Genomic DNA, 143456 nt, shown 5'->3' on the forward strand with positions numbered 1-143456 from the left:
TTTTGATTTGTATTTCGCTTCTCATGTGTCTGGTAGTCATCCGTATGTCTTCTTTGGAAAAAATGTCTATTCATGTTTTCTGCCCATTTCTTAACTGGATTATTTATTTTGGGTGTGTTGAGTTTGAGAAGTTCTTTATAGATTTTGGATACTAACCCTTTATCAGATATGTCATTTGCAAATATCTTCTCCCATTCTGTAGGTTGCCTTTTAGTTTTTTTTTTTGATTGTTTCCTTTGCTGTGCAGAAGCTTTTATCTTGAAGAGGAGTCCCAATAGTTCATTTTTGCTCTTGTTTCCTTTGCCTCCTGTCTAGTAAGAAGTTGCTACAGCCAAGATCAAAGAGGTTGCTACCTGTGTTCTCCTCTAGGATTTTGATGGCTTCCTCTCTCACATTTAGATCTTTCATCCATTTTGAATTTATTTTTGTGTATGGTGTAAGAAAGTGATCCAGTTTCATTCTTCTGCATGTTGCTGTCCAGTTTTCTCAACACCATTTGTTGAAGAGACTGTCTTTTTCCCAGGATATTCTTTCCTGCTTTGTTGAAGATTATTTGACCATATAGCTGTGGGCCCATTTCTGGGTTTTCTATTCTGTTCCATTATCTATGTGTCTGTTTTTGTGCCAGTACCATACTGTCTTGATGACTACAGCTTTGTAATATACCTTGAAGTCCAGAATTGTGATGTCTCCAGCTTTGCTTTTTCAAGATTGCTTTGGCTATTTGGGATCTTTTGTGGTTCCATACAAATTTTAGGATTGTTTGTTCTAGCTCTGTGAAAAAAGTGCTGGTGGTATTTTGATAGGGATTGCATTACATATGTAGATTCTGTGAGGCTAGCATTACCTTGATTCCAAACCAGACAAAGATACCACTAAAAGAGGGAATTACAGGCCAATATCCCTGATGAACATGGGTACAAAAATTCTCAACAAGATTCTAGCAAATCAAATCCAACAGTACTTTAAAAGAATTATTCATCGCAATCAAGTGTGATTTATTCCTGGGCTACAAGGGTAGTTCAATATGTGCAAATCAATCAACATGATACTGTACATTAATAAAAGGATAAGAACCATATGATCCTCTCAACAGATGTGAGAAAAAGCATTTGACAAAGTACAGCATCCATTCTTTATAAAAACCCTCAACAAAGTAAGGATAGAGGGAACATACCTCAACATCATAAAGGCCATGTATGAAAGACCCACAGCTAATATCATCCTCATTGGAGAAAAACTGAGAGCTTTTCCTCCATGGTCAGGAATAAGACAGGGATGCCCACTGTCATGACTATTATTTAACATAGTACTGGAAGTCCTAGCTTCAGCAATCAGACAACAAAAAGAAATAAAAGGCATCCAAATTGGCAAGGCAGAAATCAAACTTCCACTCTTTGCAGACAACATGATACTCTGTGTAGAAAACCCAAAAGACTCCACCAAAAAATTGCTAGAACTGATACATGAATTCAGTAAAGTTGCAGGATACAAAATCAACATACAGAAAACAGTTGCATTTCTATATACCAATAATGAAGCAGCAGAAAGAGAAATCAAGAAATCGATCCCATTTATAATTGCACCAAAAACCATAAGATACCTGGGAATAAACCTAACAAAATAGGTGAAAGATGTGTACTCTGAAAACTATAGAACACTGATGAAAGGAATTGAAGATTACACAAAGAAATGGAAAAACATTCCATGCTCATGGATTGGAAGAACAAATGTTGTTAAAATGTCTATACTACCTAAAGGGCTTCTTGAGAGTGATAGATATCTGAGATGAAGGAGCCTCAGTTGCTTGGGGGACTTGAAAACTGGGAGAGTCTTACCTGTCTGATTTTAGCTTGGAAAGAAATAGATATTGGAAAGGAACATATGCTTGAGACTAGCTCTGTGATATTTTGGCACCATACTCTCCACGTTTTAACCACAAACCCACAGTTAACAGAGCCCTGAAGTGACTGTTTTTCAAAATAGGAAGATTGCCGAAATGCACACAGATATTTCTCTAATCCATTTTCTCCTCCCCATTTCTATAAGCGACACCATACTGCAGACCCTTGCTATCTCATGCCCAGATGATTGTAATAGTTCTTTTCTCTCAGCCTTGCCTCTGCCCCTTCCCTTCTCTATACTCCCTGTGCATCCTTCTCCCCGGCAGTAGTTAGAGGAATCTACCTAAAATTCAGATTTGAGCCTTTTCACAGCCCAGCTTAAATGTTCCAAAGGCTGCCACAGCTTCCAGCCTCATTTTTTCCCACCACTTTCTGCTCCACTGTTTACCTCCCAGATGCACAAATCTGCTTGTAGTTCCCATGCACCCAGCACACTTTCATGCCACACCCTACCTTTATTCACACTGTCCTCTATGTTTAATGCTTTTCTTGCCTTTTTTCCCCTTTATTTTTGGACCCTTATCAGTTATGAAATGTAACACAAATACATACAAGTAAATAAACATACATGTACAATTGAATGAACAAAGGCAATAGATCACTATCTAGGAAACAGATACTGCAATCATCTTCGCTCCCCTCCCCAAAGTCCCCCACTGCCACGCTGGAGTCAAACTCTCTCCTTCCTATGGGTACCCACTATCTTGATTGTCATGATAATAATTTTTCACTTTTCTATATACTTTATCACGTATTTACACATCCCTACACAATATAGTGTGATTTTGCCTGTTTTTGAATATTACATGGATGGAATCACAAGGACTTTATTCTCTTGAACTTTATATGAATGGAATCACAATTTATCTTTAGTGTTTTATGTCCTGCTTCTTTTTCACAACACTAAATTTGTAAATGTCATCAATGTTTTTGGGGTACCTGTGCTTCATTCATCTTCATTGTTATACTGTGTTCCATTATATGAACATACTGCAATGCATAAATATCTGTATTTACAGTTGCATTCTACCGTTGATGGACAGTTCATTTGTTTTCAAAATTAGGCTATTACTAGCAATACTACTATGAATATTCTAGTACATGTCTCATGGTACACATAAGAAGCTTTTCTAAAGTAGAATTTTTCTAAAGTTTATACATATGGATGGACTTGCTGATCATAGGGTATGCTTATCTTCAGCTCTACTAGAAAATATCAAATTGCTTTCAAAAGTTGTTGTAATAATTTATACTACGCCAACATGCCAAAAGTTCTCATAACTCCATATTCTCTCCCAACACTTGGTATGTCAGACTTCTAATTACTACCTTCTCTCTGATACAATCCCAAGTGCCTGGAACAGTGCCTGGCTCATAGTAAGCATGCATTAAATATTTGTTGAATAAATTCATATTTCTTAATTTCCAAACATGAGAATTTTCTGATTGTCATTTTGTTATTGATTAATAGCCTAAATTCATTGTAGTTGAAGAATACCTTCTGTTCAATATCAACTTTTCAAAATTTGTTGAAATTTGCCTAATAGACAAGTTTTTATTTATAATCATTACATATATATATATATATATGATGAAAGAATATGTGTTTTGCATTTGTTGGATGCAAGGTTTAGATATATCCATTAGTACAAATTTTTAAACAAATTTATAAGCTGTTTATAAAAATTTTCTATATCAGTGATTTTTCTGCTTATATTACAAATTACTAACAAGGGGTTATTATAATCTTCTACTATATTTGTGAATTTGTCCTTCTGGTGAATTTTTCTTTATATATTCTGATGTTATAAGTGTAATCTAAATTTTTTAATTGTCATAACTTCTAGTGAATTGAATCATCTTTATTATTAGGTGGTTTTCTTCTTCACTACTTATGCTTTGTCTTAAATTTTGACGGACATTAATATAGCTGCACCTGCTTTCTTTTGAATAGGGTGCATGATGTATCCCTTTCCATTCATCTACTTTCAGCCTGTTTCCTTAGGTTTTAATATATTTCTGGTAGATAGCATATAAGTAGATTTTTGTTTTGTTTTGCTTTTTTATCCATTTTGGCAACCTTTGTCTTTTGTCTGGAGCATTTAGTCTAATTACAGTTAATAACAATAAAATTAATATTTGGATTTAAACTATATATAGGGCCAGATAATAAATCTTCTAGGATTTGCAAACCATAAAAGCCTTTTAGGCTGTTGCAATTACTCAACTCTGCCAATGGAGCACAAAGCAGCCCTAGCAAATACGTAAATGAGTGTGTGGGCTGTATTCCAACTAAACTTTATTTGCAGAAACAAGCGGTGGGCCAGATTTGTCCAGTGGGCCATAGTTTACCAATCCTTGCTCTATGTGTAATATGTCTTTTTTACCCAGCTACTTTTAGAAATGTTTTCTTTACCCTTGGTTTTTAGCAGTTTGATTAGGATGTGCCTTGGCATATTTTCTTTAAGTTTATTCTGCCTAGATTTCATTACTTTCAAATTTGGAAATTTTTTAGCCATCACTTTTTATTTGAATATATTTTTAGTCCCCAACTCCTAAAACTTCAGTTGCATGTGTGTTAAGCTGCTTGATATATTTTGCAGATCACTTTTGTCCTGATCCTTTCTTTTTCAGTCTTTTTTCTCTCTGTACTTCATTTTAAATAGTTCCTATTTCTAGGTTTTCAAGTTCTCTAATCTTTTCTTCTATAGTCTATAATTTGCTATATTTCCTCCTGTGAAAATTAAAAAAATCTTTAAATTTGATAATCATGATTTTGTTCAATTTTAAACTTTAAAATTTATGCCACATAATCAAGATATTACTTGGCTCACAATATTATTTTACATATTTAAATTCAAAAAGTCACAGAATAAAACTATTTACTTAAACAGTATCATTCTCTTTTAATAGAAGTAACTTTATATAAGAGGTTTGACTTCAAACTGTCTTACTATTCCACTCTTTGGCCTCTATTGTCCAGAGACAGACACATTTAAACTCATTTCATTTTTTTTTTTTTAAGATTTTATTTGAGAGAGAGAGAGAGAGAGAGAGAGAGAGAGACAGAGCAGGAGTGGGGGGAGGGGCAGAGGGAGGAGAGGGAGAAGCAGACTCCCCACTGAGCAGGGAGCCGAGGGCTGAATCCCAGGACCCCAAGATCATGACCTGAACCAAAGTCAGACACTTAACAGACTGAGCCACCCAGGCGCCCCTCAACTCATTTCTTTAATGAATATTTTGCAACAAGTTCCTTAAGTTTTCCATTTCTTTCACACTTGTAGAAATTCTTCCAACTGTAATAAACAATGATACTATTTCTTGTCTGGTTAGATGGAATTCATAAGTGGGCCTACTTTCTGCTATGTTTGCTATCAATTTCTCTGAAGAAAAGGTCTTCGAAGCAGGGCCCAAACCCTGACTCTGAATATTTTCCCACAGTTGACATTTAAACCAACAAATACAATCCATAATTTTTGAAACATTTCTATAATGCAACCTAAAGTCTGTCTTTAGTTAGCTTGCTCCTTTTTCTATTCCAAACAAAAAGTAATAATAATTCTTATAAAAATGTAAGAGAAATTATGTAACTTTATGAAGTATTTCCAAGAGTAACTTTGTCTTCTGAATCTTAAACTTCATTTCCACTAAACAGTTGAAAATTTGGGTGCTCAGATAATGGTACCGCTTTAGATAAAGGTCTTAATTCTTTTAAGTAGAGAAAGTACAAGTTCTTGAAAATCTCATCAAACACACTGGTGAAATTATGTAATGCGCGTCCTCATTTCTTTTCCAAACAGGTATACTGTGAGGGCTGTCTTGCACTCAGAGGCACATTAATGCTTGCAGGCAGTCTGGAGAGTAGTTTTGTACATGGAGACCATCTGTGAAAAATGTTCTCTTCACATTTCCCTTGAACAGAAGCTAAAATATTTAAAGGTTTTTAATTGTGACTTGAAACAGTTGTCTTCATAGATGATGATATCCCCTATCTTCCAAGCATCTGGTCCCTTTTAACTGTGTAATGTTCAGAATTAAGGACAATTTACATATTCAGTATCAGGATATTATATGTCATCAGCTTCACAGGAGTGTTCTGGGGAATCATCAGCCTCAGGCACCGAAGAAGATTTAAAGATTCATCCATAGCTCTACGTCATTCAGCTTGTTCGTATTCTTCAGTGAGATTAATGCCTTCTTCAGAATACCTATAGCTTGCAGATTTAATTTAAACACTCGATTTTTAACTTATTTGATTTTACATTTTTTTCATTTCTTACACTGAACTTATTTGCTTTATCCTATAAGATACATAAAATGTTTCATGATACCAGTGTTGGTATTAACAATAAAACTACAGAATGAAGTTTAAGATTCTTCACAGTTTGTTTTGTTATTAGGATATATCCCACTAAGAAAGGTCAAAGTCCTGCCTTCAAAGGTCATGTGAAATGAATCTTTTTTTTTTTTTTTTTGGTTGTGTTATCAATCACATGCTTAGGTTTACTTAGTTTGTTTTCAATTTAGGGATTGCTCTTTTTTTCTCTTTTTGATTTAATTTACTTTTTGAATATGTAAAATAATTACATGATTCTAAAGTCAAAACTACAAAAAAAGATATACTCAGAGGAATCTCTTCCAATCCTACCTGCTGGTCCTCGTTTCCCAACCCCAACTCCTATAAATAGCCATTTTTAATTAGTTTCTGGATGATCCTTTAATGTCTAATTTTGTACAAGAAGTAGCTACCACATACACCTTGCCTCACATTTTTATGACAATCATTCTATAGGAATGCAAAGAAATATTCCTATGTCTGTATGACTATGTCCACTATGTACTATAATTTATTTAACTATTCAGTTCCTCTCTCTTAATGGCATTCGGGATATTTATAGTCTTTTGCCACTAAAAATAATGCCACAGTGAATAACCTTGTGCATATATCATTCAAAATTTGTGCAGATGTACTTTTAGGATAGATTCCTAGAAAACACTTATCCCCTACACTTTTAATTGTGAAGCCTTTATAGAATTTTAAATGTCTGGTAAATGTGCTTGCTGGGTTAAAGGGTGAATGCATCTATTTGTAATTTTGCTAGATAGTACTAAATTCCCCTCCTTGAGGGCTGTATCATTCTACATATCAGTATGTCTCTTTCACCAGAACTTTGGCAACAGTGTGCTCTCAAACTTTTGGATTTTTGCCAACACAGTAAGAAATGCTATCTCGATGTAATGTAATTTGCTTTCTTTTTTTGTTTTTAATGAGTTGAGTATGTCTTACTACTTTAAGGGCCACTTGCATGAATTTTTAACTATGTTTATGTCTTCTGCTCGTTTTTCCACTGGATTTGTCTTTTTATTTCTAGGCTCTCTTTTTATACTAAGGAGACTAACTTTTTCCTATGGTTTAAGTTGCAAATATTTTGTCCAGTGAATCATTTGCCTTTAGCCTTACTTGTGGTATCTGGGTCATGCAATTTTTAAAAATGTTTATGTAATAGAATTTGTCTTTTATTGATTCTAGATTTTAAGTCACAGAAATGCTTTCCTTACTACTCCCATGGGTGATGTTTATATAGAAATCTACCCATGTTTTCTTCTATCATTTTTAGGGTTTCCATTTTTGTTATGGTTAGTTAACTAATCCATGCAGTTTATCTTGGTGTGCAGTATAAGCTATGAACCCAATTTTACCTATGTCCAAATGGTACCCAGTTGTCTCAGCAACATTTATTACAAAGTCCATTTCTTCATTGTTTTGCAGTATCTTTATCATATATGAAATTACTTTATGTACTGGATTTCTATTATGTTTCATTAGTGTAACTGTCTATTCATGTACCAATTCTACACTTTTAATTGTGAAGGCTTTATAGAATTTTAAATGTCTGGTAAGACTGGCCCCTCCCCATTGCTCTTCTTTTCAGAGTTTTTCCTGGAAAGTCTTACTTAGTTTTTTCCATATGAATTTAAGAATCAATTTATCTAGGGGCACCTGGGTTGTTCAGTTGGTTAAGTATCTGCCTTCCGCTCAGGTAGTGATCCTGGGGTCCTGGGTCCTGGGATTGAGCCCCGTGTGGAGTCTGCTTTGGGCTCCCTGCTCACTGGGGAGTCTGCCTCTGCCCCTCCCCCCAGCTGGTGCACACTCTCTCAAATAAAAAAACAAAATCTTAAAAAAAATCAATTTATCTAACTAAAAACCAAAAAACTTGTTAGAACTTTTACTGAAATTATATTAAATTTACAAATTAAGGTATGTCTTTCATTTGTTCAAGTTTATTTTTGTAAACTTGGGGGAGTATTATAAAGTTTTCCTGTATGTATGAAGCCTACTGACTTCTGTCAATTGCTTTTATATCCTGCTACCTTACTGAATTATCTTTTTATTTTCAGTAGTTTTCCCATTGCTTTGCTTTCATTTTCTAAACACATGATTTTGTTTTCTACAATTCTCATACATCTAATTGCTTTCTCTGTATCAGTGCTGTGGCAAATACCTCCAACACCATGTTAGATGTTATAGTAATAGTGTGGACATCCTTGTTCTGTTTCAAACATTAGCAAGAATGCCTCCAGTGTTTTCCCATAAAAATAGTAAGATACTGGTAAGCAAGATGCTTTATGTGTTAGGAAAATACTCTTCTGTTCCTCTTTTGAAAATTATTTTTATTAGGAATACATCTTGAATCTTCTTAGATATTTTTCCAGAATCTATGGAGATAATCACAAGACCTTTCTTCTTTTATATAATATTAATAAACATATCAATGTATTTTTAACATTGAACTATCTTTGCATTCCTAAAGCAATTTCTACTTGGTCATGACATATCATGTTGTTTGATTCTATTAGCTAATATTGTATTTGGGATTTTTGCATTGATATTCATGAATGAGATTCATCTATAGCTTTCTCTTTTGTACGATCTTTATCAGATTTTGGTTTCAATGTTATATTTATTTCATTAAAGACTTTTTGAAGTTGTCTTTAAAAAAAACCTATTTGAAACATGTTGGATAATTTTTAGGGAGATTTTTAAGAAATATTCTATCCAGTATTTTAATTGTTTTCAGCAGATGGTTGGTCTAAATAATCTATTCCTTCTTTTTCCTGAAGAAAAAAACTTCCACCTTTCTTTACCTTATTTACTTCTTCTAATCCTTTCAGACTTTGTTCAGTTGTAATCTTTAAAAAGTTTTCTCTGACCCCCTGGGTTATGCTACATTGTCTCTTTTCTGGGCTTCTACTGGATGGCATTTATTATATAGCTGCATAATATTGAAATAATTCATTAATGTTATCATTATCTTCCATTAGTCAAAAGTTTCTTATGGACAGGAACCCTGTACTGCCTCCACTTTTTAACCTCCAGTGTCTATTGCCAACCACACAGTGCCTGACATTTAGTAGTAGCCTTAATAAATATTTAACAAACTGATCTTTGATCAGATCCCCCAACACACACACACACACACACACACACACACACACACACACACACACACACACACACACACACACCTGTTTCCTCTCAAGTTCTTATCTTTGTAATTCAGCTAGGAGCATACAGTAAAAATCTAAGTCATTGTTGGCAAACTATACCTCCTCATCTTCAGTTTGTAGTCAGTCACCAAGCCCTATCAATTCTGACCTAAAATATTTCAAATTCACTCACTTCTCTCCCTTCATATGGCCACCACCCTAGTCCAAGTCCCTAACACTTCTTGCCTAGATCACTTATTTGCTATTTTTCCTATCTTAATCTTTACTCTGCTCCTTCTATAATCCACTCATCAGAAAGTCAAAGTGATCCTTTAAAAACACAGATGTGATTATGTCACTTGTATAAAACCTATCAATAGCTTCTTCTTTTGGGATAAAGTTCAGAATCCTTAGTGTGTCTACCAAGACCCTGGCTGATCTGGAGCATCTGTAACTTTCCAGCCTTAACTTGTGCCCTTTGCTTCCTTATCATTCTGGCCTCATACTCTTCTTCCAACTTCCTAAGCTTTTTCCCTCTCAGAGTCTTTGAATACTCTTGACCATTTGCTGGAGGGCCCACTCCCTACACCTCTGATAGACAGCTTTGATCTGGTTATATCCATTCATTTTTCAAATTCATGCTCAGGACAGTTTTCCTTTACCTCCCAGTCTTATTGAGCCTCTCTATTGAATGGCCATATCATCCTCCATGCTTTTCCTTTATAGAACTTATCACTACTGTGATTATTTTTGTGATTCTTTACCTAATGTTTATTTCTGACACTTACTGTAATTTTCCCGGAGGCAGGGACCATGTTGATCTTATTTTCATCTGTATCTTCAGCATCATAAGGAACAGCACGGTAATAGAATTTAATAAGTATTTACTGAATGAATGGATGAATGATGAGTGAACGAACAAAGAACTAGTTACTGAATTCTGAGCAAGAAGCTTGAGGAAAATTTCTCTATTTCCCCTCTAGGGGGAGGCCTACTCCTACTAGAAATAGCATGGGCCTCAAGAGAGCACAAAATTCTCAAATAAGTTAGTAAGCTTCTTAAGTCCCTGAAACTGATTCAGAGAATCCAATCATTCCTTGCTAGTAGAACTCTCCAGATCAGTCTAGACCACCCAGTGGTACCAGACAAGTGAGCATTTCCTGTTAATTTCCCTTCCTTGAACAATCTTGAAATCCTTCCTGCTAGAGTTTGTCTATCCCAGTTTGCTAGGTGATTTAGCTGTAACTGCCCACATTCTTGGAAAAATAGTATCTATGTATATGTAATTTAAATATTATCATTAACATTGTTATTTCTATTTTTACTGCATCCCCCCCAAATCCTTTAGGCATTCTTTCTCTACAAAGTCTCAAAATGTTTTAAAATGATTCTAATTGTGGAAAATATTGGTAACCTATGAGGCCAAAAAATAATAAAATATTGATGAAAAGCTAATTTTCAAAAAGTAGCAATTCATAGATTTCCCTGAGCCTTGGGGAAAGTTAAAAGGAAAAATAAAAAGAATAGAGTTTGAAAATTGGGAGCATGTCTGCTTCTGAGCAGTTTCTGAAAGAAGTCCTTGTTTAATCCTGTTGACACGTGTTGGGAGACTACCCCTGCTGCACACTAATACTGTTCTTTTCTCTGCTGAACTACTTTTTCTAGGACAAAGTTTAAGTGTAAAAAAAAGTTTCAGAAGGCTTATATTTCTCTGAACTTTTTTCTTTTCCTTTGCTCTATTTCCAAAGCTCCTTTTCAAATTTTCTTTTAAATGTAACTTCTGACTTCGTTTTCAGGGTCAAGGACCAGTACATAGAGGCATTCCACTATTCCTGTCTTTGGAATGTCAGTTCACTTTAGTTCTCTAACCTTGATAAGAGAATATGTTTCTCCATCACTGTCTGCCCTGCAGTGTGAGCACAGAGCCTGGAACAAAGTAGGTGCCAGTAAATGTTTGATAAATGTAAGAATGAATGGATCTGAAACCTCCTTTGGTTGTGAAGTAGATTTTTCAGACACTATGAAATAATCCGTATAGATGGCCTATGCGAGTCTCACTGGGAGACTAATCATTCTATATTTATAAGATGTTGGGAGTCTCCCAGAATTTATACACCCTAACATTTACCAATCAAGAACTTTTGAGAAAATAGACAACCCAGGGGAAAATTCATAGTTTTTCAAGGAAGAAATGGATAGACATGAGATAGCTCAAGTTTTTAGAAAATGTGTAGGATGTCAAATCAAAACTTCTCAGAAAAAAATTCCACCCAAACCGTGGGAACTGTGGATATTATCTGAATAGTCTATTCAGAAACCCTAATGCTGTACAAAACAACAAAGAAAAAAATAGATTTAAAACGTTTGGCAAAATGTTAATATGTTAACATACGGATGATGGATAGAAGGAGTTTGTCGTACTATTCTCTCTGGTTTTTTCAGTATGCTTGAACATTTATGTAACACAAATAACATATAAAAATTGAAGCTTGGAATCGGCACTGTCTTTACCCTGCTTTAGGAAGGGAGCACCAGAAGAAGCAAAAATGGAATGGAAACTATGTAGACTTTGGCATCTCATAATTAAGCCTTCACAGGTCCCATTAATATAGTAGTATTATGATAGCCATAAAGCTATTCTTATCTGATGAGAGAGTAAAAATTTGGGGAGCAAGAATTTTTGCTTAGGAATTACAGAGATTCAGAATTACAGAAATGTAGAAATATCATAAAAATAGAAAGATATTCAGAGATCATTTCAGCCAATGCTCTCACTTGACAAATGAGAAAACTGATGCCCAAAGAAATGGGATGAAGTAACTATCAATCTCAGAGCCAGGACTTCTGTACTTCTGTACTCTGGTTTCTCTTTCCACCTGGGTGGCATATGACATAGAACAAAAGCTGCCAAGGCAGGGAAACTCAGGTGCACTATTTTCATTTGCTGCATCCTTTGACCCTATTGTTTCTGCTGTGTACACGTGGGGACCTCCTTCTTTTGTGCAGTGGATATTCCAAGACCGAGTGGTAGACTCAGAACTAGACTGAAAAAAATGAAAGCCAGAGAGGCAGTCACCAACCCCTCAATAAGTCAGTTGTCTGAAGCTTGTGCTCCACTTAGAGGAAGCTATGGGTGGTGCCAAGCAGAGCATCATCTTACTGGGTCTAGAGAGAGGGAGACCTAGCACATCTTGGCCTACTGCCTCATGCAGTGGACTTTACTACACATCTGCGTCTTACCTCATTAATTCCCCAGCCAAGTAGGATCCCAGGGAATTCCAGGGAGAATATACCATTGGGGTATTAACGTGAGTCACACAGTTCTAGACACAGGGGTGGGAGTTTGACAGGTACTGACTGAAACAAGGTTAGGTATGACAAGACACGCAGTCGCTTGATTTATCTATGATCTTCCTTTCCGGTGGCCAGGAAGGACTTAGGTTCACAGGATGAACTTCCCCATTTTGGATCAGCACACAGGTCTCTTGCCCTTGTGTTTGAAGGTTTAACATTCTCTAGGGCCCTAGAGAATAATACAGATTTCTGGTTTAGAAGCAATGGGCATAGAATCAAACAGTTTCCATTCCCTGAATTTGATCAAATGCCTTAGGGTAGCTTGTTGGGGAGGGGGGACGGGTCTAGCCTCCACATATCATTCAGATTCCTTCAACCTTTCCTAAGTAAATCTATGAATTAAAAGCAGTGTAGTTAATATGTAGCTACAGCTTCAAGTCAACTCCCCGGACTCCATCCCAATCAGAGGGCTGTCCCTAAGCCCTTCTTCCATAGAGCTGCCAATGACCAAAGCAGCCTTTAATTCAGAGTGTGGAATTGGTGGCTTATAGACTTATAGAATGTTGCCTGCTTTCAAAATGATTCTTTTTCTTTTTTTTTAATGTTGCCAATATTTGCAATTGGGGAGGATTCACTTTTCTAAAAATCTGGATTTCAGCTTCTTTTGAAAAACTGGATAACCTTACCATAGCAGAGTGGCGGAGGTGGGGGACACATTCCTGCATGGCAAAAATCTTTGGAGTTTGGAACTCAGAGGAGACTCACTCTTCAGACAAGGCATGAGCTTTTCCATTTCATCATCCCCTTGGGGATGTTCATGAACTGTCTGGGCCTTGCTTTCCTCTAAAACTCATTCGATTATGTTGCTTAGAACGCGCTTTGGGGAGTATGTGCCGGGGCGTTTTTTGTTAAACATCTCAGCACTGAAAGTCGTCCTGTGTAGGCTGCTTCACCCTTTACCTGACCACTACGTGCTGCGGGCTTCGAATGTTTACGCTTTGCATGGAAAGTACATCACTGAGAGGTGTCAGCCTCTCTCGGGTGGGAAGGGTTCTGTAAGCATGTACCTCTTTTTCAGTCTTCAACATCTGCGCTACTACACCTCTTGGGTGGTTATCTTCGGTATAGTTCCCTTTGAGGGAGGGTGGACAGTATCCAGGAGGGTTCAGAAAAGCATATATGCGTTCCAATATTACGAATAATGATGGAAGTCTCTTTCATTTTCCCCAAACACTTCTTACTAACAGTTCCGTCTCCTACGCAACTGATCAAGTGTAGCGAGTTTAGAAATGAGGTGCTCAGGCCCTACCTCAGTTGGAGACAGTGGGAGGCAGCGGAGGGCACCAAAGGACCCACTACAGGCCTGGTCCATACTGGCGCGGCCCCACAGAGTCGGCCCAAAAGCCGGGGCGGGTGAGCTTCCGGCCTACAGCTGCCTCCCCCAGTTGCCGGGCTGCGGCCGAGGGCGCTACATTGCGCCTGCGCCCAAAGCCTCAGGCGGGCAAAGGAAGTAATCTGTTAACTACACCTGGGCAGGACGGAGGCGGCCTCACGAGTCTGCGCAGGCGCACCCCGCCTGCAGCCATTGGCCGGTGCGCAGGCACCCATCCCAGTCACCCTTCACATCCTGTAAACAGAGGGGCCCGCTGGATACAACAACTTCTGTTTCCGGGTCACACCTTGACAGCGGCTTTCACCACCCAGCTCAGCCCCGCGGTTTGGTGAGTGCGTACCTCGCTGCGGGAATGCCTGCAGCCAGGTTCCTTAACCCGTGGCACTACGCCCAGTAGCTCTTTCTCCATTCCCAGCTCGGGTTTCGTTAGTCCTCGAGGCAGAGACAGGGTTCCCGGCCTTGGGGGAATCAGGGCGGGGGTTGGTTAGCCTCCGGGACTCCACCCGCGTAGATTGCGCGACCTGCTTTCATCCCCCGCTCTGGGAGACCTGCCGGCATTGCTGCGATCTTTGCGGATCCCATGCGGAAAGTGACATCACACGTCCTCGCATTTCGTGCCCTTGCCCTTCGGCTCTTTGCCTCGGCAAGACGCAGCTGCCGCGAGCCGCCTCCACCCCTCGCCCCAGCAGGTGTGGTGGGGTGGGGGGGCGCCCCTGGCTGGGCTGAGGGTCTCCCTGCTTGGGCGGAAGCCGAGGCCTCACTAGCACCAAAGGTGTTGAATGTCGGCTCTCTCCTACTTTGCTGCTAGCATCGCAATAGAAAACCCTTTGGTGTTTTCTCTGGATCTGAAGTGAAAGAAAACCGGAGGAGAGAGGGCTTTCAGTTCCAGCAGAGGAAAGAGGCCACGTGGGGTCAAAGGGCGCACGGGCTACTGTCTGGAGATAGGTCAAGCTTACGTTTCCTTGACCCATCCCCACATTGCATGTTGTCACTCTTCACCAGGAGCTTCGATGCAACAGCAGAGAACCACTGGTCATGTCCTGAGTTAGGAGTTCTTAGCCTGGAGTCCCAAGAGTGCCCTGAAAATGATTGCAGGGTTTAGTCTCTTCAGATTATCGTAGCCCAGAAACGGTTAACAGTTTGAGTCTAAGCCTTCCACTTTAGATGTTGTCTTCTGCCCCCATTCTTGGAATCTCTGATTCAAATGCACCTCTGCTTTTTTCTCCTTTTCCCTTACAACAAAGAAGTATAAGATACAGACCCTTGTCTCTTCATTTAGTGGCTGTTGGGTTAAAACATATGCCAAGTCTAAACTATCTAGAAAATTTCAGAGAGACATATAAACAAGTGTGTAAGCTTATTCATTCATAATAACGTAGGGGAGAAGAATGCCCAATATGAATCGTTGATACCTATGAATTGAACATTGTTAACCTGCATTCTATTAATTAATACTGTATATAGTTTAAACAGATAAATGGCTACTGATTAGCAAAATAGAAACTATTCAAATTTATAATATATTACATAATGCATAAGGGGATACTCCATCACGAAAAGCAAAAATTTTGTAGTGTGAAATGACCAAAATAATTTTAGGTTTTTTACCTTAGTGGTCCTCATATGCATAACATATTTAATTATGCAAGTTGTGAATTTTTTAGGATTTAAAGTAATAATCTTTACAGTAATTCAACAAATATTTATTGAGAACCTGCCATGTGCCAGGAACTATTGAAAATAACACTGTATTTACCCTCAAGGAACTTAACAGTTCAATAAGAACACATATTCCTAGAGAGCTGATACTGAATACTATATATTCTCTACAGTTTTTGATATATGCTTTTTCATGGGAACGCTCCACCTTGTTTGCTATAATTTTAAATGTTTCCCAACTAGTATATGGCTCTTAAACAGCCAAAACTTTTATCAGTTAAATTTAGGTATGTTGCATTATTTTCTTCCATGCTAGAACTCTCTGTCCAATGAACATATATTTGCCCAAATCTATTTCTTAGTTGTCATGAACGGTCAGTTATTAAAATTTTTAATTCGTTTTGCACTCTTAAATCTCGTTTTCCTACAACCACAAGCATATGTCATTGGTATGAACTTTGCAGTTTTTTCTAATTTTATATACATGACTAATTATACTTTTGAGATTCTTATTTTAGAATATGACCTCAAATATTTCCCATTTTTTTCTTTACTGAAGACATTTTAATCTGATTCCTCGTCATTGTTAACATAGATGTATTTCCTCCATAGCCTTTTCCCTCTCTTCACACAGGTATTGATCACTTGTATAGCCTTTAGTCAATCAAGCAGTATTTATTAAATACCTACTTTTTGTGAGATTCTGTGGCTGGTCTTACATGAACAAAAAAATAGAAGACAGGGACCTTGCCTTCTAATTGATTACAATTTAGAGGAGAAACAATATGAATATGAATATAAATATACTGCAGGGCCAAATATAACAAGTAAGCTAAAGGTGATGGTGATAGTGAAGACCACAGAATCCAGAGGAGGGAAAGAATATTTTGTGTCATCTTCAGACTTTAAAAAACATCCCCTTGCTTGCCTAGTCTTGTTTGTAAACTACACAGAGCTCCATGGGGGTCTTGGGCCTCTTGGGGAAATCTTGTTCCAGACTAGTTCAGAATGTAGAATGGAGGTGCCGAGGGTCAGAGCATTTTTATCCGGGTTAACCCAGCTCCCTAAGCAGCTATTACAATCTATTTCTTTATGATTCAGAAAAAATATTAATTAATCATTGATCTCTTTGAAATCTACTTTTACTATTGGGAAGGCCTCAGAGAACTCCTAATCCTAGGGACAGGTATGCTCAGTGATATTGTGTATGCCTAAAACTTCTTTGTTTCAGGCAGTTTGGAGCATGTGAACATACTCTGAGCCTTGATGAGTTCCAGTATGTGGTATATTATGCAGAGCATTCAGAGCAAATACTCTCTCTCAGAGCGCTTAATCCGAACAATCGCTGCCATTCGTTCCTTCCCACATGATAATGTAGAGGACCTCATCAGAGGGGTGAGTGTGCTGGATTGACGGAGAGTCCTGTGGGAGGTGAAGCGGGAAAGCTCCTGGGGAATCGTAATAGATTACAGATTTGTAGCATTGACTCAGCACAAGGTCACAAGGAGTTTTTACAGTCCTCCTACGTGTATTAGCTTGACCATGAAAATACATTTTCCTTGTGTTTTGCTTCTCTTTCCTTCTCCCTTTCACTTTGTGCATCCGATATTTTCTTCAGGAAATGTGTTCTAGATAACCCTAGCCTCACATTCTTTGTAAAATCTCTGTCTGGATATGGTACATTGGGATCCAGCAAGCTCAAAGTCTTCTACACATGTTTTACTAAGGGAGGAAGGAGATGAGCAAAGCAGAAGTGGTTTTCAAATCCTTGTGGTTTATAATAATTACACAGAGAGATATCACTTGCCATCTATCTTGACAACAGCCCCTAAAGTGCATGGTAATTTTTGACTTAAGAAAACATCTTAACATGTCTAACTACTGCTATTCAGCAATTGCTACATGACTAGTATCCTAGACGGTCTTTGGTCTTTGATATGTTTTTCTAAATATTATTCCTGTTGAAGAGAAGTTACAGGGTAATTTTTTGATCACTAGAAAATGCATCCAGATGCTTACTTTTGTACGTTCTTTTCAACAACTGTGGAGTCCTTATTTACTGCCTGGAGCTCTATAGCTGCTTCGAAGTTGGGTGCAGCTTTGAGAAGAAATAGTCATACAGCGTTAGCTTGTTCTCAGCAAAAGCGGTACCAGAGGATTCAGCAGTGGGAAGTTTGTCACATTCTAATTCTAGCTCTGCTGCTGAGTCATTCAGCGACTTTGGTCTGCCTGTAGGCTCCCCATCTCCTTTCATCAGATTTGAAACAGAAGTACCAGCAGGGTCTAGGTAGCAGAGAATGCCGATGCTAAGAGGCTACTTTGAAGATGTTTACAAACAAAAAGATAACATTAAGATGACCTTACTATTAATGATGGTCATCTGTTGAATGCCAGAAAGAGCGTGCCAGTTCTGGTTTCAGTCTGACAGACTCACTTTCCTGACTTTTTCAGAGCCTGGTGGCCATAGAAAGTGGATTGCTTTTCCAGCTTTCCTGCCTGATGCTAAGTTTCCCACTGCTTTTACACATGAGATCATGTCCTCAGTGATGTCCAGATGACCATCTGGCAAGTTACCTTGTGGGAAAACATAATAATTCAATCTAAGGAATCAATAGTTCCTTTCCTTCATCTTCAGTGTATTCTCTTGGTTTGGATATTGTTTAACAAACAGGACTGGAAACCGGGACCAGTAGTATGTTTACAGTGCGGTCAGAGCTAGAGCCCTCTTCCGCCCGCAGACTCCATTCTGACTCTTGTCCTGCCCAGTGAGCCAGAGCCGAGCACGCTGACTGGAGTTTCCTTCTGCCTGTAGGGAGCAGATGTGAACTGTACCCATGGCACACTGAAGCCCCTGCACTGTGCCTGCATGGTGTCAGATGCTGACTGTGTGGAGTTACTCCTGGAAAAAGGAGCGGAGGTAAAACTTTTTAACACTGTCACATTAATGACCCACTAAAGCTTGAGCTTCGCATTTCCTTAACATTTCTGTCTTTTCTCCCATCTCTTCCCACCTTCTAGCCCGTGGTAACATTGGCACAGCCAATATTAAAGCAAAATGTAATGGTAAATATATATAGTGATCCAAAGGATTTCATTCCTTTGCCTTTCTTTCTTAAGTTGTCTGTGGCTCCAGGAAGAGGGAGTTTTATTTCCCCTTTCTCTCCCAGCCTTCCTCCTGGGCTTGTTTACCTTTCTATTCAGTCCTCTCATTGCCCATTGACTGTCCAGGTGCTCTAAGTACAGAGGCCCCTCAAGTGATGAAATGGAAACCATTGACAACCCGCTACCGGACATGCACTTCTAATACCACCGTTACTGGGAGATAGATCTCATTAGGTAATCCATTCCTCAGAAGTAGCTGCTGGTGCTGTTTCTGCCCACTCATTATTCATTTATCGTGTCTTGTTCCTATCTTCTTTTTAATGTATCTTAAGATAAGAAACATAGATTAATTCATACTGGCATTAGCAGGAGGCAGCATAGTGTAGTGAATGATTAAAAGAGTGGACTCTGGAGCCAGACTTCATGGATTTGAATCCCAGCTCTGTCACTTCCAGCTCTTGTGACTTTGAACAAGTTACTTAATTTTTCTTTGCCTCAGTTTCCCTATCTGTAAAATGGAGATGATAATGGTATCTTCTTAAGGTTGTCAAGTATTTAGTTTTACACTGGCATGTAGTAATTGCTAAGTCAGTGCTTGTTAAATAAATAAATAAGCAGATTTGACTCTTTGTAAGCAATCTGGAAGTTGCAGATGCTGAGGCGCTAATTGGAATCAGACATGCTGTGAAGCTGGTTTGCAGGCCCCAAACACATTGGTCAGTAAGCCCGAGGCACCAGCCCCCAGCACTATCATCTCCACACGGCCATGCTGTTCATGGCCATACTGTCCTCTACTTGTCATTATCTTTTCCATCACTCTTGGGGGGGGGGGGGACGCTGAAATGAAAGCCAGTGATTAATATCAATGACGAAAATACCCTGGGGGAAAAAGGTCTTTAGCTAAATAGAGAGTTGAACTCAGTTAAATATTCCAGCGTATTTTTATGGCATTTTGAGGGGAAGATAATATGCTAGATAAAATTTTGGTTTTAAAGTGTTTGCAGCCTTCAGAAATTATAAGTAATGTTGATTTTCAGCAAGTCAGCTGCTTTTCCAGCATTGGAAGATCTGTGATCTTCCCTTTACATGGCTTTTATCAAGGTTCTCATGTGACTGCACAGCGTATATTTGCAAGGGTGCTGATTGGATTCAGAATTTGAGCCTCTCTGTATGGCTAAAGAACACAGCAAAACTACATAGGCAGAGTTTGGCCTCATTTTTCAGTCTGGTTGCCATTAGCCACAGGATAGAGTGAGCTGGGATAAGGAAAATAATCCAGAACCTTTACTCTGGCTAATATATTCAAGCTAACTTTCCAATAAATATCTTCCAGAGTAGTTACGAGGATTTAGACTTCATCTTCTCTTTTTTTACCCCTTCCCCCATGGTAGAGATCCTAGTGAATAATAAACAAGAACATAGCAAAAACCCAAATAAAGCAGGCCAACTAATCAGTGCACAGAATAGAGTGCTGATTGTATTGAGACCATTCTCTTCCCATTTGCTCCTAAGCTCCTGCCATACCTCCTCTTGATCACCAAGACTTGCTGGGAATTTGTTGACTCTTATATTCAGAACATGACGTAGCAAAGGTCTTGGATAAACACATGCAAGCTGCTTTTGCCCACCCATCTTCCTCTCGGTAGTCTAGCTACGGTAATATAGTTCCTCCCTCTTTACAGGTGAATGCCCTGGATGGTTACAACCGAACAGCCCTCCACTATGCAGCTGAGAAAGATGAGGCTTGTGTGGAGGTCCTCTTGGAATATGGTGCAAACCCCAATGCACTGGATGGCAACCGAGACACGCCACTTCACTGGGCAGCCTTTAAGAACAATGCCGAGTGTGTGCGGGCCCTCCTAGAGAGTGGGGCCTCTGTCAATGCCCTGGATTATAACAATGATACCCCGCTCAGCTGGGCCGCCATGAAGGGAAATCTTGAGAGCGTCAGCATCCTTCTTGATTATGGTGCAGAGGTCAGAGTCATCAACCTAAAAGGCCAGACGCCCATCTCCCGCCTGGTAGCTCTGCTAGTCAGGGGACTTGGAACAGAGAAAGAAGACTCTTGCTTTGAGCTCCTGCACAGAGCTGTTGGACACTTTGAATTAAGGAAGAATGGCACCATGCCACGAGAAGTGGCCAGAGACCAGCAGTTGTGTGAAAAACTGACTGTCCTGTGCTCAGCCCCAGGAACTCTAAAAACACTCTCTCGCTATGCTGTGCGCCGGAGTTTGGGACTCCAGTATCTACCAGATGCGGTGAAGGGCCTTCCACTGCCAGCTTCCCTGAAGGAATACCTGTTACTTGTGGAATAGGCTGCAGGAGACGTTTGCACCCTCACGCAGGCAACCCTGGGGGAGGTTTTTCTCTGCCGTCCTCTGTCTTGGAAAACAGGAAAAGCAGTTGTCCCTGTTGTGTGGTTTGTATTTAGAGACAACGTGTCACAACAGTAACCTCCACACCATCTCCCCTCCCCAAACCAAGCAACCAAACAAAAAAAAATCCCTCACTTTTGTTTTCTGTTTATTGCTTACTTGGCTTTTTATATTGCACCCTGCAAAAGAAGAGGTCTCCCCCTACCCTCCCCTTTAGGGAAAAAGTCAACAATGCAACAAAATTCTCTAGGAAAATGAAGAGTATTTAAACAGTGTGTGTTTAGTTTTCCTTTGGGAACATGATTAACATTTCAAAAGAATCCCTCTAGAAGCATTATAACTGCTCAGTGAAGAAGTTTAAGAAAATTCCAGCTAACACATGTGGCCCAAAAAGATGATACTACAACCTCAAATGGTGTGCAGATGCACAGTTGGGCGGGATGATATGGATGATACCCTAGAGTGCCCTGTCACGGAGCGTGCAAAAGGGACTGGCCACCTCTCTCACCATCAAAGGAAAGAGCAGTCTTTGCCTCTTTTCCATTGGTGTGCCTGAGGGTTACAGTAGTTCAGCAATGCTATTTCAGAAATAACATTGTCTTGCTGCTTTCCACATAGAAGAGATAGCAGGTTCTGAGCAGTCCTAAGAACTCAAATGTCCTAAGAACTTTTCTCCTGATGCAGTTCTTTCTCTTTGTGAAAGCCAGTTTGTTCCAATGGGCTTAGCAGGTGTTTGTACACCTTAGGTGAAGGCTTTACCCCAGCAGGGGACAAGATGGGCTGGGCTGCCTTTTCCCACGGGTCTTCATTTCCCCATGGGCAGCTCACTCTGCTGAGTTGGGAGTTATTTTCCTTTCAGTTGTTTTGGAAACTTTGCTTTTTACTGATCTATACAAGACATCGGGGAGTGGAGGGTGCCAGGGAAGAGCATTATAAGAGCTTCTTTTGAGATGGCCCACCTACTCAAAAAAGAACTGCTTTAGTGAACCATATTTAAGTCAACAATACTCTTTCTTTTCATGTGCCTAAACTAGAGCAAGTTGTTATTGATCTTGGATGACCCAGATGCAAATTTGAAAACTTTTTTTTTTTTAATCGATTGGGAACCACAAATAAAAATGACTGGAATCTGCTGACACAGCTAATTTGAAAAACAATGTCTGCTTTTGCCCTTTTGCTGTTGGTGGGTTTTTTTTTGCCCACTTGAAAAAAAAGAAATAAACACTTCTAAAAGCGAGTTTGGCAATTTCTACTGTTCCTACTTTTCTCCACATCATTAAATCCCTGGGAGCCCTGTTGGCCATAACTCTGAAATGGGGCTGTCACTACCCTCCTACTAAGCTGGTTTGAAGATGCAGTGCTAGCAGTGCTTGGTATTTACTGTTAAGTTCTCTTCCCCTTAAAGAACTGCACAGAGAGCATTTGGCTGCTTTAATTCTGGACTCCGACAAGCCTTCTCAGTTTCTGTTTAGAACTGTCTTCAGGGTATAGAGGTAATGCTTTGGACAGCCAGCAGAAGTGATGTATTACAGCTGATCCGTCCTCCACCACTGGTAAAACCCTGAACCTCTTCCTGCTTCATCAAGCAAGTGAGGAGACTGGGTCGGGAGGAATATGTATGCTTGTGCTGAGAGCCACAACAGGGCACCGTCCTGTCAGTTTGGAGGCTCCCGAAGTCCAACTGCATGACATGGTCACTTGGCTGATGAGGAGGAAGAAGCTGTTGTTAGGGCACAGAAAACAAACTGAGCTGAATAAGAACTGACAACTTTCTAAAGCCCTATTTCAGCCAACCCACCAAACCAGGTCCCAGGCTGGGGGTCTCTTTCCCAGGCTTTCAAAATGTGCATGTCTCCCCACAAACGGAGTCTGCCTTTCATCTAGGAAGGAGTACAGGGGAAGAGTTGAGAAGGAAGAACCCTGAGTTGTCAGAAGAGTACAGATCGTGGGATGGCTGGAAAAAAAGCACCCCTGGGAAATAGGTAGACGATCAAAAGGTGAAACACAACCTCGTGCTTAAGAGAGGCTGACGCATCCTGTGGCTGCAGAGGATGCGGGAGGGACTGGTGTGGTATGAGGGTAAGGACCAGTGTACAATGTTCTAGGACCTTACGTACAGAGCCAAGAGTTGCTGCGGGAAATAAGCCAGGAGGTGGAGAGAAGTACATGGGGTGATTGTATGGGCTGCATCTTCCCAAGTGTCTGAGCAGAGTCTGGTCCTTAGGGCTGACAGTACGACATCTACTTGTGCAAGTGACAACAGGAGAACCAAAAGCACAGTGACCAGTTGGCATTTATTAGTGTAGCTATTGTTTGTCACTGCAGTAAAAGTAGTAGAGGAACCAAGACTTTGTTATCACAAAGAAATAAATACAGCTTATTTTTAGGAAAATTCTAACCGAGTAGCTGAAATCTAGCAGTAGCCCTAGAGGAGCCCAGTCTTCTTGTGTGACAGATGAAGCTGGGGTAGAAGTCATGATAAATTCTACCTAAAGGTGGCTTCTACTCACTGCCTATTGCCCCAGCTCCCTGGCCAGAGCTGGTCATGGCTACAGTTGCAGAATAAAAGGAAACCTAAAGAAAAATGCGCTAAAACACTTGGGAATACATGGACTTGGGTCTGTCAGGGGGTGAGCTGACCATGATCAGACAATCCATGACCCTCACTCCAAAGAGGGTTAGATAGAAGTTTCTCCAGATCGCTTCCGAGTGATGTGCTCCAGGTGGGCATGCTCTGAGGTGTCCAAGTCAATCTCGTACTTGGCTAAGATTTTGAGGATGGGCCTCAGCTTCAGCCACCACTGTTCCTTGGGGATACGGTGCCTACAGAGAAATGAGATAGATGATGATTTCACCTTCTAACACCCAAATGACTTCTATCAAAAGCTGATGGAAAGAAGTTGAGTAGAAGAGGCTGGATTTTAGGGCAAGGGCTAAGATCTGAAAGAGGTTCAACTACAGGCGTTAGTCCTAAGATAAAAGGAGTGAAGACAGCGAACAGGTTGGGAAGAGATCCTGACGCTACCAGGGAAGTAGATGTACTCACTCAAAATCCGTCTGGTCCTTCAGCTCAGTCACTGGTTGAAAGACCAGAGCCCTCTTACGCATCCCCAGAACACAGCCCGAGTCTGGCGTATTGGCAAAGATCCTCCCTGCAATAAATGTCAGTAAGCTTCAATAACGGGGAGCCAACCTCTCTGGAGGGGGCTTACCCTCTTGCCCCACCTACCATTACGGTAACTCTCTTTGATTTTGCCGGACATCCAGTTCATAGCCTTGGCGCCCATCTTAGTGGCAAAATTCCTGTCAAATGGAGTTGGGCTTCCCCCCTGAAAAAAGAGTCTTAAAATTACAGAGGGAAAGACTCTAATGAAGTGGCAGAGGTATCTGAACATACAGAGAAAAAGGAAAGAAAAGGCCCCAGGTTTACAGCCAGAAACAGAAATCCTAACTCTGAAAGGAAATCCTGACAGTGCTGCGAACCAGGGTGAGTTGGCACAGCATATTTGGCCACTTATCAGGTGTAAGAGTAACTAATTAGACAAGGGGGTAACTGGTCTCACAACTGCCCCTTCTAGCCCCACAGCTGCCAGATCCTGTTGTTTACTTCTAGTCTGGCCACTCAGTCACTTCCTGCCCCTCTTCAGCCTAGCAGCTTTTGTCAGTCGCCACCATCAGGGACACAGGAGTGTTCCTTGCGAACCAATATGGATGGCCTTGGTAGCACCTCAGAATAATATGAATCATGTAGATTTTCTCTGAACTAAGAGAAAGTAGGTGGGAAGTGGGGAATAGATCGTCATACTTTATCCAATTGTACCCCATCCCTGCAGGGACTAATAAGCTCCTTCAGACTTGAGATACTGGGAATTCATATGTGAGTAGACAAAGGTCAAAGGTCCATACTTGGGCAGGATCAGCTGGAGACGCTGGGGATGGGGAGGCCTAAGACCACTAGGCCTAAGACCATCTGTGAGCGAGGCCCACTGGAGGTGCGGATCGAATGTGGATGGTAGAAAGGAATTAGTTTCCCCCGGAAACCCCAGTTCATGGGGCTGGAGCCCAATACCCGCAAGGTGTCTGTACTCATTGCCCAGGTTCCTTATGGAAGGCGGTATGGTGCGGTGGGAAGAGCCCTGGCTCTCGCCTGGGCTTGATGAGTGGCCCTGAAAAAATTATCTCTCCTCTCTTGGGCCTCGTTTTCTTCATCTGAACTAGTGGTTCTCAGCTGGAGATGATTTTGCCTCCCCGGGGACTTCTGACAATGTCTGAAGACATTTTTTTTAGTTGTTACAACTCGGGAGGGAGGTGCTACTGGCCTCTAGTGCGTAGAGTCCGGGGATGTTGCTAAAGCAGCCCACCATGCACAGAACGGCCCCCCGCAACAAAGACTTATCCAGCCCCAAAGAGCAATGGTGCCAAGGCTGAGAAACCCTGCCCTACGTGAAGAGGATGGACCACATAATCTCTAAGGCCATTTCCAGAGTAAAGATGTTTAGATTGTATGACAGTACAAGATTGCAGGCTCATGCTCCGGCAGATTGGAGGCCAGCGGGAGACCCAGTGGCTACTGGGGGTATGGCCATCTGGTGACGGGCATGACGGGGGCATCTTCCCTACCTGCTGCATGTGGCCGAGCACATTCTTCCTGCTGTCAAAGATGCCCTTCCCCTCCTCAGAGTATAGGTTGAAAATGAAGTCAGTGGTATAGTTCTCATTGCACTTCTCATTCCTGCCAAGTAGAGACCGAAAGCCTGTGACTTTCGGTTGTCCCCCCCTTCCCTCCCAACCCTTTTCCGCTTTGGTAAGCTTTATTCTTCCCTTTCCTATCTCTTCCCTCCCATGGCTCAGGTTCTCTCCCTTTGTATCCAGATTCCTCAGGGTGTCCCGGATGGATCCATTCTGTGGGCTAGAGCCAGAGCCTAGTTCTTCTCTTTACTTAGGAACAAGCCGTGGATGAGGTACCTTAACACCAAGCCCCTCTTCACGGTCGTTTTCATCTTTTGCACCAGATGTTCCACATTTGCCTGAAAACAAGAGAGTAAAGCCTCAGCCCGGCAGGGGGTGGATGAGGCTGGGCAGGTGCACAGCTCTCTCGTTCCCCAGCAGGCCTCTCCAGAAGGGGAGAGGGACATGGAAGAGAGCCGTTTACAGTCCCGTGCCTCATCCCTGTAAGAAGTTCAGGGCAGACTGAAATGTAACCGAAGACTGCAGACGAGACAGGCAAAACTGGAAGAGGGCCCGTCAGAGACAGCTGTGGCAACTGCCGGTTTTCACCTTGCCCCCGCTCCCAATGTCCCTTTTTCCAGGGGTTTCTGGTTCTCTTCCCTCAGAGGGCTGACCCTTGCTCTCAGCGTCGGGCTTTAAATGGTTTGCTTGTGTGCGCAGCAGTGATTCACCTGGGAGGAACCGGTCCCTTCCTCTGGGCTTTGAGTTGGGGTAAAGGAGGAAGACTCCCACCTCCATTCCTGGCAGGGGCCGGCTGGGTTCTTGGATTGGGGAGGTCCCTCCGCCTGCTGCCCCTCCACTTTGTGGCCTTTCTTTCCTCCAGTGAACTGAGATCTTGGAAAATTAGGATCATACGGTCCCTCTGGAACAGGAGTCCGAGCCCCCCCCCCGACCCCCGTGATAGGGAATGGAACGAAAAGAGTCTGATAACAGGGGAAGTCTGGAGGGGTGGCATGATGCCGTAGAAAGACTGACTTTCTGTTAGTTAAACCACCTACTCACCTGCAAGTTTAGAAAAGGCTTTTAACCTCTCTAAATCTTTCTCGTCTGTAACATGGAGATAATCTCTCCCTTGCACATCGGTTTTGAAGACAAAATGCAAAAATACACGGGCAGGACTTAGCACTACGCCATCCTTCAAAACAGATGCCCCCGAGAGCCGGCGCTGAGGGCGCCCATGTGAGGTTACCCGGAAATGCCTGCGCGCTGCCCTCTCCCACCTCCTCGCGGGCCCCCACACCCAGCAGCTGTCCTCGTCTTGAGCTCTTCCAGCTCAGGTTGCCGCGGGGGGGGGGGGGGGGGGGGGGCGGGGCGGGGAGCAGTGGGGACAGACGGGGACAGGGCAGAGCTATGTCACAGGCCTGGGGTGGCCATCTACCTGCAGGTCCCGAATGGTGAAGGGCTCCTCAAAAATGTAGGCAGCGTCAGCCCCGGCTGCCAGGCCCGCCATGGTGGCCAGGTAGCCGCAGTAGCCGCCCATGGTCTCAATGATGAACACCCGCCGCTTGGTGCCCGCGGCTGACTGCTTGATGCGGTCACAGGTCTGCAGAGACAGTGGGTCACAGCTAGAGACACGGGGCCTGGGGCCTGCTTCTTGTCACTTCTCTGGCCCTCGCAACAACCCAACTCTGGAATGCTCTCGTCCCCAGGCCGGCCGGCCTTCAGGGATGGCAGGCACATTGGCCACCCAGGCTGTGGGACTCCTCTCCCCGGAAGGAAGTTGTCCGCATCCTTTCCATTGCTCAGGGTGGGGAAATTAGGCCACAGGCCCTCAGGAAGAAGAAACCATCTGGTATGCAGAGTACTGGCGCCTTTCTAGGTTGGGGACTCGCAGGTGAGAATGAGCCCCACACGTGGGGACCAATAAGGCCCGTGTAAAGGCCCGCGCTTCGAGAAGCACTTCTCAAGCACTTCGCTTGGTTGGTACCAAAAAAGTAGCTCACTTTCCAGGAGCACACGCAGTCCAGGGACTACAGTCCTGGCCAGAAGCCTGGGAGGGGGTGGTGGTGGTGGGCTCTCACCGTGCAGATGGTGTTGAGGGCTGTGTCAGCCCCCACGCTGAAGTCCGAGCCGGGGACGTTGTTGGAGACCGTAGCAGGGATGACCACAAACGGGATGCACAGCTCGTCAAACTGCTTCCTGCCCTCCATCAGTTCCAGGCCCCCAGTGTAAGCCTGAGAAGAGCCGCGAGGGCAGCAATGAGGGGAGAGGGAAAGGGGGGGGGCCGGAGGGGAGGGGAGGGGAGGGCACTCACCTCAAAGCCCCCGATGATGACAAGGCCCTGAATGTTAAACTTAGTGATGTTGGCACTGATCTGCTCAAAGCTCTTCCTGGGGAGAGTCCTAGTTGAACGGGGTGGGGCAGGGGTGGGCGATGGGGCAATGGAATTTGGAGAAGGGACAGCAAAATTGAGGGAGAGAAAAGCCAGAATTAGAAGGTGCTTTATGTATAATGTTTTGGCCTGTGGCCCCTTCCCTAGGCCACCTCTCGCCACTGTCCAACGGCCCACCCTGGGGCTTTAAATTGCCAGAGCTGCTAAAAGATGGCTGGATGGGCATGCCTGCCCCCACTGAGGCAACTGTGAGCTTGGGGACCAAAGTTCCAGGCTACAGCAGTGTAGATGCTGACCGAATGAACTGACACCCATACTCAAGGGACATCTTTAGGGGTGACGAGGAGGAAGTGCTCCTATGATGCCCCTTACCTTTTCGTCCCAAGTTTGGAACCGCCTTGGCCAGTCCAGCCCCCCACATAGCTCCAGCCAGCTTCCTCGATCTGCAGGAAAAGGTCACACGCATGTGCACTGTGGACTGACACCACTTCCTGAGTTCTGAGCCCACCCTGACACCCCCTGGTTGGCGGAGGAACACCAGGCATCGGCTTTTCCCCACCTCAAAGAACTTCCTCCACCCTTATTGCTCGTTCACAAATATTAAGCGCCCACTTATGCCAGGCGCCGCAGTGAGCTTTGGGAGAGAGAGAAATAAGGTCTGTTGCCTGCAAATCGTTCGTCTTAGCGGCTCCTGCCTGTTCATATTGCCCTAAAACTAAGTATTTACTTCTGCTCACACCCTGGGAGGAAAGCAAGGTGGAGGACAACGGAAAGAAAGAGAACGGACACCCCTGCTACGCTTACCCTCCCCACGCCCGCTCCTCGGCCCCAGATTATGTGCCCTCCGTCCCTTTAGTCCCCGTACCTGACCCCTGGCCAGGCCCTCGAAGCCGTCGTGCACAACCAGCACCCGGTTGCCTTGGATGAGGCCAATTCTCACGGTGGAGCGCACAGCAGCATTCATGCCTGCAGCCGGGGCCCCCACGTTCATCACGGCCACGGTGTGCGTGCTACCCTGGGGGGCAGGAAGCGGACAGGGAGCAGGGAAGACACGGGCACAGAAACCCCCGCAGAGGGAAGGGGATATCAGTCATGGAAGCCCAACTCTGGGTCCCTGGTGGTCCTAGGAGCAGGACACGTGCCTCTGGACAACAGAGGAATGCCGGCGCAGCCTGCTCCCTCTACTATGGAAGCAAAACTCCACAAATCAATAAGCAAGGCTGCCGTCCCTGATCCCGGACATCATTCATTACATAACGAATGAGACCTTCCAGAGCAGCATTTCCAAAGCATGATCCTTGGACCACTTGATCTTTATGCCATTAAACCTGCATATTCCTGGCCCCTGCCCGGATCTAAATCCTCTCTGTGGGAAGGATCCAGCAATCTGCATGTTTAATGAGCAGCCCACATAATGCTGATATACACTGAATACTGAGAACCACCACTGCAACGAGGAAGTGGCTTAAGTACACTCAGAAGTGGTTTATTCCCGGATTTGCCCAGGGGAAATAATACAAAAACCTACCTTGTCAGTCCTAAAGTGGATGTGGGTCTTGGGTTCGAGACGCCCAGGGTACACTAAGAACATGGGGCTGGTATCGTGGGTGGCTGAGAGAGTTCTTGGTAGGGTCAGGGACTCGGTACCGAAGATGACAGGGGGGCAATCAAAGTGGCCAGGCAGTAAGTTGCGTGGAGCGGAGAAAGCGCTTCAGACGGGGAGACTGAGAGAAGGAGAGGGTCAAGGGCAGAGAACTCACCGGCGCCTTCGAGACTGGGGGTCTGACATGAGCCAGAAGCTTGTATACCTCCCAGTTGTTCATGAAACTCCTGTAAAAAGCAGAGAGAGAGTCGGGTGTCTCCAGGCCACTCCCCATGCCAGCAGCCAAGGAGGCCTGGGGTTTTGCTCGCTGTGTGAAGTTCCACAGGGCAAATCTCGGAGAGTAACTGGGACAAAGCAGGGGCTGACGGGGGCCGCCCAGCAGTCCATCCCTCCCTGGGTGCTCTTCTCCCGGGCCCTGCGCTCAGCAGGAGACGCTGCCCTTGGCCTAGAGAAACGGAAGCCCTAGCTGGAATCCACACATAGAAACACCAGATGACGGAAGGCCAGTCCCCGGGAGAGTGTCCCTGCGACGGACTGTTCCTCCTGGTCCCCTCACAGCCCATTCCCCTGGGGAAGACCCTGTTGCAGAGAAAATAAAAAGAGGAGGCAGAAACTCCTATTTTGGGTCTGAAGCTATGTCCCTTTTTTTTTTTCCTTTGCTTCATTCCCGTATCTGATTTCTGTAGCTAGTGAGCTTCTGGTCATTCCCTCACCGGCCTCGCAGCTTCATGGCTTCGTCGAATTTCCTGTCGTTCATGGCCGTGGTCACATCCTTGGTCTGAGGGAGGAGCACAGCGAGAATCAGGATGACGGGGCAGGGCTCTACGCAGCTGGATTTCTACGCCATGGGAAGATTCTGCCCGTCTCCTCACTTACGGCTGGATCCTGCCCGCCAGGTGCCCCACCTGTTCTGAGCTCCCTGAACTTTCACAGAAAGAAGTATCTTTGTGTTTCCTTAATTTGGGGAGTAATGAGCAGCAAAAGGAAGGAGATGATTCAATGCTCTGCTTACTAGAACACAGGCAGAGTGGAGGAGTGCTCATAGACAGAATAGCCTCTGCCTCCATCCCATGCCCATGGCCGCAACCTCAAGGTGGCCTCTAAACTGAGGAAATGAAGAGGATCCCCCAGACAGCCCAGTCAGGAAGAAAGGTTAATCCTCGCCGGGTGTTTCCCAGCTACTGATTTCTTCTCCGTGAGCCAGTACTTTCGCTTTTGGGCTTTTGGAGACACAGTTCCAAGCAAGGCTGGAGCTTGTCTGTGCTGCAAGTTGCTGGGACTCCCCAAGGCTCAGAGAGAAGCGGGCCCTGCGCACGCGGACCAGCCCTGAGAATCGGCCAGACCCCTTAGCTCCCAGCTGCAATGTCTGCTCGGTGGTAAGCGGAGGAGGGATTCCTTCATATAAGAGCCACCTTCCCCTGAGCACTCAATGTTTTCCAGGTCCTGCATCAGACCCTTTACAAAGCTTCCCACTACTCCTTCTAACAGCCCTCAGGGTGAGCGTTAGAAACCTCATGTTGGTTCAGAGAAACACGTTCAAGGTGGAAACCATAGAAACATATAAGCTAGCCAGCCAGACCTTAATAATATCCCTGCTTTTAAAAATCAGAGAGATACTGCATTTCTCTTCCAACAAAGATGTGGCGAAAGCAGTTGAGGTTGGATATTGTGCGATACGGGGTCTCATCACTCGGTAGGATGTAGCATCTCTCACGTTCCTTAGGAACACTTACAGATGGGGACGCTGAGGCTCAGAGAGGAGACAGCTCCCATGCAAAGCCTACTATATACTCCTCCCCCAGCTGACTCTCACTACACCATGCTGCCTTCCCATCTGCTCCTATTCCAGTGGCCCTGGAAGTGGGTCTCTTTCCCTCTAAGCTCCAGCTCCAAGACAGGCTTGGGACTGTTAGGAAGTGGAGCGGAGGTCAGTACTTACCACCTGGACACACTCCATGAGGGGCAGGCGCACAGCCTGGTTCCCAGAGAGGCTCACCACACAGGCTGGGGTGTCCGGGGTCCCCTCCAAAAGCGCCATCACGGCTTCCACACCCATCCTGCTGCCCTGCAGGAGCCAAGGGAGCAAAGACAGTCTGGTTCAGGACTCAGCCTGGAGAGTCAGGGCATTCGAGGCCCTTCCAGATCACAGGGTTGAGCCGCATATTTGAGGACTATAGTCAAGAACTCACTGGGCTTTACCTCCCTACTCAGATTTCATCTAAGCTTGATGATTCCTCATCCTCTTGCCATTCTATTTGGTTCAGGGGAATATGTCCACTGTAGTAATCAAGGAGGTTACGGACGCTTAATAATATTCCCTTCTCACTGATAAAATAAGGAAGAGTATGGCCTCTCTCTTCCAATGAAAGTAGGATAAGAGGGTTCAATCTGAGTGTCTGAAGTTAGATCTTAATAATGTTATTAATGCTCAAAGTGGAGATCTGAGAGCTCACCGTTTGGGGAGCATAGAGTTCCCCATCAGTTTTTGCAACAGAACGAGAATGGGTCAAGGCCCAGTGCCATCCAGAGGCTGCGGGCGGGCAGCATGGTCAGCGGGGTGCACCCCTGTCATGGTGAAGCGCAGTTCTGTGGACTACAGGTTCTAAGACGCCAGGGCCCCGGGACCCCACGACTCACCAGGATTCGGTCAAAGGCTGACGGTGTCCCACCCCGCTGCACATGCCCCAAGACAGTGACCCGAGTGTCATATCCCAGACGCTTTACCACCAGCTGAAGAGACCAAAAGAGGGACAGGGAGAGGGATACAGAGTCAAAGACCAAAAACAAGCAGAGACTAAGATAACGCCCCGATGGCTTAGCCTCTTATCTTGTCACGATGCCTTGGACACCCAGGGGCAGGAAACTTGGGGAGAGATGTGCAGAAGCACTAAGGGGAGACTCAGAAATCACTAGGGAAGGGGGATGGTGTCCAAGGCCTCTCTGGCTTCATTCTACTAACGTTCTTGATGTCCTCGGAGGTGATTGGTTTCCCATTCTTGTCGATCGCACCCTCAGCCACAATGATGATGTTGAGACGAGAACCACGGGTCCTTGTCTGGTCGAGAGCAAAGAGAAGAAGGGTCAATGGAGGGGAACTGATGGACGGGAAAGGCAGCATCAGTGGAACAGGCGAGGGTTTTTTTAAGGGCAAAATAAAGTGCCAGTACCTCGCTGAGCCGGCGACAAAGATGTTCCTCCCAGTCATCATCTGGTGGACATTCAGGAATAAAAACCCAGTCAGCCCCACAGGAGAGGGAGGTGACAAGGGCCAGGTATCTGAGATGAGAGGCAGAAGCATCACGCTAGGAGCCACACTCCACCAACAGCCTCACCCGTACCCAGTGGGTTTGCCTGTCCCCATAGTCAGTGGAAGGTCTGAGGATCTGTGGTTTCCTTCTTAGGGGAGGGTAAGCGCACCATTGAGACAGCCTCTCAGTGGGATCCTGCCCCTGAAGAGCACCTTTAGTCACGTTCACTTACCACAGTGGCTTCTAATCTCAGAGCACTGTGTGTCCCTTCACACTGGAGTGTGACACACCTGCACGTGTAGGTAGGTGGGGGGGGGGCGCTGGAAGCAGGGGAAGGGGCCACACCCAGAGGAGCACGTACACCTCCAGATCTGCTATCCCTGGGAGACCTCTCTGGACTCTCCGGGGAAGAGAAGGCTATTGCTGGTACCACAGAATCAGTGAGTCAAGATGGGGATCTTACCCACAGTGCCGGCCCATCACTTCTAACACAAACGTCCTCTGGTGGCTGCAAGAGAGAGACAGAGAGAGGGCTTACATAGTCCTAGTGTCCCTCTGGCCAAGATCAAGCCGCCACCCACATCCAGGCCATGAAACCTCCCTGGGAGATGCATTTATGCTGTTAGGCCTTCCAGCAGGCTTCCTGCGAGACCAGGAAGACTCCAGGGGAAACACGTCAGCCACAGGGTGGCTAAAACACAGCAGTAAAACGTGTCAGTCCTGGGGCTCTGTTCCAGGGAGCGAGGGGCCCAGGAAGGGAAGGAGAGCGAGGGAAGGGAAGTGAAGTGAAGAAGTCAGGACTCGACTGGCCTGGAATCCGCTAGGATTACCCTGACGAACTGCTACCTGCTGTCCTCCCATTCTCACACTCTGAGCAGGGACGGCGGCGGCCTCCACGATCGCTCTGACTCGGCTGAAAGGGGAGCTGAGGTTTGGGGCTCCCTGGATTTGTCTCAGGTTGGACACTAATCACTTGGGAAACCCCAGGGGTATTCAAGCCCTCAGAGCTACAGTGTGGACAGTGGGCGAGACAATGACAAGAGGCAAACCTATAGCATTTAGACGGCAGTGCAATTTCAGGGCTCTAGGGATAACTCTTCGTTAAAAACAGTGTTCCATGTCTTCCTCAGTTTCTTTCATGAGTATTTTATAGTTTTCTGAGTACAGATTCTTTGCCTCTTGGGTTAGATTTATTCCTAGGTATCTGATGGTTTTGGGTGCAATTGTAAATGGGATCGACTCCTTAATTTCTCTCTCTTCTGTCTTGTTGTTGGTGTATAGGAATGCCACTGATTTCTGTGCATTGATTTTATATCCTGCCACTTTACTGAATTCCTGTATGAGGTCTAGCAGTTTTGGGGTGGAGTCTTTTGGGTTTTCCACATCATATCATCAGCAAACAGTGAGAGTCTGAGTTCTTCTTTGCCGATTTGGATGCCTTTGATTTCTTTTTGTTGTCTGATTGCTGTGGCTAGGACTTCTAATACTATGTTGAATAGCAGTGGTGAGAGTGGACATCCCTGCCGTGTTCCTGACCTCAGGGAGAAAGCTCTCAGTTTTTTCCCATTGAGAATGATGTTTGCTGTGGGATTTTCGTAGATGGCTTTTATGATACTGAGGTATGTGCCCTCCATCCCTATACTCTGAAGAGTTTTGATCAAGAAAGGATGCTGTACTTTGTCAAATGCTTTTTCTGCATCTATTGAGAGGATCATATGGTTCTTGTTCTTTCTTTTATTAACGTAGTGTATCACATTGATTGATTTGCGGATGTTGAACCAACCTTGCAGCCCTGGAATAAATCCCACTTGGTTGTGGTGAATAATCCTTTTAATGTACGGTGGGATCTACTGGCTAGTATTTTGGTGAGTATTTTTGTATCCATGCTCAACAGGGATATTGGTCTATAATTCTCCTTTTTGATGGGGTCTGAGCCAAGATGTCCATCAACAGATGAATGGATAAAGAAGATGTGGTATATATATACAATGGAATATTACGCAGCCATCAAAAAACCCCCGAAATCTTGCCATTTGCAACGACATGGATGGAACTAGAGGGTATTATGCTGAGTGAAATAAGTCAATCAGAGAAAGACATGTATCATATGACCTCACTGATATGAGGAATTCTTAATCTCAGGAAACAAACTGAGGGTTGCTGGAGTGGTGGGGGTGGGATGGATGGGGTGGCTGGGTGATAGACATTGGGGAGGGTATGTGCTATGGCGAGCTCTGTGAATTGTGTGAGACTGATGAATCACAGACCTGTACCTCTGAAACAAATAATACATTATATGTTTAAAAAAAAAAAAAGAACAAGATAGTAGGAAGGGAAAAATGAAGGGGGGGAATCGGAGGGGGAGATGAACCATGAGAGACGATGGACTCTGAAAAACAAACTGAGGGTTCTAGAGGGGAGGGGGATGGGGGGATGGGTTAGCCTGGTGATAGGTGTTAAAGAGGGCACGTACTGCATGGAGCACTGGGTGTTATATGCAAACAATGAATCATGGATCACGACATCAAAAACTAATGATATAATGTATGGTGATTAACGTAACATAATAAAATAAAATTAAAAAAAAAACAAAAACAGCGTTCCGGCCCCCAGCAAATGGGTCGTTTGAGTCTACAGCTCCCATGCGTTCCTCTTCTCTAGATGCCAGCCCTTTAGCTGGTCCCAGTGGCCACCCTCCTACGCTGTCTCCTTACCTCTGAGCAGTAGTGGTGATGGCGTCCACGATCTCTATGATCCGGTGCAGGGCGGAATCGGTGCCGATGGTCATATCGGTGCCGCAGAAGTCATTGTCAATGGAGCCCACCAAGCCCACGATGTTCAGGTAGCTGGACTTGGTAGCCTCCTCTGCTGTGATCTTACCTGACAAAGAGAAGCAAACCAGGAGCCACCGGGTGAGGTGCCCGGCACGCCGAAAGAGCAGGTGACTGGGGAGAGAAGGGGCTGCAGCCAATGGGAACCATAAAGCAATGGCAGAACAAGGAGGGCAGAGGCTGCCTGTTTGTGTCTGGGTAACGATTCCCTCCGACGAGAGGAGAGGGCTGTGTGTGCATGCGCACAAACCACACTCGTGACAACAACGTCTCACCCGCTTTCTGAAGGTCATTCAGTAAGTCACTCCACTCAGAACGGAAGGTGTCAGCCCCAGTGAGGCTGCCATCACCCCCAATGACACACAGATTGGTAATCCCATGCTTCACCAGGTTGTGGGCAGCTCGCAGTCGCCCCTCTCGGTCCCGGAAGTCCTTGCACCGGGCACTTCCAATGACTGTGCCTCCCTGTGGGGAAGAGGTAGAAGTCAGCTCCCCAGAGGACACAGCCAAATTTGGGCACAGCATGCTAAGATTCCCCCTATTCCAGCACTGATGGGCTGTCATAACCACGTGCCTTTCTAGGCAGTGCCCCGACATCCTTAAGAGTCATTTGTCCTTTCTAAAGGAGAGAGAAATGATGCTGGCTGAGCTATCACAGGGTCACTCCTTATATTCTGCTACACCTCTTGGAAGTCTAAGATCAACCCATTTCATTGAAGGCTTTGTCATCAAAGTGATTATCCTCAAGGAGAGCAAAGGAATACATCCATGCTGTTGGCTTTTGCTGTCTTTCACATGTTCCTAGAAGTGTAAGAAACAGCACTGCCTTTGGTCCTGGAAACTCTCCCCAGCGACCTGACTTTATCAGACTGCATCCAAACTATTCTTAGGAGTTCATCCCAATGTGCTTGGTAGTACGTTTTCCCCTCTTGAACTCACTGATTTCTAACTGTAACCAGGCACTGCCAATTTCCTCTTTGCTCCTCAGGCTAGGGTGCTAGTGGAAGGAGACACAATACCCACCCATGTGTTCACAAGGAAAAACAGCTCTGAGTATCCCCAGGGAATTATAGATACCCCAAGAGAGGTAAGTATACTTAGGGTTTTCACAAATCATATAAACTACTGGCATCCATGCCTTTGGGAGTATTGATGGAGAATTCTGGCTCATTCTCAGACTACTGTACAGCAGGCACTATTGCCTAAAAGAACCTTCATGAAGCACTGCACACTAAATTTCTGCCCATGGATTTTTAGAGGCTCGAGGTAAAGAATGGGGATCCAAATGTAATTTGTAGATTTTTCGGTAAATCAGAAAATAGGTATTTGACTTAGAGAAAGTATCGCACAAAGGGCTGTGGATACAATCAGCATAATCTTAGGGTGTTTTTGGAAACTCGAAAGCGCTGTGTTGGTTCCTTCCTCCCTTAAACACTCTGGTTTCAGGTGACCTTATCACCATCACATGAGGACTGGCAGATTTTGGCTCTACCTCTGGCCCTGGCTCCAGTCCTCTGGTAAGGTTATTTTCATGGCCAGACCTTCCCCGTGACCCCAGAGCAGGTCCTGCCAACGCACCAGCTCCTCAAGTCTTGCCTATGACCTTTCTATAAAGAGCAAACTGTCCTGTGACTACACTCCCGTCCCCAAGCCACCCTAGGAAAACAGGGTGATGTTTTCCTGATGTCAAAGAGTAAAGGGCAATCGTGGCATCTCTCTTGTCATAGAACCCTTCACATCCAGCCACGTGGGGGGGACTTGGGCAACTGTGAGGCCAAACCACAGTGGGGTGCAATGAGGACAGGACAAACATGGGACAGGGGTCCTCGGGGACATACCAGCTGCAGCATCATCGAAACGCTCTCCCAGGTGGCCTCCCTGATTTGATCTCCGCCATCCACCAGGCCTTGGTAACCCTGCGGGGCACAGTACACCCACTCAGCCTCTGCTTGGCCAGTTCTCCCTAACCCCCCACGATTAAGACAGGATCCCAGGGAAGAAGTTCTCTGAGAATCAGTTCACCTTCTCCCATTACTGATTCCTGGATGCCCATGACACTGTCATAGTTAACGGCCCAAGGAAGAAGACGTCAACTTTTCAATACCCTCTTCTAGTTTCTCACAATCTCAAAAGGGCAGGATGTCCTTCCTGATATTTCATCCTAATTCCTCTTCCTTCTGGCTCATCCCAAGTGTTCCAATCTGCTTCCCAGGGAACTACATAACAGATGGCTTTGGTAACAGTAGAGGGAAAAAGAGAAGGGTGCGGGAGGGAAGGTGGGAGAGAAGTGGGACTTGAAAAGATAGCACTAGGGAGAAGGCAGATACACCTCACAGAGGGAAGAGTGGACAAAGAACGGGAGGGAAGGGAGAGGAGGGAAGAGGAGTTAGAGCCTCAGAAGGTTCGGGAAGCTACAGAAATCTGAGGAGGCTCTTCCCTCCAAAGGCTGTATCTCTGGATATACTAAATTTTCTGCGAAATACTCATTTCAGCTTTTCGCTTTGCCTTGGTGGAGGTAAGGGGAAGAGAAAGTTACTTCTTCCTTTAAATTGGGCACCATGAGGACCGAGTCTGCAGACCCCTAGATCCCACCGTCATTATCGGAGACAGAAGTGGCGGGGGACACTCATGGAGACTGGGAGCTGAGACAGGGCAGACATAGCATGTAACTGGGAGGTGAGGAAAGAAGAAGTGGGGAGGGAGGAGCAGAAAACAGAGAAAGAATGACAGAGAACAAAGTAGAGAACCAACCTCATGGACAAAGAAGACACGGGCACCAGTAAAGATACCAACTCGAACCACAGCCCTGACAGCAGCATTCATACCTGCAAGGAGGGAGGAAAGATGACAGGGAGAGGTTAGTCCTCAGAAAAGCAGCCTGGACTACAAGACACGACTCAGTCCTTTTCTTAGGCTTTTCTCCGAATCTGGAATACTCCTCTCCTCCAAGTCTTCTGGCCTCCCACTAACACTGAATTACCACGTTCAGTGTTTATGTAGCTCCAGATACCCCTGATTCCTCTCCCTTCCCCCGCAAAATCCCATCTTTCCTAAGACCCTTTCTTGCCAGGGCAATCCGGGGAATCATAATCTTGAATGCTTACTGTCGTGTTAGACACTGCTAAATGCTTGTCAAACCTCATCTCATTTAATCCTATCCACAACCCTGAAGCTACCTCCGTTTTACAGATTTGGAAACTGAGGTTCAAAGAGGTCATGGTCACAGAGCCAGTCTCCCCACTGGGAGAAACAATTAGAACTAAAACTAATTAGGACTAAAACAGAGAGGAGAGCCTTTCCCCTTTCTCCTACTGCAGTATCATTCCTTTCCAGTAGCTACTGGAAACAGTGACGAGAACCGTCTCTCCCACGAGTACTGTGGAGGAACCACCCTGCACAACACACAACACACGGTGGAAGCTATAAAGGCCCCCATGCTAGAACCAATGTTACTGATAACTGAAAATTAAGCAGAGCTTCCCCGGTGAGAGATGGAAGACATTCCTGGGTCTCGATCCCGGTAACCCCCTCCTGCCTTGTAATGGGAGGAGGGGCTCACAGTGATGCTCAAGGAATCTGAGAGCCAAGATAGATCAATTTCTTGTGAACCATTTTAACTATCTTCCCCCAGATATGCCAGTCCATTTTTTTGTTGTTGTTGTTTCAATCTAAAATCTATTCCTATGGTCCTCAATCCTGCCTAGAGAAATATCATATATCAGTGAGCACTAGCGAAACCAGTAATTAGAAAAATCTGCAGCAGCAGACTAAAATCCATCATGAACTACTACCTGGAATGGAACAGAATCAAAAAGACCAGAATGTCTGTTTTTGGGGGGGAGGTGGGAGTGGGGTTGGTAATAGACAGCTATGCACGCCAAGTCAAATCAAAGGTCCATTCACTCATTAAGCAAATATTTACTGAATACCTACCATGCTCCAGGCACTATACAGGCACTGGGGAAACAGCGGTGAATGATATAGTCTAGGGATACGAAGATAAAGGACTTGGTAATGGTCCTCAAGACTTGCAAAGAATATATGGTTACAACATGGATCCATATGAAGGAGGTACATACAAAGCACAGTGGGAACAAGGAGAAGGAGCATCTCAGCTTCCAGGAGGAAGTCAGGACAGGTTACACAGAAATGACAGCATTTGACCTGAAACCTAAAGGACAATATCCTTATAAATCTTTTTTGTAAGGTGGACACTTTAGGTGAGAGTGTTCTAGGCAGGAGAGTAGCACAAACGAAGGCAAGAGTCAAGAAACAACCTTAGATGGGCGCCTGGGTGGCTCAGTCGGTTAAACATCTGCCTTCGGCTCAGGTCATGATCCCAGGGTCCTGGGATCAAGTCCCATATCGGGCTCCCTGCTCCGTGGGGGGCCTGCTTCTCCCTCTCCCTCTGCCCCTCCCCTGGCTCGTGCTCTCTCACTCACTCTCTCTCTCTCAAATAAATAAAATCTTTAAAAAATCCAGTACTATGAAGAATAAACTGTAAGACAGGAAGACAGAAGCAGTGAAAGATGAAGCCACACAGGTAGGCAGGCAGCTGCATGCCACGTGAGGAACTGTGGCTCTTCTGTAGGCCAAGGTTTGACTGGGGATCCACGGGTGGTGGTTTCAGGAAATCCATGAACCCCATGAAACTGCATGAAAAGTTTTCTGGGCACGGGAATTTCCTTTGGGAGAAGGTCCACAGCTTTCATTTGATACTTAAAGGGGTCTGTGACCTAGGACAAAAAAGTCGCAAATGATGGAGAATCATCGAAGAATTTTGAGAGTGGAGAGACACGATGCTCTGCGCAGATCAGAAGGATCACCATGGCAGCAACACGGAGGAAGCTGGGAGGAGATGGCTATCTGGCAGCCTAGGCAAAAATGATGAGGGCCTGGACTGGGAGAGTGGCATTTGGGACAAAACAGAGACACTGGACAAGGAGACACCTAGGAAGCAGAAGCACAGCTATGTGGTTAGATTTCAACGTGTGGGAGAGGACGATGGAAAAGCCCCAGGAATGACTCAGGCGCAGGGTACAACAGTGGTGCGATTAACTGAGTGGAGGCAGGTTTTGAGTCAGGCAGGTGGGGGTGCGGATGACACATTCATATTGGGAGACGTTGAGCCTGAAGTTCTTGCGGGACATCCACGTGGACTTGGAAGAAGCTGTCTCAAGAGAATATGTAGAATCTGAATGGGAAAGGCAAGGAACGGAATGCAGAGGAAAACTAATACTGAAGGAACGGGTAGGGGAAAACGGGATCCAGGAGGGAGACTAAGGAGGAGCAGCAAGAAAGACAGAAGGAAAACCAGGTCTTAGTGATGTCTTGGAAGCCAAAGGGGGCAGTTTCAAGAAGTCGGAACAGTGCTGAATGCTTCCGATAATTGATCTCTGGTAAGAACTGGAAGACTGGGCTTGCCTACAAGAGTCCCTGGTGAGCACTAATGTCAAAGCTCACTTCCACCACCCCTGAGGCAAAGTCACATGAAGTCCAGAAGTCTAGACTATTGAAGGGTTGGATCAAGACGGAAAAATCTGTGATGGGAAGGGGCTTCTCAGAAGCTTTAGGAAAACTCTGTGTGTATGAAAAGAACAAAGAGTCAATGCAAAGTCATCAGTGATTTGGGAAGGAGGTATAAAGTCAGTAGGATCAGAACAGAAATGAAACTATTGTTTATTTATTTTCTAGACTTTGAAAAGGCCTGTGGGATTCTCTATGGGATACCTGGAGTTCTGGAGTATGAATCTGTAATCTTAAGAAATAAGGAAAAAACATTCTTCTGAAATTTATAGGTTGGAATGCTGTTTCCCACTCCCAAACTGAGTAAGGGTAGGGGAGAAAAGATTTAAGAAAAACAAATGACTTAAAAGGTTTTAAGTGTAAAGTAAACAACAGATGGTGGGTAGGAAATATCCAAATCCATGGGGCAGAAAAAAAAAATCCCACAAGAAAAGAAGATTCTTTCTCTTCTCTCCTCCCTTTACCTTCTTACCTCATTCCTATCAACCTCCAGAGGCCATCCTTCCTGCCTCTAAGGTGGACAGCTGTTTCCCTAGGAACCAAGTTTCAGGGCTCCCTTCATCATCCCCTCTATGTGCGTCTCAAACCCCCAGTTCCCTAGAAATCACAGGCTGGGATGTATACGTAACTTTTACTAGGGAGTCCCAGTAATTCTTTGGGCTCTCCTACTTAACATTACTGGCCTATTCTGGCCCCAGACCAGTCCTGGCCAGGATCTTCTTGGCTGTTCCACGATGCCCTAAATAACCCTGTGTTTGCAGCTGTCTGACTTATTAGAAGCAAGACGAAGGATAAGATTACAGGCACCACCCAGGGGGTATTCTGGGTACAGCCAGGAGAGGGGCTCTGGAGAACATCAGAGGCATGTACTTTGGAGTTTCTAATTACAGCCTGCAGGGAAGAGGCTTTGGGGAGAACTACGGGTGACAGGTCTCTTTGACATGAGACAAAAAAGACTAATAAATGAGTTGGTCACTACCTTTTTGAAAGCAGATGTTAAAAAGTTTCTTTCTACCTTAACTGAACTTTGAATAGGAAAAAAAAAATCCCTTAATTCCAACATGAGAAATAAATGTTAGATCTGAATTACACTTCTGCATATGTAATCAAAATTATGAGTCCTAGAACAGCAATCCAGAGAGGTCATCGAATCCCTGTTCCTGTAAACCTTTAAAACCTTTACAAACAGGATAAACAGGCATTCAGAGTGGACCACCCATCTGAAGACAGAGGGCTAGAGCAGATGGCTGAGATCCTTTCCAGCAAACAAGCCGATGTCATAAGCCCAAATGTGGTATGACTGAGCAGAGCTGGGGCCATTCCTGGGCTGAAGCAGGAATTAGGATTCGTATCTACTCAGCCCAGCTTCTGAGCTCAGGCTGTCTGCTTTCTGGCCTCTTTCTACTTTAAGAAGTTATGAGCTTTGCTGAACTCAGGGGGTGACAGAACTGTGGCTTCTCTGGATTTTACACAGCCTGACCTCACTCTCCCAAGTGGCCCACAGCCTCTGGGGAAAAATCATTTCTATGTCCTCCTCTCCCCGGGAAAACTAAAGATCATTAAACCTATCTGCTGTATTTGAGCTGCTCCTTCAGCTGGGACCTCTCGGCTCTACTTTGAGTTTTCTGCTTTGCTTCTCTGCCTCTCTTACTTTCATCCTGTACCAACTACTCCCATGCACCTGTGATGTTACGTGGCCTTGCAGTGGGATATTTCCCTCGGGACACTGTGCCTCTCACAGGCTCCCACAGGCCTCAGTCCAGCTGGCCCTCCAGAAATCAGCTTATGTTAGCCCCTGCCTCCATGAAGGACGATCTTCCCTTAAAGCAGGTGACAGTCCCTCTAAAATGAGGGTTTCTCAGGGCGCCTGGGTGGCTCAGTCGTTAAGCGTCTGCTTTCGGCTCAGGTCATGATCCCGGGGTCCTGGGATCGAGCCCCGCATCGGGCTCCCTGCTCCACGGGAAGCCTGCTTCTCCCTCTCCCACTCCCCCTGCTTGTGTTCCCTCTCTCGCTGTCTCTGTCAAATAAATAAATAAAATCTTTAAAAAAAAAAAAAAGAGGGTTTCTCTGCTCAGGATCAGAAGCTGGAAGGGCTCTGCTGCTCTCAGACCCAAGTTAAATTCTAGGTCTCTCTCTCGCTCTCTTCTTTTACCTCCTTCCCTCGCCAGAGAGCCCTTCTTTTTCATAATTTCCTAACTTCATATACCTCCCTTGGATTTTTAGCAGGCTCTTGCTTCACTTAATCCAATTTCACAAGCCACCCTACCAAGGTTTTAGGGTCAACACTCAGAGTTTATGTAGCAAGGGATTCTTTCAAGGAGAGAACAGAGAAGCAAGAGAAGCCGGGTCAGCCTCAAGCAGGGCTGCACATTCCTAATCTGGCCACTCCTGAACTCAGACTTCTCTGCCCTCCTCCCTAAGCATCCTTGTGCTAGCATTCTCGTGTTCATGGTATATACCACAGGTGTAACTCAATAAACATTAGTTTAAAAACATATTTAAAGTCTAGATTTACTAATGAGAAGGATCATAAGTGCAAAGACGACGTGTGACCTTTTCATCGATGTATCCTTAGTGCCCACCATCTTGCTCGCTACACAGGTGCTCAATAATTCCCTTTGCATTTAATTAGGAATACGTTTATTTAGCACTTACTACATACCAGGCACTGTTGAAGCAAGAATCCATTCAATTCGAAGAGTTCGGTTTCTTGAAATCTACCTTGTCTGGGAAGGTACATTAACCTTCCCTGGTTAATCCTACCAAGGCCTAGCATTTCATTACATACATGGGTTCTCCTGGGCTAAGGACACTTGATTATTGTTATTTATGAGCCTTACATAAGAACTCTAGGAATGTATGTTATCTCTCCTCCTAAAACTACACATTCCCCAAGGAAATCAACTTCTTCACAACATACAGGACAGGGCTCTAAACAAAGTGGGTGCTTAACACGAAGTCTAGAAAGCCTAGGGAGAGCAGAGCAGAGCGAAGGGGACACTGGCTGACATCTCTTTCCTTCTCTCTTTTTCCCAGCACAGTGTCCATGTCCCTCTGCCTCTCTTCAAGGTATTATAAACTAGAATATACAAGACCATCAAAGGAGAAAAAAAAAAATCACACGTTCCCTATCTCCCACTTCATTTTTCCACACACCTGGTTTTCCTGACTTCCAGGTTTCTGGGACTCAACCTAGAAAGGGGTTCCCTCTGCCCTTGCTCTCGTCCCCCCCCCACCCCCCGCCGACCCCGCCCTATGGGTCTGTACCAATTAACTGTTCCTGTTTGTTGGAGCGCTGGAGGACTGCAAGAGGCAGAAGAGGCCAGAGAAGAGAGAGAACGAAGCAGAACTGTGCCTAGTAGAAGGAAATGTGCTGTCAGAGTGAGGTGCTGGACCCTGGTCAGTGCAGGAACTCTACAGACATCAGAGGCAAAACCCAAGGTTCTGGCTACAGCCCACCAAATCCCAATTCTGGTCCCTCCCTTTCCCCACCGCTTCCAATGTGTTGGAAGTGAATCCAACCACTGCTTTCTCAACAACTGCATCTCTTTAGTCTTTTTCTAATGTAGCTTGAGGAAACACCTGTCTTTTAGGTACCAAAGGACCCAAATGGTCCCAAATCTTCAGAAAAACCTGGAAAGGAGTTTTATGAAGATTTGAGTAAATCAGAGCAAACAATATCCAGAAGCACTTGGGGACTTGGACCTGACAGAGATTTGGGGGAAGGCCCAGGATTCCAACGTGAATCTACAGCAGGAGGACATTAAGGAGGATAGTCTTGTTCTACAGGTGAGGGGAGTCAAGAAACTCAAGGGGGCCCACCAGCCATGTTTTTTGTCCCTCCCCAAGCAGGGCCTTCCTCCTTACCTTGGGCATCTCCACCGGAGGTTAACACGGCGATGGCTTTGCCGATCCCCAGGGTTTTGGCAGCATGGTGCTCTTCATGGGTCATGATCCACTCTAGAATTCAAGGGAATGACCCGTTAAGACACAGGTAGATCGAAGTCCTTGGGAAATGGCTGTTAGACTGGTGAGAGCCACCTCAGTCAGGCTCTCTGAGTATACTAAGTCCGGGCTTTACAGCCTGGGTACTTTGGACTTCTTCCAGAAGAGGGCCTCACCCCTGCAGAATGACAAGCTGAAATGCCACAGTAATCAAACCCAACACCGCAAAGGTCTTGGCTAATCCTTCCCGCCTCAATTGGAGCCGATTTGGAGAACAAGCTAAGGTCAAGGGGAAGGGCAGCTGACTGACCAGAAATGAGAAAGGAGGGAGGAAAGTTAAGTTAGCCTCAGGATTCCTCCCTTTTATGAAGGGAAGGGCTGCTGCAGACGGTAGGAGTCAGATGAGGTCTGGGGCACTGACCGGGAATCAGCAAAGTGGAAGCAGAAAAGCGAGGGTAGGCTGGGTTACGGTGAAGATTAGAGTTCAGTTGTATGGAATTGGGCTAAGCTGGAACTGGAGTTTGAGGTTTTACATGCACATCTGAGCTTGCACAAATCAGTGGTTCAGGCTCTGGAATGGTTAAAAGACATTCTACGGCTTCTCCCATCCTCTCAGGCTCCCTGCTTCCTGAGCATCTCTCGACTCATCTTCAGGCCCTGCGCCTCACACGCCATGCTATCAGGTGGGAAGAGCAACAGAATCATGGCCACATATACATAGATATGGACACATGACATATGACCACATTCCTATTTTTGTCTGCAAGGCTTATTTATCTCTCTCACAGGAACACGCAAGACACACTTCTATATCCTTAAAATGTCAACGGAGTCATCACTCTCCCAGTTACCCAGGTGAAAACCTAAATTTTAAAATTTATCTCCTCCTTACTCTCAGACGCAAAATGGTTACCAAATCCTATTCTTCCTTCTGTCGTCCCTTACCCTTCCCTTCTTGGCGATCCTCGCGCCCTCTCTCTACCCCAATTGCCTACAATAGCTGCTCCCCCTCTGTTTGTTTCCCTCTCCACTCTATCAGAGACACAAAACAAGCCCCACGGGAAGGTCCCCGGACCCTGGGGCCTCAGTGGAGAGAGGATGCATTCACTTGTACAGGGGCTGATGACCTTTAAGCCCAGCTCCTGTCTCTGCTGTGAATCTGGGGAAATCGGGGAAGGTGACAAAGACATAGGTCACATAAACACACAAATCTGCATATGTGGCAATAAAATACATGCAATGGGACACTCATGAAGACATGCATACACAAACACACATAGCATTATTAGGGGACACAGGTTCTCAGACATACTACACATAATCTGTGCTGACTGACTTCTTGGGTTGGCAGTCAAAGCTTCCATGATCTAGCCCTTGCCTAGGGCTTCAACTTTTGCTCCCATGAATTTTCTACTCCATCATCACCTGAACATTACTTTGCTCCTCCCCACGTGTGTACTTGGGCACACTGCATCCCGCATCCAGAAGGCCACCCTGGCCTTTCCACAGATCGATAACCCACTCCATCATTTAAGACCAGTCCTAGTCGCAACCCTATTAACATTAAGTCTATTAAGCCTTCACTGACGACCACAGGTCAAGGAGAGTTTCTTTTTGGACCTCCTCTCATCACATATTGTCTGGTACTGGATCATTCGTTTAGCATTTAATCACCACTTTATGTGGTATTTATTTTAATTTATTATTTATTTGAAAGAGAGAGCACAATGGGGAGGGACAGAGGGAGACAGAGAATCCTGAAGCCAACTCCCTGCTGAGGGCAGAGCCCATCTCGGGGCTCAATCCCAGGACCCTGAGATCATGACCTGAGCCAAAATCGAGAGTCAGCTGCTTAACCAGCTGAGCCACCCAGGTGCCCCTATGTAGTATTTAAAATTGCTTCTTATATATTAAAAAGAAGGTCAGACTAGATCAGGGGTCAGCAAACTATATAGCACACAGACCAAATCCAGCCCTTTTTATGGTTTCGTAGGGCAGCAAACTAAGAAAGGTTTTTACATTTTTAAATGTTGAAAAAACAATTTCATGACGTGTGAAAATTACATGAAATTCAAATTTCAGCGTCCATACCACTCTCATTCTTTCACACATCATCCTATGGCTGCTTAGATTATGGTGACAGAGACCAGATAGCCAGCAAAGACTGAAATATTTACTATCTGACCTTTTACAGAAAGCATTTTCAGACCCTGGGATAGATGATTGCTGTAAGCCATCTTCCCTAACTAGACTGAACAATCCTCCAGGGAGAGATCATGTTCATTTTTTTAAAAAACTCTCCACAGCTTACCAAAGCCTGGTGAGGTCTATGCACATAACAGTTCAATAAATCCTTGTTGAAAGCATTAGGAAACTGACAAACAATACGAAACGCACACATCCATATGAAAACTTTTATTTAATATGCTTGGATACAAACATAGCTCCATATTCTATTTCTAACACATACAGATACAAATAGGACTTAAGAAAGCATATAATGACAAACAGCAAAAGGAATACAATAAACACACATGGATAGAGGCACTCTCCTACTAACTAGCATGCTCAGTTCCAAATTTCTGTTCTCAAAAAAAAAAAAAAAAAAGAAAGAAAGAAAGAAAGAAAGACTAACTAGCTGGTGCAAATAGGAAGGCGAAAATCTGGGAACGGAAGAACAAAACGTGAGTATGCTGATCCCAATTCCCTTGATTTTTTCTTCTCATTCACTCTGGGAACTCAGCATTTACAAACCGACACAAGGATCTTTCACCCCTGGGGGCTTCAGTGAGGGAGAGAATTCACCATAACAAGGGGGAAGGTTAGGAGTGCTGACCTGCAAAAAACAGCTCAGATTCTTCTCCTGCATCTCTAAACCAGTTATAGAGGCACAGGATACAAAAATGCATGCAGATTCATCTATAAGCATCCTTATTGATTCACAGTGACACACACATAGAAATAGACATAAAACCTAAATATAAAATCACATGTGTGTAGAAATTACAGGGAGGCAACATCATAGATGCACTGATTTGAATTGGATGAGGGCCAGGATAGGAGTCGGGCAGCCAAGGGCAACGAAGTCCGAGCACCACTCACCCATCCCTGATTGGCAGGGATGGGGGCTGTGCGTGCAAGCAGAGGGAGATAGCCAAAGGTCTAGGACTCTTCACGACGGCCCTACCCATCCCCCCTCTTCCCTCCAGCTTCTTGTGCCATACCACCTCTGCTTTTCCCATCCGCTCCTTCCAGTTCTCCCCACCGCCTCCTCCCAGCACGGTCATCCCCACCTCGCTCTCGGCTTTCCCCCTGGGTCTTTACCCAAGGGCCCCTCTTGCCTTTTAGTCTTAGCTCTCCTCCGCCACGGCTTCGTTGCAGACTGTCCTTGGGGAGGGGGGAGGGGAGCTGGGCGAACGCGGGGAGGAGCCAGGTGGAGGCAACGAGGGAGGGGAAAGAGACGCTTCCCAACCTCCACTGGCTGATGCTGGCCCGGAGGCTCCGCCTCCTCCCTCCCCTCTTTCTCCTCCCCTCGCTCCTTCGCCCAAGGACGGCTCAGATATGGTATCAGTTTAGTCTCTTCACTCCCCAGAAGGTTCTCGGGTCCCCATCTGTGTCTTGGGAGCAATCAGCTCCTATACACAGTGGAAATCGGAAATTATTTAGTTGCCTCCCAGGTTGTCCGCCTAGACAACTTTTTCCTAGCTGGGACTGACTGAGAGGCTCCTTGCATTCAAACACCCTCCACAACTAATAAACCTCCCCCTCTGGCCTGATGCATTGTCTCCCACCTCTTTCACTCTTTAAACAAACATTTATGGAAAGTCTTGGTGCCAGGTTTTGTATTAGGTGCTGAGGGATGAAAAGATAAAGGAAATAGAGTCCCTGCCCTGGGGGAACGTTGAACACTGGTATTTTCTTTAGAGGGACCGCAAAACTCCTTTTACATGTATGTACCTTTCTCAGAGAAAATACGAGGCTACAAAGCAAACAGCATCCACCGCGGGAACCTGGGCCAAGTACTCCCAGAGCTAAAGGTGGCTCTTTTCCTCGATCCTCTTCATTCCTTCCTCTCTCCACCCAGGGCTTTGTGGCAATGTCTCTCCAGAGGCACCTCTCCTCTCCTGGCTCTTTCTACTGCCCTTCCTCTTACTTATTTTTGTTTCTGCCTCTGCCTATTCTGGCTGCAAACAATAAGAATAAAGATGAAGCCATTCGAATACACAAAAGTAACTTTTGTGATGCAAACGTTACCAACAAAAGACAACCTATAGACCGGGACAGAATATTCGCAAATCATATATGTGATAGGGACTGGTATCCAGAATATATAAATAATTCTTGCCATTCAATAATAAAAGGATAATAACCCAATTTAAAAATGGGCAAAAAGTCTGAACAGATACCTCACCAGTGAAGATATACAGATGGCAAATAATCATATAAAATGATGCTGAGCATCAGACGTCATTTGGGGACTGTAAATTAAAGCAGTGAGATATCACTACATATTATTAGAATGGCTAGCATCCAAAAATCAAACAAACAAACAAAAAACCTGACAGTACCAAATGCTGACAAGAATGTAGAGCAAAAGGAACCCTCATCTTTCGTTGGGAATGCAAAATAGTACAGTCACTTTAAGAGATATTTTCTTACAAAGCTAAATATAGTCTTATTATATGATCCAGCAACCACACTCCTTTAAGTATTTACCCAAATGAGCCAAAAACTAGATCCACACAAAAGCCTGCACACAAATGTTCATAACAGCTTATTCATAATGGCCAAAAGCAATTATGGAAGCAACCAAAATATCCCTCAAAAGGTGAATGGATAAATTGTGGTATATCAATTCAATGGAATATTATTTAGCAATAAAAAGAAATGACCTATCAAGCCAAGAAAAGACATAAAGGAAACTTAAATATATATTGCTTAGTCAAAGAAGCCAGTCTGAAAAGGCTACATACTGTATGATTCCAACTAAATGACATTCTGGAAAAGATAAAACTAGAGATAGTAAAAAGATCAATGGCTGTCAAGGGCTTGGAGTAGAGAGGGAGTGATAAATAGGTGGAACACAAGGGATTTTTAGGGCAGTAAAACTACTCTCCATGATGCTATAATGCTGGATACATGACATTGTGTATTTGTCAAAACTCATAGAACTTACAACACAAAGAGTGAACCCTAATGTAAACTATGGACTTTGGTTAATAATAACATATCAATATTGGCTCATCAATTGTAACTAATGTACCCCACTGATGCAAACAGTAATAAATGGAAACTGACCACAGGAGAGGAAACTGTGCAGACAGTCTGCTCAATTTTCTGTAAGCCTAAAACTTCTCTAACCAACAAAGTCTACTAATTTTAAAAAACATACTCTGTTCAACGAAATATCTAATAAAATTGTAATATTAAAAAACAAAAAAAATGGGCAAGTGCTTAGACTTTTTTTTCTAAATAAAATATATAAACAACCAATAAGCACATGAAGAGATGCTCAGCATCACTAATCACTAGGGAAATGCAAATCAAAACCACAATGAGATTCCACTTCACACCTATTAGGATGACCATCACAAAACAAACAAACAAACAAAAACAAAAATGGAAAAAACAAGTATTGGAGAGGACCTGGAGAGACTGGAACCCTGTGTACTGCTGGTATAAATGTAAAGTTATCTAGTCACTATGGAAAATAGTCTGGCAGTTCCTCATGTTAAACAGAGTTACCATATGACCTAGCAATTCCACTCCTACATATACAGCCAAGGAAAATGAAAACATATGTATACACACACACACACACACACACACACACACATGCGTGTACACCAATGGTCACAGCAGCTTTATTCATAATAGGCAAAAAGTGGAAAGAGGCCAAATGTCTATCAACTGATGAAGGGATAAATACAATGTGGCATGTCCATACAATAGAATATTACTTGGCAATAAAAAGAATAAAGTACTGATACATGCTGCAACATGGATGAACCTTAAAAACATGATGCTAGGTGAAAGAAGCTATTCACAAAAGACCACCTACCATATGGCACCATTTATATGAAATGTCCAGAATAGGCAAATCTAAAGAGAGAGCAGATTAGCAGTTGCTTTGGGGCCATGGGGAAATGAGGGGTTACTGCTAAGGAGGACCGGATTTCTTCTGTGGGTGATGGAAATGTCCTAAACTTAAAGTGACGGCAAAACCCTCTGAACATACTATATTCCATTGAATTGTAGGCTTTCATTGTAATGAGGTTGAGCTAACCAATTGTAGTTGGCCCTTGAATAACGTGGGGGTTAGGGGCATTGACCCTCATGCAGTCAAAAATCTGTGCGTAAATTTTGACTCCCCAAAAACTTAATTACAGTTCACGCTCGAACAACATAGGTTTGAACTGCATGGGTCCCCTTGTACATAGTTAATTGTTACTACTATTAGTTAAGTTTTAGGGGAGTCAGAAGTTAATATGCTGATTATCAACTGCACAAGGGGTTGGTGCCCTGAAGCCCCATGTTGTCCAAGGGCCAACTGTACTCCCAGCCTACTGTTGACTGACAGCTTTACCAATAACATAAACAGTTGATTGACACATATTTTGTATGTTGCATGTATTGTATACTGTATTCTTACAATAAATTAAGCTAGAGAAAAGAAAATGTTTTTAAGAAAGTCATGAGGAATACAAGGTATGTTATAGTACTGTAGAAAATCTGTGTATATGTGGACTTCCATAGTTCAAACCTGTGTTGTTCAAGGGTCCACTATATTTCTTTCATGAATAATATCTTTGGTATTGTATCTAAAAAGGCATCATCATACCCCCAGATCACCTAGGTTTTGTCCTATGTTATCTTCTAGGAATTGTATAGTTTTGCATTTTACATTTAAGAGCTATAAAAATAAATTTACCTTTATATCATACGAGGTATTGATCTGTAGTATTCTTTTATTTTAATGTCTTTGTCTGGTTTTGGTATTATGGTAATGCTGGCCGCATAGAATGATGTAGAAGTATTTTCTCTGCTTCTATCTTTTGAAAAAGATTGTAGAAGACTAGCAAAATCTCTTCCTTAAATGTTTGACAGAATTCACCAGGAATCTACCTGGGACTGGTGCTTTCTTTTTTTTAAAATTTATTGTTATGTTAATCACCATACATTACATCATTAGTTTTTAATATAGCGTTCCGTGGTTCATTGTTTGTGCATAATACCCAGTGCTCCATGCAGAACGTGCCCTATTTAATACCCATCACCAGGCTGACCCATCCCCCCACCCCCTCCCCTCTAGAACCCTCAGTTTGTTTTTCAGAGTCCATCTTCTCTCATGGTTCATCTCCTCCTCCGATTTCCCCCCCTCATTCTTCCCCTCCTGCTATCTTCTTCTTTTTTTTTCTTAACATATATTGCATTATTTGTTTCAGAGGTACAGATCTGTGATTCAACAGTCCTGCACAATTCACAGCGCTCACCATAGCACATACCCTCCCCAATGTCTATCACCCAGCCACCCCATCCCTCCCACCCCCACCACTCCAGCAACCCTCAGTTTGTTTCCTGAGATTAAGAATTCCTCATATCAGTGAGGTCACATGATACATGTCTTTCTCTGATTGACTTATTTTACTCAGCATAACACCCTCCAGTTCCATCCACATCGCTGCAAATGGCAAGATCTCATTCCTTTTGATGGCTGCATAATATTCCATTGTGTATATATACCACCTCTTCTTTATCCATCCATCTGTCGATGGACATCTTGGCTCTTTCCACAGTTTGGCTATTGTGGACATTGCTGCTATAAACATCGGGGTGCACATACCCCTTCGGATCCCTACATTTGTATCTTTGGGGTAATACCCAGTAGTGCAATTGCTGGATTGTATGGTAGCTCTATTTTCGACTTTTTGAGGAACCTCCATACTGTTTTCCAGAGGGGTTGCACCAGCTTGCATTCCCACCAACAGTGTGAGAGGGTTCCCCTTTCTCCGCATCCCCGCCAACATCTGTCATTTCCTGACTTGTTAATTTTAGCCATTCTGACTGGTGTGAGGTGGTATCTCATTGAGGTTTTGATTTGGATTTCCCTGATGCCGAGCGATGTGGAGCACTTTTTCATGTGTCTGTTGGCCATTTGGATGTCTTCTTTGGAAAAATGTCTGCTCATGTCTTCTGCCCATTTCTTGATTGGACTATTTGTTCTTTGGGTGTTGAGTTTGATAAGTTCTTTATAGATTTTGGATACTAGCCCTTTATCTGATATGTCATTTGCAAATATTTTCTCCCATTCTGTCAGTTGTCTTTTCGTTTTGTTGACTGTTTCTTTTGCTGTGCAAAAGCTTTCTGGTGCTTTCTTTTTTGAAAGGTTATTAATTATTAATTCAATTTCTTTAATAGATTTAGGCCTATTCAGATCACATATTTCTTCTTGTATGAGTTTTGACACATTGTGTCTTTCAAGGAATTGGTCCATTTCATTTAGGTTATTAAATTTGTGGGCACAGATTTGTTCATAGTATTCTTTTATTATCCTTTTAATTTCCCTGGAATCTGTAATGATGTCCCCTCTTTTATTTCTGATAGTAACAATTTGTGTCCTCTCTCTTTTTTCCTTAGTTAGCCTCATTAAAGGCTTATAGGTTTTATTGATCTTTTTGAAGAACCAGCTTGTGGTTTCATTGATTTTTTTTTCCTTTCCAGTTTTATTGATTTCTGCTCTAATTCTTTTCTTCCCCCCCCCTTGGGGGAGGGAAGGTCAGAGGGAGAGGGAGAGAGAGAATCTTATGCAGGCTCCACACCCAGTGGAGAGGCGGACACAGAGCTCGACCCCATGACCCTGAGATCATGACCTAGGCCAAAATCAAGAGTCAGATGCTCAACCGACTGAGACACCCAGGTACCCCAATTTCTGGTCTAATTCTCATTATCTCTTTTTTCTGCTTTGGATTTAATTCGCTCTTCTCTTATAGTTTCCCAAGTTGGAAACTATTATTATTGATTTTAGACATTCTTTTCTTATATATGCCTTTCAATGCTATAAATTTCCCTTTAAGCACTGCTCCCATGGCATCCAACAAATTTTGCTAAGTTGGGTTTTCATTTTCATTTAGTTCAAAATATTTTTAAATTTCTCTTGAGATTTCTTCTTTGACCTATGTGTTATTTATATGTTGTTTAATCCTCACATATTTGGGGATTTTCCAGTTTTCCTTCTGTTACTGATTTCTAGTTTAATTCCATTGTGTTCTGAGAGCAGACATTGTAGGATTTCTGTTCTTTTAGTTAAGGTGTGTTTTATGGCCCAGAATGTGGTGTGTTTTATGGCCCAGAATGTGGTGTGTTTTATGGCACAGAATGTGGTCTATATTGGTGAATGTTCCACGTGAGCTTAAGAAAAATGTGTGTTCTGCTGTTGTTGGATGAATTGTTGATGTCATTTATATCATTTGATTGATGATGTCGTTGAGTTCAACTATGTCTTTACTTATTCTCTGCCTCCTGAATCTGTCCCTTTTGGAAAGAAGAGTGTTGAAATCTCCAATTCCGATAGTGGATCTCTTTCTCCTTTCACTTCTATCAGTTTTTGCCTCAGGTAGTTTGATGCTGTGTTGTTAGACACATACACCTTTTTTTAAAGATTTGATTTATGTATTTGACAGAGACAGAGATGGCGAGAGCAGGAACACAAGCAGGGGGAGAGCAGGAACACAAGCAGGGGGAGTGGGCGAGGGAGAAGCAGGGGGAGTGGGCAAAGGAGAAGCAGGCTTCCTGCTGAGCAGGGAGCCTGATGTGGGACTCGATCCCAGGACACTGGGATCAAGACCTGAGCCGAAGGCAGACGCTTAATGACTGAGCCACCCAGTCGCCCCAGACATGTACACCTTAAGGAGTTATATCTTCTTGGTGATGACTCCTTTATCATTATGCAATACCTTTCTTTATCTTTGATAACTTTCCTTACTTTGAAGTCTGCTCTGTCTGAAATTAATAGAGCTACCACTGCTTTTTAAAAATTAGCTTTAGCATGATATATTTTTCTCCCTCTACTTTCAATCTATATGTATCTTTATATTTATAGTGGGTTTCTTATGGACAAACATATAGTTGGGTCATGTTTTTGATTCACTCTGGCAATCTATTAATTGATGCATTTAGACCACTGACATTCGAAAGTGATTATTGATACAACTGGAATATCTACCATATTCATTATTGTTTTCTATTTGTTGCCCTTATTCTTTGTTCCTATTTTTGTCTTCCACTCTTTTTCTGCCTTTTGTGATTTTAATTGAACATTTTGTATGATTGCATTTTCCTTTCCTAGCATATCAGTAATACTCTTTTACTTTTTTAGTGGTTGCCCTAGAGTTTGCAATATTTCATTTACAACTAATCCAAGTCCACTTTCAAATAGCACTATACCACTTCACAGGTGGTGTGAATACCTATAATAACAAAATAATCCTAATTCCTTCTTCCCATCCCTTGTATCATTGCTGTCGTTCATTTTACATATGTTTATGTATAAACATAAGCATATATAGCACACCCTTGAACAACACTGGTTTGAATTGTGCAGATCCACTTATATGCAGATTTTTTGCAGTCCTGTAAATGTATTTTGTTACTTATGATTTTCTTAATATCTTTTCTGTAGCTTACTTTAATGTGAGAATACAGTATATAATACATAAAATATACAAAATATGTCAGTTGTTATTGATAAGGCTTCCAGTCAACAGTAGGCTATTAGTAGTTAAGTTTTGGGGGAAATCAAGTTATACATGGATTTTCACCTGAGCCCTTAACCCCCAAACTGTTCAAGAGTGAACTGTATAGATACATGTGAGCTTACATAATTGAATACATTGTTGTTTTATTATTTTGAACAAGTTATTATCTGTTAGATCAACTAGGAATAAGAAAAATAATTCTTTTTGCTTTATCTTCCTGTATTCATTTTTTGATGCTCTTCCTTTAAGAAGATCCAAGTTCTGACCCATGTTATGTTCCTTCTCTCTAAAGAACTTTAACATTTCTTGCAAGCCAGGTCTACTAGCAACAAATTCCCTCAATTTGTCTGAGAAAACCTATTTCTTCACTTTTAAAGGATAATTTTGCAGGGTACCAAATTTTAGGTTGGTGATTTTTCTCTCTCAACATTTCCATTGTTTCACTCCATGCTCTTCTTGGTTGCATGGTTTCTGAGGAGAGGTCAGATGTAATTCTTATCTTTGTTCTTCTATAGATAAGGTGTTTTTCCCTCTGGCTCCTTTGGTACTTTATCTTTGATTTTCTGTAATTTGAAAATGATATGCCTAGGTGTAGGGGTTTTTGTCTTTACTTTTGGCATGTATCTCTGAGCTTCCTGGATCTGTGGTTTGATGTTTGATTTGGAGAAATTCTCAGTCATTATTGTTTCAAATATTTCTTCCATTCCTTTATCTTTCTTTCCTCCCTTTGGTATTCTCATTATGTGTATGTTCCATCTGTTGCAGTTGTCCCACAGTCCTTGGGTATTCTTTTCTGTTTTCTTCAGTATTTTTCTTTTCTTTTTGGTTTTTGAGAATTGTATTGATATATTCTCTAGTTCAGAGTCTCTCCTCAGCCATATCCAGTGTACTAACACCAAAGGCATTCTTCATTTCTGTTACAGTGGTTTTATTTATTTATCTATCTATCTATCTATCTATCTATCTATCTATCTATCTATCTATCTATCTCTGGCATTTCTTTTTGGCTCTTTCTTAGGATTTCCATCCGTCTGCTTACATTGCTCCTCTGTTTTTCATGCTGTCTATTTTATTCATTAGCGTCCTTAGCACATTATTCACAGGTGTTTAAAATCCCTAGTCCGCTAATGCCCTGCTATGTTGGGTTCTGATGTTTGCTCTTTCTCTTCAAATTGTGTTTTTTGCCTTTTTATATGCCTTGTAATTTTTTCTTGATAGCCAGACATAGTGGAATGGATAAAAGGAAGTGCTGTAAATAGGCCTTTAGTAATATGGTGGTAAGACGTGGGGAGGAGAGGAAGCTTTCTATAGTCTTCTTTTTTTTTTTCTCTATAGTCTTCTGATTAGATTCCAGCCCTTGGCTGTGAACTCCACAAGCATTTCTCTAGTTTTTCTCCCAGGGCCAGAATGGCAAGTGGGCTGGAGTTGGGTATTTCTCTCCCCCAGGTAGGTTAGGCTCTGATAATACCCCAGTAAATTAGGCCCTGGTTAATTAGTTTCCTCTGAAGGCGAGGCTTGTTAACCAGAAAAGAATGCTCTGGTGTATTTCTTTTTTTTTTTTTTTAGATTTTATTTATTTAACAGAGAGAGACACAGCGAGAGAGGGAACACAATCGGGGAGAGTGGGAGAGGAGAAGCAGTCTTCCCGCCGAGCAGGGAGCCTGATGTGGGGCTCGATGTGGGGCTCGATCCCAGGACCCTGAGATCATGACCTGAGCCGAAGGCAGATGCTTAAGGACTGAGCCACCCAGGCACCCTTGTTCTGTTGTATTTCAAATGGTTCCTTTTCTCCTCTGGCTGTAGAAAACCTCAGGGGTTTTTCTTTGATATTTACTACGAGAATCTGGTTGAGCTCCTGAAAGTAAATTTCACAATATTGTGGGGACTCCCTTTGACCAGGTCCCCCTGCACTTTTTAACTCTCAGAATTGTCTACACTGAGTCTCCAGAAATTTGTTAATTACAATTCAGGTTTTCCTACCCCATCACTCGTTCCAAGAAGGTTTCCACTCATGGATTTCTGCTCTAGTAAGCTGTGATGAATTGTACTTGCCTGTCTGTCTCTCCAAATTTGGGGCTAGCTTTGCCCTGTGTCCTCCCCCTTTCTTATGGATCCAAGAAGAACTGTTTCTGCCCTGTGTCCTCCCCCTTTCTTATGGATCCAAGAAGAACTGTTAATTCTTCAGTCTTTTTACTTTTACTTATTGCTAGGATGGAGTGGTGACTTGTAAGCTACTTATGAGGAATCAGTTTGGAATGCCAAAGTTCAAATTATACACTTTAAATGGGTGAATTTTATGATATGTGAATTATATCTCAATAAAGATGTTAAAAAGTTTTGGAAAAGGAAAAGTTAGAACAGCTTTCCACAACATTCTAGAGTTTCTAACTCCGACATAAAAGTTGAAATCTGAGAGGCAATCCATTCCTTACCACTTCTACCCAATACCAACTTTTTTTTTTTTTTTAAGATTTTATTTTTGGGTGCCTGGGTGGCTCAGTTGATTAAGCGACTGCCTTCGGCTCAGGTCATGATCCTGGAGTTCCAGGATAGAGTCCCACATCGGGCTCCCTGCTCAGCAGGGAGTCTGTTTCTCCCTCTGACCCTTCCCCCTCTCCCGCTCTCTCTCTCTCATTCTCTCTCTCTCAAATAAATAAATAAATAAATAAAATCTTTAAGATTTTATTTTTAAGTAATCTCTGTACCCAATGTGGGGCTCAAACTTACATCCCCAAAATCAAGAGTCATATGCTCTACCAACTGAGCCAGCCAGGGGCCCTGACCCAAAACCAACTTTCAAGTCTTCATTGAAAGTGTTCTTAATGAATTATTGCATTCATTAGTCTATGTTAGTTAGGTGAAAGCAAGGAAATGTCACTGTTACTCATAGCCTTATCCAAAGACACTTGATCCTTTAGATTCCTTTTTCCATCCAGGCACCAATCATCCCCAGGAGTTCCTGGAAAACTATACAAGCACAAATCAAGGAAATATCATCTCAAAAGGCACCTAGGGAACCTCCAGGTCAGTTGGGGGTGGAAGTCCTAGAAAAGAATTTTCTCAGAAGTACTTAGGCCTTGCTTGTGGTTATCTTAATGCAATCTCCAAACTTGAAGATGTTATTTTCTGAGAATTAAACTAGTAAAAACTAACACAAAGTAGAGATAGCTGATGGAAGAAACACATCATATTAAGAAAAGCTGTAAACATCTTCCTAATAAGAATCTTGAGAAATTCCTATTCATTATTAATTCATACATTGAACAAGTACTTATTGAAGACTCATTATGTGCCAGCCACTGTACCAGGTGCTAAGTTATAATAAACTCTCATGGAGTTTAAAATCTAGAGGGACTAATAAAGGTTCACAGGAAGTTTGTATTTCACTGGACCTGGGATAAAATTGAAGAAATCGATACCCCAACAATTATAATGTACCAATTTCTTACAACATGAATATGTTAGCTGAGGGTAAATGGAGTAAAAAAAAAAAATGGAACCTGGATAATAAGAATTTGGTGGTGTTTATTTGGACCATTCCAGAATAAGACACCAATGGATACAGATATTTCAGTATTAGAGAGATGGATGATACAATGAAAACAGTGATTAGCTCTTTAAAAATGAATATTCTTAGGGCACCTAGGTGGCTCAGCTGTTAAGCATTTGCCTTCGGCTCAGGTCACGATCCCAAGGTCCTGGGATCCAGCCCCACATCAGGCTCCCTGCTCAGCGGGAAGCCTGCTTCTCCCTCTCCCACTCCCTCTGCTTGTGTTCCCTCTCTCACTGTGTCTCTCTCTGTCAAATAAATAAATAAAGTCTTTTTAAAAAAACAAAAATAAAAATGAATTTTCTTTCATTTTAATCCTAAACTCCAAGACCATACATTTCACTTTTTCCTAATTCTCTGTTTATCAACCAACTTTTATTTTTTTCTATGTTTTATTTATTTATTCATGAGAGAGAGAGAGAGAGGCAGAGGGAGATGCAGGCTCCATGCCTAGCAGGGAGCCCGATGTGGGACTCGATCCCTGGACCCTGGGATCATGACCTGAGCCGAAGGTAGACGCTTAACCATCTGAGCCACCCAGGCGCCCCTTATCAACCAACTTTTAAATTTCAAATACAGTTTCTAAGGAACCTCAACAACTTAGAAAAGTCATTTTAGCTAGCTATGGTTGATTTATCTTACATATCAAAATTTGGATGCATAATTTGATGATAAATTGATGATGGGAGAGAATGTTTGAGATCTGGGCAATTCTAGGAAATATGACATATGTTCAAACCTCATCCCTCTAATGGGGGAGGCTGAGAAGAATTCCTCAGGGCAGGCTCTTGGTGCATGAAGCCTACATGTAAACACAGTACGGTGACTATGCAAGAGGGGTTGAGGAAGGGGTCTAAACATTGCCATACAAGGTAGGGTGCCTAAGAAAAGTGTCAGGAGTAAATCACACAGCTTAGCAGAATTAAGGACCAGGAATCATAAGAGCAAAGCAATAAGTTAGACAGTCAAACAAGAAATGATGCCAACACATTCTCCAGGTGACGAAACTAAGCCAGCAGCTGAATTTGAACTTATTCTAAGATCATTTTCATTGCTGGTATGGTTTAATGGGGCTGTAAAAGGATACCCTGGGCCCTTCCTCCAAAGGAGAAAGCTGAAATATCCTGAGTTTGTACTGGATAAGAACTTGGGGCCCTCTGATAGGCTTCTCAAGGGGGCTTATGCCCATTCTAATGATTTAAGTATGGGAATTAGCTAGGGTATTGCTGGAAATCTAAAACTTTGTCCAAAATATAATCAGCTTTATTCAGTTGTTGAGGTTGGTCACTAAAATTTGGGATTTAGGGGACTTGGCAGAGAGTGAGGGGAGAAAAAGGACTGAATCCAAAAGAAGAAGGTCATCTAGACCGAGAAGGCCATGTGGTTAAAATCCACTTTTTCTTCTATCTTATACTATCTGGTGGTGGTCTTCCTGTTTTCAGCATGTCAGGAAAAGCTAATATGCACAGAGAAAAACCAAATGATATCTCACCTTATATGTCATGCGCTGGTACCAAATGATGAAAGGCATATTGTTTATACTGATCTCAGAGTACAGGAAGGTATTTAGAAGGTTCTCTTGTACTTCCCAGAGCTCTCCAGATATCAGTTAGCTATTAAGGTGTTGGCATGCAGTCCAGGCAAGGAATAAATGCAAAAATTATAGTTATTATAAAAGAAGGTATTCTGGAGGAGAGAAGTGTCAGAAGATGTTTAAAGATAATTCTGTAGCAGCTAGATAGGAAGAGCACTTCAGTAAACCAGTTGAGGTTTTCTAAAGTACCTGGTTCATAATGCTCTGGCCATTAGCCCTTTTAAGTAGTGGATAGACAAATGAAGGTACAGAAAGCTTTGAACAGTACCTTCCAAACCAGGATAAAGCTAGACATTATTGCCAGGAAGCTGAATAGTTCATGAAGACAGAAGATCTCTTTAACAGTGATTACCTAAGCCTGTCACAGATGGGGGACAATAAAGAGGATGATATATGCCATACTCATGAGCCCATTCACTACTACAAGGACAGTGTCATGACTATGGAATGGGTACAGATCTATATTTAGTCCACTGTGATGAGATGATGAAGATCATGTGAATGATGCTAGTAATAGTGTCCCAGGACATTTAGGAATGAGAAATAGGCATGGCAGTCATCCAGGTGTGACTCTAACCCAAGAGAATAGGAAATAGCATACTATAGGTTTCACATATTCAGCCAACAAATACAGAGCACCTATTACATGTTAGGCACTGTTCTAGACTCAAGGGGATCCACGTTGGAAAAAAAAAAAAACCTGTCTGTCCTCATGGAGCTTACACTCTAGTGAGGAGAGCGGATATTAAAATTAGTCAAGAGGTGCCTGGGTGGCTCATTCAGCTAAGCGTCTGCCTTGGGCTCAGGTCATGATCCCAGGGATTGAGCCCGGCATTATCACAGCCTGCTTCTGTCCCTCCCCTGCTCATGCTCCCCCTCTCGTGCTCTCTCTTGCTCTCTCTCTCAAATAAATAAAATCTTAAAAAAATAAATTAGTCAAATAGTGATAAGTGTTTGAAGAAAAATAAAGCAGAGCAAAGAAGCAGAGAGATAAAGGTGCTATCTTAAATAGGGTGGACTGGAAAAACCTTGCTGAGATGACATTCTAGGAGGAGGTTTGAATAAATGGGAGAGAAAACCAAGCTACCCTTTTGAGGGAGAGCTTTCAGATAGGGAGAATAGCAAAGGCAAAGGTCCTGAGGCAGGAACAAGGTAGGAGTGTCACAAAGGAGGGTCACCAAGATTTCCTTTGGACTAGAATCAGAGTTATAAATGGGCTACAATGACTTGGTGGGTTGGTGTGAAACACATACAGCAATTAGGTATGAACTTCTGAGTTGAAACAAATATCTATCTGGTCCTCTCACTTCTACACAACTCCTGGATCTCACCTGGTCATTATCTAAATATAATCTGTTTTCCTCCAGTGGAAGCTCCATAAGGACAGACCCTCTGCACTGGAGAGTCATCTTGAGCTCTGGCTGGGATAGGATGACCCCCGGAGACAAAACAGCCTCCACTAGCCATTAATATTAATGTTTCTGACATAAGGCCTAAGACAATCGTTCTCAGTTCCAGTCTAGCAGATTCAGCATCACCTGGATGCTTGTCAGAAATGCAAATTCTTGGGTCCTACCCGGAAACTACTAAATCGGAAACTCTGGGGGTGGGGGCTCAACTACGTGATTTAACAAGCCCTCCAGGTGATTTTGATGCACAAAAAAGTTGGGGAATGATTGTTGCAAGTTGTAGAGGTCCAAGACCACCATCACTTGAAAAACAAATTAGCATGCTCAGAAGGCTTGTATGGCTCCTATTTTCACCCATTAGGATCAAGTTCTTGGGAAAGCTGGCTCAAGAAAGAGGTCACAGGTAACAAGATGACCCCTACTATAGGTTGAAGGTGCCACCTTCAAGTCTTGAGTAGGTCAGAGGAAAACAAACTCTTCAGCTGAGGTATGTAACCTCAAGCTTGGACCAGATAAACATTTTCTTTCCTTAAAGAAGTAAGCTTTGGGGGGATATCAGAACAGAGAAGACAAATAATAATTATGTAAGACAATCTGGGAGTCTTCCGCTTCAGATCAGCTAACACCTCATCAAGCATAATGGGAAAGGGTTAACTGTTTAGTAAGTCCATAATCCAAGGACTATACCTTTAGTCTCTTAAATACATTTCCCTGGGTTGACTGAAAGGCAGTTTGATAGGGACCACCCAGACTAGGAGGGTCAAAGGGGATGCATAAGATTATCTCTATTAGTCAGTGGAAGATGAAAAAAGTGTTCCAGGGGTCTACCGATATCCTTGCATATTTGATTGAAAGAAGAGCATCTGTAAGACTATCTTCTTACTCAATGATCTTCCCAATTCAGTTGACAGTTGAAGCGCCCTGAGAGTTTCAGCTTCATGAAAACTCGAATTCTCTGGAGCTTGTCCTAGAAGGTTGGGACCAGGAGATCCATGTTGAATAGCAACTAGGTTGAGATTAAGACAATCTTTAAAGAGGCAGAACTCCCAGTGATTTTCCTTCAACAAGAGAACAGGCTCTCAGGTCACTTATAACATGGCATCTACATAAGGAGAACCTTGTCTCTAATGCAGAAAACAAGTACAACTACTTGGAAGAAACTTGGGCTGTGGGGAGCAATCACCTCCACATATCAGTTGCATTCAGTGTTGAAGAAATGTTGCATCCTGGTCTGCATAAACCAGGACGTGAGTGGTTTTGACAGTCCTACTGTCAAAGGAAGAGAACAGTGCTGGGGACTGGGCAATTCTGGTGACAGATCATCTAAATGAAGGAAGGAATATGGTAGTAAGGTCTTACGCCTCCAGGGATAAGTGGTAACACAGGGGGCAGATGGGGGTTACACTACTGTTCTGGTATACTCCCTCATTTGCAGCCTGGTAAATAGTCATCTCAGGAGTCCCGGGTTGCCAAGGCCAGTTGTCCATCAGTGGCCAGGAGAGATGTGTGCAGAGGAGAGGTTCTGGGTCTAGTGGGCAGCTGGATCTGCTGGGTCAGAGCCTGGCTCACAAAGCTACTGTTGCCCCTGAGCCTTTGGCTGGAGGTCGTCGTCTCACGCTCTCAGCTCTCCAGGAATTCTAACCACTTTTCCTTGCAAAGTTTAGGGGCCTACATGACTCACTCCTTTGCTGTGTCCCAGTGCAGGACCAAATGGCTTCCTCCTGTCGGGAACTGATTCTCCATAGGCCAGAAACACACACACACCCATACACACACACACACACACACACACTCGGGGCCTACCTCGTCACAGTACAGGCAGAGCTGGTCTATTCTAAGCTGCTCTTAGTGGGAGTCAGAGAAGATAATAACGGCAACTGCTTCCCCGCCAAGTGTGAGATTAGAAACAAAATGTGCTCCATTTCCTATTAGGATTAGAGCTCAGCTTGTCCACACACAGCCTCACGTGGAGTCCCTATGAATTCTTCAGGCTGACAGCAGCAGGGGGACATCAGGCCAGGGTTTTGGGGTGCTGTGGCATTGGTATCTCTTGGTTCACCTCTGCCAACCATGCTGTTTGATGGCATGACTTCCTTGCTTAGACCTTAGGTGGAGAGGAGCCAGGTGGTGGCATTTCCCATTTCACCAGGGCACATAACCGCTCCTGCCCCCTCCAAGTCATCCTCAACCCAGGAGCCAGATCCTGTCACTGTTCCATGAGTTCCCACAGCAGGGGAGTGGGAAGACCTAGAAGGCCCAGCATGATTTGGCTCTTATACTATCTCTATAGTTCAATCTCCAGCTACTCTTCTCTCACCGGAGTTGTGCTGCCTTCTCTGCTACTCCAATGAGCCAAACTCCTTCTCAATTCAGATCCTATAGTCCTTTTTTCCAAAAAGCTCTTCTTTCCCCTTTTCCTGGCTAAGGCATACGCATCTTTTGGGTCTTCCTTAGAAAGTGTTTTTCCAAATTCTCGGGCCAGATTAGGTATCCTCTTATTATACTCTGATTATGTGGTATTATTTTCACTGTACTAGCATCATTTTAATGATCTGTGTGTGATGATGTGATTGCTGTCTTACTCCCAGAGAACTATAAACTTGAGGAGAGTAGGCAATGTACATGTTTTGTTTGCTAGTCTATTCCCAGTGCCAACTACAGTGCCTCACATAGTATGTGTTCAATCAATTTTCTTGAAAGGAATAAAAAGGAGGGAGGTAGGGAGGAAGGAAGAAAAGGAGGAAGGAAAGAGGTTGGGAGCAGGCAGGGAGAGAGTCAGAAAAGAAGGAACAGAGATCCCATTGGGGCTAATTGGGAAGACATGTGATTCTCCATCTCTAGGGAGAAAGCTGGAAGGGTTCACTGTAGCTCTCACCTGAGGCCTCAGTGTTTTTTGTTGTTGTTGTTGTTGTTGTTTTGTTTTATTTTTTTTAAGATTTTATTTATTTATTTGAGAGAGAGAGAATGAGAGATAGAAAGCACAAGAGGGAAGAGGGTCAGAGGGAGAAGCAGACTCCCCGCTGAGCAGGGAGCCCGATGTGGGACTTGATCCTGGGACTCCAGGATCATGACCTGAGCCGAAGGCAGTCGCTTAACCAACTGAGCCACCCAGGTGCCCGTTGTTGTTTTGTTTTAAAGATTTTTTTAAATTTATTTATTTGACAGAGAGAGACAGCAAGAGAGAGAACACAAGCAGGGGGAGTGGGAGAGGGAGAAGCAGGCTTCCGGATGAGCAGGGAGCCCGATGTGGGGCTCGATCCCAGGACCCTGGGATCATGACCTGAGCCGAAGGCAGACACTTAACGACTGAGCCACCCCGGCACCCTAGCCTCAATGTTTAAAGGCATAAGTTAACATCAGAATTTTGTTTGTGGGATAATGCTGAGTTCAAACCACAGAAATGGCTCCAAATGGATCATCAGGGCTAAGGGGGTCTGCAGTGACCTGAGTTTTAGATATAGAGCAAAATGAGAAGGGGAAAAGCAGGGAAGATAAAGGCAAATAAGAAATAATCTATACAAAGTCAAGCAAGTGTAGGACAGGGCCACCAGCTGGACTTCTTGTACCTAGCAGCTATTTATGAATGGGCAAAGCAGGTCTGATAAAAGGGACACAGACCACGCACAGCTGTCATATACAGACATATGTTGCTCCAACATCTTAATAAGTTGGTGTCCTTGTGTATAAACCATTTTCCTGTGAGTATGGTTAACTCTAGGTTCACTAAAATGAGACTGAATCAAGGTATAGTTTGTGCATTTCAAAGCTTAGGACTTTGCCATGGTGCCTGCCTGCATGGTGCCCTGCCAGAGGGAAACTCTGCCTAAGCGGTCCACTGCTCCCTCCCTTCCCTACCTCTCTATGGCACCCTTCTTGGAAATTCAACATTTTGAACCAGTTATCAAGCTCTTCGCTTACACGCTGTCTCATGTTATCACCCTTCTTGATCACAGGCTCCTGGGAGAAAGAGAAAGTGTCTAGCTCATTCTCTCATCTATTGAGCCCAGTGCAATGACTTTGAATAGTAACGGTTTGAAAAAATTATTGAGGGGCACCTGGGTGGCTCAGTCAGTTAAGCGTCTGCCTTCGGCTCTAGCCATGATCCCAGGACTCCACTTGGGGCTCCCTGCTCAGGGGGGAGTCTGCTCCTCCCTCCCCCTCTGTCCCTCCCTCTTGCTTGTGCTCGCTCTTTTCCAAACAAAAATAAAATCTTTAAAAAAAGAAAAAATTAAATAAATACTGCTATATATTTCATAGGTGCTGAGACTGATTACTCCAATGAACTTGTTAACGTCTTGAGGAAGACCACTTTAAACTTGAAGTTCTTCCTCAAACAAGGATTTGGACTCAATAAGTCATTTTCTGTAAACTATTAGAAGAATGACAAGGTTATGTCTTTATACATAATTTTTACAATATCTCTATTAGTTCCAGCATATTATTGGGCACATGGTGGGAACTCAGTAAATGTTTGCAGTGAACTGACTCCAATATAGATGTATTTCAGTTGAGAGGAAACATAGAGATGTTTCTGACATTCCATATAAATTGTTTATGAGTTAAATGCTACTTAAATATATATAAATTTGCTATTAAATGGATCCCTAAGATGAATATTTTTATAATATTTAGCATCACTTTGTAATATAATAACTCCTTTATGTAACCCATTTTTTGAGTTTCATATTTTTACATATCCAGGTTGCTGATAATAGGATAAATTAGGGTGCCTGGGTGGCTCAGTTGGTTAAGCGACTGCCTTCGGCTCAGGTCATGATCCCAGAGTCCCAGGATCGAGTCCTGCATCAGGCTCCCTGCTCAGCGTGGTGTCTGCTTCTCCCTCTGACCCTACCCCCTCTTGTGCTCTCTCTCTCTCTCACTCTCTCTCTCAAATAAATAAAATTAAAAAAAAAACACCTCAGCATTTAAAAAAGATAGGATAAACTAGATTAGTGCCTTATAGGCATGAGGAAGCCAACCGAATTGCTATTGATTAAATCAAGCTGTTCTTCATAGACAGCACTGTCCCTCTTTCTAGAGTTTCCCAGATGATCTACTTTCTCTCAACGTCTCCCCCACCACACACACACACATTTTCTCCCTGTGTCTTAATTCAAATTTCGTAGTTGTATCCTACTTTATAATGTATGCATAAACTTCATTTCCCAATACTCCTTTCCACCTCTCCCCACCCCCTTGTTTAACCACATGCCTCACCATTTTTCAAAATAGGTATGCCTTCCATGGTGCCTGAATCATCCATAGCAGGTAGAGACTTCAGGTTGTCTGTCTCAGGTGGTGGCTTTTGTATGAGCATGCTGGAAGTTGAAGCTTCCCCAGCTGAGAAGCAATATCTCTAGGTTACCTTCAAGGTGGGATTCAGGGAAAGGAGTGCTACTTATTTTCTTTCATTTCTTCTGTAACTCTTAGCTGTCCAGGGCCTTTTCCCCCATAATCCAGTGAAAAATTAGAGAAGTCATGACTTTTCTCAACAACTATCTTACCCTAAAAAAAGGGTTCTATTCCTCTGACATAAATGAGAGAAAAGTAGAACATGTAACTAGCTACTTCGAGACTGTGGTAGAATAGAAAGTCATTTCTCTCTGGGACTCTATCTTATAGGTTTTAGTGTCAATTACAGTCGTAACAAGGACTCGGACAGATGATCCCAGAAAGGGATTCACAAAGCACAGAGAAATCAACTACCAGCTCATGTGCTATAAATCTTGTTCTTCCTCAACTCCCAGGTCCGTCCTTCCTATCTGCCTGGGCCTATTCCCACACATGAGACCAAAATCTCACCTGACAATTGTACGAGGAAAAGACATGACTCAGAGACAAATATTTTACTATATTGGGGATGGAATAAAGTCAGTTGGCCCCTAACACCTACATTTAGACTAGTAAGTTTCACAACCCATACTGAAACTCCCTGCAAGAGAATCCACCCGTCACTGGAGTAGGATCAGGAGACAATGGTACCTGTGCGCTGGGGAGGCCTGACTACCCCGCGAGACTGAATCACGCACATGAAAAATTTCAGATGAAATTCCTCTTTACGCATGGCTGTCTCCTAGAAATAGAGATGGAGTTTAATCCATTTGAACAGATCTGTGGAATGATTAGGTTGGACAAAACAGACATGGATCAGGTGTGCCCAATACTAAAGGCCTTAGGACATGACAATATAAAATATCAGTATATGAAGGGATACAAATAATCTACTTTTATGTATTTGACTGGACAAGATCTCCTGAATTCAGTAAGTATTCTCCTTGTTACCTCAGAGTCAGTAAAAGGCTGGGGCCTCCAGAAGCTCCCCTTCTTTAAGTCTGAGCTGAGACTTCTGAGGCCTCGAGGGCCTACTCAGAAGCATTTCTCTAAGACTTCTAGAGAGGGCCTGGGTCCAGAGGCCAAGTTGAAGGACTTGGCAAAAAGTCTGAATGGACAAACGTATTTCTTCTCATTATTTTCTTTTTAAAAGTAGGGCACAGATTACATGTTAATCCATTCAATCACAGGAACACCACCGGGGCCATTTAGTTCTTCAGAGGGCCGACACCTGGGTCCTTTTCTATTTTTACTCAGAAAAGTACATCTCTGGTGGAGCCCCAATAGCTTTCCTCACACCTCTGCCCATGTTTCAAACTCCTCCAGAGTTCTGGAAGGTTCTACATGTTTCCGGAGTCTAACCTAAGCTCATCCTAAAATGTTTTTTTTCCCCAAATGGCCAATCAAGCATGATGTGATGGAAAGAATACAGGACTGCAAATTAAGAAACCTGTTTCCTAGTCCCAGATCTGCCATGCACTTTATAACTTTGGGAAATGACTTCACTTCCCTGAAACTGTTAGGACTAAAATCTTTCCCACAACCACTACAAGCACCAATGTTCCGTGATTCTCAATAATACACGAAACAGAGCTCGATGTGTCAAGGTGGCCACAAGTTCCCGCCAGTCGAGGGAGGGCCACAGCGAAAAGCTGCCATGGAAACCAGAGCAAAAGCAAAAATCGCCGAGCGGAACCAGAAGACGGCGTGCAAGGGGATCGAGGGAACAGAAAAAAGCGAAGGACGACCGGTACACTAACAGTAATCCGAGAACGGGAACGAGAAAAACCCCAAACTCAAAGGGGAACAGGTAAATGAGGACTTCAGCCTTAGAGGGTCCCCGGGCTTCTCAGACCTGGCCACACTGCGCAGGCGTTCCCCGGGTCTTCAACTCTGCTCTTTGACCTCCCGCTCCACCCCACCCCGCCTCCGCAGCCACCGGGCGGCTCTTCCGGTGTTGTGGAGGCTGTTCCGGTTCGCGGCGGTTCCCGGGTTTTGCGTTCCGCGCCCGGCCGGAAACCCCTTCGCATAGCAGCCGGTTCCGGTTCGGTGAGTGGCGGCGGGAAGCTGGGGGAGGGGTGAGGATGGAGGGAGCCTGGGCCGGGAGGCAGTGCCGGTCCGGGCCCAGCAGCCTGGGCTGGGCTGGGCGGAAGCGGGGAGGGCTGTGGGGACGGCGCTTTTGCCTCTGCCCCGCCCCCTGGGACCACCTCCCCTCCCCCCTGCTCTCCACCGGCCGCGATCTGGCCGGCGGCCGTTAGTTAGGCTTCCCGAGGCCGGTCCTTCAGGCCCCTTTCTCTTGGGCCGGGGGGAGGCCGTCTCCCTGCCATTACCACGGGCCCCGTCTCAGCGCCCAGCCCTACTTGTGGGGAAAAGGCCGGTTGGGATTTCGGGGCTTTCCCGCCCGGGCAGGGTCTTCTCTCAAGGGAAAGCTGTTTTCACCGGGAAGCTCAGCTTTCTGTTACACCTGCTTCACCTCCCGCCTTCCTTGAGACCTGAATGGTATTTCTCGACTACTTCTGCGTCTCACGTAAACATTTCTCCAACTCTTTTACTCTGTGGTATCTCCCTGAGCTGTGAAAACGCTAGTGCCACCACCAGAGAGAAACGGCTGGACCCTTCTGCCCAGGTTATGAAAATCCCCTTAAACTGCCACGGTTTGCTTACCTGGCTCATCGCCTCCTGGTCATTCCCTTGAACCGTCTCTTTCTTGGTTGCTCCCTAACGTGGTCTCTCTGGATATACGCCCGGCTTCTCTTGAGCTTGGTGATTTCTGTTTATCGGTGCCTCTGCAGTGTGTTCACTATCTTGTTGGCAATAACTTACTCCTTTATCACTTTCAAGTCAGCCTTATTAAGGTCATTTCACTTCACCTTTGGTATACTTACTTGGGGTGGTGGTGATGCTTGTGAAGTTTATATAAAGCCTTACCTAGGCTACCACCTATTTTACTTAGGGTCTTTGTTCTAATTGGATATTCTGAATGGAGTAGATCACATCATCTCCTGAATCTTTATCCTTTGTAGAGATAATTTGTGTTAAGCACTCGTGTTGAAAGATAGATTACACTGAATTAGAAATTAGAGTTGCAGTGAAGCCTTAAGCATCTCGTAAGCATGATCCCTCAACCTTCTTCCAATTTAGAGATCCCGTTTTCCCTTTAGTCTCAATTTTGGAAGGCTCATTTCGTTTTTATTTTGAGAAGTCTCTTTCATTTTTGCCCGATTCCAATTAATTATCCCGACTGCAAACCTGGTCTTCATGTCACCCGTCTGATGAGTTAAATCTGGAGCGAGCAAATGGATTAAAAAACAGGTTCTGCCACTTCAGGCTAAGGTGATGTAACTCTTGACTATGCTTTGAAAGTCTTTCCCTTTTCTTTACCTGACTCCCACGCCGCCTGCCAATGCACCAGCTTTATTTCTTGCTATAGGTATCTGTTGATGGATCTGGTTTCCCCCAGTAGACAGTGTTTCAGCAGCAGGGACCAGTTGTTACTCATCTTTGTATCCCTAGTACCTCGTATGTAATTGGTGCACAGTAAATGTGTACTAAAGAAGTTGAATGCTTACTGTTTTAAGGTGTTGAGAGTGTTAAGGTGTTATTGGGAGAGATTACATGTAAAAGTATGAGAAACAAAAACAAATAGATGATGATATACTACAAACTGTATCATATATATGATATATATATATATTTGAATTCAGAGTAGGAGAATTCACACGATCACTTCCACACCCTTCTCATATCAAAAATTATTCTAACATTTGGTCCTGGATAAAGCTAATTGCCTCTCCTTGGTATATACTTACTAGTAACTTCATGGTAACTGTAAACATTCTCTTTTATAACCACCTCTTTGCATGTAAGCTTATACATGTTTTGTTCTACTTGTTACATTCTGTTACTGTCAAGACTTTGCCATCTTTTTTTTTCTTTCAGATCTGTTACTTTTGTGTTCAGCTATTAACTTGACTTCACCTGAATACCTGTAACACCTTATATTCTTTTAGTAAATTGATGACCAGTGTGAACTAGGAAATGTTATTGGAATACTTCTCTTTCTTTTTTTAATAAAGATTTTTATTTATCTGAGAGAGAGAGAATGAGAGAGAGAGAGTGCATGAGAGGGGGGAGGGTGAGAGGGAGAAGCAGACACCCTGCTGAGCAGGGAGCCCTGTTAGGGGATTCAGTCCCTGGACTCCAGGATCATGACCTGAGCTGAAGGCAGTTGCTTACCAACTGAGCCACCCAGGCATCCCTAGAATACTTTTCTTTTCTTTTCTTTTCTTTTCTTTTCTTTTCTTTTCTTTCTTTCTTTCTTTCTTTCTTTCTTTCTTTCTTTCTTTCTTTCTTTCTTTCTTTCTTTCTTTTCTTTTCTTTCTTTCTTTTCTTTCTTTCTTTCTTTCTTTCTTTCTTTTTAAGATTTTATTTACTCATGAGAGACAGAGAGAGAGAGAGAGAGAGGCAGAGGGAGAAGCAGGCTCCCAAGGAGCGGGGAGCCCGATGCGGGCCTCGATCCCAGGACCCTGGGATCATGACCTGAGCCGAAGGCAGATGCTTCACCATCTGAGCCACCCAGGCGCCCTAGAATACTTTTCTTAAAAGGAAAATTTCTTAGACTTGCAAGAATTTGGTGGTATCAGAGTTTCCAGATCCAGCATTTCATGTTGAATCTTGGAGTAAAATATCTCTACTTCTAATGTAAATGCAAATGGCAAAAAGAAAGTAACATAAGCACCTGAAAAAGCTGAATGTATTTGTATTAAAATGTAAATGTGGGGCTTTAATTATTAAAATTATGAAACTGTGGATCCCCCAGGACCATCCCCAACAGATGAATTTTATCTTGCCAAAGTGTATGAATCTTTGAATGAAGATATGTTAAAGGATACCATGTTTTGTGGTGTTTGTTGAAAGCACATTTGCTTGGGAGTTAAGGATACCCCGGATTTTTACCTTCCCTTTGCCCCATCTATGTGATTTCAGGCAAGTCACTTAACCTCTCTGGACATAGTCTCTAAAATTCTTTGATTTCTTGATTCCCTCTTTACATATATCTTAGCAATGCAAAGGAAGCAACATGGGATTGTTCTACTGGGCACCAAGCTTTTAAATTGGCATTCTCCTTAAATCAACAAAAAAGGCTAGTGATGACATTTAATGAAATAGCCTAAAAAAGTGAAATGTGAAAAAGCCACTGCTAGTTTATTGGTAGATAGGATTTTTTTCCCTTAATGTGGAACCCAGGGAATTTCTTTATTTAAAAAGGAAGAAGGGGAAAGAATAACCTGGAGAATTTCCAAATAGCAGCTTTTTGTTAAGTTGAGCATTTGGAAACATACTCAAAGCCTAAATATAAGGCTTAAGTTATTTGGGAATCCTCCCCAGCAAGACTGGGTAATCAGATGATTACTCTGCTTAGTCTGTAGGTATGCCAAGAAAAGCTCAAGCAGTCTTCCTTCGTGTGTGCACTTCATTGCAACCATAAGGAGTACCTAATAGCATCATCCAGTCTCCTTCGTAGATTGAAGCCCTGATATTGCTAAAGTGGATTGCTAAAGTTGATTATAAACTAAAGTTGATGAAGTGCTCAATCTTTTTAAAAATATGGTCATAATATTATGAATATAGTAAGTGTGACTGTTACCATCCCTAGTCTCCTCTTGGATCTGCCAAGAATCATGTGTGCCAAGGATATGTTTATTAACCTAGTTCCAAGCAGTTTGGCTTTTAAATTCCTTTTTCTGGGAAAATTAGATACATCAGAGGAGAAAATAATTTCATGTAGGCAAAGGGGCTTTGGTTTGTAACGGGAGAGAAAGTACTTTAGTACAACTGGGAAGTATTTCTTGATTGTTCTTAGAATGTCAGTAGCTGTATTCGGCCACTGATTAAAACAGATGGAAGAGAAGTCTAATGGTACCACCATAAGATCTATCACTTGTTTATAAAATGGTTTACCATGAGGTAATAGAGCAATGGATTTCTTGGTTGTAATTTCAGTGCAGTCACTGACTAACTTTATGACCATATGCAAATTAATCTCCAAGGGTTGGCACTACCACCTTCTTGCTGTAATAGTCTGTGATTCTGTGGGTAGTTCATAATTGCTGTTTAATATAGCTCAGGGTTCAGAAATGTTTGGAATTGCCTCAGCTAGTTTTAGTTTCTCTTCTCTTCCCATCAAGTCATCTCTTCTTACCACCTTATATTTTTCTCTACTAAGAACGCAAATGTCACTTTGAGTGGCTTCCTGTTCTATAATTATATGAAGGAGCTGTTTCAGTATGTAACATTTCTGTTTTCTGTCTTCTTTTATAGGACTTTGTATCTTTGCTAAAGTCAGTGATGTGAAAGGACCTGACATGGGTAAGTCTGACTATGAAATAGTAATTCAGTCCTTTTAGTTACTCTGATTAGTTCAGTTGAATCGAAAGAATGGTTGTGTTTTTTTTTTAACATTTTCAGTATTTCCATCTTTGTGCTTAATGATAATCTTAAAGGAGATCTCAACCTAATTATGTAATAATGTAATACCAAACAATTTTCTTTTGGTTGAGACATTGTTTATAGCATCATTTGGAAGCATTTTTCATTCATTGTATTGAAAAGGCCAGATACACACTAGCAAACATTTATTATGTGCCAGGCCCTGTTCTGAGTACTTAAAATATATTAATTCATTTAATTTTTTACAACTGCCTTACACAGGTGCCTAATATCAACAAGGAAACTGAGGCACAGAGGTTAAGAAACAACTATAACTGGTAGAGCCAGAATTTAAACTCAGGCAGCCTGGTTCCAGGGTCCTTATTCTTTCTTGCTGTGTTATACTAACTTCTGTATGATAAATAATTTAATTAAGGTAGATTTTAAATTTCGTTTAGCTAGTAGCATTGAGAATTAATTGTGATTACAACATTTTCCACTATTTATAGTTCTTTATGTCTATAAAGGGGATCAATACAAGGTCAGGACTAATAGCCAGTTAGGAATAGGTTGAACTATTTATTTATACGGTTAGATCTTATAACATTCCATGTGCTCCTTTTTAAGTCACGTTAGTCTTTTCTCTTCAGTTTTTTTCTGTTGCTTAGTCTACCTTCTCTCTTCCCTGGTCATTTGTTTCACTTTTTCTCTAATTGTTGATGTCACTGTAAGTCACTGAGTTCCGTCACTCTGATCTGTTCTATTCTAGCTCTTTTATACTAACAAAGGTCTCAAAGGTGGTGATACGTCCTCTCTCAAAGGTGGTTATAAAGTAAGGTTCTGCCATAGCATCACAGTAATTGAGCTGATATCTGTTAAGAGCCAGATAAATAAGTGATACTTTTTGCAGAAAAAAGTTCGGGAACATTAATTTTTAAAGCACCTTTTTGAGTTAGACAAAGGAAATAAACAGTTGTTAACAGTGTTTGTTTCCGAATGGTGAAATTTCTTTCCCTTTTTTTTTTAATAGTTAAATTTTTTTCTACAGTTGAAACATTCAAAGTTTTTTTTTTTGGGAAAATTTCATTTTTTTTTTAAACTTTGAGTTAAGCTTTTTTTTAATACTTGCACAAGTTTTGAACTATTTGGTAGATAGATGATCTCAGTCAACTCCAAATGAGCCAATTTCTGCATGTGGGCCTCTTTTTGACAGTGACATTTTGAGATTTCTGGCTAATGGTTAGTTCGGAACGAGAGGTTTTATTTGAGTATAGAGATGTTCTTTGGGAATCATTTTTATTAGGTGAAATGATTTGTTCATAGGAAAGTAGTTATTGAAGAATTATGTGACCTGAATTAATTGGGATTCTTTCCCCAGATGATATTGCTGATAGGATGAGGATGGATGCTGGAGAAGTAACTTTAGTGAACCACAACTCCATATTCAAAACCCATCTCCTGGCACAAACAGGTTTTCCAGAGGACCAGCTCTCATTTTCTGACCATCAGGTTGGAATAATTTTCTTCCCTTAGTTAATTAGTTTGGCTTAAGTTTTCATCTGATGTAATTTAAATGCCACACTCAAAAGGATAAACATATATCAACTTTTTAGAATCAGTATTTCTGGTGTTTTGAATTATTTTTGATATATTAAAGTTAAGACAAGAACTAGGCTGTGTATGAGTTTTTTGAGAACAATATCTGTTAGAAAACTTATTATTTCTGTGTGTATTACAATTACCAAAGCACAGGTCAGTGTTCTTTTAAACTAGTGTCTTAAAACTGCTGAGCATTAAATGTGGGGAAATATGTAAATATACAGAAGCTTTGAGATTTCCCTGTGCTATAAAATGTAATTTCTTAAAGGACTAGTGTCAACAGGATCCCCTGGGAGTTTGTTAGAAGTGCAGAATCCCAGGCTTCACCGCAGACCTACTGATTCAGAATCTACAGTTTTAAAAATTTCCAGCTGATAAATAGAAATACCACATGATCCAATAATTTTTCTCCTGGGTACTTACCCAAAGAAAATGAAAACACTAAGTCAAAAAGATATATGCACCCTTATATTTATTGCAGCATTATTTACAATAGCCAAAACATGGAAGCAACCTAAACGTCCACTGATAGAAGAATGGGTAAGGAAGATGTGGTATACATATACACATGTCATGCAGCCATAAAAACGGATGAGATCTTGCGATTTGTGACAGTATGCATAGACCTAGCGAGTATTATGCTAAGTGAAATAAGACTGAAAGACAAATACCATACGATTTCACTAATATGTAGGATCTAAAAAACAAAACAAAATGACAGAATTTGATCTGTAAATACAGAGAACAAACTGATGGTTGTGGGGATGGGAGGTGGAGCAAAGTGGGTGAAGGTGAGTGGGAGGGACAGGCTTCCAATTATGGAGTGAATAAGTCACAGAAATAAAAGGCACAGCATAGGGAATATAGCGTGACAGATGGTAGCTACATTTGTGGTGAGGATAGCATAACATATAGAAAAGTTGGATCACTATGTTGTACACCTGAAACCAAGGTAACGTTGTATGTCAGCTATGCTGAAATTAAAACATTTTTAAAAAAAGGAAAAAAAAACCTCCAGCTTGTTTATTTCCACATTAAAGTTTGAGGAACATTGTTAATAAAGCAGTCTTTCTCAGTAGGAAAGCCATTACTAATATGGATGAGACAGTTCTTTACTGTGTGAATCTCTCCCAAGCAAAGCAGAATGTTTAGCATTCTTGGCCCTTGGGCACTAAATATGTGTAACATCTGCCCCCAATAATCATTTTTGGAAACTGAATATATAGTCACACATTTCCAGGTTGGTACTGGGGTGCAGCCCCACCCCTGATTAAGAGCTTCTGTATGAAGTTATCAAAAGATTCAAAACCAGGTTCATTTGTCACCCTCTTTGATAAATGATACAACTGGCTTTCAGAACAGGATATACTATGTGCATATTTACCTTTTAATGAGTATCCTTTGAATTAAGTTGTATAACAGATACTTTGCCTATTTTTCCCCTTGAAGCCTCAGCCATCAGATTGCCTATGCGTTTTCCTTTCTTATTAGTATGTAGTTTCTTTATAATATATAAAAATATAATTATACTGAATTCTGAAATATGTCATAACCTTGTTTAATGATACATGTTTCCGAACATAGATTTTTATTCCATTTTATTGTCAAAAATACGATTTAAGAAAAATCTTTTGCTTTGTTTAGATTTTACCTTCCAGGGAAGGAAATTTGGACCGGTCTTATACATGTTCTACAAGAAGTGCAGCTTATAATCCAAATTATTATTCAGGTATGACATATTACTTGGAGTCACAGCATTTGTATCATTCAGATTTCTTCCTAGCAAATTGTGTATGTTTACCATCTCCAGAGCAAAAACATTGTCAAGAGCAAAATGGTATTTCCTTCACTAAAACATCACTGTGTGTGGGGTGGGGGGGAGGGGAGGTTACTATAATACTTTACTGACCTAGTCTCAACCACTTATATTTAATGGAAAAGTTTTTTGGGGATCCGTTTTCTTACTTGTTCATTATGTCATTGTGAAAAGCAGTACAGCTTTGGTTTTGACTTTTTTTTTTTTAAGATCTGTGTGTATGATGTAAAGGATATTTGTTTTGGATTGATATAAAGCACAGAGTTAGCCTATTTCTATTCTGCTTGAAACCATGAATCCTGAAAAATTATTTCTACCCAAGCTTATCCCTCCATCAGGGCAGGAAATGTTAACTACATGTTTCTATCTAGCACCTGCCACAGCCATGCTTGCATATTCAAGGGCTTGCCTGGTCAGCTTGTGATCCATGGCAGAAGTCAGCATTCTCTAGGCTCTTCCTAGTCCCTGGCCTGCCCGACTTTCCATCTGCCCCCTTCCTAAGGTTAGGACTTCCAGTGATCTTCTGGCTCTGTCTTGGGGAAGCTAAGAGGTTTTTATTGATTAGCTTCCTGGCAGTACGACCCAGGAAGGTTATAGTGCCTTCCCATGTCTTATCACTCCTAATGCTTCAGTCTCCTTACCTTCCACAAATATGGGAATATTAGTAATACTGTTGAACCTGCCCTAATAGGATTTTTATAAGGATAAATTGAGGTAATAAATATGAAATGCAAATAATAATTATTGTTATTTGGCTTCCTCAGGATTCTTTGTCAGCAAGATGAGATCTCGTCCCCTAAAAAGACGTTAGTATGATGATCTTTTAGATTTATATTATATTTAAATGTCATTTAGGTGGGTGGTACTTTACCCTGGGCTCTGAATTTCCTCTCGTGGTATGGGAAATGGCCTCCACAAAGTATGTGCATAGTTTGTATAGGAAAATCCGTTAACTGGCTTAGAAAGTAACTCTGCCATCATTATTATTGGAAAGGCCTTTCTGATGAGCAGAGAGCCTGACATCTAGTTGGATAGTTCATTATTAATCCTAGGGAAAGGACAGTTGAGTGGATAATGAAATGAGATCATTAATATTTCCATTTGAACTCAGGCTGTGTTTGCTTATAATTTCATATTGTTGATTTACCATTGGATAGAATATTTCCTTTTAGTTTAATTGCTTTAATAATAAACAATTATATATAGAAAATTATATTCAAAATCTGCTGACCATAGCAACTCAACTCTGTGGCCTTATCCATGTGTACATACATGATACACATTGATTCAATACATATCTTTTTTAGCCCAATATTTTAATTTTTACTTTTCCATCTGTTTACATGTTATTCTTGGTGTCTACCTTTTTCTGTTGATTTCTAATAATCCACGGAACTGATATGCACATTCACAATGCTTTATGTGCAATTCCAAAATCCAAAAAGCTCTGAAAACCAGAAATTCTTTTCATAATTCATTTGGCATCCAAACTGACCCGACCTGAATTCATTCCTTGGCAAAACCCACATGAATTGACATGAAGCTATTTATATTTTTTCTTCTATTTATTTCTGTAAATATGAGTATTTATATATTTCACTGCAGATATATCAATATGTTTGATTACAGGGTGCAGCTTCAAATTATACCTTGAAGTGTTACATAGTATATACCAGGTTATCTTTCTAAAATTCCAAAAATTTTAAATTCAGGAGTGCAGTGCGACCTAGGGGACTATGATTTAGGATAATGGTCCCATTCCTTCATTTGCTTCATTATTTTCTCTATAGTTTAGGTCTCCTTCACACTCACTATTTTTAGCTATTGTAAGTAATATGACTTAAAAACATTTGTATGTGCAGCCTTTTTCTTTTAAATTTCATTACACCTTTGATATTCATAAAGGATATATCCGAGATCATCTCAGATCTTAATGTTCTTGACTATGGTGGTATTTGACCAGATTCTTGGCTTTCTACTCAGTTGCATGACTCTTGAGAGGTACATTTTTCCTATGTTTGTCATCATACCATAGGTTGATCCCTATATCAGAAAGTTACACTGAAGTTTTGTCTCTCATTTGAAGGCTATTTTTTAGGGAGAAAAAAATTACTTCATAACAGTTACTGTATACATGATGATGAATAGCGAATAGCAACAGTGAATAACAAAGCCATATTGAAATGGGGATGCTATTAGATTCATTCTCTAAATTACAGCCTGAAGCAGAGGATTCAGATTTGTGCCTCTACCAAATTTCATCTCATCCCTGACCAAACAAATGTATGGCATGTCACAATCCTCCAGGATTGCTCTCTGACAATCAGAATTTTAAATCTGTGAAGGCCAAGGGTTTCAATACTTTTTTCTTAAAGTCTTCAATTTAAATCTACTTTTTACTGTGTATTTTTCTTAACTTCGTTCCTTTGCCACACCCATTCCAGTTGATTTTAATTAAGTCCCGCGGAATTTTGTCTCTGCTCTCTCCTTTGTATGTTTTTTCTGATAATTCCCACATTGATTTCTGAAGTCAGTCACCTTAAGCTTCATTGCTTGATTAGGTGAGATGGGGTCTCCAGTTTATCCTCCTTAGTCTTCTCATTCTGTCTTGGTGTTTGTCTCCTCTCTTGCTATTCTCTTTTCCATCAAGGTGAAAACAAACACAGGAAAGCCCCAAACTTTAGGGTCTGGAGCTTACCATTTACTGCTTTACTGCATCTGCCTCTCTGTATCAAGTTTTTTAAAAATCTGCTTCTTAATCCACTTAAGATTAGACTATTTAAAAAAATCTTTTTTAGAAGGCAGAGAAAATGCAACTCTTTTACTTTAATAACTTACTGCTGGTCAGACTTCAAGACCTCTTGCTTTTATTAACACAATTGAAAATTAAAACATTTTAAACACTAAACAAAAGTAGATTAAGATGAAAAGAAATTATTTTGCTCATGCTTAGAATCATTATCAACATCTCATCTTTGGAAAATATGTTAAATTAGGTTGCCATACTGGCATTTAGTAGATGATTTAAAGCATCCTGCTATTTACAATAACTAAATCTGAAAGTTAACAGGAGCAACTGATGATGGTTACTTTCATTGTAAGTGATTGCCTGACATACTTTTTTTAAAATATAAAGTTTATTTCATTATGTCCATAAAAGTATTGCTTGTCCTTGTAGAAAATTTGTAGAGAAAGGTGGAAAATACCCATCATTCTATTATCAGAACACAACCAAAATTAAACTTTTGGTGTATTTCCTTATAGTTTTGTGTGTGCGTATGTACACATAGTAAGTTATCTTATTTGTGGTGTTTGCAATCTGATTTCTTAATGATGACAGAATACCAGGTTAAACCATCACTAAAAAGAGTGTCTGCAGCCCCATGTGGGTCCCTCTCTAGCTCTGCTTGATTACATCAGCAATAGAAGACTACTGATTGCTTTCGTTGAGTGGGGATGGAACCACCTTGTTCTGGTTAAACAGACTGCCTGATCCTGTGCTTTTCCCTTGCATTTAAAAGCTGAAGCCTTTGTGAAATGCCCTTGAGGAGGCTACTTTGGCTTATCCTTGGTCTCAAATTTCACACTTATCAGGGTAATTTTGCATTTTTGGTAGACATTCCTCAAGTAGACATCTCTAGTTAGATCATTCCCTAATCATATTTTAGCAAAGAAGCGTAAGAGACAGATTTCTACTGTTACTACTTTGCATTTAAAGATTAAAATGTTCTGGTCCTTTAATGCTGCTTATTTTTTTTTTATTAGCCTTATGTTTCTCTCCTTAAAGTAGTAATAGTAATAGATGCTAAGCATAGATACTGATTGCAAAGGTACAAGGTTATAATTAATTTTGAGAGTAAATTTAATTATTAGAGTAGGTTCATTCAGTGGTGAATCAACTGGTACTAATACCACCCCGAATGCTGCTTTTTTTTCCTGTCTTATTTATCCTAAATCCTGATAATCTTGATCAAAAAACTCACAAAAAACAAACAAAAAAAACCCACAGTACAAAACTTATTTTTGTCAGCTACCCTATTTTTTGGATACAATATCAAAAGCCACATTAAATATTTTAAATAACATAATATTGTGCAGAGTTCTGTAGTGATATGCTATGAAAGAGGATCTTCAAAATGATGCTAGCATTAGGCAGAAATTCAGGAAATAGAGAATTATCATTCTCATTTTTTCACTGGTGCTCCTCAGAGTTCCATAACCTGACATCTGAAGTTATTTTGAAGGTGCTGTTTTAAATTGTTTGATCCTGCTGATAGGGAGAGGTGGATTTAGAAATTATTCTATTCCTGGGGCACCTGGGTGACTCAGTTGTTTGAGCATCCAATACTTGATCTCGGCTCAGGTCTTGATCTCAGGCTCGTGAGTTCGAGCCCTGCGTTGGGCTCCTCGCTGGGTGTGGAGCCTACTTAAAAAAAAAAAAGGAAAAAAATTGTTCTATTCCTAGCTGAAATTTCAAGAGACTTTTCTTACCCTAGTTTGTAAGCCACAAGTCAGGAGATTCAAATAATAAATAATCCTCACTTAGTCTGATTGCAGTAACAAGCATCGGAGGGAGTATTGATATGTCTGATGATTATGACATTAAGTGACCGAAGGTTATCATACCAGAACCAGATGCATACGATGGGTCATTCCTGCCATAAGCCAGCCAGAATAAGCAGCAATGAGGTTATCTCTGCTCTTAGAGAGAGCCCCTGAGTCGTGAACATGGTAATTAAAAATAAGAAAGTGACACCAGCTGCTTATTAAGCAATAACTGTTGTTCATTTGAATTACAATTCTCCTTGGCCCTCCACCTGCTTTCTTACTGGTCTGGCCTACCTTCTTTCAGGCCCAGGCCTGGGAGTGCTTGCAAGATATAGTTGGGGTAAAATGTTGACTTTTGGTGGACACCACGGAGTCACATTGATGCAGATAAGGCACATGGCTGTGGCAGGATTCAGCTCCTTCATCAATTTTCAGGTTAGTATGGCTGAATCAATTATAGTTTGTAGAAGTTCCCTTACTGCAGACTTTACTGGCAGTTGAGACTGGGATCTTTCTTCCATGAGAGACATGGTGCTTTACCACATTACTTTGGAATACAATGTTGGACATGGTTGCAGTCATATGGAAAACTACTACTGTAGGTGTTTGTCTAATTATTCAAACTTTTATTCTTTTAGACAACCCTTCCTCAGACAGTTTTCTTGGCTCAGGAGATTTAAGAACCTTTGGCCAGAGTGCAAATGGCCAGTGGAGAAATTCCACTCCAGCATCAGGTTCAACTTTACAAAAATCAAGAAACAGCCGAAGTCTTTACCTCGAAACCCGAAAGACCTCAAGGTAGGTATTCTGGCCTCCTAGTTCACAAGCCTTTCCTCTGATATAAGAGAAAATGGCCATGAGATAGTTGTTGACATTGGCATTGTATTTTATTTATTTTTGGGGTGCAAAAAGGTGGTTTTATTAAAGCATGGGGACAGAACCCTTGGGCAGAAAGGGTTCTCCACCCTTGTGGAGAGCAACTTGACATTGGCATTTTAAAGGAGTAACATTGTTTCTGAATTTTAAACTGTGAAAATATGGACAAATCCATTTTAAACCTTCAACTTTTAATTTACTTGGTGCTGAATTTTGGTGACAGCCAGTTTCTCATTAGAGGAGAGTTTTGAGGGAAATCTTGGTGCATATGAGTATTTTGGGATTAATATGGCTGTTATGAATCTTAAATTTCTACAACTTCAGTAGCAAAGAAATCAGTACATCTTATAGGCTCTCACATGAGCAGAGACCTGGCTTAAACCAACGAAGTTCTGCACTTCATGGCCTTAGTCAACTAGATTTAAACTACCTCTCTTAGAAAATAGAGTTATGAATTCTTTGTAACTGTTTTCTTTTTCCTTTTTAGCCCAATTTCATAAGTGCTCCCTATGCCCTCACCAAGCTTATACTGATCATTAAAGACAGATGAGGTTTGGCTTAGAAACTTTTCCCTCAGGAACTTTATTTGTAAAATATATATTTTTTAAATATTATTTATGACTTCTTAGATTTTACTCTGGTGATGGATTTTAGGAATGTCAGATCATTTAATTTCCTGCTTAGGCAAGGCTAAGCTTTCTGGTGTTGATAGAAACCAATGAGATAGCTTTTATTTTATGATTATTAGCACATGGACTCTGGAAACATGTGTCAGTACTCTCAGGGGTCTTCCCCACTTCTTAACATATTTTTAGATTACATAAGAATTCATTAATGCATTCACATTGTAAAAATTAAAACGTTGCCAATAAAACTAAAGATCCTTGACCATTCCTCACAATCTTATTGCCCTCCCTTTGGTGTGTTTCCTTCCAAACTGTTCCCCTATGCTTGGGTTTTTTTTTTTGTTTTTGTTTTTTTTTTGTTTTTTTACTCCTATGTAGCATGAGATATATGCTATGTATACTATGAAATGTATAATGCTATTTTGTCTTCATTAAAGATTTTCTATATGTATTATTTGGCAAGTTGCTTTTTTTACTCGATAAGGCCATACTGTTATTTTTTTAAAATAACATTATTATAGAAACAAATACATGTGCTTTGTAAAGATTCAGAAAATACAGATAGGTAAAAACATCATTGTTTCCACCAATGAGAGATCACCTCTGTAATATCCTAGTGCATATATTTTCAGATAGTTTTTTCTGCATTTACATGAATTTTCTGGGTGGTTATTGCCCTTAAGTCTCTTACAGTCTAGAACAGCCCTTTTTCCTTATGACATGACTTTTTCTTCATGATGTTCCACCTTTTGGACTTGACAGGTTTCTTCCTCATAGTATTATTTTGTCATCTATCCTCTGTAGTTTTTGTAAACTAGATTTTTGTCTTGAATAAAAGCTGGTGCTATGTTATATCACATTAAAAACCTACAAATCTGGTTCTCCTCATTAGTGATACTGGATTGACCTCTGGATTAGAGAGATAATAATCTGGTCCTTTTGTGCAGTTAGTTTTCTCCCCCTTGTCATGACTAGAATGTAATCTGAATGATGATACTTTGGCATTATATCAACGACCAATTTCACATCAGCCTAATAGTTACTCATATCAATTGATAATCCTTACCTGATAATTTTTTTTAAAAATTGAGGTGAAATTGGCATACAACATTTTATTAGTTTCAGGTATATAACATGATGATTCAATATTTGTACGTATTACAAAATGATCACAGTCTAGTTCACATCTATCGGCATACATAGTTACAAAATAGTTTTTTCTTGTGATGAGAACTTTTAAGACCAACTCTCTTAACAACTTATATATGCAATAAATATGCAATATTTAATATGCAATATAGTATTATATGCATATAGTATTATGCAATATAGTGTTATGAATATGCAATATGGTATTATTAGTTATAGTCACCATGTTGTACATTACGTCCCCAGGACTTATTTTATCCTTGAAGTTTGTGCCTTTTATCCTTCTTTGACCTGATAATAGAATAGTTTTATTAGAGTTAATGAAATAGTACTTTTTCAATGTTACTATTTCTTCTATACTTAATGTCATTCTGCTATGAAGGGGATTTTTTTTCCTCATTAGGTAAAGTTGTATGGTTACCCTGAAATACATCTCCTACTGGGAAGGCAGGAGATAGGATTAGATCTTTCTTTTTCATTACCAGTATTCAAAGTGGATTTGTTTTTGTTTTTTAATAGCCACTTCATGTGGTTCAGATGACTTTTTCTATTCTTTTTTAGTGTTATTCCAGATTCAGTGTGTTTCAGTCCACTACAGTCATTATTCTTTTAATGTTCACATTCTCACAGTTTTGGCTACCGGGTCTCCTTCAAGCTCACTGCTGTGTCTGGCCCAACCTCTTTAATTGTAGGTAGCATCCTTGCTTTCTGGCATTGCAAGATGCCCTCCCACTGTTTTTTGTTTAGAAGAAAGTCTTTTGCATTAAACACACACACACTCTAGGCAGCATCAGTACAAAAAGGCATTGTGGGGAATTCATTATATCTTCACCAGACAAATTATACTGCCCTTGCCTTCTTTTTGTAGCAGCATCCACCCATCCTAAGGAAATAAGCCTGTTCCTGAAATTCTGACTCCTTGTTTCTTTCCCCACTCTAACACACATAGAAACCATTGTAATTTGAAGAGTTAGAGAGCATGTAAGTGATTTTTTTTTTAAGTTTGCATTTTAATTCCAGTTAACTTACAGTGTTATATTAGTTTTAGGTGTACAATATAGTGATTCAGCACTTCCACACATCTACCCCGGTGCTCATTACAAGTGCACTTCTTAATCCCCATCACCTGTTTCACCTGTCTCTCCCACCTCTACCTCCTCTCTGGTAACCATTAGTTTGTTCTGTGTAATTAAGAGTCTGTTTCTTGACTTGTCTCTTTCTCTTTTTTTTTCCCCCTTGAGAGAGTATGTAAGAGCTTTTTTATTTTCTTTACACCTAGTCTGATTTCATTTGGATCCAGACCAAATGTACTGATTTAAAGAGTTGATTTCATTGAATTCAACTTAGTTGGTTGTGTATCTCTATTCTGCATCCTTAGGAAAAAAAAAAAGAGAGAGAGAGAGAGAAAATTCAGTATGCTGAGAGCAGGTAGCTCATAACTTGCTGGGCAGTAACAGATAAAAAAGACCACACAGAAAAATAGAAAGAACTTTAAATTATTAATCTAGTCTTAGAGATAAGACTTGGTTTTAAGTTCACAAAAGTATTTTTCCTGCCAGTTTTTTTCTATTATTTGGGGTGCACAAATAGTTTAAAGAAACAAAACAAAATTCTCCTTCAGAGGAGGTAGTTAGGCCAGAAGAATTGACAGTGATGTAGCCCAGGAGAAAGCCTTCTGGTTGTTTTTTAATGAAGGAAGGGAGCCATCTGTTGGTTTTTTTAGGAAATTTTAAAATTCAGTGTAAAAGCTCCATTGAGAGGCTTCAGCTTTATCCATCTTTGCATACTGAATCTTAAAATAATTCCCTCCAAAGGACTTGTGGGAGGAGGCTGCAGCGAGTAAATAGAAAGTGTATGTTAGATCCCTCAAACCCAGGTTTTCTGAAGAAGTCTAACCTGACGTACTTGTTGTCATACTGCGCAGGTCTTTGGTTCCTGACCAAAGGAAATATAAAGCTAAGAAATACAATTTTGGATGTTTGATAATTATATAGTATGGCAATCTAGGACTTCTTAAGTGGCTGAACCTGATGCAGCAACCCATGTATCATTTCTTATATATTTCCCTCAAATGGTACATCCCTCATTCTGCCTGTTGGTGTTGGTTTTGTTGACACTTTGGTGGTTTTTGTTATTTCCTGAAAGTAAAAATCACTAGGTTCGATTTTCTTGCTGTTCTTTTCTTACAAACTCTGGGGTTTTTTTTTGTTTGTTTGTTTGTTTTTTTTTTAGTGGATTATCAAACACTTTTACGGGAAAGTCAAACCATCACTGCCATGTGTCTGCATATGAAAAATCTTTTCCTATTAAGCCTGTTCCAAGTCCGTCTTGGAGTGGTTCATGTCGTCGAAACCTTTTGAGCCCCAAGAAAACTCAGAGGCGACATGTTAGTACAGCAGAAGAGGTAAGGAAAACCTGCAACAAAGGCTGCTAAAGGTTAGAATCTTTCCCTGTACTTAGCCATTTGTTCCCTCTGATTTCGATGTTTATTAACCATTCCATTTAATCCTTTATGTGCTTTTTCTTTCTTACTTTTTTGAGTGCCATCATCTGTGCTAAAGAAATTAAAGAGAGATTTTAGCAGGACTTCATTTCTCTTACTGTTTTCTATTCTTGTGGAGCAGCAGACTTAATTTTCACTATTTTCTAAATGACTTCTCATACATCAAACTACCTCTGTTCTCTTTTTTTTGGACCCTTCCTCAACTGGAATTTCTTGTGGCAAAACTGTTAACCTTGCTGGATTTGATAAAATACGTGCCCTTATTTCTTATTAGGACAATTTTCCCTCAGTATAAAAAGAAAATCAAGAAGCCAGCTAAATAATTTATGTCCCTTCATTATGAGTAAGAAGATCTTTGAGATCATAGATATTCCCCAAAAGAAAGATGTTTTGTTGACACTTTGGTTGTTATATGCATTCAGTAAACCTAAAGCAAAAAAATCAATTCTGTAAATATAATATGGCATATAATTTATGTGGTAGAGAATGGGCTTGTACCTGTCAAATATTTGTTATGCATCTAGTCAGCCTTGGACTGCTTGCTATGAGGATACAAATAAATAACAATACCTTACATTTATGTAGCATATAGAGTTTCCAGTATGCTTTCCACATGTATTATTATGTTGAATCATTTTAATCCTGTGAAATAGGTGAGATGAGGTAATATCCACATTTTATACATATTAGGAGAGTGAAGGTCGGAGGTCACACAGCTAGTACATGGCCAGCCTACAACCCAGCTCTTCTGGAGTCTAGTCTGGTATGCATCCTGTTATACAACACAGTGGTGTGGTTCCAGCCCATTGGAGCTTACAGACTGGGGAGTCAAGAATACAGCATTTTGTGCTAAATAATTAGATAATTTGGTAATGAAGATCTTTTAAGTGGCAAAATTTGTGACATGGTTAGTAAAAATGCTATACATTCTGTTTGGTTTTATGTTTGTACTGAATCCAAAATATTTTAAGCAGAGGGTGACGGCAGTAGTACGTCATATTTAGTAGAGAAAGGGTAGACGAGAAACTGGCAGCAGTTGGCTTTGGTGATGAGAGCTGAGCAACAGTTATAAAAGTGAGATTTATCTTTTACTTTTGCACTACTGAATTTAGTACCATGTATGTATTGGTTATTACATAAATAATATTTTTAGATTACTGGGGTTGCTTCTGCTGGAACCTAGGCAGCCTGTGGGGTCCAGTGAGACTTGTGGGGAAGGAGACAGCAGCAGCATGGTGGCTGGATATTGGCCTCCCAACCCTCCCCTGCCTCACATGGCTGCCGCTGAGATCTCCGGGATCTTTAAGATTATCTGTGTTCATTGTAAGCCCGCCATTCACCCACTAGCCAAACAGTCCTTTGGACCACTCAGCCCCTCCTCCTTTCACTTATACCTCCGTCTGAGGACTTGGGCCAGCTGGGTTATTTTCAACCCTCCACGCCATGGGCTGGCCCATGTAGGACATGAAGCTGGAGTTCCCCTTCCTTCTGCAGTGCCAAAAAGATGGCCAAGGATTTAACCTATCCCACGCAACAAGAGATGCAGAAAATTTTGCATCAATCAGTTGTTTTTAGGTCTATATTCCGCTATGAGAAGCGACTCACTTGTAGTATAGAAATATGGAATCACCCATATAATAAAAGTAAGACAAAATATTGGACCAAACTTTATTAAATCAAAGTATCAACAGATTATTTAGATATTTAGTCTTGGATAGTATGGATAATCTAGATTAAAATATAATACTTTTTCCCCCTGGGAATAAAGAATTTACTGGTAGGAGCTTACAAAGTGGAGGGAAAGTTATTATCCATGGAAATATTGGGATCTCCAAGGGAGATACAGTTGCTTATGTTAAAGAAGGAAAATTATGTATTAATTTTACTGCTGGATTTATCACCTTCAGGAATCTAAAGCCATCTATAAAATTAACATGATGTGACCACTGCACTGTTCAGTCTTACAACAGGAGTTTAAAAAGAATACATAAAGAAGAATTTGGAAATACGTAAGGGGTGACCAGTCCACCACTTGGCTGATGGCTGATTCAAGGATATCATTAAAGAACTGTACTGTCAAATAGGGTAACCACTAGTCATATGTGCTACTTAAATTAATTCAGTTAAAATAAAAAATTTAGTTTCTCAGTCACATTAGCCACATTTCAAGTACTCATTAGCCACATACTCTGTTGGCTGTCATGTTGGACATGTTGCTAAGTGGCTACCATGTTGGACAGTATCTCCAACACTGTTTGGAGGATGTGGATTTCTGTTTGGGAAAGAGAAAATACTAGGGATTTTAAAAATGTAAAACGGTAAAAACTATTTCTTTTCGCTTATATGTTGCTTCCAGGCATGCTTCTCTGCAACATATTGAGCAACATTTTAGGATGTTGGACTTTCTTAGTAGATGACACTGGTGGTTTTATTCTTTAAAAACAAAACAGACTTTACAATTTTGTTACAACCAAGAATTTTGGACTTAAAGTTGTTGAATTATGTACTTTTGATAGTTGAAATTTATTTATATAATATAAATTTTAAACAGAATCAAAGTTGGGAGATTTATGAAGTTATTTGAATAATTTACAAAAGATTTTACTAGTTTTCTAAGATTTATTTTGTGTTCTCTGTTAAATTTTTATAATTTTACAGTTCAGTTTTATGATGGAGACTCTTAACAGAAGCATCTAAATGCAGGAATCTGCCAAAAAATCTATTTTTTAAATCTATTTTTAAAAAATAGAATTCAGCACCTTATATATCTTTATACTGTTTTAAAACTTTCCTTGGTGCTTTATTATGTTTAAAACGTAACATCAGTCAATTTCTTTTACTTTAACATATTATCCAATTATTATTTCCTTTCCTCTTAATTTCTTAATTTGCTTACTCGGTAGGAACAGTTTAATAAGTAATGTACAGAGAAAGATGTTTTCTTTTACTTTATAGTACCAGATGCTCCAAAAAAGAATTGTGTTTGAAGTTTGAAGTGACTTACCTTTTTGCATTTTCTTTTGGTAAAGCCAAATGTTATGTATGTTCTTTTGAGAGTTGCCGGGACTATCTTTTCTTTGCCTAAAATAGAAGATAAATTCTTGTGACCTTTAAATTACTGTGTAGAACAGTGAAAAGTTCTTAACCTTTTTTCTATAATTTCTTTTTTTAGACTATAAGTTAGTTGAAACTGAAAGTATGAGGCTTCAAGAGACCTCAGATAATTATTTAGAATACAGAATATCTATTCCTGTTCATTTTATGGTGTCTAATGACTGTGAGGTTGTTCAGGCTTAGAGGCTTTTCTTTGAAAAGCTAGGGAAAATATCTGTGGGTGACCTATGTGTGTTTAATTGATTTTTAAAAATCAGTTCTTTACATTGAATTAATCTAGATTTGTCATAATTTACTTTAGCTGAGTCAGTTAATAGCACCTTGGTTCTTCATGTTTTATTTAGAAGTATAAAAATTTATTCTAAGAGGGCGCCTGGGTGGCTCAGATGGTTAAGCGTCTGCCTTCGGCTCAGGTCATGATCCCAGGGTCCTAGGATCGAGTCCCGCATCAGGCTCCCTGCTCAGTGCAGAGCCTGCTTCTCCCTCTCCCTCTGCCATTCCCTCTGCTTGTGTTCTTCTGTCTATCTCTCTGTCAAATAAATAAATAAAATCTTTAAAAAAAAAAATTTATTCTAAGAAACCATTTTGCTGTGTGATGTGAGGGAGGAGAGAGGTGTTTTTAACTTTTTACGGTTGAAGTCTGTAGGGTACCACAAGCAAAGATCCTTTCTATGTCACTGTTCTCAGTGTGCTTCTGAAGTCTTCATGTGATGGGGATATTTCTTTACATTCCCTTGGTATGCAGAGTAACCTCTTAAACCAATTTCTCTGCTTTATTTTCCTCCCTATGATGTGATAATGCAGCCAAAGCTTTTTAAAATCTAGTTTGGTAGGACAGTGGAAATGAACTTAAAATGATTGGTTAATTAAGAGTGAATTTCCATGATCCAGGTGGTATTACTCTTCTGATTTGCCTTCACTCCCTCCATTTTACCACTCCTGAAAACAACATACTGTTAACCCCATTGTATTGTGGGTTATGAATTAGGTTATTTGGTGTAGTGGGAAAGTGGGGTCAAAATTTACATTGGTGGGGTTACACCTGGGTGGCTCAGTCAGTTAAATGTATGCCTTTGGCTCGGGTCATGATCCCAGGGCTCCCTGCTCAGCGGGGAGTCTGCTTCTCCCTCTGCCCCCTCCCCCTGCTCATACTTGTGCTCCCTCTGTCTCTCTTTCTCTCTGACAAATAAATAAATAAAATCTTTAAAAAAAAATTTACATTGGTGGGTGTTCAAAAATTTCAGTCATTAAAGTGCCAGATAACACGGCTTTCCTGTATGTAGATCACTATGGAGTTGGCTGGCAATCTCTTACAATCTAATAATCTGTAATGAAGCTTCATTCCTCAGACTGTCTACTTAAAGAACCTTTATAATAACAAATTTAGTTTTTAATAAAAAGGCATTTGTTGTAGTTATAGTTTTTAAATTTGTGTCGCAGATACTCATGTCCTCTGCAGTACAATAGCCAAAACCTACAGATTTGGTAATTGATATTAATGTATACCTGCTAACCATTATTACTCCTGTGCTGTCACTGAAGTGCCTGCCCAATACTGTAGACTGTCTCTTCACAGACACTAGGGAAAAGGACTGCTCTCATCTTAAATACAGTATTAATGTGTAAGGGATAAAATAATGGAGTTTATTTTCTTCATATAGAAAATTGCAATTTGTTTTTTCTCTTGGGTCTATTTTTCTACCAAATGTTCAACGAATTTTACCTTATTGCTCATCTATTCAAATTTAAGGGTAGCTCTTTTTATAAGGAGTTGTCATGCTTCACAGTTCAAGGTGAATCTTGTTAGATCAATAACATTATAGTGACAATGTGACTGAAATTTACTATGTAGCAAACAGTGATCAAGAAGAAAAAACTTAGTGTCTGTTTGCCTTTGCATAGATAGTTGCTTAACTCATTCTGCTTTTAATAATTATAATTGAATAAAATGCTTATGCACATATTGAAATGTCATAGTGCAGGATGCTGCTAGCCCTGGCACAAAGTATTAAAATTATTTCGTGAAGATGGGTGGTTGTATTAAACTGTATATAAGAGTTTTTTTTTTTTTTTTTTTTTAAAGTACCAGGGCATGTTTAATGAATGCAGCCCACTGCTTCGGGAGGTCAGTATAGAATAGACGCTTTCCTGTGGTTACAAGTCCATATGTAAACTGGTTCTCTGCCAAGTGACCTCATTTCTTACTGCTCTTCTGATTCACACTGACCTCACTTCCTTGAACACATCAAGCACATACCTGTCTCAGGGCCTTTGCATTTGCTATTCCTCTACCTGGAATAGTCTTTTATAAATTTCTGTGACTTACCTCTTCCCCTGATACAGGTTTCTCTTGAAATATCACCTTTTCAAAGGGGTCTTACCTGTTTTTGTTCTTTCCCCTCCATCACTTTCTATTCCCTTATCTGTAGTTTTTTCATACTATCTGACTAGTTTTGTTTGCCATTCCCTTTAATGGTAATGTAAGCTCCATAAGGAAAGGAATTTTATTCAGTGCAGTATCTCTAGTAAGTGGTGCTTAGTAGGTATTCACGCTAATAAATGAATTCAGTACTGGGGCTTAGGAAGAAGAGTAAATATTGGAGATGGAAACCATCTCTGGAAAATACTTATACTCTTAAAAATATAGAGTATTTCTACTCTAGATAGAGTAGATAGAAAACAGCAAGGTATCCCACTCTGATTTTGACTATTCTGGTTACTTTCTTGTGGTTTTTCTAGTAGATGTCAGGACTCCTAGGGTTTGTTGGAATCCTAATTGAGAGATCCTAAAATATTTTGTTTCTGGAACTCTATCAGTTGACTCAAAAGTGATTGCCTCCTGGTCTTCTGGTTTCATATCTTAGAGCCTGTCTGCACTGTTATTTACATACGTGTCCCATAATTTTCTTTCTTTTTTTCCTAAAATATACTATCTGGTATTTATTTCATTTAACTCCTCTTATAATTTTCTAGAATATCCCTAATGATAATTCTTAATTATCTTGAGGGACTCTATCTGAACTTTGGCAGAACTTCTGGGAGTGTAGATGCTGTTTTCAAAAAAAATTTTCCTCACTGGATGTGTCTAAGATTTTTCTTTTCTTTTTTCTTTTTTTATATAGACAGTCCAAGAAGAAGAAAAAGAGATTTACAGACAGCTGCTACAGATGGTCACAGGGAAACAGTTTTCTGTAGCCAAACCCACCACACATTTTCCTTTACACCTGTGAGTCACAGAAACATATTTCAAATGAATTTAATTCTATATTTTATCATTTGATACTGAAACTATATTCTTCCCTTGCTAGGTCTCGATGTCTTAGTTCCAGTAAGAGTACTTTGAAAGACCCACTGTTTAAAAATGGAAACTCTTGTGCAGCTCAGATCATTGGCTCTGATACTTCATCATCTGGATCTGCTAGCATTTTAACTACCCAGGAACAACTGTCCCACAGTGTGTATTCCTTATCGTCTTATGCCCCAGATGTTGTGGCATTTGGATCCAAAGATTCTGATCCTCTCCATCAACCCCAACATCACCACTCTCTTCTACGTCAGCCAGATAACTTACCAGCTTCAAATACACAATCAGAAGGTAAAATTGGTTTTGTATAACTATATTTTCAATCCTAATAGCCAGTTAACTATTTATGGGATCTGTGTGAATCACAGGCAAGGTTGTAGTATGCATGTAACTTAATTAACGTATAAGAAACTTTAAATACATATAATTCAGTTAGCCATACCACAGATAAACTAAGCCTGCAAGTAACTTACTTTTTTCTTACATGGAGATGCAAATGATTTCATATGTTTTACTTAAAAGATTAACTTCCTGAGCAGAGTCTAGAGTGAGAGCACAGTCAGCCCAATTACTTCAGTACTTTCTCTGTTTTTAGTACTTTACATTGACCATTAAGTACCCTGAAATTCTAAGAGTTTTGGAACGTCAATTAAGTATTGAAGTAAAAGTTCTTAACCAGGTAATACTTAAAAAACCTATATAGTAGGTTTATGCATTTTAGAATGGTCATCAGCAAATTTCAGAAACAAGAGGTTTTTTTGTTTGTTTTTTAAAGATTTTATTTATTTCAGAGAGAGAGAGAGAGCACAAGAGCGAGTAGGATCAGAGGGGGAAGCAGGGAGCCCGATGCAGGGCTCGATCATGACCCGAGCCGAAGGCAGATGCTTAACTGACTGAGCCACCCAGGCGCCCCAAAAAGAGTTTTCTACCTCATTTTCAGCTAACCAAAATATCCAGACTCTTAGCATTGCAGTTAATGAAGGTTTTCTATAATTTTCTTTGTTTGCTTAGTTTTCCCCTTCTTTAGCTGTGTGTTGTGTGTATTTATGATAGTATGTATTTAGGTATATAACTTAAGTTTTAGGTTAAGTGTTTAGACATTAGGGATTTTTTTTTAAAGATTTTATTTATTTATTTGAGAGAGAGAATGAGAGAGAGAGAGAGAGCACATGAGAGGGGGAGGGTCAGAGGGAGAAGCCGACTCCCTGCTGAGCAGGGAGCCCAATGCGGGCCTCGATCCCGGGACTCCAGGATCATGACCTGAGCCGAAGGCAGTCGCTTAACCATCTGAGCCCCCGAGGCGCCGGACATTAGGGATCTTTTGATAGATCAATCTCTAAGGCTCTTCCCTTCTTCCTCAGATTGTTTGTTGTTGTTGTTTTTTTTTTTAAGATATTCCTCACTTTCTTAAAATTTTCACTTGGGGATTAAAATTGTTGGTGGCATCATTATATAGCTACACGTATTCATGAAAACCTTTATAAAATTTTGTGACATGATTTACTGGGAACTACCATTAAAACCTTTAACCTCAGAAACACAAGTTGTATGACAAAGGCTTAGATGCAACTAAACTGAAATATACTGTAGTACATTGAAGTGTTTCATTACTTTTCTTGTACATTTAATAAATATTCTAAATGATGTTCTAATCATTTAGATTAGGACATGATCCTCTAGAAGGACACAATTCCTGCCTTTATCAACACTGAAAATAAATGCTGAAATGATAGAATTTGTACTTTTTAGATTCTGCTACTTCTGCAGCTGTCTTTCTACCTTCTGTTCCCCCTCCTTCTTTCACCTTATTCAGCCTCATGGTAGTTCACGAACTAAAGACTTTTGAGAAATCTTGGCTTGTTCTTGTTCCCCAGGAACAGAAAGCTGCAGCTCAGGAATCAAGCACAGCCCAGGAGTAGATGATGAAGGGCATATATACTTGTATTTTAGAATGATTGCTTTCTTTGTGAGGCAAGCTCTTCACTAAGCCCTATATCTGGCTCAGTGAAAATGGACCTGCCTCTCTTTCTCTTCCATCCTACCTTTGTCCTTATGCTGCATTAGTTTTGTGAAAATAGAATATAAGAAAGTATGGGAACTTAGACTACAGACATCTAGAGTATATAACTGTGTAGGATTTTATTAATAATGATATGCTCTTGTGTTTCTTTTTTAGGATCAGACTCTGTAATTTTACTCAAAGTGAAAGATTCCCAGACTCCAACTCCCAGGTAAGCTTTGGAAAAATGACATTCTTGACATATTTTCTTTTTCTTCTCTTTAATCACAATTTCTTCACTAAGAGTTACATAATATAAAAGTCAAACTGCCTCAGTTCAGACCTCTTGCCTGTGTTATTTGAATTATTTCAGTGACTTTCAAATTGGTCTTCTTCCTCTGGCCTCCTTGTTGTGCTTCATTCCATCTTCCACCATGTTCTCAGATCCATTCTTTGCCTGTTCTTTTACATCTTCCATTCTGCAACCAGAGTGGTCTTTTTAAAAATGCACATCTGATTATTCATTAAATTCCCACAAGAGTGGGCTATCAGACATAGAGTCAAGCCCAAACTCCTTAATATGGTATACAAAGCATTTCCTCCACATGCCTCACTTCCTATCACACGTTCTTTCCTTTAACAAGTATTTATTGATAACTCATGTGTGCCAGGTCCTAATACACACACCGAGGCTAATAGTAGTGAACAAAATGAAAGCCCTGCACTCAAGGAGCTTCCATTCTGGTTATAAGAGGTGTAAGGAAAAAGATGGGGGACAAATAATGAACAAATAGATAAACATATATGTCTGGTAGTGATAAATGTGAAAAAAAATAAAGCAGACTAATATATAGACTGGGTTAAGGGGGCACAGTTCATCTGGGTGGTCATGGCAAGTCTGATAAGGGACATTTGAGGGGAGACGTGATGGAGGTGAGAGGAGGAGCCATATGGGAAGATGGGACTCTTGTGTGTGTTCATTACATGCTGAACTGTAATATGTACTTACTTACCTTCATAGTCAGTGTTCCTTCTGCCTGGTATGTCCCCCCCCCCCCCACCTCAACTTGTCTATCTAAAGAAGCAGGAGTCTCTTTCTTGTCTTTTAAGTCTCAATTCAAATATGATCTTCTATATGATACTTGACTTCTGTATGAAACTTTTTGCTCTGTAATTCAGTCAGTTACTGCTTAGATCGTAGTTTCTTTGCCATTGCTGTTTCAATTGCTGAAATGATAATAGTATCAGTTTTCCATTGAGGAATTAGGGATAACGAAATGTTCTTTCTCCTCTCAGTTTCTATACTTCTTTGCGGCTCTCCTATATGTCCTGAATTTTAGATTTTTAAAGAAAAATTCTCTGTTGTGCTTTCTCAAGGAGACTTTACAGTTTGGAGTTCTTATTCTTTATACATTTTTCTTTTCTTGAGTCAGACCTGGGTTTTGATCTTGTCCAGGCATCATGTAACTTTAGACAAGTTACTCTTCTGAACCTTAGTTTCCTTATCAATAAAAATGCCAGTATTAATACCTTACTATTTATTGAATTGCTGTGAAGGTTAACATACACAAAAAGCACTTATAAAAGTGTTTTCACACATAGTACACAAAAGTAGGTATTCTTTCTTGGGAAAAAGTCGGTCTCATGTAAAGAGTGCTTTTAGTTCTTTAATAGCTCTTTACTCAGTGTGCCTTTCCTTTATGGAAGATTTCTCTTAGTGATGCCTGAAGAATGAGATGGAGGGAGAAATGGTCTGTTGGGGAAGGCTGATTGAATAATGCTGTTTATTGCAGTTGGAGCCTGCTCTCCCAAGGCTTGGTTGATTGGCTTTTTATTCTTAATCTCCCACTGCTGCCTCTTGGTTAAGGTGTAGCATTGAAGATCTGCCCTTATTTCCCAGAATATGCCATGCTGTTTCCTGTTTTTTTGCCATTGTACATGCTGATCCTAACCCCTGGAATTTTCTTTCTCTCCTTGTCCACTTGTTAAACTCTTGTTTTGCTTTGCAGAATCTGATTCAGGTGTTATTTTCTCCTCAAGACATTTCTCTGACTCCTCCAGATAGCATTAGCCTTTCCTCCCAGTACTTCTATCCCTATATCTTGTTCATTAATAATACCTTTGCACTAATCACCTAATGTTGATCATAATGCCTGGCACATGATGGGTACTTAGTAAACAAATCTTTGTTAAACATGCATTTCCTAGAAAGCCTCAAATGCTCTCTTGAGCAGCTCAAGTACTCATCATCTCCCTATTGGTTTAAGGCTTTGGTTTATTGAAAGGCACATTGCAAGAGTTAGAAAACACAGTCTTTGGAATTGGACAGACATAGTTTCTAATCCTGACTTCCAAAACAGATTATCCTCTGAACCTCAATTTCCTTTTCTGTACACTATGAGTAATAATTTCTTATTACATATTATATTGAGGTTTAACTAGTATGAGAATTATCATGAGGCTTAACTACTAGAAAACCTCTAAAGCAGAATTTCACACAGAGCACTGAGTAGGTGCTCCCAAGTTGTTTTAGTTATTACTGTGTGCTTCAGTCATATGAAAAATAATGTATAATCTCTTTGAAAAGCAAAAGGATTTTGCTTTTTCCCTTGCATTTTACTTTCCTACGCCAGCAAATACCTTGATCTTTTGAAGAGCAGTACTTTTCCCTTACAGTATTCATTTATTCAGGAAGCACTGAGTACCTGCTGTCTGCCAAGCACTGTTCTTGGTGCAGAGGATACGGTAGTAAGTACAAAACACAAAAATTCCTATCTTCATTAAGTTTATGGTCTAATAAGGAAGCAGACGAATTTCAATAGCATGATCCAATAGCATGAAATTCTGGGCAATTGTTGTCACTTCTTTATATTGTGCAGTAAATGTGTTTTCATGTTTATTTGTTTTTAGTGTCACACACTAGGCCCCTCACAGTGCTACCACTGATCTCTGTGGCTTTCTATCTTGGTTGTTACATCATATTCACTGTGCCAAGGGTGTAGGCCACTACTTGTGTGTTTTCCCTTTATTAACCTCAGTGACAATGAGGAGGCAATCGAACAGCATTTTCATTGCCAAACCCTAGTCTAAGGATGATTGGGAATACTGATTCCAAAAGTTAGGCTAAGGAGCAAGGGATAGCCCCTTGAGTCCTTTTTCTTGCCTTCACTAGGACAGACTGTAGCAGTTGAAGAACTGAAAGGGACTCTGATTTCCATATTTTACAAATCTGAAACTAAGACCCATGGAAATGAAGTGACTTGGTCAAAGTCACAAAGTGAATCAGGGACCACTTCCAGGAGATCCAGGTCTCCTAACTCTCAATTTAATGCTTTGTTCTCTTTACTTGTTCTCTGTATCTAAGAGTTTTCTGTGGAAAGTGTTCATTCTTCTGTTTGCTTCTGTGAGAGATCCTTCAGTTAGGGATTGGCAAGGAGATGAGGCCATTTGAGAAAAGCAAGAGGCTCTAGGAGAGAGAACATGCCTGGGAGTCTTTTGCTAAGCATTATTCATTTGGACTGTCAGCAAGAGCTGTGTGGAATAGAATTGGTCGTTCATCTTTGGAGTGGAGTTGTATTGCTGATTTTCCACTTTGATTCATTCGCTCACTAGCCATTTGATATGGACTCTTGTGTGGGTGGGGATTTTCAGTGTCCAGTATGATTTTGTTGAAAATATTTTGATTCAAGTAGACTGACAAGAAGAAGTCCAAGATTTGACTAAATCATTAATAAATCTGTTAATCTGAACCACTTGGGAGGAGTAATGTTCTAGCTTCATATATTGGCAAGTGATGTACTCGTTCACATCGTGTTGGTCTCTCGTGCAAGTAAAGGGCTATGTTACAGTTAATTTCTCTGCTGAACTTTGGGTCATCTTTTTAACTAGTATGTGTGCAAATGACTCATTCTTGTATTCCTTTAGTTCCCAGTTGCAATTATTTTATGTAATTTTGGACTTTTTATTTATTGCATACATATAAAGCATTCTTGTAAATTATTTAAGTGATTGGTTTTCTTGGTGAAAATATTTGAATTTTCTTATAAGCCTCCTGCTCATTTGTTGTATTTTTTTCCCCATCCATAGTCCTACTTTTTTCCAGGCAGAGCTGTGGATCAAAGAATTGTAAGTTGTTTTTTTGGTATCATTTTTCCTTCTCCATCACTTCCTTTCCAGTTAGAAGTAGTCAATTAGCCAATCACCCTACCTATATTTAATCAGTAAAGATTCCCTATTTAATATTTATTTATAAAACAACTTTTAAGTTGTTGGATTTTTAGAATTCTGTTGGGATTGGGACATTTCTGTGCTCAGGTTTATTAAATATGTAACAATTGCTGAAACTAAATTGAATTGGAAAACTTTCAAAGTTAGATATTACATAGAAAGGAAAATAAATACCCTTATTTTCACACTGATAAAACTAATTTAGTGAATAATTCACATTTCTGGAATTTGCAAAATTACTGAGTTTTTAGTCTCCAGTTTCAATAACTCACTTGGAGTTATCCAAATCCCTGGTCTTGTTCATTTTTTTAGAGAAAAAAAAACCCTCATATTTTTTCTTTTGGATCATAAATATTTGAATTGAAACCTCAATGATATCTTGTATTATTTGCTCCTTTGGGATACAGTCTCATTTTTGGGTTTCTAGAATGAAGCTTTAGTTTCTCTGTAATCTTAGAAGCATGCTTTAAAAAAAAAAAAAGACTACATGTTTACAAATATCCACAAAAGTCACCTGTTCACATTTAGCAATAAACTAATAATTTTCATCATTTCGATAAAAATAGGATAATTTTAATAACAACCATATGGTTTCACTCTGTCTTAAAATACAAGTGTAGTGTAGCGATAAGTTTAGTGTAAGGATTTTAGATTTTCTGTATGAGGGTTTTATATTTAAAGTTCATTGTGCATTAACAATGTGCCTGATGCTAAGACGGTGGTCTGCATTTTTGTCCCGTTCCTTTTCATTTCCTAGAACTAGTGTTTATGATTCTCGAGCACGGGAGAGATTGCGCCAGATTGAAGAGCAGAAAGCACTGGCTTTACAGCTTCAAAACCAGGTAAACAAAAAATTGGGGATAAGGTTGTAAGTAAATAGCACATCCAAGTTGAAACTAATTTGGAAGATGACCTGGATTTGGGATCAAAGCTATTGTAATTGCAAGATGTTATGGTAGCATAGCATTATAGGATTCGTGTGTGTCCTTAGTCTCTCCAGCTGGTCCTACTCAGTGTATGTAGACAAGTAGTAGTTTTCCTTATCCCACTTAATTCTAAAGTTCTTTTTTGCAGAGATTACAGGAACAGGAACACTCAGTACATGATTCAGTAGAACTGCATCTTCGTGTGCCACTTGAAAAGGAGATCCCTGTCACGATCACCCAAGAAACAGAAAAGAAAGGTCATAAGTTAACTGATAGTGAAGATGAATTTCCTGAAATCACAGAGGTAAATTACATACTACAGATTCTTGTGCTAGCAAGTGTGTTTATAAAAAATACTTTGAATGAATTTCAAACATAGAAGTAATAGAACACCTGGCGTTTAAATTGTATTGCATACCCCTGCTTTCATTTGTATTACAATACCAATCTTGGCTTTCTTTTTAAAGGATTATTGGAAATTGAGGAAAGAATTGTGGGTGGCTTTTCACGACTTCAGTGAAAAAAAATTTAATAAATTTGTGCTTCTCATTTTATGTACATTTTTACTTTTAATGTATGTGTACAGTAGTTTGACATCAAATAGTAAGCTGAGGCTTACTATTTTTTTTAAGTAGTAAAAAATCTGTATAAAAATTTGGAGACTATAAAAGTCTTTGTACATTTTAAGATAATCTGTTCCTTAATCCATTCTTCTGTTTGAAAAACTATCATATAGCTGGTAAGTATAACACATTTATTGTAGTTGTGCTGGATTCCAAAATTTACATTTAAAAAGCCCCAATTTTTCTAGCAAAATGTGTCTGAAGACACTACCTTTGTCCCCTTCCTACCTTTTGGGAAAGATTCTATTTGTTAGGAAATTGTGCGGACCAAAGATATGAAATATAATTAGGTCTTCTTGTGGACTTAGAAAATTTGATAGCAGAAGGTTATTTCAGACAGGAATAAAAGAAAGAAGGGTCTGAAATGTTGTGCTGCAAATGAGAAGGGAGGACAAGACAGGATGAAAGGAAGTAACCCAGGAGCTTAACTGGAAGGAATAGAAACCAAACCAAAATGTTAGGAGTGAACAGTTGATGACTGATAAATATAGTCTGGCGATTATATGGGGCATGGTGAGAAATTTAGTGTGTCTGTAGCCATGTAGGCTTCATCTCTGGTACCTCTTGGTTCCCTAGGAAATGGAGAAAGAAATAAAGAATGTATTTCGTAATGGTAACCAGGATGAAGTTCTGAGTGAAGCATTCCGCTTGACCATTACACGCAAAGATATTCAAACTCTAAACCATCTGAACTGGCTCAATGATGAGGTAATCTCACACCTGTTTTTATATTCAAATAGTAAGTGAGCATTAAGTGGAAACTAAATCAAGGCATTATCTCACTGTTTCTCGAAGTGTGGTCCTCAGATGACCTACATAGAATCGGCTCTCCTAGGTTTGTCCATTCTCCTGAGTGAGTATTAGACAGTGTGGTGGAGAAATGTATTTTAAACAAGTACGTCAGTTGATTTTTTTTTTTAATATACCTTTGAGTCTGAGAACTGCTGATTTACCTTGTTATGTATGGAAGAGTTAGACACTGAGGGAGAGGACATTCACTCTCACTCTTTTTAAGGCACCTAGCCTGCAGCTTACATCTTCTGAGCAAATATTTAATAGCTCTGACTATGATGCAGCATGAAGGAGAACTTTGGGATTTCCATCAGGGCTTCCATTTCTATTTCCTTTTTCATCGGTACTTGTTTTAGGTCACCTAGGTTATGAGAGATAAGCTTTCTAAAATAGCCTACATTTATATATGATATTGAAAAAGCTATGTTATTAAATACACTGATATTGAAAAAGCTATATTATTAAATATTTGATGTACTGGGTTGAAAGAAAGCTATGGCCCTCAGCTCCTGCTAATAATTTTAAGTAGATTAATTACACTACAGTCTTTTAACTAATCTGTCCCCATTCTTAAACCTGGAGGAGCCTGTTTTATTTCAGAAGGATATTTTTCACAGCAAAAGAAGAGAATGGGGTTGCATTTTTTTCTCTAAGTGCTTGCTTCCTTTCTTAGGCCCAGTAGAAGCATCCCTGCTTGATATTTTGGGTATACTCAAAACTTTACAGCTGGGGAAGATTTTTAGATATTCAGTATAATAAGCACTAGGTATTCTAGATATCTAAAATCTGGTCTTGTATGCTTAGGATCTTCCAAATAATAATATTTGCTAATATCTATTGAGCATTTACATCATGTTGGGCACTCTTATAAGTGTTTTATGTGTTCTATTCATATAATAGTCACCACAAACCTTGGAGGTATATACTGTAGTTTAACCATTTCTATTTTATAGATGAAGAAACAAAGCATGGAAAGATTAAGAAACTTTCAAGGTTACATGGCCAGTAAGTAGCAGAGCCAGGATTTAGACCCAGACATTGAGTCTTATCTCTTATGTTATACTGCCTCAGAATCCTAAATTGGATCCTGTCTTAGGGTTAGATGTATAGAATTTGAGAGCCATATGCCATGCCCAGCATGTTGATTTTCTCTGGAGGCAGCTAGACTAGCCCCATTCTCTTTGCCACTGATCAGTTTCTAAAATATAGATTTCAGGGGTGCCTGGGTGGCTCAGTTGGTTAAGCAGCTGTCTTCCGCTCAGGTCATGATCTCAGGGTCCTGGGATTGAGCCCCACATCAGGTTCCTTGCTCAGTGGGGAGCCTGCTTCTTCCTCTCCCTCTGCCGCTCCCTCTGTTTGTGTTTGCTTACTCTCTGTCGAATAAATAAATAAACTCTTATAAAATAAAATAATATATAGGTTTCAGAAGTTCATCATTCCCTGAATAATATCTTTGACCAAGAACGGTAAGGAAGGTATGGTTTGATACTGTCTTGCTTTAGGGGAAATCACCCTTGCTTCTTTTGGCTCAGAATAGTGATATTAGAACATTGGATCACATAACAGGAAAAAAAAAAGTTCACTAGATCAAAGTGCAAAATGGAAGTCAAGGGCAGCCAAAAGTATCCATCAATTAAATGTTTTTGATTTGAAGACATTAATCTGTGGTTTCTTGCCAGTTTCTGCCTGCCACTGCTAAATGGAAAGGGATCAATTATTCTATAGGGATTGTAGCCCATTCATTGTAAATTATGCAGAACCTCCTAGAGGGCAGCAATGAGTAGGATAGGAGCTGAGTCCCTGCTGTTTACCGTGGCAGTTACCTTGGTGAGATCCCTTACCGGGGCGGCATTCATCAGGATATGTTTTCCATTCCCTCGGCCCATCAAAGATTGGGTTTTTAGCAAGCAAAGTTCATGGAAATTACATTATTCAGAAAAGTTGAGAAGGAAAGATTCTTTTTCTACTTTATCTCTACCACACCTACCCATAACTTTTGTAGGAATTGCTTGTCTTCTGAGTTTAGAATGTTAACCTTGAAAGCAGGTACCAATTCACATGTCCATGATGATAACTGTTTTGGAAAGCACCATTTTCAAAGTACTGTACTTCTCAGGCTTTCAAAGTTAGTGTCTTTGGGAAGCTAACATTCTGATGTGAGGAGTTAGTAGATATCCTCAAGTATTCATATTCATTTAAAAATACATAATTCTTTTTCTCAGTTGTGAATTCTGAGTCATCTTTTGCAAGTAATTTGTGCTCTCTTCAATCCTGTTCTTCCCTCAAATAGATATTTTCATTAATAACCATTTCTTTTCTTTCTGTATCTCCTATCAGATAGTTTTATAAGCTGCTTTTAAATCTTTCTCCAAAGTAAGGTGACTGGCATATTATTCTTACCATTTTATAGACAAGGAATATCAGATCCTGGAAGTGAAAGGGATCAGATTTAGTTTATAAGGAAAATAAAATTCGGAAGTCATATATTTGGAATATGTGCAGAAAGCCATTAGGCTACCCTTTCTCTGGTCTCTTTCCTAAAAGAGTAGGCTCCATTGCTTGTTTATAAAATAGGCTTTCAAACATGTTTTCATGAATGGATTTATGTATAGATGAGTAGATTCTGTATAGCTTTAAAGGACTAATGATGATTGATAGGACTGACATTTTTAACTCACTGTAAGAAAATGATACTTCTCAGAAATGGAATGTGGGAATTGGCTGTCTTTGTAAAGAATACAAAAGGAGGCTGGAATGCTGATAACACCAGGGATGTTATAGATGGGGATTTCTCTACTAGGTCTGGTGATTAGTTATTAATAGAAATACCTAATTGAAGGAGGCCAGGGTTAAAGAGAGGAGGAATTAGTTGTAAAAGTAGATTGAAAATCACAATCAAGAAACAAAAAGGAAATATTTTTAAATGGATGTCAGCACTAAAAATTGCTTATTGATTCCTGACAATTGCATTAGATAACTTCTGTGATCCAGTGGTATGATGATTCTGCTTTATGGCCTGACTATTCTATTCGTAGAGGGCCTAAGTGTTGTTTTATAAGGCACCAGATAAATTTAAAAAATATATGGAAATTACTTAGGCATACAAGGAAATGAATCTGACTTCTGTTTCTGGTCATGACAGAATAAAATGGATCAGATTTACCCTTTCAACTTAACTAGAAAACTAAAGAAAATATGAAACAACAATTTTCAGACAGTGGATAACAGAAATCCCTGACAGAAGGAAAATGAAAGGGATGAGCTGATGATTTCCCCACCTTATTAGGTGTGATACGTTGAGGGTAGAGAGCTAGTAGAACATGGCAGTGACTGACAGTCTTGCTCAGTGGAGGAGACATGGTCCAGAGTTCAGGGAGGTGAAAGTGGCTAAGATTTGTGAGGTAAAATACTGAAGGGAAGGTTGCTGCACAAAGAGAAAGTTCCAGAGATGTGTAGAGGCTCCCTCAAATCTTTGAGCACCAATCTGTACATAGATAGGAAGAAACTATCAGAGACTGGAGAAAGAACCACCAGAAAGAAGGAATCAGAACAAAGCTCAGAGCTAGCACTGGTGCTTACAATAGTTCCTATTCCAACCAGTTAGAGTAGAAAAATCATGTGGTATTGAATAGAGTCCTCAAAAGGATATTACCTCAGGAGTGGGGCCAAACTGGCCTTAGAATAAAGGCCACTCTGGACCTGTGATAGCAAAGTTAAATACAAATCTTGAAAGCTTGAAACTGACTCAAGTGATTTAACTATATCACAGAACAAAAGCCCAATGATATTTAAAGGAATACAAACATATTCTAATAACAAAACCCAATAACATGAAATCACAGTGTCCAGCATCTATTCAAATGTTACGAGGCATGCAAGGTGAAAGGAAAATGCAACTTACTACAAGGGAAAAAACAAATACCCAGAAATGACAAAAATGACAGAACTAGCATACATTGGCAGGCTATTAAAACAGATAAATACATCCCATATGTTCAGGAATTTAGAGGAAAATTGACATTATGATGAGAAAAATGGAAGATGTCCAAATTGAACTTCTAAGGGATGAAAAACACAGTTTCTGAAATGAAAAATACATGAGGTAGGATTAAGAGTATATTGGGCACTACAGAAGAAGAAACTAGTGAACTAGAAGATACAGCAATAGGAACCATCCAAATGAAACAGAAAAAAGACTGAAGAAAGATGAGTATATGTGAGCTGTGGGACAATAGCAAGCCTTCTGAGCATGTAATTAGAGTCTCAGAAGGAAAAGTGAAGTATAAGTGGTATCAGAAAAAAAAGTTTGAAGAAATAATGGTAGATTTTCCAAATTTGGAAACTTAGACTGACAGATCCAAGAAATTCAGCGTACTCCACACTAAAAAGTATAATAATCAAGTTGCTGAAAATCAGTGATAAAAAGAAAAATAATAAAAGCAACCAGAGGAAAAGAGACACATTATGTCCTAGAGGAATACAAGACAGAAATACGTGTAGGCCAGAAGACAGTGTAGCTACATTTTTAAGGTACTGAAGGAAGAAAAAAAAAAAAAAAAACCTTGTCAACTTATATTCTATACACAGCAAATATATCTTTCAAAAAAATACTTTTTTTCAGACAAAACAGATGCTGAGAGAATGCACCACCAGCAGACCTGTATTATAAGAAATATTAAAGGATATTCTTCAGGCAGAAGGAAACAATGAGGTGGAAATTTCAGTCTACACAATGAAGAGCAGTGGAAATGCTCTCATTTTTTAATATCGCTGTAAGACAATTGACTAGTTAAAGCAGAAATGTATTGTGGGGTTTATAATGTAAAATATGACAATCATAACAGAAGAGGGGGAAAGTGGAAGAACATAGTACTCTAACACAGTACATGAAGTGGTATAATGTTATGTGAAGATAGACTGTCATAAGGTAAAAACCTATATTATAAACCCTGGAGCAACCACTAAAACATAAAAATAAAAATAAAAGAGATATAGTTAATAGGCAAATAATGAAGGTAAAATGGAAAAAAAAAATAATCCAAAGGAAGGCAGGAAAAGAAGAAAAAAGATACAAAGAACAGATGGGACAAATGGAAAAAAAAGAGCATGATGGTAGATTTAAACCCATCAATATCAATAATCACATTAAATGTAAACGATCTAACCCAGCATGCGCAATAGAAATATAATGTGAGCCACATAGGTAATTTTAAATTTTCTAGTAGTCACATTGAGAAAAGTAAAAAGGAACAGGTAAAATTAATTTTAAAAAATTTTTTATTTTTTGAGAGAGAGAGCATGAGTGGGGGGAGTGGCAGAGGGAGAGGGAGAAGCAGACTCCCCACTGAGCAGGGAGCCCAATGTGGGGCTCGATCCCAGAACCCTGGGATCACTTCCTGAGCCTAAGGCAGACACTTAACAGACTGAGCCACCCAGTTACCCCAGTAAAATTAATTTTAATAATATATTTTACTTAACATAATAATATATAAAATATGTCATTTGGGCATGTGATAAATATTAAAATTTTATTAAAGGGATATCTTACCTTTCCTTTAAAAATGTAGTGCTCAGTAGTCACATTCAACTAATGGCTACCATATTGGACAGTATAGATTAAACATCCAGTTAAAAGGCAGAGCTTGTCAGATTGGGTAAGAAAAAATTTGTCTACAAGAAACCCATTTAATTTAATTTATTTAGAAATTTTGTGGGTTTTTTTCATTTATTTTTTTTAGTAATCTCTACACCCAACATGGAGCTCAAACTCATGACCCTGAGATCAAGAGTTGCATGTTCTTCCGACTGAGCCAGCCTGACTCCCCAAGAAACCCCATTTTAAATGTGAAGACACAGATAGTTTAAAAGTAAAAGGATAGGAAAAATATTATGCAAAAACTAATCAAGAGAAAGATGAAGTAACTATATTAATACCATACCAAGTAGATTTTAGAGCAAAGAATATTACCAGTGACAGACATTTTGAAAGGGATAAGTTCTTCCAGAGGACTTAACCTAGATATGTACATACCTAGTAAGAGAAATTTCAAAATATATGAAGCAAAACTTATAGAACTGAAAGGAAAAATAGACAAATCTATAATTATTGTTGGAGATTCCAACCCTTTCTCAACAATCAGTAGGAGAAATAGAAAATCATTAAGGATATAGAAAGCCAGAGTAGGTAGATGGATCTTGTGGGCAGGAAACACTTCCTCCTCTGGACAGCACTAAATGTGCCCCATCCCGATGTGGAGAAACAGGATGATGCTGTACTTCCAGTCTCTTCATTTTCCCTCCAGGACTCTGTCCTTCGTGCATACCTTACTACTAATTTACATGGATGAATTGGAAAATACCAAGCAGGCATGTCTTTTGTTTTATTTTGCAAACCTTTGTTAATTATTGTCAGTTGTTTCCAAAATGCAAAAAAGCATTAGACTGTTGGAATACTGCATTTCTGACTTTTTCCTAGCTAGGGAAGCACCGTAAGGAAGAGACTAAGAGCATATGTGGGGAGTGAGGGCATGCAGGAGGAAATAAAGTGGAATCTCTATTAGCAAACTGACTACACTGATGACCAGGCTAACCAGGCAGACCAGTTACCGATTTTGTAAGTCTCATCTCTGAAAGGAAAGAGGTGTCTTTCAGCTATTCTGCATCACAATAGCCTTTTGTATAGAGAAGGTATTCTTACTTGATTGATAGTGGGGAAGTATGAAGACTTTATAAGGGGTATACGAAGGTCATCTGATTTTTATTGTGGAATCAGCATCTGAAATCAGAGCACATAACTCTGTCTAGCATTCTTTCATAATAAAAGTGGAAATGGGGAATTGGTAATGGTCATAGCTTTCTGGTTGTTTCCAAGGAGCCATTAAATTTAAGTAATGCTCAGAGAAGAGGGGAAACAGCTTGTAGAACATTAAGCCCAACTAGACAAGCCTAGCAAAGGGAGTAAGTTTTCTTTAGGGAATAAAAACTGATTCCATAAGAAGGGGGGGAAAACTAGGCAAAATGAGATAAATTAGCTAAGTGAATATGATGTGTCTACCATATGCAATGCAGTCTTACATGTCGAATAAAATGATCACAATGGAAATTTTAATGTTTCTAACATGACTCACTGGTAGATTCCACATCATTATAGTTACCTCTTTAAAGTGTTTCTTAACAGAACTAGTCCTTTTGATAAATCAGGGATTTATGCAGGGTCACAGGGAGAATAGTAATTACAGTTGTCACAACTCCATAAAAATAGGTGTTGCCTGCCTGTCTTTGTCTGAAACTTTAGCAGTGATTCTAATAATTTGATACTTGAATTTGCATGTGAGAAGAATCCTGGGGACATGTTCACAGTGAGAGATGCAATACACAGAGCTTGCCTGAAGTCTACCTTCTATATTAATTAGGTTAGATCTTAGGAGTGGATGATCTTCTGACTCCTAGTATTTAAGTGCTGTTGCTTGGCTGGTCTTTTGGGCTTTGTGGTCAGCAAAGATAGATTTAATTTAAAAATCAGAACAGGGAGGTTAAGGTGAAAACATAGAGAAGTAAAACAGGAAAAATGGCTTTCCCCCCCCCCCCCCCGAAACTTGTCTTGGTTTCTACTTAGGAGCACTGTTATACCCATGACTTTCAGAACATTTTTTTCCCAGAGCCAATTAGAAAGGTTCAGGGGTACCTGGGTGGCTCAGTCGGTTAAGAGTCTGATTTTTGGTTTCGGCTCAGGTTGGTGATCTCAGGGCTCTGAGATCCAGTAGCGGGCATCAGGCTTCACGCTCAGCAGGGAGTCTTTTGAAGATTTCCTCCCTCTGCCCCTCCCCCCATTCGTGTGCACGCTCTCCTCTTTTTCTCTCTCTCAAATAAAATAAAAATAAGTCTTTTAAAAAAAAGGTTCAGGGTGTAAAATCGGGAAGGGTTAAAAGTTAAGATTTTACTGTTAGTGAGATATTTTACTTCTAAAAGGATGAGAAGACAATAGTTTGGCTGGTTTAACTAGGTGAGAAGGAAGATAAAAATAGCAGTGGTCATTTATGTCATTGTGGTAACATACAGGAAAAGGACTGAGTCCTTAGTTTAAAAACGTTGTAAGCTTTTCTTTTAAAGAGAAGCTTTTCCAGCTTCATCCTGGCAGCTCTTCAAATACAATCACAAAGGAGCAAGACACTATAAACAACAGTCCCCCCCCCCCCCCGCCACCTCAAGAAAAGCACTGCATAGACAAGCAGGCGCTCATGGCCAAGGCTGTGAAGGCAGCAGGAAGGGCAGCTCCTGAGGCCCTGGAGCTGCGGCAAAGCTGACAGACAAGTGTGGGCCGCAGAAAGAGGGACAGGTGGACCAACACTGGCAGTTGTCCCCAGATGCTGGTATATTGGCAAGACAAACAGTAGCACAGGACTGACTGACTACTTTTAGCCCCCTATTTGAAGGGGAATTAAGATCTTTTGGAGCTAAGAGAGTCTTGTGTGCAGAAAGGCTCTCCCTGTGGGAGGAGAGGGACCCTTGTCTTCACAAAATACAAGCAAATGCCTATCACTGCTTCTCTTTCATCTTAAGCACTGTGATTCCTTCTCTCATGTCTTTTTCCTTCACCTTCAACCCTCCTCTTTGGGATGACATGTACGATTCTTTTTGTTCTCTTAACTCCTAGCTTGTTTTTTTGGTAGGACTGTGTCTTGGTCGAACTATGGCAATTTTCCTCATTTGGACAGAGTAATAGCTGCAAAACTGAGGAAACTGGGATCTCGGGTTCTGCCTCAGATGTCAGATTGTATATCCTCAGCTAATGGGGAGAACACTGAGGCCACCAAGCTCCCTCCTACTGGGATATAGAGGAAATGAAAAAGAGCCCAGATCACTCCTTAGAGCTAATTAACAAGCTGACTTTGGAGGAGGCCATTTCCCTGGCAGTGAAGAAACCTTGGTTGGAGGCAGAACTAAAGCGATGGAAGAGGGATTGTCAAAGGAAATAGATAATGTGTATCCTGATCATCAGGTCTCCGTTCTCCTTAAGCTGGCTTGGGCTTTAACTTTATAGTCCACACTCTCAAAATAAAAATGTAAAAATAAGAAAGCAAACAAGCTGGGCTGTGTAAGTCTCACTTCGTTGGCTTCTGGAACTCTTTCCTTCTAAAACAGGAAAATCATGGGTAGCATGATACTCATTTATGTCATCTTTTTTTACTTCAGGGTAATGATCCCAAAGGTGATGCCCCCTGAAGGGCATCTAAAGGAGATACATCTCCATGGCTTTCATGTGCTTGGCTGTCTTTATCTTTCTGCCTGATTCTTTCCACTTTCTGCTTGAGTCTGTATTACCTTTTACAGTGTATGACTTTTGTTTGCCCCATGGAAGGTTTGGCTTACAGTGACTGATAGGTCATCTGCCTGTTCACTTCACCCCTTGGATTAAAGGGTTTAGCCTCATAACATGGCTAATATTGTGGGATGAGTAGAATACCAGAGGAATCAATCCCTTCTTGCAGTTTTTCTGTCACTAGAGAATGTAGTTTTATAGCCTAGAAATCTGTGCTTTTTGGGCAGGTCCTCCTGCATTCCTCGCTGCCTTTCACAAGCCTGGAATCGTCCTTTCGCACCATTATCCTTGGGGACAGAGTTAGATTGAAAACCTCAGTTTGAGAAATCTGTGACCCTAATTATGTTTTGATTCACTATTACTTAAAATAACTGAGCTCCAGTTATCTGTTGGGCATCACACTAGGCAGAGGATCAGCCACAACCCAAGTCCTCTGGACCTGCTGGGCCTCTTGCTCAGTCTTCATAGATGCAGGCAGAACAGTGTCTTTCTTCAATCCTAGTCTACCCCTCAACCCCCACCCTCAGAGCTCCGCTTCATGGCAAGTGTGGTTTCCCTGCAACTGCCGAGGCATCCTCATGTATAGGCCCTTTCTCTAGTCTCGACCATGTTTCGGTGTGTTCCTGGCAGTGTTCCCTGCCGCCTACCCAGTATGTAGCTGCCTACTGTTGGGCAGTAGCTCACTGCTCTGGCATCCTAATGTGTAAATATTTGTCAAAGGACAGGGGCGTTTTCCCATTCCCCAAAAAGCATTCTGAAAAATGTGCCTGTTTTCGTAGTCATATTTCCAGGCTGTGGATCAGTTAGCCCATTCATTCCTTGCAGTTGACAGACACTGGCCTGGCCTCAGCCGGCCACATGAAGTAAGTATGCGGTAACTTCCGGCCCAGTAACTTTTAAGCTTTAGTAGGAAGGAGTCCCAGACCTAAAGGGAACCATAGTCAACATGTCACTATTAGAGAATACATTGTTTCGTCAACAGGAGGAATCCCGTGTCTTCCGTGTCAAGTGTTTAAATTTCTTACACCCATACTTGATATTGGAGGCATATATGGAATCAACAAAAATGAGAAAGCTAGCCATATGGATTCTGGAGGAAAACTTGACTCTTCATGTTTGTGACTGGACTTTCAGGTCTCATGTAATGTAGGTTTTTATACAACATCCATTTCTGCCTCTGCAGAGGTGACAGTGCTGAGCTACTAGTTAGTTGAGAGGTGTTTTTTCTAGTACAGTTGATGGTTTATCCTGTCACTCAGTTCTGCTTGAGACCAGAGCCGGTCACCAATGCATGCCAACTTATTAGGCTGAAAAGGCGGTCTTTAGTCATGGAACAGTTTTCTGTCTGTGCACAACCAGGTGACCCACATGTAAGAACTGAACTGTTGGTCTTCGCTTTATTACACTAGACTGTGAGCTCAGGATTTATTTCAGTTGCTCACCCAGTCCCAGTAGATTAAAGTACCTCTAATGTGTCTGTCAAACTGCTTGGCTCCTTCCTTTCCTTTTCTCTAAGTCGTGCCTTCCAGCACCCCTTCCTCCTCCTCCTTATTTTTGGACCTAATCCTTAGTCTTCTACAGATCAGACTAGCATGCACCCATATGGATCCTCAACCCCATAAGATATCTGTAGAGTTAGAGCTAGAACTATATCAGCTTTTTCTGTTTTCACTGTCTATAAGCACCTCAAGCCTCCAGAACTTGATGTAGGGGCATGAGGCTTTGGGGTGTGGAAATCGTAACTGATAAGGAAACAATAACATATGCTGTGCAACACAGCAACTGCTTTTCCTTCATACGACACAACTCTTTTGGAAGGACTGAGTATCTTTTAATACATTTAATTTCTTCCCACAGATAATCAATTTCTACATGAATATGTTGATGGAGCGAAGTAAAGAGAAGGGATTGCCAAGTGTGCATGCATTTAATACCTTTTTTTTCACTAAGTTAAAAACGGCTGGTTATCAGGCAGTGAAACGTTGGACAAAGAAAGTGGATGTATTTTCTGTTGACATTCTTTTGGTGCCCATTCACCTGGGAGTGCACTGGTGTCTTGCTGTGAGTACCTCTCTTACTTTTAATCAAATTTAAAAGAAATTCTACAGAATCATAGACTATACAGAGTAGTGAGTAGTAATTCTACATTTTCACTGGGTGATTGTGAGAAAGAATAGTATTTCTTTGGCTAAAAATTGGATAGATCAGTGAACTTCCTGTCAAGAGTGGGAGATACTTAGACTTTGAAGAAAGTTGTGGAATTTCCTTTCTGGAAATATTTAGAAGGGAGCTGTAAGGCTAAACAGTCTCAAGGCAAGGCATGCGGTGAAAAAGTGACTTCTTAATGATCCTGCCAACTCAGATTCTGTGACTTATTTTCTGCCCAATTATGATTTGCCTTGCATACTTGATAGTTTAATATTTTTTATGACTCTTTGAGAACATGGATACATTCATTTAATATATTAATAAAAAATATAAAAGTTCTCTCACAATCTATTTTGAATTATACTTGAAAAGCATAAAGCCAAAGAGAAATTCTCCACATAAAGAAACAAAATGCGGACTATTTTGCCATCTTTCTAAAACCCTGTGGAAATGATCTCGTTCATCTTACAGTCTCTGAAGAGCATGTGTGTCTTCACTGTTGCCCGCATGGCAGATGGAGAACCTAAATACTAGAAAAAGATTTCAGGGCCATTAATGAGGCCATGATAGTACTATGTAAATAAACCCCTTTTTCTTTCCTCTGCAGTTTAAGCATGGTATAATGCAAAGTATCAGTCAAACTTGTCATGATTTCACAGGGAATCTGGCAAAAAGTTCCAAGTTTGGGGCGCCTGGGTGGCTCAGTCGTTAAGCGTCTGCCTTCGGCTCAGGTCATGATCCCAGGGTCTTGGGATTGAGCCCTCCATTGGGCTCTCTGCTCCAAGGGAAGCCTGCTTCTCCCTCTCCCACTCCCCCTGCTTGTGTTTCCTCTCTCGCTGTCTCTCTCTGTCAAATAAGTAAATAAAATCTTAAAAAAAAAAAAAGTTTCCAAGTTCCAGGGAAGTGAAAGCTGAGAAACTATTTTTCTTATTATATGAACACACAGATTTTTTTTTTATTCCCAGGTTGTGGACTTTCGAAAGAAGAATATTACCTATTACGACTCTATGGGTGGGATAAACAATGAAGCCTGCAGGATCCTCCTGTAAGTAGGGAGTTGAGAACAAAAGAGTTTGGTGTTGGGTGTATGTTGTGTTCTTTGATACCTTTAGTGGAGTGATTATGATTAATAAAGGAAATCTTCACACTGAGGTAAGAGTGGATATTTTATGTCTGAGTAAGTAAAGTTTAATAATAATATAATAATACCAGAAAGATGCCCTCATGGGGACAACTGTTGTCCCAGTGCACTAAAATAACGAATGAGTCAATATGTACATATAATATAGAAACTACTTAGAAGTCATCTAATCCAACCTGCCTAATTTTTCAGCTGAAGGACCCAAGACCCACAGAGGTGACTTTGATATGCTCAGGTCCTACTAGTTAGTGGCTCAACTGGGAACCAGAATGCAAATCTCCTTATACCCCAACTGTTTGTCTTTCCAAAATGCCTATTCCTCACTGTACCACTATACCATTCGGGTGGCCAGGAGGAGGTGAACGGTTTGCACTTAAGAAGAGTGCTCTGTATGAGGTATGCACTCATCAAATTGTGATTTGGATTGAATTTTCACACAGGAGAATCAAGACTATAAATAGTGAATAACTGCCTTGATATTGCTAGAGAAACCTTCTTCCATGCGGTCGAGTTCTGAAGGACCATATAAACCAAGGAAAAGAATCAAACCTCATTCCTCAGGAGGAACAATAGGTAGAAGGAACCTGGGTGTCAGAGGCAGAGGTCCTGTTTCTCTTGGGTTGACAGGGTGGGCATGAATTATGGGAGCTGCAGGGGGAAGCTTAGCAGTCCAAAGATTTCCCCACCCAGCATTATATACTGTTTTCCTCAGAAGTGCAGATGAAAACCCTTCCTAAGGATTGTTAACCTCATTCTTAGGGTGGCAGCTGTCATCAGTGCCCCCACAGCTCATCTCCTTCTCTCCTAATACCTTTAGGCAATACCTGAAACAAGAAAGCATTGATAAGAAAAGGAAAGAGTTTGACACCAATGGCTGGCAGCTCTTCAGCAAGAAAAGCCAGGTACATTTCATCTCATCAGGTGGAAATCCTGATATTAGGGTATTTGAGAAGGATAGGGTTTTATTGCTTGATTCCCAGGGACCTTCTTAGTGTCTAGCCTGACTTCAGCTTGGTTGTTTGGTTCCTCAGAGGAAGAAAGAGTAAGCTCTGGCTGTGGGAAAACTGGTCATGTGTTTCTTAGGTAGAACTAGGTTTTCTGAGTGCCCAGCTGTTTTACTGAGCTTTTCACTCCTGTGGGAAATGGTTGCTGATTGGCCCTTATGGGAGGGACTTGTCTTTATATCTTTAGGTGTCATGGAAGTCTAAGATAGTCTCCTGATAATGAAGATTCATATTAATATGAAGACCTGACTGAGATGCTGTATTTGTTTTCTCTGAGCCTGTGTTCTGGGGTGAGGGACTTAGGGTCACCTCTTCAAAATTCAGGGAAACCTGTAACATTTATATCCTTTGGTTCTTATTTATAATCTAGTATGAAGGAAGGAAGCTTGGAAAGATGTCACCATTTTGTTATTTTTGGTCTTTCAGGAAATTCCACAGCAGATGAATGGAAGTGACTGTGGCATGTTTGCTTGCAAATATGCTGACTGCATTACCAAAGACAGACCAATCAACTTCACACAGGTGAGCTGAGCCTTCAGGAAGGAGCCCTGGGACCACCCTGTCTCTAGGCTGCCCGATAGATGTTTTTTCCTCCACCTGTTCTGCCTAGTGAACTCTGCCTATGGTCCATAACACTGGTGGTTACCATGTAGACCACATCACAAGAAAAAGAAGGATAGTGATAGGCCACATGCTGGGTTCCCTTACATCACATGCTACAGTCAAGGAATCCTGGTCATTAGCAGAGCCTTCTTCTCTGCCCCTCTCCCCCCATCTACCTCAAATCCTATAAGAAACAGAACTGGGACCAGAGCAAGTTTTCTTCATTTTCTCTTCATCTGGTTAGCAGTCAGGTTTTGGAACAGGCTACACCTTGAACTCCTAGTATAATTTGTCATGCTGCCCTGCTCCCCTGCCCCTCACTTGATGCAGCTCATCAGTCTCCTCTTAGTTTGTGATTGTTTATTTCTGTCCATGTGGTCCTTCAGAGACCAAAGTGGATTGAGACTGGAGATTATGGTTTGTGTCCTGTACTTTAAATTAATGGCTTTACCAGACTTTTCCACCATAGCCCTTGGGTGGAGCTGACTCTTTTGCAGTTCCATAACTCTTCCCCTAAAAAGTAAGTTTTAAGTTTTTGATTTTCAGGCCTTAGATCTCCTATCGTCTTAAAAGTTCAACATAGAGGACTTGATGGACACCATCCTCAAAATTCTTGGGAGACATTTGGGTGTAGCCTGGGGACTCCTGGTGATGCCCAATAATGTTTGTAAGGCTACAACAAGAGAAAATAGCAGTAGAGATAGCACTAGAAAAAAATTACATGTAATCAAGAATTGAGCAATTTGAAAGACCGGAAGTGCAACTGAAGCTATTTTAATTGAAAACCTTGAGAAGGGAAGGAGTGTTGGGTCTGGATAAAAGCAATGAAAAAATTAAGGGTAATCTCTGTGTCCCTACAGCAACACATGCCATACTTCCGGAAGCGGATGGTCTGGGAGATTCTCCACCGAAAGCTTTTGTGAAGACTGTCTCAGTTAGCCGACACTGACCTTGTGGGGGACCAGCTCTTTGTTGTCTACAGCCAGAGACCTTGGAAACAGCTGCTCCCACCCCTCTGTTCTTGTAAAGCCCTTGATCCTGGACCAGGCCCTGGCGAGATGCATTCACAAGCACATCTGCCTTTCCTTTTGTATCTCAGATACTATTTTTGCAAAGAAACTTTGGTGCTGTGAAAGGGGTGAGGGACATCCCTAAGCTGAAGAGAGAGACTGCTTTTCACTTCTTCAGTTCTGCCATCTTGTTTTCAAAGGGCTCCAGCCTCACTCAGTCCCTAATTCCGGGGCCGAGAGAAGCTTGGACAGACTCTTGGTTTCACATAAACTCTTGTTGTTAGGCCTTACTAAGAGGTAGGAAAGGGCATGGGCAAAAAGGTAGGGATGAAAACCACCAGCATATACACTCACACATACACGCAGGATTTTCACGATGTGTTGTCAGGAAAGTGACTGTAAACTGGACTTGGGGTCACACGCTTAAGTCCCTTCTCCAGGACTTCCCTGTTTATATGCCTCTTTGTGAGATCCATCTGCTTCTGTACAAGGCTGTTTTGTCATCTGTAGCTTCCTCCCAGCCTGAGGCACAACACATGAGCCCGGGGGGGGGGACCCCAAAGTCCCAGGCAGGCCTTTCCTTAAAGCAGGGGTTTGCATGTGCTCACAACACATGACACAGAGAAGACCCACCCAGGGAGCAGTTCAGTGGGGCAGCAAAGGCACCACTTTTACTGCCGCCGACTTCTGACCAAGAAGAAGGACCTCAGTCTTTAGCGTAAAATTCCAGCATGGGATGAATGCAGGTCTAGTTTGGTCTGTGGCTAGTTAGTCTAAATAGGTTTCTACCCACAGAAAATTTAATATATATATATAAATATATATATATTTCACAGGGATATGTGTTTTTTTAAAAGGCTGAATGTGTTCACCACTTTAGCCTGTAGATTTATTTCCTTTTTCCAACTTTAGCTCTAGCACGCACAGATCCCAGCCCTTATGTGTAGGGTGTTTGTGGACTTCCTAACAATATTTTGAGGCCTGGATGAACTTTGGCTTAGGGGTCAAGGTTTCAGAGGGAGGCAAAGATTTTCAACTGGAAAACGGGTGGAATTTGGACTGATCAGCTTGAGACTAAAAAAATGCTATTCCTTTTGTTCTTTCTAGCATCTCCCCCGCCCTCTGAGCGCTCCTCAGGCTAGATAGTGGAACGATCCAATGCCAGTGTCATTTTGTACTTAAGTTCCAAAATAGGAACGTTTTATACTTTTTTCTGTATTGTAATAGGTAGTTTTGTATGAAATATTTTCTCTTCTTCCCTTGTACCCCATCCTTTCCAACATTGTGCTTTCTCTCTGGGCTTATTTGAAAATTTTACTCTGTTTTATACCAAGCTTGTTTAGTACATTTTTCTATGTTTTACCACAGGTTACAATTTGAAAAGAAAACTATTTTTTTTAAATATTCCATTGTTAACTGAATGTTACTGTTTCCACTCCAGCAACCAGATGTCCTACCTTTTTCATAACTGCCTGCCTTTTTGGGGAAGACCACCATTCGTTCGTTTGTTCTTTCTTTCTTTCTTTCTTTCTTTCTTTCTTTCTTTCTTTCTTTCTTTCTTTCTTTCTCTTTCTTTCTTTCTTTCTTTCTTTCTTTCTTTCTTTCTTTCTTTCTTTCTTTTTTCTCTTTCTTTCTTTCTTTCTTTCTTTCTTTCTTTCTTTCTTTCTTTCCGTCCTTCCTTCCTTCCTTCCTTCCTTCCTTCCTTCCTTCCTTCCTTCCTTCCTTCCTTCCTTCCTTCCTTCCTTCTTTCCTTTCTTTTCTTTCTTTTCTTTTCTTTCTTTCTTTTTCTTTCTTTCTTGTGTTTTTCTATAGGAAATAAATAGCTTTCTATTTATGAGTTGCTGAGACCTTTCACATTCTCTTTTAGAAAGCTACAGTGTGCAGGCTCATTGTATGACTCCTGCACATGGATTCTTGGTACTTAATGTATTTCAGTGACAAATGGAAAGGTGGCAGTATGGCATAGATTTGGACTATGAGTCAAAAGACCTGAGTTTTTCAGGTGCTCTTGCTATTATCTGGGGGGACTCAGAACAAGATAGGTGTCTGTATTTATTGTTTGTCCATTTAGATAACAACATCTGTCTTATCTTCCTCACAGACTTTTTGTACAGACCAAAGCAACAGATATTTATTGCCATGTATAACAAAATGAAACATGCAACAAAAGCACTTTGAAAAATATATAAGGAATTGTTGAGCCTGTCTGAACGTGGACCCCCTTTCTGACCAGTGCATTTATGTACAAGGCGAAGTTAGTGATCCTAAGACCACCCTACATGGGTGGACCAAGCTGAGACATAGGTTGTAGCCCAGGGTGGCTCAGTGGGAACCAAGTATAGACATCTGTAGTGGGCCATTTTTCCAGAGAACTAGCCAACAAATTTAGGACTAGCATCTGGGAACTTAGTTTCTCCTTCATTTAAGGGTGGGTTCTGATGACCAGGGAGGGGAGAGGAGGTTCCCGCATTCCATGGCCAAGGGCATGCTACCAATATCTTAGTTAAACTGCTTTAAACTAAAGCCTCTTGCCTGCCTTTTCTCCTGTTTTTCCTTCTTCCCTGTGTTCAGTGCTCATAATCACTTACCTCCCCTTAAAAAGTAACACTTGAGGGATGATGAACTCTATCTAGATACAGAGCCTTCAACAGGAACTACAGTCCCGCCAATCACTCCTGGACTCTGTATGGAGAAAATCAGAACATTTGAGAATACATGGTCCAAGGCATGGAGGTTAGTTCTGTCCCATTTGTTGCTGGGGATCCACTGTTGCTCCTGGGAGTCCTGTTTGGGGTTGGATGTAAGAGTACTTTTCCCTCTTCCTCATGGAGACATTGTGGAAATTGACTCCTCTATATATGAGGTGCTTCATACTTCTCTGTGGTATCAACTCTTCTCTTCTTTAGCTCCTGTAATTGTGCCAGCACCTTCTACCCACTGCCCCTAGCAATGTTAGCCCCAAGTTTTAGTGCCCTGGGGCAGAAACACATGACCTGAAAAAGTACTGCCAGCAGCCCCATCGCGTAGTCTGTCCATCACCACCTGGTTTTACATGGCCTATAAAAGGCGTAAGGAGAGGGAAGGGATTCACTTAAGAACCCCAGTGTTTTTATGTTTCAGCCTCTGGTCCTTCTGTGCCATCCCTCCAGTTCTCAAATATGTCTTGCCAGAGTAAGAGAGAGAGACGACTGACACTTGGACTTTGTCTTCTCCCTTGCTCTGCCTGGATGGGCCAGGGCGAGGTGCAGTATAGACCCTTAGGCCCTGTCGTTGACTCAGACAGGCTACATGCTGAGCTCCTGGGAAAGTCACCATATTTCCCTGCCCAGAAGGAACCTACCCATAGCTTTGAATTCATCCTAAAATGTAAGACTCAGTCCAGCATCTTTCCTTAGAGCCCGGAGCCTTATTTCACCTTTGCTGAATCCTGACCTCTGTTAAGAGGCCATGACTATCATTCCCAGCTTTGGAGGTGAGGAGGGACATAAGGGTATATGGGGTCATGCTGGTCACCCACTAAGATAAGGGGGAACTTACACATGAATCCCCTGTGGGATTGAAGACTTTGAGCCAGAAGATAAACCTTGAAATAATATTAGTACAGACTGCCTCTCTGGGCTGTCAGGGATAGGGCAAGAATAATTCTCACTGTGAGTGATTGGACTAGATACCTAGGGTCTTGTCAGAGTCTAAGATTCTGAAATGTGGAGGGCCATAATCCTGCTTGGAATAGAATTCAGTCAAGGTAGTGATTCAAAATTCAAGTTTAAGGCCAGTGTTAATATGGCTTGGTCTTATAATTAAGGCCCAGGTCAGAGTCTTACCCTAATGGGACAGATCATAGCTGTTGACTTCTCCTTTCTCAGCTGACAAGTAGCCATCAACTGCTTGACTCCTGGAGATTGTCCTTCCACTCTGCAGAACATCAATGTCCAGAAGGGAAAGTGTTGGAAAGAGATGTAGAAGGAGCCCAGAGTCTTCAGTCTGCTGGGCACACCTCATTCACTTTACTCCTGGTTCGTTCTTAAGTACCTACAGAGCACACACACCCAAATCTCATCTCCCTGAAGCCTTCCCTGATCACATTATCTTAAAATCTCTTATCTGGACAGCTGTAGCCCTTATAATCAGAAAATGTTACAACTCCATGTTTGTAATCTGTCTTTTACATCAGGAGTGGACTAAGACCTGTAGTCACAGAGAGCAGGTGAATGATTTGGTGCTTTTTCTTCAAGCCAGGAGTACAAGCTGCTTCTCTGGCCGGCCAGTGAGGAGTAGGGGTAACTGCATTAAACGTTGATTGAGAAGACAGCATTTCAAGGGTTGGGGAAGGAGGACTGCTTATGGCAGCCTGCGGTGGGGCTGCACCTCCTTCGTGGTCCCAAACCTAATGCCCCACTCTGCCCTTAAATGTCTTCCTTGGCAGTTTAGCATGCCCTTCCCGGGCCTCGGTCTCTGTCCAAGGAGCTAATCATAGTGTTTTTTTTTTTTCTAACCACACACCTTTCTAGTCTTCTCCAGCTTTTTCATGTCCGGTGCTGTTGTAGATCGAGACTGAGTCCCTTTCTGCCTTGTCATTTAAATGGACCATTTTACGTGCTGCCTGTGTCTTGTCTGTTAGCCAGAGCTAAGTTCCTGGAGGGCATTTGCCTCATCTGATATTCTGGGGAACCCCTTACACTGGGTGTTTAATAAGCATGTGTTTAAGCACTGGCCTTGGGTGGAGTGAAAAAGATGTTTTGACCAAGGAAATAAAAGCCACCTGTCCTCAAGGACCTTAGAGTCTAACTAATTTGGAGGCTAGGCAGACAGCAAGTAAGGGACCTTATCAAGAAGGCCGACTCCTGGCGCACACTCCAGGTAGATGCTGGATGTGGATGATGGAGGGACAGAGGTGGAGATAAGTCAGGGATGATGTTGCGTTTATCTACCTGTGTGTAACTCTCTCCCTAGTTCTTAAAAGTTGATTTATTTAAAATAAATTCTGTGGATTTTGCTTTCTTGCTTTGACTGGAAACTCCCTGGTAAAAAAGGACTTGGTGGTGTTTGTCTCTCCAAGACTGTCTCTCTGTCTCTTTGACTGTTTATTCTGTCTCTGTGTCTATGTCTCCTGATCCAAGTGGGACCAGTGATTGGGTCCTCAGTGTGGTCTGGATTCCTGAGTCCACCCCTTAACCAAGAGCCTGAATACTGTTCATTCATTCATTTCATTCCACATACCTGGAATTGAAGCCTGGAACGCAAATAACATGCAAATCCATCGCTCCCTGGCACTTTTTAAAACCAGACCTGTCTGTGGAGCTGGCCAGAGGGCCCTCCTGAGCCAAACACACCAGTCAGGACTTCCAGACCACTCTACTAACAGCATCCCTTGTCTCCTTGCCCCTCTCCTGCACCCCTTCCTCCTCACAATCTAACCTCTCTACTTGTAAAGCTCACACTCCCAGAGAATAAAACATAAGAAAGCGCCAGCTTCTGAAAGATCTTCCGCTATGTTGGTGAAATGGTTTTATCTGTGTGAGTTAGAAGAGTCCCTTGTAGTCTCCAGGACATTCTTGAGTTCTAATATTTTTCTAGGCATGGTTAAGATTTTTTCGGCCATTTGAAAATGGTTGGAATGAGGAGGGAAGCCTTCAAGCCATTCTTGTTTTCTGATGACTGAATGTGGTTAAAGATAGCTGATGATTGCCTGGATCTGCATGTCCATCACTGAACAGGGACAAGACTCCCTCCAAGTGGGACCTGGACTGGATTGTGAGTTTAGAGTCAGCCTCTGTCCCCGACTGCTCCTGGGGGGCCTGGTGTGGTTCTGCACTGCAGAAAGTTACAAAGGGCCCGGGGGCGGAGGGGGAAGGCGAGGAGGCTTGTCCTGTTCCTCAAGGAATCCATGTTCCAGACACTCTTCTGAACTCCAGGAAGACTGTTTTGCTTCCTTGTGTACCTGTGCCCCATTTCCCATCAGCCCATCACCGGCCAGTGATCTCTGCCTACAATGGCCTACGGGGCCCTGCACCTCCAACAACTTCCCTTCCCACTCAGCCCAGGCTCACTGGTCTCGGCTACACAGGCCTTCTTGGTGTTTGTGTAACAAACCAAACTTGCTTCCATCTCACGGGGGTTCTACTTCCTGTTTCCTGTGTCTGGAGGGCTTTTCCCCGGATCTCCTCCTGACCCACTCCCTCACCACCTCCAGGCTCTGGTGCAGTGTCACCCCCACACTTCAATTCTCACGCTCCCTAGCTTCGTTACCTTCATTTCTTCTCTGTAGCATTTCATATCTGACTATATTATTTATGATGTGGGAAATAAGAAACAAATCTCCTTACTACTTACAGCCTATTGACAAGTCCTTGAAACAGGCAGAGTGACCTTCCTCTGGGAGCTCAGTTGCCTCGATCTTGACACTTTGCTAAAGGGCAAAAAGCAATCAGCCCGACTCCTCAGGATCCTGTGAGTCTACTTCAACATAAAAAAATTGCTTTGGAAACTTCCTTTATCTCTACCCCACAAGATATGTGTTAGCAATCATTCTCCAAGCATATGGCCCACTGATAGACATCTGAAGGGTCTTGTACGACTGAGTTTTTACGAAACAGTAATAAATGACCTTTTCCTAACAGGAGCTAGCTGCCCCCAGGATCCCAGAAACCTTGTTTCCAAAATACCATGGAGGCTTGTGCTGTCCCTAGCCCCCTCCCAACTTGAAAGTCTGTAATCAGTCACCTGTCACAACCCCAGTGCTGCTCCTTATGCCCAAGGGTCCTGCCCCTGTGCTTTCATAAAACCACCTTTTTTGCACCAAAGACGTCTAATGCTTTCTTGGCCATCAGGTCTGAACCCCAACATCTCTACAGCAATTGACTCATGTGTTTTGTCTGTCTCTCACTAAAATTCTCTTCATTCTGTGTCCCAGGTGCCTACGGTTCCCTTTTTGCCAGCACCCCCCCCCCCCCCCACTGATTCAAGTCCTCACCTCGTGTCTGCTTTACGCTGTGTCCCACCCAGGGTCCTTGACTTCAAGTGCATCATCCACTTAGCAGTTAGAGCTGTCTTCCTCCAATAATATTAACAATAAGAATAAGCATTTATTGAGGCCCTGTTCCCAGCCTTTTGTGCCAAACACTTTATATACATGATCTCATTTAGTCCTCACAAGTGTCTGATGTAGGTACTATTCCTTATCCCCATTTCTCAGATGAGAAAAACGAGCTTAGGGATTGAATAAGTTAGTCCAAAGTCTCAGACTGTCAGTGATAGGAACAGGGACTCCAAGCCAAGAACATTTGTCTCCAAAGCCCCTAAAAGCCCCATGAGCTACTGCTTGCACACAGCCAGCATTGTTTCATCTTGAGACAGGGCGAGCACGTGACCCAGACATCACGGGGGCTCTGTCAGTGTGAAACCAAAGAAGAGAACCTTCCATGAGGTCTGCAAAGGCTAACTCTCCCTCTTTTGTCTCATGAGCAGGATTGAGATCCTCGTCCCTTCACCTTAGGTTGGAGGGTCAAGGAGAATGGTGGGGTCCCTCTGCCTTGGGATTCATTTCCTCTTGGCTTCTTCAGAGAAGGGTACCAAGAAATTCCCTTCACCCCTCCCACAACAACCCTTTCTCCAACTGTCTTTTTGCCTCCCACCCTTGTCCCCCAACTCTGGGCTGCCCACATTAGCACAACTTCGTTTGAGGCCTCTGATGCTAACCTAGAAAGGGGGAGGACTAAGGATGGGTGGGTGGCCAGGAGGGAGATACTGATACCAAGCAGATAGAGCTCAGCCCCACAGGAGCTCAGGAATCAAGGGTGTGTGTGTAGCAACGTTTGGAGACATTTGTGGTGCTCCACAGTGTTCCATTTTTTTTCTTTTCACTTCTGTCTGTGTCCCCTGCTCTGTCCCCTCAGCATGGAGTTTCCTGTGCCCTTCCAACTGGTTTGAGAATCTCAGGAATGCATAGCCCTGTGCCCTCTTGCTCCCCCACCCCCAGCTCCGGACACAGAGCCCCTGTAGAGGTGGAACTTAGTTCAGGCTACAGGCCGAGGCCCAGGGGGGAGGGTCCTGCTCTTTTACTGGAAAAGAAAGACAACACACACTCTCCACCCTTCCTCCCACTCTCTCTCTCCGATTTCTTCCCCAAAATCAGTCTGCCACTCTCAGCTTCCTCTTAAAGAGACTGGCCTTTCCCACCCTCACCCCTCACTGGGGGCCTCTCTTGATGGTAATTACTCCTAATTGTTTTCTCTTGGCTCACGAGGCCTTTCCTTGCCTGCCCTGAGCCAACAGTTCTGTGTCTGCTCAGAAAATAGGCTCAACTCAGACTAGAGGCAAGCCTCTTTGAGTCTCAAAACCCAGGCTTTCTAGATCTAATTCAGAGGGCAGCTTTGACCATGGATATGCTGTAAAGAAAGGCTGCTGCTTGGCCTCTCTCAAGGCAAATTGTGGCAAGAAATAGTGATCAAACTTGAGGAGCATGTTCCAGCAGCAAGACCCCTGGAGAAGCTCTAAGCATTTCCTTCCATGAAGAGCTCAGCAGCAGAGATGATCTACTGGGGCCTGGCCTGGGGGACGGGACTCCTGAATGGGGTCTCTGAGCTCTGCAGCTGTGGCCTTGGTGGTGTGGCATTTCCCATCTTCTCATCCAAGCCCTTTCTCCACCAGAGGACCACCCCCCACCCCCAAGAGCCCCAGCCCCTTACACCATCCTATGGCACTGGGGTGAGGAGGCCTTTCGCCAGAGCTTGAGATGAGACCATCACAGTCACACACATATACACATGCACGCACTCACAGAAGCATGGAGGCTTTGTGTTGCTCCCTTCTCCGGTACCCCCAGCTTCTGGATCAACACCAAGGTAACTGGTGGTAGGAGGGAGGATGAGGGTGAGGGAGGGGGACTGTGGATAGTGGGGGCGGACACACACACACGGCCCCTTTTTCCCTCAGTAGAGCTGCTGACCTTGATTCATTCTACCTCCAGAGGAAGGTCCTTAGTGGTCCAGGGCTCTTGAGAATCCTATATGCCCCTTGGAAAAGGATTTTGGGGTGTTAGCCAGAGAGAACGGACGTAAAAATGTTTAATTAGTTAATTCAAAAATACTAAGTGGCTGCTATATGCCAGGTCCCTGTGTTAGGTGCTGGAAATGTCCTCAGTCTCCCAGTCCAAGCACATAACACTTTGCTCTAGTCCCAGCCTAAAACATTTTGTCCCCAGGCCCTGTTCCTGGCACCACAACCATCAGCCTGAGCCTCTTTTCTCCCCACCCTCCACTCCTCCCTGACTCATTGCTACTTTGCTCAGCTGCAGAGCACATTTTCTAGTGAGCACAGAAGCCTCTGCAAGAAGGGGCCTGAGGAAAAGACCACAGAGAAAAGGCCAGTTTCCCTCAACATAAGACCTCCAGGGGAATCTCAAAGATGTGCTATAAAGGGTCTGAGCTCAGAGATTTCCTTTAGATTCCAGGGTAAGATGGCTGCACCTTCTAGACCTAGGTCTCTCCTTCCTTCCTTCCCACGACTGGATCAAGGAATCAAATTAGGTTTGTGGTTTTTTTTTTTTTTTAATTTTTATTTTAAGTAGGCTTTATGCCCAATGTGGGGCTTGAACTCACAACCCCGAGTCACATACTTTACCGACTGAGCCAGTCAGGCACCCCCCAAGTTAGGTTTCTATCAGAATATCTACTTGGGTCTAAGAGCCTTCATTTATTTACTTATCCACCCACTCATCTACCCATTTGCTTATCTATCCATCTATCCAACTATTCACTCATTTATTCTTTTAGGACCTACTCTGTGTCAGGCACTGGGAAGAGAGGGAAGAATATGGTATGGTTGTTGGTCTCTGTGGGCTGTGGGCCTATTCTTTGGTCCCCAGGGTATCTCTCTATGTCTCAGCTACTGCCTCAGAAGCCAGATCTCCCTTCTTCCCTCACATGGGGTGCCAGGCTACAGCTGAGGAGGTCTCCCAATAGGTAACTAGGAGTCCTAAACCAGAGGCCACTGGTAATCAGGCGCAGTCAGGGGAATGGGGGCCAGGCTAGTGGTTGGAGGGGTGAGGAAGGCACCCGGCCAGGCCACTGAGCCCATCACCGTGGTTTGGCTCCTTTGGTGAAAAAATAGCCAGTTTGGACAAGTGTCTCCCTGTGTCCTGAGCTCTGGGTTGCTCCCAGACAGGAGTCGCTCCATTAAACAAACCACAGCCAAGGGCAACAGGGGCCCAGAGAGGACTAGAAGAGGGAGTGGGGGCATGGGGCTCAGGACAGGACTTAAGCCAAGCCCGTCCCTCTCAGGCATAATGGTGCAAGGGAGGCCCGCTTGGCTGGGTTGGAGGTATGAGCGTGCATCCCAGGGGCTGCAGGTGAGACTGGAAAGGGAAGCCACAACCAGACTCAAGACAAAGACAGATACACAGACTCTATCACTGAGATAGCCACAGAGGTAAATCGGGTCAGCAGTCCAGAATCTGTTTTAGGGCATTAGCTGAAGATTCACCCCAAAGTACCCAGATAGGTAACAGGAGGTTAGCAACAGGGTTGAAAATAGAAGGTCATGACAGCTCCAGAGACGGTGTGTGTGTGTGTGTGTGTGTGTGTGTGTGTGTGTGTGTGTGTGTGTGTACCCTATCCATATATGAGTTTGGGTCTTTATAATTTCTTTCTTCTATGTCTTCGACTTCATTCTAAAATCAGAAGGACTCGGAGTGGTTTGGGCTTCTCCAGCCCTCTCCTCCCCTTTCCACATGTGGCTGAGGGCGAGTTAATGGGACCTGTACACACAGAGGCTCACACAGCCTTGAAGACAGAGGCCCATTCATACCAGGACACTGCGGCACCTCTCTCCCAGGCTGGCCTGCGGTCCCGCTCCTGTGGCACCAACACGCACAAGCGAGAGACGTGCGCCTTTGCACATGCAACCTTGCTCTCGAGCACACACATACAAAGCCACACTCAAGCTCTGTTAACCCCTCACTACCATGTGCAGGGCCTCTGCGCTCTTGGTATGAGCTCTGGCCTGGCCTTGCTCTAGCCCTTTTACCCAGCTTAGGACCCACCTGAGTTAACCCTTGAACAACCTCCCCGGGACCCCAAGGAGCCCACCGTGGGCTTGCAAAGCCTCCCGGTGCCCAAGACGGGGAGTGAACCCAACCTCAATCAAAGAGCAAGATGGAGGCATTTCTTTCAAGAGCAAGGACAATTACAGTCTGGGTTCACAGCTATGCCACCTACAAGGTGTGGGTCCTCAGACAAATTATTTTTTTTCTTTAAATTTTTTATTGTTATGTTAGTCACCATACATTACATCATTAGTTTTTGATGTAGTGTTCCATGATTCATTGTTTGTGCATAACACCCAGTGCTCCACGCAGAACGTGCCCTCTTTAATACCCATCACCAGGCTAACCCATCCCCCCACCCCCCTCCTCTCTAGAACCCTCAGTTTGTTTTTCAGAGTCCATCGTCTCTCATGGTTCGTCTCCCCCTCCAATTTACTCCCCTTCATTCTTCCCCTCCTGCTCTCAGACAAATTATTTAACCCCTCTGAGCAGTGAGATGAATAGAGGTAAACTTGAGGTCCACAGATAAACCTACTAAAATTATATGCAAAACATGTAGGATTCTACATTTTGCTGGAAAGAGGTTTCAGAAGTTTAGCCATCTTATAGATCCATTGAACCCCCTCAAAACTTAAAAATCGGTGAACTTATTTATTTTATTTTTTATCATTTTATTATTTTTTTCATTATGATAAGTGTACTTTTTAATCTCCATGCCCTGTTTCACACATCCCCCCCCCCCCAGTAACCATCAGTTTGTTCTCTATAATTAAGAGTCTGTTTCTTGGTTTGTCTCTCTCTTTTTCCTTGTTTGTTTTGTTTCTTAAATTCCTCATATGAGTGAGATCATATGGTATTTTGTCTTTCTCTGACTTATTTCACTTAGCATAATACTCTCCAGCTCCATCCATGTTGTATATGTGCTGCCGAAGTGAGCACAAGCTCCATCCATGTTGTTGCAAATGACAAGATTTCATTCTTTTTTACAGTGGAATAATATTCCATTGTATATATACACCACCTCTTCCATCTATCAGTGGACACTTGGGCTACTTCCCTAGTTTGGCTATTGTAGATAATGCCGCTATAACCATACAGGTGCTTTGAATTAGTGTTTTTGTATTTGGGGGTAAATACCCAGTAGTGGGATTACTAGATCAGTTGCAGCGTAGCTCTATTTTTTAACTTTTTCAGGAACCTCCATACTGTTTTCCACAGTGGCTGCACCAGTTTGCATTCCCACCTACAGTGCAAGAGGAACCAGTGAACTTCTTGAACATTCCAGGACTCTATATGAATTGAGTGCTTGTAAGGGACACAAACGTGGCCATTGAAAGTCCACTCAATCATCTAAGGTCAGTGTCAACCTCACCCTGTAACTAGCGCCTGAAGTTTTCTCACATGACTCCCACTCCTGTCCCCCCGGCTTGGGGAACTGCACACCTTATCACACCCATGAAGAGCCCAGCTCAGGCTCAGCTGAGGCTTTCTCACCTGATGGACCCATTTGCTGGGATGGGGTCAGACTTGAGGGTCAAGCCCAGCAGGGGTCAAGAGGAAAGAGAGAATGGAGACAGATATTAGGAATAATAATCCTGATACTGATGTCTACTGAGTGCTTACCACGGGCTAGGCATTGTGTAACCAACTGATGAAGTGAATGATATCATTATTCCCATTTTACAGATGAGGAAATAAGTTCAATTGAAGTTGTCAATTGCTCAGGATCACTTGACCAGTAAGTGGTAGAAACTAACACTGAAAGCACGTCTGTTTGACTCCAAAGTCTTTTAAAAGAGAAGGAATAGGAGGGCATCGAGGGGATGGCCCCATCCCTGGAGACATTTCAGGTGAATTGAATACCTCACTGCAGCGTTTGGGGAACAGAGCTGCATCAGAAATCCCCTTTGGGTTCGAGAAGGGGCCAGGGCCAGCAGTCTGCCTGAGCCAGTCCTTGGGGGTATGAGGGCAGTGAGCAGGCTGGGCCCAAGGCGCTGGCTCTTGAGGGCTTTCGCCAGGGCTCAAAGGCCTCTTTGTTCACTGCTCCGACTTCTACAAAGAACTCTCCATCCCGGGGTCCTCAGGGACCTTGGCCTACTCCACCAGCCTCCGAGGGTCTCCAGCCCCTGCCACCCTCAGCCAGAGAAAAGCCAGCCCCCAGGATGCTGTGGGGTCTCCGAAAGGGTGGGTGGCTCAGGGACCAGGGCAGGACTGCTAAGGAGAGGGGGTGGGTGGGAGGGACTGGGTCAAGGAGAGTGAGAGTCGAGGGGCTGCTTGCCGGCTGCTCCCCGAACAAACACATTTTACTTCTTTTGAGGCAAAGAATCAAAGAGTTACTAGCTGTTCATTTTTACATTACTTAAAAGAGTTTTGTACGTTCTTACCAATTACTGTTAAAGAGCTCAGAATTCCCCCAACCTCTTCTTCCCACAATCCTTCCCATTGCCCCCCTCAGCCCCGGCAGCATCACAGAGAGCAGGGAAAGGGGCCCCCGGGCTGGTTCAGTCATGGAGCATGCCACTCTTGATCTCGGGGTCACGAGTTCAAGCCCCACGTTGGGCATAGAACTTCCTGAAGAAAGAACAGGGAAAGTGGGAAAATACTCCAGTTGGATTCTTGATGGGTACCCTTGCACTTAATTCCAGCCCCCTTGTCCCCAGACTGGAGTCTAGAAGGAATCAGAGAACACCGAAGGAGCCCTGGTCCCAAGGAGCTCAGGAGGTTGGGGTTGAGCCCCTAGGGAAGGGGACTCAGGGGGAATCTCCAACGTCTTTCCTTGTTCCCCTGCTGGACATTCCTGACACTCCGCTCTGCCATTCTTCTCACCCTTTTTGCCTTGTGCCTTCTGGATTTGGACTCCGCCTCCTTCCTGAGGGTGAAGATGGCGGTCATTGCTGCGTTTCCGGAGCCCGGGAAGACTATGACTTACAGCTCTGCCAGAGCCTCCATTTCTGTGGCCCCGTTTCCTTGCCTCCCCTTGCAAGGGACAGCATGGGGCTGTTCCTCCCCACTCATGGAACTCCTCCTTCAGGCGCCCCAGTCTCTGCTTGCGGTCGCTTCCCGCTCCAGCACAGGCATCTTCCCAGCCTTACAGCTTGGCCCAATTTCACAGACAATTCCAGAGGTTTCCTCTCAGTGCAGAGCAGTGTGGCCTAGGGGCCCAGGGACCTGAGATGGGCCAAAGGCAGGCTAGAAACTTAGGACACCAGTAGGGTGGTGACACCAAATAAAAAAATCATTTAATTTCAAATTAATTTAATTAATTAAAATCAATTTAATTTCAATATTTGACTTCTTTTAAGACCTAGAAGTAACCCTCATAAAAAAAGTCAAAACTTTGTCGGACTTCTTTACATTTACTTTACCATTAGAATTGCTTCTATTTCAAACACCGATCTTTTCAAAGCTAGCACTTGTAATGGTTTTAATCCAGCTCCAAAGGGCTCTGCATTGTCCCTAAGCAAGAGAAAAGAGCATCCTAGAAAAGTCAGTCCTCAGGGGCCCCAAAAAGCGGGGTGGAGGGATGGCAGGGTGCCATAGGAAAAGGGCATGGGATTGGAGCCCAGAGCCTTAGGTTTAACCCCAGAGCCATCATTTGCTACCTGAGTGACCTTCGGCTTACCCTCTCTGAAGCTCCATTTTCTCCTCTCTAGATGGGCATAAAATTATCCCACTGTCTACCTCAGCGGATTGTAATGAAGGTCACATGGGATTGCGGATGACAAAGCACATTGAAAATAGTCACAACATCAACATTAATCATCATTAGAGCAAAGAGTGGAGGGAACATCCCAGAGAGACAACCCAAAGCTTTATGGTGGCATCTCGTACACCCCTGGGCCTCAAGGCCCACCCAAAGCTGTGCAGGGAAGGAGACCCCAGGCCTTCTCTCTCTAATTCTGGCCTCACAGCTTTGTGAGAGTGGTCTCTGTGTTGCCGAATAAGCACCTTTCGGTTACAGGAACAACAATGGTTTTGGTTTAACTAAGGCACATTTCCGAAAGGCCTCCCTTTGCTAATGGCAAACACAGCTCTCCCCGGTCTCTGGGGGAGGTGAACCCATGTGAGGGAGCCCTGACCAGATAGGGCTTCTTGGTCCCTGTGCTGTTGTTGGGGATGGTCACGTCCAGGCTCACTGTCTTCCTTCTGGCTGGGGCAGACTGTGGCCCGGTGTGCAGTTTCTAACCTGTGGGCTCACCGTGACAGCCCACCATTTGAAAATTGGTTCTCCTTGGATGGCCCTCAAGCCCTGCATTTTTTTCAGTTGCTCTCACCGGCCCCACAAATGAATTTATCTTCTCTGCTTGCGCCATTTGGCTGTTTCTGTTTCAGGGAACCGTGGGTTCAATAAGCTCCACTGTTCTACCCAGCTGGCCAAACAGCCTTGTCTCTGTTTTCCTGGCCAGACCCTGGGGCCTGGAGTCCTGCCTCCTGGAATTCCAGAATTCGACAACGTTAGAGCTGAAAGAGACCTCAGCCCTCACCCAGTCCTGCCCTAACTGCTGTACAGATGGGGAGACTGAGGCCCAGAGAGGGGAAGGCTTTAGAAGTACGGAACGTCAGCCTTTCCTTCCAACCTCGCTCGTGCAGGCAACAGGCTTCTCCACCAGCCCTGGCCTGCTGGCCTGCCCGCCACAGAGAGCTCAGACTCTCCCAGGCAGCCCACCCCATGGCTGGAACAATAGGAACCTTCTTCCTAATACTGGGCTAAAATTGACCTCCTACCTCCCTTTAATGCTCACCTATCTGTGTAGTCGGCATGGAGATATGATCAACCTGGATAAAACAACTGGAAGTCAATTAACACTCAAAGGGAGTGGAATAGACTGTCCGGGACCATTGTCAGGCAGCCTCTGCCCACAGGACGGGAGAGGAGGCCCAGCACCCTGATGTCAGGGAACTGGATTCAGTTCTGCTCCATTGTTTCAGAGCTGTGTGATGAGGAGCATGTTGCTTAACCTGGTCAAGGCTCAGTTCCCTATGTGTAAAAGCAGGGATAAGGGAGGATGCCGTCTCTGCAGGCTGTTGTGAGGGTGCAGTGAGATGCCGTGGAAAGGGATTTGGCACGGAGCTGGTGTGTGGTCAGAGTGCGGCTGCTGTGGGGCTCCTGATGCTGTTGGAAGAGCACGGGCTCTAAATGCACATTGCTTTCATTTGAATCTCAGCTCCTCCACCTATCAGGCAGCTTACTCGACTTTGGACACGTTACTTCACCTCCCTGGGTGACATATTCTGCTTCAGGTTGGATCAGTTTGGATACTTCCAGTTGTAAGTTACAAAAAGAAGGAAAAGAAGGAAGGGAGGGAGGGAGGAAGGGAGGGAGGGAGGAGGGAGGGAGGGAGGAAGGAAGGAAGGAAGGAAGGAAGGAAGGAAGGAAGGAAGGAATCCAATTCAACTATCTTAAACAATGGACTTCATTAATTCACATGAAAATCCTAAAGTCATGAGGATTTCAGCAATAGTTTGATCAGGGCTTCTGCGTATTCTCTGTGGTTCTTTTGGCTTTGTCTTCCTGATATATTGGTTCATCCTCAGTATGGCTCACCCATGATCCTAAGATGGCTGCAGGCAGTTCCAGGCCTCACACCTGCACATACCACAGTCTAACAGAAAAGAACGAAGTCTTTTCTTCCCTCATTATTAAGTCAAGTTCTAGTGTACACTTTACTTGGATCAACCTGTTCCTCTGGCATGGGTTATGGGGTCGCCCCGATTGGCTCAGATCTACCAGGGCGCACCCATAGAACTAGGACTGGGGTCAACCCTGTCCAGCCTGCAAGTCTGCTACACAGTGGGGATGGGGTGTGCTGGATGCTGGAGGAGGACATTTATAAGGACTAAATGCAATAATGCATGCAAAGTACTTAGAGCGGGGCCTGGCACACAGTAAGTGCTAACCATTTGTATTAACTATTAATGTTATTAGTATTCTGAGCACATTCCATCAGTTACTTGTCAAATGCATTACTGAGGGCCAGTCTGGGGGACGGTTCCAGTTGTGTCACCAAGCCCACTCCTTTCTATTTCACAGCAGCCATGTTACTGCAACCCTACCCCCATTTCTTTCTCTCTTGAGGCCCCCACTCAGCCTCAAGCCACTGGGGATGCTTTAGGCCCTGCAGTGCCCACAGCCTGCTTTTGATCATGGCTTCTATAGCCCCCTAGCCCTCTCCTAGCTTCAGTGGACAGCTGTTCTGCCCAGCTCTTTGTCCCCAGAAGGAGAGTTTCCTTTATAGTCTCCCCACATGTTAATTTGTACCTCCAAGAGTTGCTTTATTTTTTTTTAAGATTTTATTTATTTATTTATTTATTTATTTATTTGAGAGAGAGAGAGAGAGAGAGAGAGCAAGAGCAAGCAGAGGGGGAGGGAGAGGCCCAAGCATGCTCTGCACTGAATGTGGAACCCGACACGGGGCTCAGTCTCATGACCCCAAGATCACGACCTCAGCTGAAATCAAGAGTTGGACACTCAACTGAAATCAAGAGTTGGACACTCAACTGACTGAGCCACCGAGGAGCCCCTCCAAGAGTTGCTTTAAAGCATCCCGGACCCCAGCTCTGTTCTTCCTTTTGATCTGTGTCACTCAAAATAAACAAACAACAACAACAACAAAACACCAGCTCCAAGCCCCAGGGGAAATAATACATTATCTTCTGCCGGCTCCATCAATTATCCCAGGAGAGATCAACTTTCCCTGCTGGACTAAAGTTTAAGAGTGTCTTCAGTGGTATGTGCTTTACCAACCTGATTCTATGTGAATCAATCCCAAGTCTTGGTGATGAAAAAATACAGGAGATTTCTTACAGGAAAAAAAAAGTTACTTTCGTGGTTAATATTGGAACCTACTCCTCCCCACATGGCTGATGCTATGAGCTTCTCTTTGACATTCTTGCTACACCATGAGTGGTGCTGGGTACCAAGACTCTGGCAACTTCTAGGTCAACCCCAGCCCCTGGAGAAATGGGTTCGAATGGCTCATCCTTTCTCATATTACTGGTGCTATACAATTTAGAGAGTCCATTTGGATACCCTTTCATGGCTCTGCCCGATGGCTCTGCGAGGTGGTAGGGGGCTTATTATTTATAGTCTACCGGTAGGAGAGCCAGGCTGGAAGACTTGACATAGTTCCCTGGGCTAACAAGTGGGAGAGCCGGGACTTGAATGCAGGCCTCCCAAATGCAATGCCAGTATTCTTTCACTGCTGCAGAGTCCCTTCTTGCCTTTGGACCTAGCCCTTGGGAAGGCATACCTTGAGAGACCGGGTAGGCCTGTGTCTTCATGACCACCCCAGCCTGAGCCAGAGCAGGAGCCAGCCGGTGCACATGAGCAGGGAAGGGCCCTAGAGCCCGGCTCTGACCCTGCCTGGGCTCCTCCCCCAGCGGGGGACACAGTGGGGATCCGGGGAATTGGGCCAAATCCTCAGCTGCATCTGCAAACCTGACCGCAGCCTCGTTCTGATCCCTTGAGCTCCATCCACATCTTGCTGGGTGAACCTCTCTCTGTTTTCTTTCTCCTTTGGCTTCAGTCTCCTTCCCGTGTCTCTCCTGTCTTTTCGATTTGATTTTCCTCTCTCTCCTGGCCTGTTTGTCTCTCTCTCGATATCCAGTGCATCTTGGTTGGTTTGTATCTCTTGTCGATGTCTCCTTTCTTTCTCTCCCTCAGTTCCTCCTTCTGAACTTCCTGGGTCACGCAGGCAGGGGGGTGTGCTTCAGCAGTGCTGGGGGAGAGGGGCTGCTGAGCCGCCTCCCCCCGCCCCTCCCCCGCCCAGTGCCCTCCGCGGGCTGCCGCCCTGCACACCTCACTTGGGCCGAGGCTCCTCGTCACCTTAGCCAGTTCCTCCTTGATGTGTGGGGCACAGGGAGGCCCTCAGAGTCACTTCTCTGGATACAAAAGCCTCTTTCTCCCCCTTGGAGATGAGGTTTCCAGGCAGGTTATTTTTATAGCAGAGCTCAGGCAGGATCCTTCAGAGAAAATAAACAAAGTCACACACACCAGTCCTTCACACCCCTCGGCCCCTTCCCTGGAGAGGGGCCTGGCCTGGCTGTGCCGACACAGGGACGCCCACCGCCCCAGAGGGGCCACAGGGGCTGCTTCGGGGCTGGGAAGAGGCCGGGAGGTCCCATTGGGGGAGGGGCGCCTGGGAGGGAGAGAGACAAAGATCCTCTGCAGCTGGCCCCAAGGGGTCCGGGAGGAGAGGGCTGGACCCCGGGGGAGCGGGGGGGTGGCCCATCTCACAATCTGGGCCAGGGTCTCCCTTCCACATCTGCAGGGAAGAATCAAATTCAAATTCAGATTTAAGCCAGATTTTTCTAAATGCCCACCAGGCACGGTGCTTGGAGGCTTCAAGCACATTTCACTTATTCCTCCTGGTGGAATCCAGTAGAATTCCACTGGACAAATTGCCATTTTGTATCCACTGCCTGTGCCCCGCTTTAGGTGCTGGAGAGACAAGGGCCAATGAGATGCATAGGGGGCTGTCCTCAGAGAGCTTCCCAACTGGGGCGGGTCTCGATTCCTCAGTACAAGAACTTGAGGCAGGTAGTGTTATACTCATTTTGCAGATAAGAAAACTGAGGTTCAGTGGGGTGAATGACTCATCCAGGGGAAGCTTGGGCCTCAGAAGTCAAGGGCATCAGGGGTCAGGGATCAGAGATCTCTTGGGGCAGGTTTCAGCTAAGAGGCTGTAAAGGACAAGAAGCCTGAGCAGGGATAAGGGAACAAGGCACAGATCCACATCCGGTCTTCCTGGGGTCCCCGGCCCCCATCATTCCAGACCCAGGCTAGGGCACACCAGGTGCCTAATCCTTGAAGGCAGGCAGCCGGCGGTGAGGCCTCATCTAACAGAGCCCCAGAAAGGAAGGCCTTTCATAACTAGGTTCCCTGGAGTCCCCTCAAAGCTCCTTTATGAGGCAGCCTGAGGTTAAAAGACTTCATAAATCATGTGCATTCTCTGTTAGGTGTCAAAAATACCCACCCCTGCGCGTCCCTGCCCAGTGGGGGCAAACAGAACTCACTGAGGCAAAGCAGGCATCCACACAGGGGGCCACTGTCCTCACCTCCCCCAGCAGAGTCTGTCCCGGGACTCAGGGCAGCCTGTCTCCCTCTCTGGCCAGGGAATTCCAGGTACCAGCCATTCACACTAATTACCCTTCGGGAGGAGTGAGCTTCCCCGCCTTCCTCAGCCCCAGTGCTCCCTCAGCCTTTTTATGACTAATTGTGGGATGAAGGAAATGGGTCCCTGGTTCAGAAGTTCCAGGTGTCGGTAGGTAGAACTCTAGAGAGTTCCTGAAGGGCCAGAGGAGCCCCAGATAACACATTCTGGTATCTATACTTCTTTGTCTTTAAAATGGAGCTGATAATCCTTGCGTTGTTGCCCCGTGAAGAGCTGATACATAGGCAGTGTTGAGCACTGTGACTGACACGTAGTGAGCGCTCAAGAAGTCGGAGCTGTGGCTGGCCCTCCTCCCTGGGAAGAGGCGAATTATTCATTCATTAATCCATCCAATGTTTGTTGAGTGCCTGCATGTGCTGAGCATGCGTGGGGCACTGGGGGCTCAGAGTCTCCTGAGGCCCAGCCTCCCTCCTCTGGGGGTTCACACAGTGGAGGCTGGTCAGACCTCACCCGTGGGACTCCCAGGATCAGGCAGGGCCCTCCCTTCCCAGCCTGAGCACAGGGCATCCCCTCTTCAGTCCCCAGTGTACTTCCCAGCCCTCTCCCGGGGTTGCAGTTTGTTGTTTTCATTCTGTGAGGGGCTGACCTCAGCCTGGTTTAATGGCCTTTCCTCCTGCGGCCCCTCTCAACTGACACCTGGAATGCCACTCTGCGCCGCCCCGGCCTCGCTGTCTCTGCTAATGAGGTTTTCTGACAAAGCCGTGCCTCGCTGGAGTCTGCTCAGAGGGACTGCTGGACTGCAGCCTGGGGACCCGGGCTCTGTGGGAGGAAGGGGATGTGGCGAGGGGGGAGGGCCGAGGGAACACACATCTCTTTCAGAAAAGGCAGAGGACTGGATGGGGGAGGGAAGGCCCGCTGCTAGTCTAGGCCTCTGGCCACGGGCTGGTCATCAGAAAAGTGAGGCTTACCCCCAGGCTCTGGAGCCATTTCTGTAGTCAACCAGAGCAAGGGCTGAAGTCGCCAGGACCAGGGGCAGGGGCCTGGGTCTCGAAGGCCGCACCTTGCACAATGCCCAGCACCACGGGGCCCCGGGTCAGTGTGTGCTGGAGGCCTCTCTCTAGTCTAGAAGATGGCCTTGTGTGTGTCCAGCCCCTGGTCTCTCTGTCTCCTCCCATCTGCTCTGGGGAAGCTTCATGTGCCGCCTCTGCCGGCCTCGGAGGCTCCTGGGGAAGATTCTAGCTGTTAGGCCAAACTTGAAGGAAGAAGAGGCAGTTCCACAAAGAGCCCTCGAGACCAAAGAGGACTCACCCAGAGAAGAGAATGTGGCGAGATGGCCCCGGAATCAATGCTTTTCAAGGCCGCAAGGACCCTTAGACCCAGGAAAGGGAACGCGGGTCTCAGGCTTCCTGGAGCCTCTGATCAAGAGAAGAATGTAGAAAACACAGCACAGAACATCCACAATCAGTCGACAAGTATCTATCAAACACCGACTCCCTGGGAAACGAGTGCCAAAGGGCTGTACTTGGCCAGAACTCAACTCCAAGTTCAAGGAAGGTGCGGCCACGGCCCTGTGCTTGTTGCTACTCTGTATCTGGTGCTGTGCCAGGGGCAGCATCTCAGTCAGCTTTCCCAACAGCCCTGGGAGGAGGCAGATGTTGCTGTCAGTGCCCCTCATTACAGATGAGGGGCAATGGGGTACCAGAGAGGGCAAGTAACTGGCTCAAGGACACACAGCTGGTAAGCAATAGTGCCAGAATCACAACTCCAGCGCTGGCCTTGAGTGTCCTGCTAGACCATCTGTAGAAGGAGGAGATGCAGGGGCCTGGGAGGAGGTTGAGGAAGCACAGGTTGGAGGTGAGTGGACAACTCCCATCGGCAGAACAGCTGAAGCAGACGGGACATCAAAGGGAGAACACCAGATGTTCAGGCAGTGAGTACATGGGCCTGTGGCAGAAATGGAAAGATGGATGGAGAAGGGCTTTGAGTGCCAGGCTGAGGAGTCAGTCTCCGTCCTGTAGGAAATGGGGAGTTATGGAGGGCTCTTGAGCAGTTTGAAATATGAGAGTCGTGTTTGAGGACAGCAAGGCAGGCCAGATGTCCATGTAGGGGACAGACAGAAACTCAGATGAGGGAGCTGTGGCATGTCACTGGAGCTCTTTGGCCACGGAGCAGTCCCTCTCTCTGGCCAGCCCAGGGCAGGACCATCTGTTGCGATCAAAACCATGTCCATCAATTCAGATCAAAACCGCATTGAGATACCACCTTACACCAGTTAGAATGGCAAAAATGGACAGGGAAAGAAACAACAAATGTTGGAGAGGTTGTGGAGAAAGGGGACCCCCCCCTTATACTGTTGGTGGGGATGCAAGTTGGTACAGCCACTTTGGAAGAGTGTGGAGGTGCCTCAAAAAATTAAAAATAGAGCTACCCAGCAATTGCACTCCTGGGTATTTACCCCAAAGACACAGATGTAGTGAAAAGAAGGGCCATATGCACCCCAATGTTCATAGCAGCAATGTCCGCAATAGCCAAACTGTGGAAAGAGCCGAGATGCCCTTCAACAGATGAATGGATAAAGAAGATGTGGTCCATATATACAATGGAATATTACTCAGCCATCAGAAAGGATGAATACCCAACTTTCACATCAGCATGGATGGGACTGGAGGAGATTAAGCTAAGTGAAATAAGCCAAGCAGAGAAAGTCAATCATCATATGGTTTCACTTATTTATGGAACATAAGAAATGGCATGGAGGACGTCAGGGTGGGGGGAATTGGAGGGAGAGATGAACCATGAGAGACGATGGACTCTGAGAAACAAACTGAGGGTTCTAGAGGGGAGGGGGGTGGGGGATGGGTTAGCCCGGTGATGGGTATTAAGGAGGGCACGTACTGCATGGAGCACTGGGTGTTATACGAAAACAATGAATCGTGGATCACCACATCAAAAACTAATGATGTATTGTATGGTGACTAACATAACATAATAAAATAAAATTTTTAAAAAATGTTAAAAAAAAGCCAAACCATGTCTGTCGGACTGGCATGTCCAGGAAACTGTAGGTGAGAGCTGAGAGCAAGTGTGCAGTGTTCCCAGAACTATCTGTCAGGTCTGAGGACCCCCTAGGCTATTATTCATTTAATAGTTTCCTTAAATCAACTCTCTCATTCTCTTTTGATTTACTCAAGTTTACTTGAACTGAAAACTCTGTATCAGGGGATCCGTATTCTACCTTTTCGTCCAATCACATTAAAATAAATACATTTAACATTAAATATGTAGCTATTAAAATGAAAAACATTTATCCAGGTTCTGCCCAAAGTCACCCCAGGGACCTCTGAACTTTGGAAATATTGCCTTGGTGACCCCCCCCTCGCTCCCTCCCCAGTTGAAATGACCTCATTCAAATATTTCACATTTGGAAAAAGCAAGTCAGAAATCACGCAGAGCCAGGGGAGGGGAGGAGGCCAGGCACCAGGGGGGCCTCTGCACCCCGGGCCCAGTGGGCGTGCGACAGAGGGCCTGGGGCAGCGGGGGAGCTGCCTGGGGAAATGAATGAGGCCTTGTTGCGAGCCATGGCAGCTAGGCAGTGTGCAGAGACCAGGCTGCAAATGTAAAGTTTCCAATAACTGTTGTGGATGGTTTCTCAATAAACACGTGTGCCGCCTGTCTGGACTGGGAGATGTGCTATCCCAGGTGGCTGGAGACGGGGCTGGGGGAAGGCGGGTGGTGGTGGGGGGGGGGGCTGCGGTCTACAGTGTCAGGCCTTGGCACCCCTCCCACTGTGTCCCCTCTCCCCAACCCCTACTTGTCCCCTCATTCTTTCTGTTTGCGTGATTGGAATAGCTTCCATTGGCTGAGAGCTGCCCGTGAGTTCTTTTCCACATTTTGTCTTATTTCATCCTCACCAACACTTTATAAGGCAGGTGCTAGTATTACGCCACTTTCATAGGTCAGGAAACATGTCAGCGCATCACGTTGCACAGCTGTTAGATGGCAGAGCCCCGGTAGCCCTTCGGACCCAGACCCGTGTGACCCCAGAGCCCACGCTCTGCGCCACCTGCACCCCGACAGCTTCTACTCCACCACACCTCCATGGCCTGGTCAGCACACCGCCTTCCCTTTCCTACTCTGCGTCTCTTCTCAGAGCCACTCTCAGCGGGGGCCTCTGCTCTTGGAAATATCGCGAGGGAAACCCCTCTCGGAACTGGCTCCACTCGGGCGTGCAGCGCGCCGGGCTGCAGCTCGGTTGGCCTTTCTGAGGTGGGATTGATTATTCTCACCTGAGAAATCTTTTTAGCCGTTGAAAGTTATTTAGCTTATTGGCTCTAGCTTCAGATGAACAGAATAAATAAACCTCAGCTGAAATGGAAATGGTTTCTGTGGTCTTTCTCTGAATTTGGTACATCAAGGCCAAGTTCTAACTCTGGTTGGAAGCGTGATCTCAGAAGCATCTTCCAGTGGTGTCCTTGCTTTGTTTAGTTGACTTATCACAGGGCTCTAGGAATTGATATTACATCTTTTTTTTTTTAATTGTAGATGTACAATGGGCTTGTTGGGTTTATCCAAAGAGAGAAAGTTAAAGGAGAGGAAAATATTTCACGAAGGAAGTTTCTCAGATGTCAAGAGACAGAAATGGCGGCCTTGAAGCATTCCACCTTTGGCCCTAACAAACACTCAAGCCACCGTAGCTTATAATGAATCAATCAGCATGTTGCATTAATTTCCATAGAACTGGCCAAACTGACTTCAGTCCTCTATTTTTTGTCTATTTTTTGCCCAGTTGATCTGGAAATACACAATTTTCACAGACTCCCAACACAGAAGCAGTCAGCTGGTATTTATAACCCATGAAAAAGAGTTACTCTGATCCTCTGTGCACAAAAATAATCCATCAAGATTATTCAAACCCTGGGTCAGTCAATGCATACGTGTGTTGTTGGAAGTTCAGAAATAGCAGAAGTAAAACCAAGGAATCACCAAAGTAGTATTTAGTAAACATTTACTGTGCACGCGCCAAAAAGACAGCGAGCCAGAAATGATAGAACCAAACTGTGGAATGAGGCTCTGGGGTATATTATTATAAAGCAGCGTATAGAGTGAGAAAGCAGGGATTTATTCTTCACGGTGATTGGTTACAATATTAGAATTTTCTTTTCTTTTTTTTCTTACGATATTGGAGTTTTCTTAAGATAGGGAATTGGTCAGTGCTTACCTCCTATCAGCCTTGGGAAGAGTTCTTTGCCTAGGATTTCCAGAGGTTCCAGAGGCACAAGCAAGAAATTCAAGTCAAGTTGGGTTCTGCAAAATAAACTTTGCTTGTGCGAGTAAACTGGTTCTGTCTGCTTAGGGAATGTTCAAGATTGGTCTCTACCGTTTTATTTTAACAGTGTGCTCTCAAACACTGCCTTAGGGCCGCTCTTATTTTTGTTTGCGTGCAGATTAAGCTCCCTGAGGGCAGAGCCCACAGACCA

General features: G+C 42.5%; 3 protein-coding genes and 1 pseudogene across 15 annotated transcripts; 2 read left to right on the forward strand and 2 right to left on the reverse strand.

Annotated features, from left to right (window-relative positions):
* Positions 1 to 5132: 5132 nt before the first annotated feature.
* Positions 5133 to 6129, reverse strand: LOC113922321 (annotated as a pseudogene).
* An 8138-nt stretch (positions 6130 to 14267) lies between these two features.
* On the forward strand, positions 14268 to 22452 carry ASB8 (ankyrin repeat and SOCS box containing 8). 3 transcript variants are annotated; one of them, XM_027595231.1, is made up of 4 exons: positions 14268 to 14407; positions 16974 to 17133; positions 18551 to 18655; positions 20523 to 22452. In XM_027595231.1, exons 2-4 carry the CDS (start codon positions 17005 to 17007, stop codon positions 21153 to 21155), a joined length of 867 nt encoding a protein of 288 aa, XP_027451032.1. In that variant the 5' UTR covers positions 14268 to 14407; positions 16974 to 17004; the 3' UTR covers positions 21156 to 22452. The 3 variants fall into 3 exon arrangements, with proteins under 3 accessions (XP_027451032.1, XP_027451033.1, XP_027451034.1); XM_027595232.1 differs by having other exon boundaries at positions 14279 to 14407; positions 16970 to 17133; positions 20523 to 21155; XM_027595233.2 differs by lacking the exon at positions 16974 to 17133 and having other exon boundaries at positions 14339 to 14407.
* Positions 22453 to 23489: 1037 nt separating this feature from the next.
* Positions 23490 to 70860, reverse strand: PFKM (phosphofructokinase, muscle). Of its 5 annotated transcripts, none has more exons than XM_027592755.1 (25): positions 69922 to 69970; positions 68718 to 68808; positions 67953 to 68075; positions 45351 to 45443; positions 38709 to 38782; positions 37796 to 37873; positions 36233 to 36422; positions 35841 to 36006; positions 33590 to 33634; positions 33046 to 33154; positions 32838 to 32933; positions 32516 to 32608; positions 31818 to 31943; positions 30592 to 30656; positions 30036 to 30105; positions 29141 to 29290; positions 28648 to 28718; positions 28198 to 28285; positions 27965 to 28117; positions 27322 to 27486; positions 26181 to 26242; positions 25836 to 25947; positions 24445 to 24544; positions 24262 to 24367; positions 23491 to 24038 (listed from the first exon to the last, which is right to left on the reverse strand). In XM_027592755.1, the coding sequence occupies exons 2-25, from the start codon at positions 68797 to 68799 to the stop codon at positions 23894 to 23896; spliced, it is 2562 nt and encodes an 853-aa protein (XP_027448556.1). In that variant the 5' UTR covers positions 68800 to 68808; positions 69922 to 69970; the 3' UTR covers positions 23491 to 23893. The 5 variants fall into 5 exon arrangements, with proteins under 5 accessions (XP_027448558.1, XP_027448556.1, XP_027448557.1 ...); XM_027592756.1 differs by lacking the exon at positions 69922 to 69970 and adding an exon at positions 69827 to 69844; XM_027592757.1 differs by lacking the exon at positions 69922 to 69970 and having other exon boundaries at positions 23490 to 24038; positions 68718 to 68799.
* On the forward strand, positions 69765 to 119424 carry SENP1 (SUMO specific peptidase 1). Of its 7 annotated transcripts, none has more exons than XM_027592762.2 (19): positions 69765 to 69876; positions 74388 to 74435; positions 75874 to 76004; positions 77739 to 77823; positions 78675 to 78716; positions 83097 to 83256; positions 87342 to 87513; positions 93849 to 93952; positions 94035 to 94321; positions 96207 to 96261; positions 100116 to 100154; positions 101014 to 101098; positions 101331 to 101486; positions 102382 to 102513; positions 113774 to 113977; positions 115030 to 115109; positions 116023 to 116107; positions 116636 to 116731; positions 117673 to 119424. In XM_027592762.2, the coding sequence occupies exons 2-19, from the start codon at positions 74432 to 74434 to the stop codon at positions 117733 to 117735; spliced, it is 1980 nt and encodes a 659-aa protein (XP_027448563.1). In that variant the 5' UTR covers positions 69765 to 69876; positions 74388 to 74431; the 3' UTR covers positions 117736 to 119424. The 7 variants fall into 7 exon arrangements, with proteins under 7 accessions (XP_027448563.1, XP_027448562.1, XP_027448568.1 ...); XM_027592761.2 differs by lacking the exon at positions 69765 to 69876 and adding an exon at positions 70019 to 70115; XM_027592764.2 differs by lacking the exon at positions 69765 to 69876 and adding an exon at positions 70109 to 70144.
* The last annotated feature ends 24032 nt before the right edge of the window (positions 119425 to 143456 follow it).

The sequence above is a fragment of the Zalophus californianus genome, chromosome 9, assembly GCF_009762305.2.
Source record: "Zalophus californianus isolate mZalCal1 chromosome 9, mZalCal1.pri.v2, whole genome shotgun sequence".
NCBI lineage: Eukaryota > Metazoa > Chordata > Mammalia > Carnivora > Otariidae > Zalophus > Zalophus californianus.

Bases quoted from the DNA above. Each gene is read 5' to 3' on its own strand.
- SENP1 (XM_027592762.2), top strand. The intron at 76,005-77,738 runs GTTGGAATAATT...TGCTTTGTTTAG, and splicing joins TCTCATTTTCTGACCATCAG to ATTTTACCTTCCAGGGAAGG. The intron at 101,099-101,330 runs GTAAACAAAAAA...TCTTTTTTGCAG, and splicing joins CTTTACAGCTTCAAAACCAG to AGATTACAGGAACAGGAACA.
- PFKM (XM_027592757.1), bottom strand. From the start codon at position 68,799: ATGCGTAAAGAGGAATTTCATCTGAAATTTTTCATGTGCGTGATTCAG. The intron at 33,155-33,589 runs GTAAGATCCCCA...CTCTCATCTCAG, and splicing joins GTGATGGGCCGGCACTGTGG to ATACCTGGCCCTTGTCACCT. The intron at 31,944-32,515 runs GTGAGTCGTGGG...TGGCTCCTGCAG, and splicing joins CAGCCTTTGACCGAATCCTG to GGCAGCAGGATGGGTGTGGA.
- ASB8 (XM_027595231.1), top strand. From the start codon at position 17,005: ATGAGTTCCAGTATGTGGTATATTATGCAGAGCATTCAGAGCAAATAC. The intron at 17,134-18,550 runs GTGAGTGTGCTG...TTCTGCCTGTAG, and splicing joins TAGAGGACCTCATCAGAGGG to GGAGCAGATGTGAACTGTAC. The intron at 18,656-20,522 runs GTAAAACTTTTT...CCCTCTTTACAG, and splicing joins TCCTGGAAAAAGGAGCGGAG to GTGAATGCCCTGGATGGTTA.